At 33.6% G+C, this 137,692-nt stretch overlaps 10 protein-coding genes and 1 long non-coding RNA gene across 13 annotated transcripts; 4 read left to right on the top strand and 7 right to left on the bottom strand.

The window, feature by feature from the left end:
* Positions 1 to 33,452: 33,452 nt before the first annotated feature.
* On the bottom strand, positions 33,453 to 60,483 carry LOC130635638 (glutamate receptor ionotropic, NMDA 3A-like). Its single transcript, XM_057445028.1, has 9 exons — positions 60,084 to 60,483; positions 56,216 to 56,333; positions 50,789 to 53,534; positions 46,596 to 46,628; positions 37,865 to 38,165; positions 36,877 to 37,316; positions 35,317 to 36,238; positions 34,823 to 34,986; positions 33,453 to 34,331 (listed from the first exon to the last, which is right to left on the bottom strand). Exons 5-9 carry the CDS (start codon positions 38,123 to 38,125, stop codon positions 33,911 to 33,913), a joined length of 2,208 nt encoding a protein of 735 aa, XP_057301011.1. The 5' UTR covers positions 38,126 to 38,165; positions 46,596 to 46,628; positions 50,789 to 53,534; positions 56,216 to 56,333; positions 60,084 to 60,483; the 3' UTR covers positions 33,453 to 33,910.
* Positions 38,650 to 40,746, top strand: LOC130635641 (uncharacterized). Of its 2 annotated transcripts, none has more exons than XM_057445033.1 (4): positions 38,650 to 39,183; positions 39,684 to 39,827; positions 39,955 to 40,163; positions 40,242 to 40,746. In XM_057445033.1, exons 1-4 carry the CDS (start codon positions 38,977 to 38,979, stop codon positions 40,552 to 40,554), a joined length of 873 nt encoding a protein of 290 aa, XP_057301016.1. In that variant the 5' UTR covers positions 38,650 to 38,976; the 3' UTR covers positions 40,555 to 40,746. The 2 variants fall into 2 exon arrangements, with proteins under 2 accessions (XP_057301016.1, XP_057301015.1); XM_057445032.1 differs by lacking the exon at positions 38,650 to 39,183 and adding an exon at positions 39,262 to 39,582 and having other exon boundaries at positions 39,680 to 39,827.
* Positions 41,173 to 44,254, bottom strand: LOC130635640 (uncharacterized). Its single transcript, XM_057445031.1, has 5 exons — positions 42,845 to 44,254; positions 42,463 to 42,769; positions 42,234 to 42,386; positions 42,039 to 42,152; positions 41,173 to 41,872 (listed from the first exon to the last, which is right to left on the bottom strand). Exons 1-5 carry the CDS (start codon positions 42,947 to 42,949, stop codon positions 41,520 to 41,522), a joined length of 1,032 nt encoding a protein of 343 aa, XP_057301014.1. The 5' UTR covers positions 42,950 to 44,254; the 3' UTR covers positions 41,173 to 41,519.
* Positions 41,705 to 42,465, top strand: LOC130635642 (uncharacterized). The gene is made up of 2 exons (XR_008982181.1): positions 41,705 to 41,846; positions 42,011 to 42,465. It is a non-coding gene; the product is annotated as an uncharacterized LOC130635642 (long non-coding RNA).
* Positions 56,341 to 62,095, top strand: LOC130635639 (glutamate receptor ionotropic, NMDA 2B-like). The gene is made up of 6 exons (XM_057445029.1): positions 56,341 to 56,672; positions 57,123 to 57,553; positions 57,762 to 58,683; positions 58,784 to 58,947; positions 59,454 to 59,849; positions 60,714 to 62,095. Coding segments are annotated over exons 1-6 (2,142 nt in total). The 5' UTR covers positions 56,341 to 56,444; the 3' UTR covers positions 60,715 to 62,095.
* Positions 62,096 to 62,321: 226 nt separating this feature from the next.
* Positions 62,322 to 78,640, top strand: LOC130635637 (glutamate receptor ionotropic, NMDA 2A-like). The gene is made up of 5 exons (XM_057445027.1): positions 62,322 to 62,989; positions 63,805 to 64,244; positions 65,824 to 66,748; positions 68,402 to 68,565; positions 77,959 to 78,640. The coding sequence occupies exons 1-5, from the start codon at positions 62,723 to 62,725 to the stop codon at positions 78,341 to 78,343; spliced, it is 2,181 nt and encodes a 726-aa protein (XP_057301010.1). The 5' UTR covers positions 62,322 to 62,722; the 3' UTR covers positions 78,344 to 78,640.
* Positions 78,641 to 82,937: 4,297 nt separating this feature from the next.
* LOC130635411 (uncharacterized) lies at positions 82,938 to 86,297 on the bottom strand. The gene is made up of 2 exons (XM_057444742.1): positions 86,038 to 86,297; positions 82,938 to 84,321 (listed from the first exon to the last, which is right to left on the bottom strand). Exons 1-2 carry the CDS (start codon positions 86,040 to 86,042, stop codon positions 83,586 to 83,588), a joined length of 741 nt encoding a protein of 246 aa, XP_057300725.1. The 5' UTR covers positions 86,043 to 86,297; the 3' UTR covers positions 82,938 to 83,585.
* A 9,698-nt stretch (positions 86,298 to 95,995) lies between these two features.
* Positions 95,996 to 98,146, bottom strand: LOC130636820 (uncharacterized). Its single transcript, XM_057446669.1, has 10 exons — positions 98,072 to 98,146; positions 97,895 to 98,008; positions 97,559 to 97,673; positions 97,354 to 97,466; positions 97,096 to 97,261; positions 96,809 to 97,018; positions 96,662 to 96,747; positions 96,444 to 96,547; positions 96,250 to 96,385; positions 95,996 to 96,187 (listed from the first exon to the last, which is right to left on the bottom strand). Exons 1-10 carry the CDS (start codon positions 98,144 to 98,146, stop codon positions 95,996 to 95,998), a joined length of 1,311 nt encoding a protein of 436 aa, XP_057302652.1.
* Positions 98,147 to 100,031: 1,885 nt separating this feature from the next.
* LOC130635636 (polyunsaturated fatty acid 5-lipoxygenase-like) lies at positions 100,032 to 104,040 on the bottom strand. Its single transcript, XM_057445026.1, has 11 exons — positions 103,903 to 104,040; positions 103,078 to 103,185; positions 102,454 to 102,803; positions 102,078 to 102,231; positions 101,885 to 101,991; positions 101,586 to 101,778; positions 101,142 to 101,506; positions 100,954 to 101,057; positions 100,732 to 100,834; positions 100,449 to 100,658; positions 100,032 to 100,354 (listed from the first exon to the last, which is right to left on the bottom strand). Exons 1-11 carry the CDS (start codon positions 103,979 to 103,981, stop codon positions 100,121 to 100,123), a joined length of 2,007 nt encoding a protein of 668 aa, XP_057301009.1. The 5' UTR covers positions 103,982 to 104,040; the 3' UTR covers positions 100,032 to 100,120.
* Positions 104,041 to 117,908: 13,868 nt separating this feature from the next.
* LOC130635635 (polyunsaturated fatty acid 5-lipoxygenase-like) lies at positions 117,909 to 122,221 on the bottom strand. Of its 2 annotated transcripts, none has more exons than XM_057445025.1 (11): positions 122,011 to 122,221; positions 120,763 to 120,870; positions 120,289 to 120,377; positions 120,017 to 120,170; positions 119,818 to 119,924; positions 119,514 to 119,706; positions 119,072 to 119,436; positions 118,853 to 118,956; positions 118,631 to 118,733; positions 118,350 to 118,559; positions 117,909 to 118,249 (listed from the first exon to the last, which is right to left on the bottom strand). In XM_057445025.1, the coding sequence occupies exons 1-11, from the start codon at positions 122,087 to 122,089 to the stop codon at positions 118,016 to 118,018; spliced, it is 1,746 nt and encodes a 581-aa protein (XP_057301008.1). In that variant the 5' UTR covers positions 122,090 to 122,221; the 3' UTR covers positions 117,909 to 118,015. The 2 variants fall into 2 exon arrangements, with proteins under 2 accessions (XP_057301008.1, XP_057301007.1); XM_057445024.1 differs by having other exon boundaries at positions 120,289 to 120,638; positions 122,011 to 122,219.
* A 12,103-nt stretch (positions 122,222 to 134,324) lies between these two features.
* Positions 134,325 to 136,429, bottom strand: LOC130635634 (lysophosphatidic acid receptor 6-like). The gene has a single exon (XM_057445023.1). It carries the CDS (start codon positions 136,020 to 136,022, stop codon positions 134,952 to 134,954), a length of 1,071 nt encoding a protein of 356 aa, XP_057301006.1. The 5' UTR covers positions 136,023 to 136,429; the 3' UTR covers positions 134,325 to 134,951.
* Between the last annotated feature and the right edge of the window lie 1,263 nt (positions 136,430 to 137,692).

Genomic DNA, 137,692 nt, shown 5'->3' with positions numbered 1-137,692 from the left:
CGTCGTTTCAGTGTTCTCGTTAACATTAATGTGCTATGATATATTTTTAAAAACAGAACGCTTGCATTGTATGAGAAATGCTTCTCAAAGTTTTAAACTATCAATTCTCGCTCATCTGCTGTAGCTGAAGGACTGTCTGAGGTAGTACATAAGTCTTTCGTGATCCACATTGAGTACAAAATAATAAATCGTCAGATGACTGCGTACAGTGCCATGCTCTAATCATTTAATTTTACTTATAAATATTTTTATTCCATTTCTTATTGTTTTTTCTTTTCTTGATTGCTGATTTTTTTTTTCGATTTCGATTTTATTTTCTCGATCGGAATTTTTTCATTGTTTATAAAGAAATTTAGTTTTCAATTCAAATTTTCTTTCTGGAATTCGAATTCTATTTTTGAGATTTGAATTTTTTTTTCTTGATCCAAATTCGCTGTTCTCCCTTTAGACTTTCTTTTCGGTGTCCCCTCTCGGCTTCCGTAAATAACAATGAGCAACTATTACTTTTATAATTTACGCACGAGAAAAATTTTATTTACAAAATTGAATTTAAAAACAATGCAGCAACCTGCAGATAGGCAACGGATAGTTTTAAGAGAAATTACTAAGATGTGTCTCCTTCTCTTTTTAAACTTCCTTGGCTAAAGTCAGCACGAATTGTTCTTCAAAACTCAATAGCTGCGAGTGGTTTCGTTAAAAAGCTCTGTAGGCAGGGTCTTTAATATAAACATCAGAGTAAAATCTTATTCCTTTAAATACACTCTTCGTTTCCTTTTTTTCACGAACAATACGACTAAATAAATAACACGCCGTACAATGAAATCGTTCGTGCGTTTGTGAAAATGAAGGGTTTTCATAACTTGCACTATATACTTCTAAGTACTTTGAGGTTTAACTAAAGTGAAGCTGTAATGTGAAAGTTAAAGAACTGCATTGTAGATTCTACTTACTTGTCCTTCTAACTTTATGAAGTATTATTTTTCTCCATTCGGCTGTTCTCAGTACACATACAATAGGATCTGCCAGGCAATTGATGCCTGTCATCAGATAAGCCCACGGTAAAATGTAACTTTCAAGAATCGCTCTGTGACGGGAAAATTTGGAATATATTCCAATAACCGCAATAGGTATGAAACTGACAAAGAATGAGCATGTAAAAATCACTGTTGTGACAACTGCATGTTTATCTCGACTTCGTACGTGCGGATTTCGTTTCACGTACAAATAAACTGTTGTTTGTACCAAAACAATGAAACAGAGCAGGAGAATTACAAATACCCAAGAAAGTATTGAATAAACATCCCAAAACTGAGGTACGTAGTGCTTGCAAATGATGGGAAGAGGAATGCATACAATCCAAGAACTAGCAAGTATTTTCGAAATAGTGTTTTTGTCTCTTCGTGTTGCATGTGTGAGTGGTTTCATAATTGCTAAGTAGATTTCCACTAATATTGCCGCTATAGCACATAACGACATGGTACAAAAAGCGAAGCCAATACTATCCATTACATCTTGCACATGACAGAGTTTATCAAAAGTCTTATTTAGAAACACGCTCATTGTTACAGCCGCAAATAATCCATATAGAAAATCTGAAAACGACAAAAGCGCATATAATGTTTTCATGCTACGGCGCTTTTTCGATTTTGTTATAAATATGAAGAGAAACGTTCCATTTGCGAGTGAAACTAGTACAGCAAATATAAATGCAGTTACATGAAAAGCAAAGAAAATAATTCTCACGTCGTTTCGAGATAATATTTTGTAGTTGTTGCAAATGTAAATATTTTCTGAGGTGTCAGGTTCCATTGCAGTCACGGATATGATTGATGATAAATTTTTAAAATTGCTTTTAACGTAATTCCTCGAACAGAAAAAACAAACAAGAAATTTTAATTAAAAAATTAACACTAAGACACTGGCGAGAGGCTGGATAAGTATTTATAATTAAAGAAAAGATTTATTTGTTTAAGTAAAATTGTAGTATGAAACATGAAATAAACGCGACAAGGGTAATAACATCTCTTTTGTTGAATCTATAATCCTGGAGATAACCTTTTGACAGATGGCCAAGTTTAGTTTACTTTGCCTAAAAAGATTGAGGGCTGCAAAAAATGGAGATGCACGATTTCTAAAACTGCTTTAAAAAATAAAACACATTTTTTTAATTTTATCGTTTCGATAATTTTATCATCATCAGGTTACAATGTTTTTGATATTGATATTATATATTGAAAACATTTAAAGGTCCAAGGGGCTGTTCATATAAGACGGTTAACCAGGCTGCTCGGTAAGACAGGCTGAAGAAAATCATGAACGTTTGTTTATATATTTTACATGGCGTTCTAAAGTAAATTACAGTTGAAAGGATTCTTTAAAAAAAAGTAATCCATGAGTATGCTAACAAATAATGCTCATTTTGTGAAGACAACGATAGATACACAACCATAATTTGATAATAATGTTGTTTATATGAAATTTTTTTACATATTTAATCATAGTCTTGTTTTCTTATGATTATGATGCATTGTTTTCCATGGATATAATATAGAATTATATTCACCAATAGTTAATAAGCCTACATAAATTGACTTAAAGGTAAACCTCATTTTTTATCATTTCCGTCCAGAAAATGCAAATAAAATAATTTTATTATGCACAAAAATGAAAGAAAAAGCTCGGTCAACTAGGCTTGTGTGTGCATATGGAAGAATTAGATGCCACCTTCCTGAGACTCCGGTAGAAACAACCGACATTTTTATTGAATAATATAGATACTATTATTATGTCATGTTACCTGTCATAGACTGGCAATCATCGAAATCTTCTTTGGCTATTTACTACTCGGGAAGATCGAAATTAGGCAAACAGATTACAGTTGTTGAAGAAACTAACTTTTTAAGGACCTAGACGGAATTATTTTATTAGAAAATGGAAAGATTCTAATCAGTCTGAATAGAATCTTTCGTTTTTCTAAAAAACTTCGCTCTCCGTTCCGGTAAACTACAGCATAACCAGAACTGGCCGGTTTATTCTGCTCTGTTGAAGGTTTTAACCTACATAATATTATTGTATTGTTTATTTTTATCTCCCCCATACAGACTTTTACAATTAGCAACCTGAGTATGTGGCTATACCTTGAAGTAACACGCGTCATTTACAATCTTGTCAAATAACTTAGAAAGTAGCCGACAGGTTCTCTCACTATCCAGCAGGGAGGTGAGAAGCAGCCTTATTAGCGTGCTAGTTAGCTACCTAAATTGCCGCATTTGTACTGCTCTGCTTAGCTTCTTATGAAGCTGGGTATTCTTGCTCCAAGGTATAATTGCTTGTTATCCTGGATAATATTCTTCTTCTTTTCATTTTAAATAGTTGATTTTGATACCCATTGAGTAACTAGGGCTAAAGTTTGTCACACAAAATTAACTGGGGCGTTTGTAGTGAGTGTAGGACACTTATTCATTTACTCTAAAACCTCAGTAAACTTGACACAGTAGGACAGTTAAAGGTACTGCGTTACTCTATATAGTTTTCGTTACAGGATATTGTCTTTTTGTTTTCTGTTTAAATTGTTGTTATTTTTTTATTTTCTTTATAATCGGTAATAACTCAAGCTTGACTTTGCATTGCTTCTCTATTATTTGCGTGCATGATGTACGGTGACCATTGCTTAGCTTGAATTTTTGAGGGAATCGAAAATTTATTTAACTTGTGGAGAGTTTGGCCAAATATAATGTGCAAGTTTTCAGTTGCAGGTCGGAGCGTAAGATAAGGACTGTGCAGCTCAATTTGTCAAAAATTACAGTTCGTTTTTGGAGCAAAAAAACACACAAGATTTATCGACTTTGGATGATTAAATATGAACATGAGCTGAACATTCGCCCACTTATCTCGGTAATACTGTCGTAAGAAAAATAACAATATGTTCTAATTTTACAGTATTCCAGTTAACCGATAACTTTTTATGGAAGTATTAACGCAGATTCAAGAAAACATAAAAAAATTTGAGACCGGAATATTTCGAGTTACTTGGTACTCCATAAAACGAGCGCTACTGTTCATGGAAAAGAGACAAATGTGTTGCCTAGCCTAAACAACATTTGCGAAAAATAAAAACATTCCGAAAATAAAAATAAAATGTTATCGACAATAAAAGCTATAGAATGAAATTGAAAATATATATTACTAATTATCAATTATTAATAAAAGGACGATGCAATAACAGATTTTAATTAAAAAACGTTAAAGAAACTGTCTTTTTTAAAAATCCATTTGAAAGATTGTTGGCAAACAATATACTAACACGAATATTTACGTGTTGTAGTTTTGAAGAACTAAAAAGGCCATATTCCCAATTTTTCATATATTTAAGATTCTTAACACTTACTGCCGACATGGGTTAACAGAATTATTTATTGAAAGCAAAATTTTGTTTTCATAAATAAGAAGTTATTGGCGTAATTGAGATGAAAATGACGTCATACTTGTACGAAAGTTCTTATTTTAACGATAAGGTAACAAGATCTGTTTTACAGAAATATTGATCTTCATGGAATCAAAAATATGGCATTAATAGTATAATCACATGATTTGAAAAAGAAGTGACATCATTTGGTTTGATAGAACTTTTCTTTAAATCTGGTCGGTATTTAATACCTAGGATCCATATATCTTTTTAGCAATATCTTTCCTTAACAACATATAACCAGCTGCTAACGAACTTTTATTTAATAAATAATGTTGCAACCAATCTTGCAACATTCGTAGATTCATGTCAGCACTCTTTAAATTCTTATAAAATTACCCTCATCTGTTAAATGCAATGCCCCACAGAATGCAGAAAAATTAAAACTAAATGACTTTTTTCAAAAAACAAATATCTTTGTCCAAGTTTATATGCTCGCAAAAATGGCTTATCGGATACGCCAAAGAGTACATGATGACGGATAAAACTCTCATAGTTCAATTTTATCTAACTGGCCTAAATTCAAACCGTACAAAGTTTTAAGTCTTTTTTCTAATTTTCAAAAATAATTATATTTTAAAGAAAAAGTACGTTTTCTCATTTTAATATGGCACGAGGACGATTTAGTTTCGGATTTTTTTGTATAATTTGATAAGTTCAAACTTTGTTTATATTAGAAACCTGAAGTGTTGACATATCATAACGGTGACCAATTAAATATCCGCAGGCATTTTATTCAACTGCGTTCTGCAAAAATGTTGCACTGTTGAAGATGCGGTTAAGCTTACCGTAAATCAAAAAGTTATGGGGCATTTAGAGCAATGTATATAATGAAGTCTTTTTTTTGAAATTAACAATTCTTATGTAGTTTTAGGCTTTTAAAAAAAATGTCGATAAAACGTTTTGCAGGTACGATTCTTTCCACTCAAAGTATTGTGATCAGAAACTTTGACCATGCTAAACATAAATTCAGACCAACTGCGGCTGTCATTCTGTTCTAAGGCCACTTTTTAATGAAACATCACCCTGACACCTTTTCTTGTTGTAAATTTAGAATGAGATTAGTTATACACGGCAATACATTCACAAATTTTAGTTTTTAAAGGATACGAGAGGCGCCCCCCCCCCCCATATCCTTTAAATGGACAAAATTACTTAGATAAGGTAAGCCTTACTTTGTTTCTGCTAAGATATTTCACAGATAATATTGTATATTATCCACAAAGTCACTACCGAACGTTTGATATTTGTCATTCCACAAAGTGTATTTTTGTTTAGAATTAAAATGCAGGCCGTTAAGATTGACATATTAGACACACTATCTTGTAATTACAATACCACCTTAACACACTCAACAATATGTAGTTACATTACTAGAGAAACAAACATTCCAAACTGGCAATCTCAAGGCCTGCTTGGTGCACAGCTAAGTATTTTCACTATTTATCACATGTATAGTAGTGTGTTAACTATAGTTACTCAAGATAATAATACGAAAAGACATCTTGGTCCCTATAGCTAGGTAGATAGGTAGACAAAACATCAAAAGAAATACATTTAAAATTCGTATAACATCTTTGAACATTCACGATTGTTATTAATACAAAAACTGCTGGGTAAAGTGTGCAGCTTCACGAAAGTAATCACAGTATGCGAGGTTTCCACTATCGCAGATTGCTGGAAACTAAGTTTTTTTTCAGATTCTGTACGGCAATGCTTTGCAGGTGTGACTGCTCATGCGCAGTAAGTTAGCAACTTACAGTCAACTAACTTAAAAGAGCGAGGTAACCAATAACAGATGGAATTCTGCACCAAACTGCTTACTACATTAGACAGAGCGCAAGAGAGCATCGCTAAAAATGAAGTTAATGCCATTATTATTATTGTTATTGTTATTGTTATTGTTATTGTTATTGTTATTGTTATTGTTATTGTTATTGTTATTGTTATTGTTATTGTTATTGTTATTGTTATTGTTATTGTTATTGTTATTGTTATTGTTATTGTTATTGTTATTGTTATTGTTATTGTTATTGTTATTGTTACTGTTATTATTATTATTATTATTATTATTATTATTATTATTATTATTATTATTATTATTATTATTATTATTATTATTATTATTATTATTATTATTATTATTATTATTATTATTATTATTATTATTATTATTATTATTATTATTATGATGGGGTTATTCAGACATGGTGGGATTATTCAGACAAATGGTGGGATAATTCAGACATGGTGGGATAATTCAGACATTATTCGCATAAAATAATTTATTACAGGTTAAAAAAGCTTTCAGTGTTTCTTACGAAACTTGGTAAAGTATCCGATTTTCGAATTTCGATTGGCAAGTCATTATAAATCTTTGATCCCATAAATATAAAACCAGATCTATTTACTTCAAGTCTCACTCTAGGTATTGTCAGTAAGTAATTGTTGTTTTTTGGGTGTTTGTACTGTGCGATCCTATCTCAAAGAAATCTTCAAAATTGCTACACACTGCTTTGTCCAAGCATTTTCTGACAAGCATGACAGCATGTTTCTTTATTTCATTCATAATCGGTACTTGACGTTTCTCTGTCACCTTCGCAATTCTTCTATCAAGCGATTGAAGCTTATTTTGCTGGCCGTTGGTAGGATTCAAGTTTGTAGTACAGCAGTAAAGAAGCGTGGGCAGCAGCATTCCGACGTAGATTTTAGTGATGGCATTGTTCGTTAAGTTGGATTTCAATGAGAGTAGTAAACTAAGCTTGGCAGACATTTTCTTGTAAACACTTATAAAGTGATGGTTCGTTGACAAAGTCTGGTCGAGAACAGTCCCAAGATATCGATATTTGGTGGTTGCGTTAATTAGCTTTCCATTGATTTCCAAGTTCAAGGTTGACCCGTTTTCATTCAAATTTTTGCGAGTGCCGAATATCATCGATTCGGTTTTTCCAGCCTTCAGATTTAATACAAGTTCGTTTTCAATGAAGTACCTGTCCACGTTTTTCAATTCAGCGTTGAAAGCCATCTAAAGTTGCTGGCTTGTTTTTCGTCCAATGTATAAAACGGTATCGTCCGCAAAGTTTAGTACTCTAGAATGTTTCAAACAATTTTCGAAATCATTGAAGTAGATTAAAAAGGGACAGGGTCCAAGAATGGACCCCTGTGGTACACCACAAACGATGGGATTGGGCTTAGACCATTGACCATTTACTTCACAAATCTGGGCGCGGTTAAACAAGTAGTCTGCGAACCAGTTTAGTGACAAACCTTTGACTCCATAACTTCTTAGTTTTGACAGGAGAATGGAGTGGCTTAAAGTATCGAAAGCCTTCGACAGGTCAACGTAAAGCGCACCTGTTAAATTCCCTTTGTCCATCTCCTTCCTGATTTCCTCTGTCAGATAGAGTGTGGCTAATTCGGTAGATCGTTTTTTCCTGTATCCGTATTGGTTGGGTGTTAAAATTTCATTTTCTTCAAGATAGTTCACAAGTTGAACATAAACAGCTCTCTCCATTATTATAGATATGACCGGTAGGATGGAGATCGGTCGATAGTTTGACATTTCGTCCATTTTCCCACCCTTGTGGTGTGGGATGACTTTCGCCAACTTTCATTCAGTTGGTATGGTGGCTGTTTTTAGCGATAAGTTGATGATGAACGATAAGGGACTTGATAACGCTGTGGCTCCGTCTTTCAAAAGTCCTGATGGTATTTGGTCATAACCTGTAGCTTTCTTGCGCTGCAACTTCTTCAACTGACTTTCAACAAATACACTTGAAACGTAAGTGAACGCAAAAACAGAATTCGTATTTTCATTCACTTCACTTGGCTTACCCCATATAAATTCTTTCATTGGCAGTGCAACAGATTTAAGTTTATTTGCACATGTGGAAAAATATGAACAAAAACTACCCGCTTTTGTTAAGTTTTCTGCAGCGGATGTACATGTTCTATTGTTTTCCGACTTCCCTTCTGTTGGAAAAATGCTTTTAATAATTTTCCAAAATTTTCTTGGGTTATTCTTGTTCTCGATAAGGAGGTTTCTGTGAAAACTGTTCTTTGCATTTTTTATCATGTTATTGCATCGGTTCTTTAGGTTTTTATAAAGACGCCAATCAGCACTGTTGCCTGATTTTCGTGCCTTCCTCAAGACAGTATCTCTCCGAGACATAAGTCTCCTAACCTCCGTACCTAACCACGGGCACTTGCCTCCCTTCACTCTCTTTTGTATGAGCGGCGCGTGTTTATCGATTACGGTTAACAAAATAATTTTAAAATAACTCCACGCACTAATTACATCAGTCAATGTGTACAGATGCTTCCAATTTTGTTTTTTTAATTCTTTTAAAAAATCATTGTGGTTGTAGTTGGTATAATTGGTATAATTGGTGGAAGTTTTTGACCAGTGTGTTCTTGAACGCAAGCGACGCAATCGTAATCGCCAATACTCAAGGGTATAACTTTTGTGGAACGAATTAGCAAGTGATTGTTTGTATAAATCAAATCTATAAGGGTGCTTGATTCTCTTGTTGTTCTCGTAGCCGCTGTTACCAACTGTTTAAATCCCTGGACAGCCATTAGCTCTTTAAATTCTGAATGATCATTTTTATTTTTATAGTTAACATTAAAGTCGCCCATAATGATAACTTCTAGCGATAGCTCGTTAACGGCCTCAAACGTGTATTGAAAATATTCTTTCCACTTCTTGTGTAAGTAAAGTGAATTGTCCGGGGGTCCGTAGTTTCCAGTTTACATTCCCCGATATATTAAAGAACACCTTGAAGAAGGTAAGAAATTAATACGAAAACGTGTCAAACTTATACGGTTAGCGGATAGGGAGGACTGGGAAGCTGCTAACGAATATGAAAGCGATGATCTAGCCCCTAATTCTAAGGACGAACGCGCCATAAACAGAGCAATAAGAACAGCAAATGCTAAAAGGGAAGAAGTTAAAAAAGCAAAGTTACGATATAAGCCTGCGGAAAATAGCAGAAGATACTTTAATTATCTCAGTCAAAATACTACGTTTATTCCCAACGTACGAAACCCCACATCTACATGGTCTTATCCGCGATTATGTTGGCTTTGTCAAAAGCAAGGACATATTTCGGCGTATTGTCCTACCAAAAATCTTTGCAACTTACCTAACATCCAAAGTAGCGACAGAAGATAAAAGTTTTTTGAACTATTGCAGACAGTCCGATTTGTATTAAATCTTTAATTTTACGTTTATTTTAATTTTCTCGTTGTAGCCAGTTAAAATTGGGAATTTGAGTTAGGCAGTACAAATAGCATCTCCGTAGTTGGTAACCTAAAAAAGAACGAAACATTTTGGGAGGACGAATTAGGATGTTCTCCATATGTTTGGGCATCATAAAAAACTGTTATCGTTTACCATTTAAAACAAAGCCGTCAAATTTTTTTGCTAGAAACAACGCTTGTTTTGTCGAGGACAGTATTGAGGAGCTTCTTTTGCAAGGTTGTATCGAGGAAGTCGAAACTATGCCATACTGCTGCAACCCGCTCACTGTAGCCGAAGAAAAAAAGTTAAGGCTTGTTTTAGACTTAAGACATGTGAATAATATTATTGAATTTCTGAAGTTTAAATACGAAAACCTTAAAGTTGCGTCACAGCATTTAGAGAAGGATTTTTATTTTTCAACCTTCTATCTCTAGCTAGCGCTTGTTATGTATTCACAAAAGTTTTGAAACCTTTGATTAAAAAAGAGAAAAAGCGGTATCAAAATCACATTGTATTTAGACGACGGTATTTTATGCGCACAATCATATTCTTTAACAAAATTTCAAGCCGGTCTTGTTTAAAACGATCTACGTAATGCAGGATTTATAGTTAATTTAAAAAAGTCGCATTTAGAACCAGCGCAAATTGGAACTTGGCTAGGACTTAATATCGACACAACAAAAATGGAATTTTCTGTACCAAAACAGAAAATTATAAACTTTTACATCTGTTATCTACTGCTGTTAATTCCAAGTCGGTGAGGGCAAAATTAATTTCAAGAATTGCCGGTTCCTTGATCTCTATGTCAATTGCAATAGGCTCGTTGACTAGACTCTTTACTAGACAAATGTACGCATTTATTTAGTCCAGAAAAAATTGGTACTCCTCGATGGATATAAGTGAACCTCGATTTAGAATCAGGGCTAACCCGACAACGACTAAAGTAGTTTACAGTGACGCTAGTAGCGGCGGGTATGGCGGTTACATAGTAGAAAAGCTAGATAAAACAATAGCAAGGGGCGACTTCACTTCTTCAGAAAAACAAAAAAGTTCTACATACCGAGAATTGCTAGCTCTTAAACGTATTCTCGAGGCATTGGAAAGCAAACTTGCGAACGAAAACGTTCAATGGTTTTCGGACAATGTCAACGTCGCTCGATAATCGAAGTTGGCAGCACTAAGGAACATTTGTAACTTTTGGCTAATGATATCTTCGGAATTTGCCTTCGTTCCAATATAAAATTATTCGCCTCGTGGATCCCTCGCGAACAAAACTCTACAGCCGATTTTTTTTCCCAAATTAAGGATACAGATAATTGGAGCATAGACACAGAGTCATTTCTTTTCATACAAAAAGAGTTCAGAAAAATTACAATAGATCGATTTGCCGACGACCTAAACAAAAAGTGTGATAGGTTCAATTCAAAATATTTTTGTTCCGGCTCAGAAAGCGTTAATGCATTTTCTTGCGATTGGTCAGGAGAATTTAATTGGTTTTGTCCACCTATTAGTATGGTTGGTGATACTTTAAAACACGTGAAATTGTGCAGAGCTGATGGCGAATTATTGGTCCCTTTGTGGAAATCGTCTTATTTTTGGCCATTATTAACTTCCGACGGGGAATTCTTTGATTCGTTTGTAAAGTCGTTTATACATTTTACATTAATAACACAGGTTGCACAGGTTGTAAATCTGTTTTTAATGGTTTTGCTAATTTTTATGCAATAGCAATGGTACTTCGATTCCCATACGATGTCGTGAACAAACTTAATTACAGCGACCAATTGACTGTTTTCAGCACAACGCCACAGAGGGCATTATGAGTAAAACTTAAATTGTTTGGATACCTCGCCGCACAGGGCTTAAGTAAAACTTGATGAAATAATTATTTCGATATCTCGCCGCACAGGGCTTGAGTAGAAAAATGTAAGAATTGTTTGTTATCTCGCCGCACAGGGCTTGAGCAGTGAAATGTTGATGATATCTCGCCGCACAGGGCTTGAGAAGTGAAATTTATATGATATATAGCAGAACAAGGCTCGGGGAATAATTTGTTCACGATATCCCACTACCTACGACTTAACGACTTCAGACGAAAAACTTGATTTATTTGATATTTTTTATTTTTTGTCAATAATTTCACGATACCTCAAATTATATAGCTGGAAGACTTGTAATAGGTGCTTTGCGTGCTCAGTAAAGTTTGCGCGCTTATAGTTTGAGAACATTACTGGAAACTTTTTTCTATAACTTCTAAGATGTAATGTAGAATTCAATTTATGTTGATTACGCAAACTTTGTATTAATTAATCAACTAGTTGTTCTTTTTTGACAGATCACCTCAACATTGGCATCTGGGAGAAACTAGATTCTATCAGGGACGAGTCTTTACGACAAAAAGCTGCTAACCTACCAGCTCTTTTCAACGCAGACTTTGCTCCAGGGACAATCAGTAAATATCGTAGGGGATGACATAGGTGGGTGAAATGGACCTGTAACTATCTTGAAGTTTTACACTCTCCGGCTGACCCGTTTTTCGTTTGCATTTTTCTAAACGATTTAGTCGTAGAAAAGAGTTCTGTCAGTACAGTCATTTCGGCTTTTTGTGGAATTCGATGGGGACACCTAAATACAGGTTTTGAATCGCCTACAGACAGCCCAATTGTAAAGTTAGCATTCGAAGGAGCTAAACGGCTACTTTCCAAAAAATAGTACAAATCGCAAAGAACCATTTACTGCGGAAATGATTAAGACATTGGTGTCTAAGTATGAAAAGTCCGAAAATTTGATGCATCTAAGATTCATAATTTTATGTATTTTTGGCTTCGCGGGTTTCTTTCGTATAAATGAGCTCCTGAGCATTAGACTGAAACACTTAAAATTAGAAAAGGATTCTGCCCAAATTTTCATTGAAAAGTCAAAAACAGATCAGTTGAGAGATGGCAACACTGTCTATATTGCAAAAACTGGCAGCACTGCTTGTCCATTATATTGGCTACACAAGTACTTAAAAGTGTCAAAAATTTCAGATCCGGAGTCTTTTTTGATCTGCAGGTTAGCGAAGACCAAACATGGTCATAACGCGATAGGGAATAAAGCAATTTCATACAGTGCTGCTCGAAAACATTTGTCAAACACCTAAGCAAATCATTTCATGATTGTGGCCAATATGAATTGCACTCTTTAAGATCAGGGGGAGCTTCCGCAGCTGCTAACAATGGAGTTACCGAGCGATTGATAGGGAAGCACGGTCGCTGGTCCCCTAGCAGCACTGTCAAAGACAGATACATAAAAGATAGCAAAAAGAAACGTTTGGACATTTCTCTGAATTTAGGTATATAGCAGCCTACAGACTTGAGTTGTTTTACCCCTCAGTGTATTGTATATGTGCTTTGCCGAGCTAACGAGGCGAGAACACCAATATCACCATATTGAGTTGTTATTTATTCTTAATCACCCATTGCTGGGAAGAAGTGAAAAGAAGCGAGGTTTCCACTATCGCAGATTGCTGGAAACTAAGTTTCTTTTCAGATTCTGTACGGCAATGCTTTGCAGGTGTGATTGCTCATGCGCAGTGAGTTAGTATTTCAGGCGATTCTCGCAAGGGTTCTTCCTCGAACGTCAGTTGGCCTTGGCGTCGCAAACTTTTGCTAACAGTGTTTAATGTTCTTCATATCTTTTATTTTTTCATGTACCATCAAACTTCGAGTTTATGACGAAAATCGTGGAAAACAGACTACGAAGATATATATTGTAAGATGCACGGCGTAACAAATGGTCATCTTCACGGTTTTTCTTCTCTAGAAAAAAGGCTATAAAGCTCCCACGTTTGGATCCATGCGCTAGAGAAGTTTTTTCATCCAGTTGCTGATCATCATGCCGTTCATCATAGTTGTGTGTATTGTATATGTGCTTTGCCGAGCCAACGAGGTGAGAATGTATTGTACACAAACATACAATAACAAATTTAAAGTTTCTCTCTTAACAACTGATGTTGCAGTTTAAAAATTTTACGAGAACTATTTTCCCCAAAACAACGGTCACTGTTTTGTTTAGGTTATGCAATCTGTAAACTAGATACAAAGAAAGAAAAAGTAGGTTCGGATGATTTGTTGACAGAAAAAGTTTAAGTCGATACGCTTTATGTGTAAGGACGATTTTTTTATCTTCGTTGTTTATTCGTATCACAAAAGCCGAAAAAATGATCAATTCATTTATCCAGCTAATTCATGTTAACAGAAATTACAAAAAGCTGTAGACAAAATTATAAAGCTAGTTAACTATCTTTCCTGGCTTGTGTCTAACATTCATTTTGAAATTATGCTATATAATTCCAATCATTCTTTGTTCTTTGCGACGTATTGCATAAGTTGTTGTTAACTCATATGAACAACGCAAACACATTTTCAGTTTGTTTTGTTTTTTCAGTTTTATTCAAAGGATACTTTCAGTACTGCATACTGCAGCGGTGAAAGGATACTTTCACCGCTGCAGTAGACAGAATAGAAGAATATATAGTATATACGCACTTAGATCTCAAATGGGCTCTGCTTATCTCCGCAAAAAGATGTTATCAACAGTAAAAGCTATAGCTTCCAAAATGAGAATATGAATTATTAATAAAGAACAATGCAATAACAGATTAAAAAAAAAACAAAACAAAACGTCAAAGAAACTGTCTACTCCAAAAATCGATTCAAAGGACTTTAGGCAAACTAACAGGAATGTCTACGTGTTGTACTGTTAAAAAAGGTCATTTTCCAAAATTTTCCAGAAATTTGAGTTTCTAAACAATTACTGACGAAATGGGCTTAATTTTTAACAGAATTATTTACTGAAAACAAAAAAATTGTTTCATTATAAAACAAATTTTAATGCCGTAATTGAGATAAAAATGACGTCATACTTGTTTGACAGTTCTTATTTTAACGAGAAAGGAACAAGATCCGTTTTCCAAAAATATTGATCTTTATGTAATTAAACTTAGTACAAGAATATGGTATTAATAAATATGAGAATATGAATTATTAATAAAGAACAATGCAATAACAGATTAAAAAAAAACAAAACAAAACGTCAAAGAAACTGTCTACTCCAAAAATCGATTCAAAGGACTTTAGGCAAACTAACAGGAATGTCTACGTTTGTACTGTTAAAAAAGGTCATTTTCCAAAATTTTCCAGAAATTTGAGTTTCTAAACAATTACTGACGAAATGGGCTTAATTTTTAACAGAATTATTTACTGAAAACAAAAAAATTGTTTCATTATAAAACAAATTTTAATGCCGTAATTGAGATAAAAATGACGTCATACTTGTTTGACAGTTCTTATTTTAACGAGAAAGGAACAAGATCCGTTTTCCAAAAATATTGATCTTTATGTAATTAAACTTAGTACAAGAATATGGTATTAATAAATATGAGAATATGAATTATTAATAAAGAACAATGCAATAACAGATTAAAAAAAAACAAAACAAAACGTCAAAGAAACTGTCTACTCCAAAAATCGATTCAAAGGACTTTAGGCAAACAATATACTAACAGGAATGTCTACGTGTTGTACTGTTAAAAAAAAAGGTCATTTTCCAAATTTTTCCATAAATTTGAGTTTCTAAACAATTACTGACGATATGGGCTTAATTTTTAACAGAATTATTCATTGAAAAAATTGTTTCATTATAAAACAAATTTTAAGGCCGTAATTGAGATAAAATTGACGTCATACTTGTATGACAGTTCTTATTTTAACGAGAAAGGAACAAGATCCGTTTTTCCAAAAATATTAATCTTTATGTAATTAAACTTAGTACAAGAATATGGTATTAATAATATGACCTGTCATTCAAAACAGAGATTACGTCGTTTAGCTTGATTGAAATTGCCTGCAAATACAGTCTGTATTTTTTCCCTACGATCCATAAATCTTCTTAGCAACAACTTGGTTAACTAGTTAACATTCATGTAATATTCAATGTATACAACATCTTACAAGATGCATGTCGGCACTTTTTAAAATTTAGAAAATACTACCCAATCCGCAATATTTTCGGATTAAGAAATATTAAAATAATTTTTTTTGACTAAATTTAACAATCCGCTATTATATTTTTTTTCTCGGAAATGGTTAAATTTCGATCAACACTTGTAAATGTGTAGGTTACAAGAGATAACATAAACTCAAGTATACACTTCGACACTTTTGATATTTAAAGATACCTGTAAATCATTCAATATTATTTTAAGTAGGTAAAACATTTTTTCTGTTTCTTAGTTTATTAAATAACACTGCTCTCCATTCGGCTGTTCTCAGTACACATACAATAAGATCTGCCAAGTAATGAATGCCTTCAAAAGTAAGTCCAAGGTAAAACATAACTTTCAAGAATCGCTCTGCAACGGAAAAATTTGGAATATATTCCAATAACCGTAATAGGTATGAAACTGACAAAGAATGAGCATGTGAAAATCACTGTTGTGACAACTGCATGTTTATCTCGACTTCGTACGTGCGGATAATACTTGGAAGGCAAATGTAAACTATCCAAGCTCCAGCAAGTGCTTTCGAAATAGTGTTTTGCTCTCTTCGTGCAGCATGTGTGAATGGTTTTACAATTGCTAGGTAGATTTTCACTAAATAGCCGCTTTAGCACACAATGACATGGTATAAGAAGTGAATCCACCAGTAATCATCACATCTCGGTAATAATAATGTTCATCTAAGCCCCTGCCAGTTAACAAGCTCATTAGGGAAGTGTAAATAATTCAAATAAAAAATTTGAAAATGACAAAAGCGCATATAATATTTTCATGCTACGACGATTTTTCGGTTTTGTTATATATATGAACAAAAACATTCCATTCGCCAATAAAATTCTTGCTGAAAATACCCTTACTGTTACTTGAAAAGTTGAAAAATACGTCCGTCCGTCCGTCTGCACGCAATGCGGTATAAAAAGGACGGACGAACCCGTGGATTTTTCCACGGGCTAACGACTAGTACTTTGTAATAATTGATAATGTAGGTCATTTTCGAGGTGCTAGATTACATTGCAGTAAGTCTTGTAGTGTTTCGAATAATTCTGTCTTCTGACAAAATTATCAAGCTTATATTAAAGGATTTCTTTAAAGCAAGTTTTATTTTGATTATCTGTAGAACAAGCTAACAATGAAAAACACACACAGGCGGCCAAAAAATGTGATTATTGATAAAATTATTTATTTAATTAAAAATATTTGCAAAAACTTTCTTTCTTTAAAGGAGGTATAGTTACACTAATATCAGAATACGTTCAGACTAAGTTGAAATTATTTGATAGAGAAATTCATGTCTTGCCCATGGACAATTCATAACTAATATTCTCCTTACTTCTCTACCAGTAACATAATTTGGATTTTGTTGCGCTTTTTGCCTAGTTATATAGCTTAGCTCTCGCTTAGCTGAACGTTCTAAAAGCTGTTTTTTAACATACCATTGTGGCATTTATATATTTTTTGTCTGCTTTGTACAATATATAATTACAACTATTTACATTCAAAACTCAATTTGCAGAGAATTATAGATTTTAGTATGCCTTTAAGGGGCTTTTTAGTATTCTAGAAATGTGTTCTTTTTATTCTTCGATGATCTGCTTAAAATCAACTATGAGCTAAAATTAAAAGAAAAAATGAATATAAAGTTGGAAATTTTTTGATTTGAAATCCTTGGGGGTTGTTCTATTGTTTCTTTAAGAGTGTTTGGTAGTTTGCAGCCTTCGTTATCAAAGCCAAGCTTTAATTTTTGTAGGCAAAGTTTATACGAGCTTTGTTTAACATTGCTTAGAAAAGGAACCTGTGATTAAGCCCAGTAGTTTCCAAACCTTTGTAAATTAATTATTTCGATTGAGTCTCCAAATTGGAATATTTTATATTTGGCTGCAAGAAAACTATTACGAACACATGCATGCAAGATTTGGTAACTTGAAGATTATTTGGCACAATATGTGTAGTTTTTAAGCTCCGAGTGTAATGTGGGATGTTCGCGTCTGCATATTTATGGTCTGGTTTTCTGCTAAATCATTTCCGTTGGTACAACTGTGCTTAAGGGACTGCTAAATATGTGCGTAAAAACCGAGTCTCAGCTTCTTCAACTTTACTAGATCGAACAAAAAGTAATCTGGCATACAGCTAGATTCCGCTTGTGCGAAATTAGAACTAGGGTTATGTCACTCTGTTTCAACTGAGCGAACGTTTCATTTGTCCTACCGACCACAGCTATTTCAGCGAGCAATATTTCGGAAACTTAGACGGCACATGTCTAAACATTTTTTTGTATTAGGACTGGGGCGAGATCCGTTAAAATGTAAACATAATTTAGGCTAGCTAACCTTTATTTGTATACAGCTTTATACCCATTAAACACACTGAAACCTTAAAACTGAGATTTAATATTAAAAATTTTATTCATTTATCAATAAAATTTTGAAAAAATTATTAACTTTCATTTGTTTATCAGTTACCACAACAAGCTTAGATTTTATGTCCTTTTTAATGAAAACCCTGTTAAATTCTTGTAAACACGAAGTTATATGCTGGCAATAAATTAAACATTAAAAAAGATTAAAAAAGGTAGTTGAGGCTTACGTGAAACACATAAGACATTAATTTGAAGTGTATCAGTACTTTAGAAAGAATTATGATCTGTGACAAAACACTTTTTTTTTTTTTTAAATTCAACATGGCCACTATAGAATATCACCTAGCCTAGATAGCAAAAACGTTCTGCATGTTCAAAGAACTTCAGAAAATTGGGTTTTTCTTGCATAAAAAAAGTTTGGAAACAAAATTTTGTCCCACATTTGACTATTTCTTAGATACCTGTTTTTAGTATTCGACCGACCTTCACAATACCCGAGACAAATCGGGTTATTAGCTACTGATATGTCCCTATTGTGTACAAGGAAAGCTTTTACACCAAATTTATTTTATATGTAAGTAAAATATCAACAATTTTAAAAATTCTCAAGTGAGAATGTTTTAACCTTGGCCGACATGTAAGTGATTTTGTCGCTAGCAGGGTAATGCCGATTTGAAATTAACTTTTTAAAAAAAAAATGCTCAGAAGTAAAATATGTTTTACCATTTTCTGGAAAACCGAGAAAATTCTTCCAAATATACTACACTTAAGCATTTTACTCCTATTGTAACGACAAATTTTATTCCTTTTATTTTAGGCTAGTATACAGGAAATAAGGCACTGTGAGTACTGAATCAACAGGATCGTTAGGGTTTCGTACACCGCACTTGATGTGATACCTTTGAAAAGACAGTATGAAGGCACAAGACAGTTTCACACCGGAATCCAGTATCTGAGAAAAAACAAATGAATCTTAAAAATTTGAATAGGTTTAAAATTATTTTTCCACAAAATTGTAAATTAAATTTTAAGCCGGTAAAATGTTTTCGAATTGCGCAGAATGTTGCAAAAATCAGAACATTATGATGAAGTGGCGGAGGGTTTTCAAAACAACGGGAGAGGGACATAACGCCTACCGTCATATGTGACAGTGTTAAACACACTCTTTTTTCCAGCGTATGTCAAATATGTTTTGTTTTAAAGTATTTTAATTATTTTTGTAACTCCCATAAAAGGGATTTTACTTCCTTTACATGTACACATGCTTAATCTACCTCTATGTGTTCAAAAACGGAGTAAAATGCACAATATACAAGTTTCTTATCAGTCTTATGTATTAAGGCGTATGTAGAATGTCAAAAGGCTCTCAAGCAAATGCAAAAAAGACTTCTAGCCGTTTTTTGGCAGACTGTAATAATATTGTCATAAGAAATTCGAAAATATCGCTTAAAAACAATTTCGTTGAAGTTGGGTGCGCTTTCCGTAAATTTAGAGGTGCTAATACTCACAATCGTCTTCTTTAAACCTTTGAAAACACTACATTTGAGCTCCGGGCCAAAACAAAATTAATTCCTGCGGCAGTGCAGTATTTTTCTCGCTGTTACGGTTCAAATATGATTTTTCTTCATTCATTCAGATTTTCCCATTACACACAAACCGGCACTATAAACTTCTACTTTTGAAGTCTTGGTAAAACGAAGTTGCAATGTGAAAGTTGAAGAACTACAATGAAGATTCTGCAGTATTATATCTCTCTCTGACTTGACGAAATATTACTTTTCTCCATCCGGCTGTTCTCAGTACGCATACAATTGGATCTGCCAGGCTATTAATGTTGTTCATAAAATGAGCCCACGGTATAACGTAACTTTTAAGAACTGCTCCGTGACGGGAGAATATGGAATATACTCCAATAACCGCAATAGGTATGAAACTGACAAAGAATGAGCATGTAAAAATCACTGTCGTGAAAACTGCATGTTTATCTCGACTTCGTACGTGCGGATTTCGTTTCACGTACAAATAAACTGTTGTTTGTACCAAAACAATGAAACAGAGCAAGAGAATTATAAATGCCCAAGAAAGTATTGAATAAATATCCCAAAACTTAGGTCCATGATACCTGCAAACGATTGGAAGGCAAATGCAAGCTATCCAAGCTCCAACAAGTACTTTCGAAATAGTGTTTTTCTCTTTTCGTGCCGCATGTGTAAGTGGTTTCATAATTGCTAAGTAGATTTCCACTAATATTGCCGCTATAGCACACAATGACATTGTCCAAAAAGCGTATCTACCAGCACCCATCACATCTCGCAGGTAACAGTGTTTATTTATACTCTTGTATTTTGACGCGCTCAATACTGCAAGTGTAAATAATCCAAACAAGAAATCTGAAAACGACAAGAGTGCATACAATAATTTCATGCTACGTCGCTTTTTCGGTTTTGTTATATATATGAACAAAAGCATTCCATTCGCGAGTAAAATACCGGCTGAAAATATTATTGTTAATACTTGAAAAGCAAAAATATCGGTTCTGACGTCGTTCCGAGTATCAAAGCAAATTTGAGTTATTTTCGAGGTGTTAGATTCCATTGCAGTGAACATTGTAATGTTTTAAGTCAATATGCTTGATGATCAGATTTTCGATCTTGTCTTAACATAGTTCTTCGAACTGAAAAGAATAAGAAAATTTATTTAAAAAAATAACAATAAGAAACAGGCGAGTGGCTGGAATAGTATTTAAAATTGAGAAAAAAAGATTTGTTTGTTTAAGAACCATTGTTACAATAAAACACAATGATAAATAATTAAACGTAACAAGGGCGATTACATCCTTTTTGGTAAATCTATAATCGTAAAGATAATATTTCTGTAGATGGCCAAGTTTGCTTTTTTTCTTGAATCCAACAGGGCGACATAGGGCTACATAAGCATTGTTATTGTAGATGTGTAGGTGATCTACGTAGCACAACTTTAAAACTTCTCTAAAAAGTAAAACATTTTAACCTGTGTCGACAATTCTAATTGTCATCATCAGGTGCATGGTTTTAAAGTTTTGATAAGTATATAGTAAAAATAGTCCAAAAGTTCTACTAAGACATTTTTCACCAATGAAGCCTAATTTGCTTTTTGCCTTGACTCTTTGTTTTTTTTGCGTTCATGAGATACAGTAAAAATCGCTTAGCTTAAACTTTGAAAGAAAAAAAAATTGTTTGAGTTGTCGAGAATTTGTCTAATCGGGAGTGTATGACAACTGGAATGTTAAGCATTTTAAGATAAATGTTCAAGTCTTTAATTACGCACCTGAAGCAGGTGAATATTGAGACGTAGTGTAAGGACTGTACTGTGTCCTGATCAGTTTGTAGGAATTAACAGGTCGTTTTTAGAGCTAGAAAGACACTTATCGACTTCAGATATGTAAATAGAAGCTGGAGAACTATTCGTCAAGCACTCCCGGTAAACCTGTCGTAAGAGAAATAACATATGTACGAATTTTACAGTATTACAGTTAACCGATAGCTTTCTTAGGGAAATAATAACGCAGATTCAAGGAAAACAGAAAAATGATTGAAAACAGAGTATTTCGAATAGTATTAGTATTCCATCAAAGCGGACACTACTGTTTCTGGAAAAGAGACAAATGTGGGGCCTGAAAACAAGACTTGTGAAGAATAAAAACAAGCTGAAAATAAAAAGATGTTATCAAAAACAAAAGCTATAGCTTCCCAAATGAAAACTAATAAATTATTAAAGCAAAGACAATGCAATAAATAATTAATTTTAATTAAGAAAATTAGAAAGAACCATAGAATATCGTACAGTGACATAGTCCAAATAGCGAATCCACCATTATTCATCGCATCATTAATTATTAAAGATAATAAAGCATTTTGGATAACAAATTTTCTTTCGATTTTAGTTTCTTATTTAAAGGAAGAGAATTTGTAGAAAAAATAACAATAAAAACACACAGAAGGGGGTGTTGATTATTGATAAAGTTATTTATTTAATTCAAAATATTTGCAAAAACTTTCTTTTTTAGTTACACTGATATCAGAATACGTTCAAACACAGTGGAAGATATTAAAATAAAAAAAATTCTTGCATTGCATGGACAATTCATAATTAATAACCAGCCGTCTCGGCAGGAAGTTCTACGGCGTATTACTGATTTATACCAAATCCTCCATGGGGGAGTACTTTCTTTAGTTTTTAAATTGTTTAGAAAAAGTGATCACGTTATTAATAATTAATTCTTAACTGCCACACCAAAGACGAAAAAAAATTATGAAAGTAAAAAAATGAGTTCCGCTTTTTTGAAAATTAAATGGGACGTAAAAATTTATAACAACAACTATTATTAATTTATTTGGTTTTTTAAAAAGAATTTTAGCCTGTTGATAGCTAGTTTCATAAAACTTCAGATCACAAAAAAAAAAAATAACGGACGACCGTTCTAGCTTGGTGAAAATGTCGAAACCAACAAAAATGTCGAACATAAAATAATAATTCAAAATGATTTATTTGTGAAAATAAATGATAATAAAATAAGTTCAGTTTTAATTTACGTACCACTACACTAGACCCTTCTGTGCATCACTAGTCTCGATAGTAAAAACGGTGACCAAAAAAGCCCATTTTAAAGTTCTACTGGCTAAAGCCGTAGAACAATTATCTCTTTACTTCTGTAACAGCAACATGATTTGGATTTTGTTGTGCTTTTTGTCTAGTTAACTAGCTTAGCTAAACGTTCTAAAAGATATTTCTTAATAAATCATTGTGACATTTATATTTTTGTCTGCTCTGTAGAAAATACAATATTTTGGATTAGATGTATCCCAGCCTGAAAATGTTAGTGTGACAACACGGACAAGAAAAAAGTTGCAATTCTTTATGGTAGAAGGCAATACTGACCACAATTGTGGACCTTCTGTTAGAGACTCTTTCAAAACCATTGTTTACTGTCTTAGGCTGGTCACAATGAAACGATCAAGGCCTACGAAGAGAATATGGTATGGATCAGATAGCAAATATATCACGCAACAGTTTTTAATAAGAAAATTCTTCATCACATTGTAATATAAGCCTCATTGCTCTTTCATGAATATTGGATATTCTATCATGAGCCTTACGAAGACAGAACATCAAAATGAGAGGACAATAGTTGAACTGGGATTTGACAAATGCATTTACCAAGCTTTGTAGTTTACACTGTACTTTGATATGACGCTCTATAGAACACTGGAACTCAAATTGATAGAGGGGAAAGGTACTTCTGAAATCCTAGTACGATAAAATGACACTTGTCTGTGTTCAGACATTTTCTAGAGACCACGCTGTTACAACTTCCATTTCATCAACCAATATACGCTATACACAGACAAGGTTCTTGTCAGAGCAGTGCACAGAGTTATCGTCAGCAAAATTGCACATATCTAAGTCAATAAATTCGAAAATATCATTAATAAAGATATTGAATAGCAGAGAACCGAGAATTGGTTCTTATGTTATGCCAACTAAAATATTTAAAACGTTTCAAAGAAATTACCCAACTTCAACTTTTTGTCTGCTGTCAGATAGGTAGCTAAAAAAAGCATTAGGGCTGATTTCCTGAGACTATAACCATAAAATTTAGCTAATAAAAGGTCGTGATTTATTGAACCTTTGCTTAAATTCATCACAATCACCTTAACAATTTTACCCTTCTCCGGACAACTTCGCCAATTTTGAGCCGTTAGGGTAAAGATGTTAGCCATTTCAATGCTTTCCTGAACGATGTCATTGTTATTAACTATGACGATCCGATCAGTAATTGAACAGTCGTTTCATAAAAGACTTTATTTTCTCCAAAATCTTTTATCGTTAGTGACATCATTTACTTTGATGTTGTTGAAATATCCAATTTTTGCTTTGCGGATCATGGAGACATATTTATTTCGCTGCTTCTTATACAAATTAAAACTATTTTTTGATTGGTTTTGATTATATCTGTTGTAAAGTTTAGATCAGTACATAATCTTCTTACAGATGATTTTGTTGATGAATAGATTGTGGTTTGCTCGAAGATGTTTCTTTTTAGTGGCAAGTGTCTGAGACATCTGAAACCTCTTTTTAGAGATCTTTAAAACTTGTAACATCTTTTAGATGATTGATCAAATCTTTATAATATAGATCATGACTAACATTTTTGAAGTTTCTGTATGAAAGAATCCTACTTTTGAAATTAGATGTAAGCACAGTTAGAATCATGCCATAAAAATCGGATATGCCTGTTTCAATTGTACTTGGATGCTGAAAATGATGTTTTCGGTTAGTTAACATTAAATCGATGCAAGCTGGGTTTTCTACTAATTTGTAACATATAGGTGCAGTATTTGTATTCTTCAAATCGTAGTTGGTCATAAATGAATTTAATTGATTGTTGGATGGTGTCATAAAAAATCGCCAATTGTTAGAACATTTTCGATTGATAATAATGGTTCACTAGTCTACTTATATGATATACAAAATAGGTTTCTTCTTGCGATGGAAGGCGAAAAACATAGATCAGTAACCATTTATATTTGTTAATATTGAGTTCAAGAACAAATACCTCAATGATACTGTGTGTAATGGTGTCATTCATGAGTTTAACAAGAATAACTTCATTCACATATACAATAAGGCTACCTCCAAAGGAAGTTCTATCACGGCAAACTGGTCTTCTGTATCCTGGAATTCAAAACTGAGCCATAGCGAAGGATTAATCGAGTTTAGTTTTGGAGATACAGAGAATGTCAACGTTTCCAGAATACAACGTTTCAATTGGTCTAGCTTATACCGCAATGAGTTAATATTCGAGTGAGCAAAAACGATTTTCTGGGGATTTTTTAGGCGTATATGCTTCATTGCTGAAATAAGGACATTCATTGAGTCACTGCTAGAAGTGATTACCTTTTTTAAATGTTCACAATTATTTCGGGAATTACGCGATAAACTGTCTTGATGTGAAAATTATGATGTGCTTGCCGCTCGTCATGCACAAATGTTTTTTTGCACAAACAAATCAATAACTTTATTTTTGTTTATCAAATCGCCCTTCAAAAATTCTATTTAATCTTCACGTACTTTTACATAAGATGCCTGTGTTGACGTGACACCATCTTCATGAATTAATGGAGTACACCCACGTTAAATATTGCGCATTTCCATTTTAATAAAGTTTTTTAGCGCGCCTCTAAGTTCTTCGTAGAGTTGAAGTTTTACTTTTCTAAATTTTACTTCTTTATATTTCTCGAGTATACAATTTTCTGCATCACTAACACTCTCCTCTAAAATCAATTCAATATCTTTGTTATATCCTTTTATCGGGATACGTGAGACATTTTCTTCAACATCGTTTACAACGTGTGTCATGTTCGCCATCTTCCGACCTGACACAAAAGCGTATTCTTTCAAGGGACTTTTCAGTTCGAACAATCTGTATTTTCCTTTGTCAAAAGAAGAGAAAATTTTATTTGTAATCCTGTGGAGTGTTCTATTGTTTCTTGAAGAGTGTTTTAAAGTTTGCAGCATTTGTTATCAAAGCTAGACTTTATTTTTATCGGCAAATTTCTATGAGAATCGTTTAATTTTGCTTAGAAAATTAAACTGTGATTAAGTCTGGTAGTTTCCAAACCTTTATAAAATAAATATTTCGTTTGAGTCTCCAAATTAGGATTTTTTATACTTTGCTGAAAAAAAGAATGTCTCGAATGCACGCAAAAAATTCTTTGGGAGAATATGTGTAATTTGTTATTTCAGATGTTCAGGTCAGACAAAAACGTTTGAAATATGATGCTCTCATTATGAAAATTTCCACGCCACGGCATTTGCCTCCTTTATATCTTTTTTATAAAGCTGGTGAAAAAATCTATTTAGGCAGAAGGACAATGAAAAAATAGGTTATTTTACATGTTTTGCTGACGTCAGCAGTGCATACACCAAAATGGCGAAATTTAATTTATCTGTTGCCTGTAATGCGTAGAAATTTGAAACGCTGATCAAAATAATGTATAGGACCATATGTTTTCGACGAACGCAGTAGGAGATATAAGGTTTTTAAATTTTTGCTGACGTTAGCAAGGACCTACCAAAATATGAATTTTTTTTTTACTTTAGAAATTTGTATAGCCCTTGCCGTTATCGTAGAAATCTTGTCATTGACAAATGGTTACCCAGATATCGGGGTTTAATGCTTTTTCGATGACGTCATCAACACATCCATGCCGAAAGGGATTCTGGGACCCAAGTTTGAAAAACTTATCCAAATTATTTTATGCTATGATATTTATTAATTAAATAATTCTTTTACAATATAACATTAAAGGACGTAGACGTTATACATAGAAAGATAACAAAATATTGAAAGTTGACATTACTGAACGACACAACATAAACTGAAATATCAATTCAACAGTTCAATTTTCTCGGATAATTGCCAACTCATTTGTAATCAGCACGTCATCGTCGCACATACTACGGATAGAATAACTTCTGGAACCATGCAGACAAAACATTGCCGAACGCATTGTTTCATCTGTTTTTTCCGCGATCATGTTGGCTAGTCTGGATACAAAAACACTTGTTTCTCGACTCATACCCTCGTTGATGCTAAATATCAATGGTGTAAACGTCCCTTGCTCAACATCTATGATGCGTCTGTTATAAGATCTATATCTTCTTTTTTTCTTCAGAAGCAAATAATGATGACATTGTTTGGCGTCGAAAACTTGGAACTCTTTACATCTAAAAATGCTTGTTGTCCTCTCTGCAACAAACTTCTTACACTTCTATCTTGCTTTAGCGTCTGTAACTGCAGAATGGAAAAATCAGTTGCTTTAGTGGTCAGGGGAATCACAGGAGCTTCACAGTAACTCATTGTGACGAATATTTATAAAACGCCTACATGATATAACAATGCATGCTCATTAGACTTTTGGTTGCTACATGCACAAATAGGTGGCAATCCTTTAATACTCCATACGTAACGTAGAAAAATACTGTCGTGCTATTCAGGAAAAACTTTTGGTCTTTAATGGTAAAGTTATCATTACTGGAAGCACCAGTCGACCTTGCAATGGGATAATCGAGTCGTCTGTCTTCTTTAAGCTTGTGTAAATAGAATACATTCCTTTCCCTGGACACCTTTGGCTTAACTTGCTCGTTTGTCGAAGCAGCTGTTGTCATCAACAAATTTTGATGCTTTATTGTTTCCATAAGTTCGTTCGGACAAGTTTCGAAAATTCATATTCCATTTTGATTTATCAAACCAAGGCCTCCAAATTTCACCGGAAGGGAAAACAATGCTCTCTCGTCATTGTTACTTGCCCTTCCATCAGATAAGGCTGGAGTCCATTTTGTGCGAATAGCATCTTCCACTGGTTGCAACAACTTCGAAATACAAGGTAATGATCGAATGGAATAGTTAAATTTATGCCTGTATCCAGATACAAAAGCAGAATAAGCAGTTAGAAATTGAACTTTTGCAATTGCTGATAAACCCAATAGTTCTTTCACCCATGTAATGACAAAGTCTTCTACGAAACGTTTCTTGTTTGTAAGGAAACCAGTTGAGACGCCAAGATGTTTTTTTCATTCCGCTGTTATGTTAATTTTAAAGTTTTTGAATACTCCTCTAGTCAGCTCCTGCTTGTCAGCTTTCACTATCAGCCATGACTTGGACGCTTCTGGATAGTAGCAAATTAACTGGCCTTTCTCGATAATTATTGCCACCACTTTCTGCGACTTGCTAGCTCGCCACCTGCACTGATATCATCAGCATAAGGTAAATGTTTTACCTCGTGTATCATCAACAGTTCTAGCAAGGGGGAAATACCAAGTGCGTAGGTTGCCATCGCTGTAGGATCTCCCCTGAGTGGTTTCCTTACAAGATAATATCTTTAGTCCATCAGCATTGGTAACATAAATAGCTAGTTTCGGACAAATTATTTTTAATTGGTGCATTAAAACTCTTCTGTTCAAACTGGTAATGTGTCTAGTAAAAGCACACCATCAGTTCCTTCATCAGCCGTCCAGCACGTAGTTGAAGGTTTTCAGCTGCATCAATAACTTTGCGTTTGACAAGACACGTTATGGATTTGCCAATGATTCGTCTTAATATCCCACCAATACTAAAGGGGCCGCACACCAGGTGATTTGTCCAAAGGCATGAGGTGACAAGCGGTATAGCATTCTAGAGAATTGTTTCTCTCACTAATTGCTTGTACAGTAGACGTCCGTAGACGTGTCAAGTCCCTTAAGTTTGGTTTAATAAAGTCTTGTCTATTTTGAGCTGTTTAATTCGAACTCCGCTAATTCGAACATTTCGCTAATTGGAACAATTTTTTAGCCCCAAGGCTGCATTATGCTCGTTAATTCGAAATTTTATGTATCGATAAATAAAATCTTATGGGAAAGTAAAAAAAAAACGTTTTTATTTCCGGCATAGATAATTTATTCGTGCGTCATAATATATGCCATGATTTACTATAAAGATGGCGGATTTTGTTACAAAGACACTAAATGACAAGAAGATTCCTGGCTATCTGAAATGTTCAAAAAGGTTGACTAAAAAAACGGTGACCAAACATTTTGTTGACATTTCGAATAAAAGTAAAGGTTCTTTTTAAAGCTTTGTAAAAAACATAACTGGAAATTTAGCTGGATTAGAAAAGACATATCGCTAGCTAGTTATCTTGCTAAAAAACAGGCAGACATAATGAGGCATCACTAAATAAAAATAAATCTAATTTTTTTATTCATTTTTTTTACTTAAAAAAAGTGCTCTTTTAGAAGTGTGGTTTTAGTCAGACCAGCTAAATGCATCTTCCAATTTTGAACAACTGACAAGCACTACTAATATTATTATTTTTATCAGTTAAATTATTCATATGAGGTAAGTTATTGCTAATATTTTTATTTAATAAACTTTCATCATTATTAATATGAAAGTCAGGTTTCTTTTCAGATATTTATTTATTCATAAGGCTAAACTCAAGTTTCGTTTGAACTTTAAAAGAAGAATTAAGAAGGGTAATTTTCTGCTTTTTGCAGGCCGAAAAAGGATAATGCGACTTTCGTTTAAGAACGTAGCAACTTGCAACAAGGAGAACGTAATGATTTGGTTTGTCTACACTAGATTTGACAATACCTTCATAACAAAACAAAATTCTTAACTGATTTCTATCAGGTAAAAAGGATGGGTGCAGAAATATACGCTGCGTAAAGAGAGTTCAAATCCGTAACAAGTCGAATTGTGAGTGAAAAACGTATTAATTTTCTTTTTATTACTGTTGACAAGGCAGGTATTGACAGAAAAGGAGACCATGTCTTGGGGGCACAGTTGTTGATTGCTTCTGCTTATACTGCCTCCTTTGGAGAAAGACTCCCATTTTGTTTGTGACAGGGAAAATCTAAATAAACTTTTTCAGATAATAAAATATTTTCCTTTTAGAAGCAAATTGAAAACAAGGATGCTTGGAATAAAAGAAAAGATGCAAGAAAAGTTTTATGGATGTCAAGATGCTCAAAACAATAACAAGAGAACTAAGACCTACCAATACCAACGATGCTGAGCTGTATAGAAATCTCCAGATGGACGGATGTTATATGTTTATAGAATTATATTTTACCATGACCTTCCACACAACAACCTTTGTTAACTAAGAGCCATTCAAAGAGTTGTTTATTTTCATCAACGGCCTTACTTATCTAGATGTCATTCGTGCTTCTAATAACAACTATTAATTAGGAAAGACACCTCCACAATGACAAAAAATGTGTTCAGTAAGCTCATATTACAAAAACAATTAGCCAGTTAGCTATAGCTAGCTAGTTAAATTTGTTGGTATTCATTTTTAATAGTCTGTTGTGGAAAAGCTCTACTTCAACTAGCCTTTTGTGACTACTATACTGAAAACCTTTCAATACAGTTAAGGTGTGTTGGAGAGTAAAAAACAAGCTTCTCAGAATTAAAGCATTAAAAACTTTGGGACTCCCCATCTAAGCCTCTTGCAAATAACAGGCAGGGTATATCCTTCGATATTTGTAAGGCTAGCCATGTAAAATATGCACATCTATTTATCTCCCACCTTAAAGCAATAATTCCTTCGGCTGGAATGTATATATCTGTACCTGAATTCCGATGCAAACTTTTACCAAACAAAGGATAAATATCTCTAGAAAACTAAAAATGTCCGAGAATGAACACTTTCTAAAAGTTCTTTTTGCATTTCACAAAGAGATTCAACATTAGCACACTTCAAATCAGTAGGAAATTGCACCAACACGTTTGCAGTAGCCACGATAGCACAGACAGAATCCAAGCCAAAAGGTGAGTCTTTGACTGATCTTGACGGATGGGTGTGAAAACTATAGCCTAACAGGTTATGAGTAACCACGCCTTGCGGACCCTATATTCCTACGCATGCTACAGGCTACATATTGTTGGACAACGCACAGAGTGTAAAAATTACGTCACGATTTTGACGTCACATGCCCCTATGGGAAGACGGGAGGGTTGCAGGTCATAGCTATTTGCTTTTTGACTGACTGAGTTACTGATTAGTTAAAATGAGTTAGTCAGATTCTGTAAGCTTGTATTTGCAACCCTCTCAATTTATATGGTAGCTATGTCACAACCATGACGTCACAATTGCGATAGGCGAATTTGAGAGGGTTGTGAACCATGACTTTTCGCCTTAAGAAATTAGAAATCTGCACTGATTTATTAACGCGCTCCGTCTGCAACACCAGTATCGCCTTATTCCCCGAAACGTCGACATCATTCTCTTGGTTCAAATTTTTTGTCAAATTTACACCCAGTCACGCGGCGTATCTGACTAACCCTGGATGTAGACTTGCAAAATTAAAGGCAGCCTGCTAAATTGAGGTAGGTTGTCTTGTATCAGTATATCCCAAAAAAATCAGTGTATCTAATCACACGTTATCACATTTTTTTGATAAATAATGACTCTTAATGTTCCGGTTGATTACTTCAAGTATAGCTATGTCCAACAAAATATATGAACCTTTAGTCAAATTGTCCGTAAAAAATCTTGTTTAGTAAGGTTAAAAATCTACAGTAACACTTTGCTTGATCTGAACATCCGGGATCCCTGGTTAGCGGTTTGAGCGTGAGGGAGGAAAGGGGTAGGGAGGGGCATCTAAATTCTAAAACGTTCAATGTTAGATTTTTTACTGACGCCCCTTTATCTTAACATTCCTCCGTGGCAAAAGAAAATTTTTACAAAGGTTCATGTAAAACATAAACACACATACATATCTCAACGTACTAACTGTATAACTGTGTATACGACTGTTGTTTTGATTTCTTAATTGAAAAAATAACTTGGTACATAACAAACGTCAGATAGACACCCACCATCCCTAACGTCCATTCAAAAGTACCGTATATATTTTATTCGTACGATAAACGTCTTGCCCTGTTTCTCATATAAACATCACATCTGCGACATAGGACAACAACAGAAAGTTAAAAGAAAAATAACTTGATTAAAATCTACTGTATAATGAAATACAATTTTTAAAATAAAAGCTAAAATTTATTTCCCTTTTTTTTCAATTTTTTTTTGTTTATTGCATTCAATCTGGAATAAATAATATCAATTTGCTAATTTCGTTTGAACAGAGTGAATAACGTAGATAACAGTATACAATAGCCGCGTAACTGTAGAGTCCTCGTCTTTTTCTGCGTATCTTCCGGCCATTGCTGACGTCATCAAAATTAAAATTTTGAACTTGTTACATTGGCCTTGTGCATAAGTGGATTAATCCACAAGCTTATCGACTTGAAAATTTTATTCAAAAGGTAAAAATGAAAACAGAAACTTTGTTCATTAGTGCACGTTTCGTATATCTCTCACATCATGATCACTAGAATAAATGATACTCGTATTTTGTCAGTCTCTGCGCATAATGGTAGCACAGTAGCGAGACACACGCAATGCAGTATATAAAGGACAGGCGAACATGTCTATTGATCCACAGTCATATCGACTAGCTATATATATTAAATTTCATTTTTATCTTTTTAACTAAATTAATGCATTGACGTTAGTCTGATGTTACGTAACGTTAATAATGTTAACAAATTAGACAAATAATATTCGGTGACCTCAAAGAAAAAAGTTTATATCTACTATGCTCATTACAGACAAACTTATCATAATAGATTTGTAAAATTTTCATAGCAAGAAAAAAAAATGTTTTGTTGTTTGAAAGTTTTAAGTTGAAACTCTTGAAGTTATATGTTAAAGTTACAGGGGAATACCACTCGTATATTCTTCAATCTAAAAAACTTGAAAATAAAAATATCATTTTAATTTTCCAACGCAATTACTCTATAAAGTTCTTCGTTTTTTGTGTTTCAATGCCCATGCCATGGAGGTATAAAAGAGGAGGAGATACATCTTCTTTAGAGCTACTTTAAGTAATTTGGCGAGTATTCAATTTGGCGAATACAAAAAAATGTTTATTTTGGTGGGGATATACTTTGGCGAATGACACAAAGAAATGAGTTTTTATGTTTATGTTTATTGAATTGTTTTATAAAAAATGAGAATAAACGTATATATAAACACAAGATTTGTTATAGAGTTAAAAATTCTATTCTTCATCATCGTCAATAAAGAAAAGTTCTCTTTTGGGGGAATAAAACATTTTTTTTAAAAATTTCACAGGGATTTAATTTGGCGAACGGCAAATTATGTTAAATTTGGCGAGTATTTAATTTGGCGAATAGTCAGTTATCAAAATTTTGGCGGGTATTTAATTTGCCTAATTTAATCCTCGCTAAAATTTCTCTACTTAAGGTATGTGTGATGCAAAAACAGGTGCCGCATTCAAAGAAAACGAACTCATCTTTAAATTTGCCCGCGGGAAGTTACTTTGATTGTTTAAAAACGAATTGTGATTGGCCAACTTGGTCAAACTGTCAATCAATTTAATTCATGCAAAGAGTCGCAAAGTGTTATGTGCAGTAGCAGTAGCTAACAGAAGTACGATCAAGGTCCTTATAAAAGAGTTAACCAAATAAATAAAAAATAAGTTTGTCTGTTGATATTTAGTCACACGGTCTTAAAATGTTAACAAAATCTTCTTCATAATCTTAAGTGCATCATTCTATAAAAACGTTTCTCTGTTCACTCTATGCTCACATTAAACATTGCACATTTATTATCGTATTATTCTACGCTAGGAATAAAAGCAAAAAAAAAACATTAATTTTTAGAAAGCATCTAAAATTAACGTGTGTTAATTAGACACGTTAATTTCAGATGCTTTCTGAAAAATCATGCTTTTTCTCTTTCGATAAGAGATCTTAAATAAACAAACTTTAACGTAGAAATGAAACAAAAGAATCATTCAGCAAATCAAAACATTCATAATGGCTTTTGCCCGCTTTTTTACAGAAATTTTGTTTAAAACTATGTCAGAAATAAAGGCCTATAAACTGTGCAAACATCAATGGATGGACTTGAAATTTTCAGACACGTTTTCTTTAACATTAGTTGTGCCATGGTTATAACGGCGCATGTATATCTTATGATTTTAGCTAGTTTTCGCAACACATGTTTTTCTACTTTCTCTCAAGAATACTGAAGTTTCTTCGTGCTTCTTATGTTTCCATATCCTCTAAAGATGATTGGCTTATAAAATTCAAGAGCCACTTAGACGTCAGCCCTCAGAATATATTATCTAATGGCTTTTAAAAAACGTAAAAAAATCTGTGAATTTCTTGTGAACTTTGCATCGCGCATAGTGTCAAAGGACACCGCTTTTAACAGAAATTTGAATAGAATTTAAATGGACGATTCGGGAGTTGTACCATGCCCATACCATATGTTCAGCAATAAAAATCGCAATTGCAAGAAAACACGCAGCAATTAGTACTACAAATAGTCCACCAAATGAGTTTATTTCTGCTTGATCAATTGTATGTTCTTGTGATTTACTAAGACAACTGTTTGGCAACCAACGTTCTTCCAGTTTTTTAATTAATCCACGAGTTTTGTATTCTCGAATCAAATTATCAAATTTTGATTTCAATGGCGAGCCTTTAGGCATAGCTATAGAATACCCAGCATCCGGAATTGGGTCACCAGCTATCTGAATGCCGCAGTTTTGATCGATGCTGGCGTAGTATTGCAAAATGGTTGTGTCTTGTATTATAGCGTTTAATTTTCTAGAAGAAAACGTAACTTGTTAGGACCGATAAGATTTAAGTTAAGCTTTACTGATACTGTTATTAAATTAATCCATTTGACTGCGAAATATCTCACTATCACACAACTGAGAGATATTAAGATAAATCCCATGTAAAAGAAAATTGAATTTTTAATCTGACACAGCTCAACTTCGTCAATGTCGCCACACCACAGATGTTGCATTAAATGTGGAAACTTGTAGCCTCGTTATAATCCTACAGTTAAATATGCTGCCACTAAACGGTTTTTGCAGGTGAATCTTGTCTCCGTCTTCGTTGATAGGCTAATCCAAATACACTTGGCAGAGAGCTCGAGCGGGAAGTTAAAGAGACAACCGTTCTTGATAAAGGGAAAGAACCATCGATTAATTAAAGAATAAGAAATAATTTTATCATAACAAACCATATAAAAATTCATTTCGAATAATGTTAATAATTGAACTACAAAAAAGAAATAAAGCAATACACACCCTGACTTTAAGTCTTTAAATGCATTTTCTGTGTCAACAAAATTATGTTTTTTCATAAAACCATACATGGTCGTCCAGTCTGCACTACTACTGTCGCGAAACATTTGACTGATACCAGAATTTGCTAGCGTTGCGTAAATAAAATCGTTTGTCGGGCTTGTTATCTAAATAAAATATGTAAAATAATAAATATGTAAAAATATGTAAAATATGTAAAATATGTAAAATATGTAATGTAGTCACGCTTTGTTAAAGGTAAAGATCTGTAGCAACAATAGAAAAAACCCTTATACAAAGTCACTTAAATAATGGTTGGGTTCATTTAAGCTGCCGTCAATTGTAATTTAATTGCATGCATTTTATTTGTGTTTGCTCATGCTTCATATCATCACTGGTTGTAATCTTTGCATCTTTTCCCTTCTGGTATAATCACCAATGCTAAGAAGCTGAGTACGTTAGAATGTTGGATACATATAAAAGATAAAAGGCTGTACCTTGTCGTCTTTGAAGCCAGCGATTGGCAAGTTGTGGGAATACTTGACTTTATTTGCAGTCAACATCGCTGTGTACGATGACATCAAGATCATCATAAACAATGCACCACACAGCGCAATAATTCTAGTGCTGATAAACATCGGATTTTTTCCTCCCATATCGCGCTGAAATACCAATCCAATTTGATACAAAATGCTCTCCCTCCATGGATAAATGTTTTTTTTAGCTACAAAATATTCTATACGCCATAAAAAGAAACTCACAATCATGGCAATAGCAAACGTGCTTATCCATAAATTTAGAGAGATTGGAAAAAACAAAGTGAAATTAAAAAACGAATGCCCGTTGCTCTCCATAACAGTTGCAATACTTATCCCACTTGTTAAATAAGGCTCAGAGAATTCGATAACTTTAGAACGCCATTCATACATTGTGATAGGTTCTAAAATAGCATCTGCTTTTCCATGAAGCACATCTTCTATTAACCCATTGTAAGTTCCATTTAATTCCAATCCATAAACAGAATCTTCCACCAAGTACACATTAGATTCAATATTTAAATCTTTTTCAATTTCATTCAATAAGTCCATACAAAATCCAATGCAACAGTACGGTACTTTAACCTTAAATGTTTCATTAAGCATTTTATGTACCCAACATAACTTCCCAATATCGCATATCTTTCCAGATAAAGTTGGTTTTACCCTGGACAATGTTGTAAATGGTGGTTCAATTATTGTAACAATGTTAACAATCGTCTTATACTTTCGATAAGAAAGATCTATTTCGCTAAGATAAATTGTAGTTATATCACAGCACTCACTTGAAAGTGACAACCAACTGCTTTTTTTGGACAGGTAATACATGTCTGGAAATGTTTCCAAATGCGTTTTGTGAATTGTTAGTCCGTAAGTTTTGGTCCTAGAGAAAAGCGATTATTCAATACAGGGAATATTTGATACATGCCAACTGCAGCTTAATCATTTAATTTGAAATGCATTCATTGTATGATAACGCAAAGTTAGTTAAAAAAGATTTTATATGTAAAGATACCAAATGTCAAAACATTTGACGCGATAAAAAAAAATTGTAATAAATTTGCAAGTACGCCCTGAATGCTATTTCTTGATCTGAAATTTTTTGCTTTAAAAATGTAAAGAAAAGGAATCAACAAGCGCGCTAAATTAATAACTTAAAGAAGTAGATTTAATATGATTTTTATTATTCTATCCCCTCTTGTATTGGAAATAAGAAGATAAAATTGTCTTGCGAAAATCTATCAATTCTTTCTTTGTGACTAAATAGCGGTTTTATTGTAACAAAGAAAAAAACAAAAAAATTGCGTTAAAGAAGATACACTATCCTCTTGCATGTGTGTCAAAAAATTTCATGAATTTTTTTTACTGCAAATAGAGAATGCTCTTGAAAGCCGTCAAAAATTATATAATATGCAATAATATCCAAACTGCAATATAACGTTCAACAATTATGTTTTAAATTATTTGGGGTTTAAAGTTTCTTTTAGTACAGAGGTTTAAAATAGAGGATGAGCTACTCACTTCAACATCTGCTTAATTTCTTTATAACTGCATTCCACAAACGTTGGATTAGGTCCCTGCCATGAATTTACATCAACAAACAACATATTTTCAGGAAGATTAATGTATGAAAATATTTCTCTTTTATCAGTTACCCAAATATATTTGTTGTCGTGAAAATCAGCATTAGCCGCCATTGTTATAATATCTGTACTACATTTTAAAGAACAGAGAAAGACAAATAATTTATATCCTTCCACCTTCCAGTGTAAGATATCTGCAAACACAGTATTGTTTGCGTATTTGTACGAAAACAAATTTATTTGACTATTTTGTTTTTCTAAAAATTCACTAACATGTCTTTCTGTACTGCTATCTGTGATGATTAGAACTGGATGGTTAAAATATTCATAAAACCAACTGGTTAAACAAAGGTACGTACTTCTTTGTGCGTAAGTTATCTAAAAGAAAGAAGAAAATATTTGACTAACTCACCACTGTTTGCGAGAATAAAATATCATTTGAAAAAGATTTTTAACATCTTTTCAAACCCACTACACGACAACGATCTAGTGAGGGTTTTATAGTATGTATTTTTGTATCTTTAACCATTTTTGCCAAAATTGTTTAGTGAAAAAAGATAATATGAATGGATCATTTTTCTATAGTTCTACACTTAACGTGTAACACTTGGATTGCTGGCTATAGCAGATGTACAAATGTTTTGTATGACATGTATATGTTTAAAGAATCTCATTTTTATTAAAAAGTTGACATAGACTAACTATGGTTAGTGCGCCAGCATAAAAGTCACGTTATTTGTTTCAATGACAGGGCTGAGTGTTAAACCAAAAAGAGTTTTCTTGTTTTGGCTTAAAATTGACCGATATATGCCTGAAAGTTTTGGTTCAACGATAAATTTAGTCTTGATGTTATTTATTCAAAAAAAATATTTAACATATGGATAGATTTCTAAGCATTTCAAAAGATAAGTCTAACAAATTGTTACCTTACTTCCAACATCGAAATTGGACGACTTTAAGTAATGTCTGATCATATTACGAATAAGTCTTTCAGAATAATTCTTATTTATTCCGGTTATATTGTGCAAGTATTTTAAACAATCTCTGGCTTCATACAATGACTTGTTGTTCATATCACATGGTTCTATTGCTTGACTAGTTGCAGCTTCTCCTGCTGAAATGCTTGATTGGTAAACGAAGAATCGATAAGTTTGCAAAAATATGAACAACCAGTGACGTTGGTTCATGGTTTGTTGTGTATTAATATCTTTTTAGAAAAATCTACAACTAAATTAAATAGATATAGTATTGGCATAAGGAAAAAATACATTCAAATATGCACTTTCGAGTTTGTGTTGACAAATGCAATAGTTGCTTATAGTTTTAGAAGCGCATATAAGCTCAAACTTGACATTACATGATCAAAATAGTCAATAAATTATTGACCTCTGTTCATTCGAATTCAAATTTTTTAATATAAAGACACTTTCGATTGCGTAAAATACTATTTTAAACTTTCGATGGCGGAATTTTGTAATCGATAAATTGTCATTTATTGACTAATAATTTTACATTATGGGAGGTGAATGCGTGTACCCTTAGGGCCATTTGATTTTCAATTAAATTGAAAATCAAAAATTAAAATTTGTGAATAATTTTGATTTTCAATTCGATTTGAAAATCAAAATTCAAAATTCAGTTTAAAATTTCAAAATTCAAAATTCAAATTACGTGCAAAAGATCAAAAAAACAGAATTCAAATTATAATTTCGCAATTTCAATTTTTGCTGGGTCAAACAATTTTTTTCATCTTCACAAAAAGAAGCTGGCCACCTGTAACCTTTGTCATATTGTGAAATATCATGGACACAAACACCCGGCTATGATGCAGGACCTTTGGAAAGAGGTCACAGAACAATTTATACTTGACCCCCTGTTAGGTTTGCGCAACTGTCCCGGACTTTCAACATCTTTCCTCGGGTGGCCAATCAAACTGAATCTTAAGGGCGAACAATTGATTTCTGTTCTGATTGATGCAATCGTTTACTCAAGGTTTTTACGCGCGCTTAGCCCTCAGATGTCTTAACGCGCCAAAATAATGGATAACATTGACCGAGATTACATTGTAAATGTGGCTAAACAACATAAAAACTTCAAGGAAATTAGCGAGTTTTTGAAAGCGACAAATCCTGGTGTTCGTGGATTTTCTGAACGTTCGGTTAAACGTTACTGTTCGAAACATGACATCCGCCTACGTATAAACCAACAAAAAATAGAGAACATCGTGGCTTCAGCTGTTAAAGAGGTAAGCAAATTCACCTGTGCTTAGCGTATGAGTGCATGATGTGGAACTGTACAAGTTATTGCTTATTTAGGTTGGTCCTACATACGGTCGCAAAATGATGACTGGTTACATTAAGCAAAAACATGGTTTCAATGTCAGTCAAAAAAGAATTGGAAAGGCCCTGTCAACTGTTTCGCCAGTATATCACGCAAGACGTCAAACAGATACCGCAAGGTCTGTTAATCCTATCCCTTACAGGGCTGACTATTTTGGTCACAAACTTCATATAGACCAAAACGAAAAATTAGTAATGTACGGTACAACGCATGTCGTAGCATTGGACGGTCACAGTCGCTTTGTTGTTGCTGCTGCTACAATGCCAGTCAAAAGCAACCCCGTGATATATTCGCATATATACAGGTTAGAACATGCGCAATCAATTTCGCTTGATTCTAATTTAGATATAGCTACGCACGTAAAAATGCGCAGCAAATTCCAATTATTTGTTTTTATTTAGAAAGGTATTGACCACATATTGCATGTTTGACCAAGTTCGGGTGGACCACGGGAGAGAATTTTTTCTCATGCTGGGGATGCAGGAGTATCTGGCAAATATTCGTGGTGACCAATTAAGTTTACCTTATCAACAAACAGAATCGAAAAGGGTAAATTACTTTATTATTTCCGATATATTTTAAAAACATTTCGTTCTTTCATCACAAAAAAATACGAAAAATACGACTATCATCTTCTGCACAGGTTAACTTTTCATAAGTTTCATATATTTTCTAGAATCTACCAATTGAAAGATTTTGGGTTGAAGTTAATGGTCGAGTTAATTATCCAATCAAATCAATACTAGTCGACATGGACAATTCATTGATTATAGACATGGATAACAATATTCATAAGTTCTGCGTTTCTTTTGTCACCTGCAAAGTTGCAAACTTTGGGCTGCAAACATTGGTAAGAGCCTGGAACTGTCACCCAATACCTGGTAGGTAGATTATACAAGTCCTGGCATCCTGTTAACAACAACTATTCAGCTTCTTTGCACCTTTAAATTTTGTTTCAGGTAGAGGAGTTCCATTGAATATTAAAGAGATGACAACTCGATATCCTCCAGTGCAGCAGAGTAATGTCCCAGACACCGCAACAGCTATGCAAATATACAACCAAACATATCAAGGACGGATTTCTGAGCCTAACCAATTCGGTGACGATCCTTTAAAAGACCATCCACAGTTTTTAGCTAATCGAAACAGAGAGTTTAATGAAATCTGTAATATTGAACAAATTTATAACGATGTTGTGAACGAAAATGATAGATCGTTTCGACATGCCGTACATTGTTTTATTGATATCACTGAAAGATACAACGCTCTTTTGTAAAATTGTCTTGTTGCTTTCGCGCTCACTTCTGCATTGTTATCAGGAAAAAATTTGAGTGGGAGAAAAAGTTTTAGTCTTCCTAGTAGGGATTAACTTTCCAAAAAAATATTCAAACGAAACATAAGAATTTTTTTGTAAAAAGCATTTGAATTAATTTTTATCTCCTTTGACGTTTGTTACCCTGTTGTTGGTTGGGCGCACAGAAAGATCTTGCTTATGTACACCCCCGGATTCTGTTGCGCGAACTCGCAAGATCAAGAGTGTTTTTAATCTTCGCTAAAGGTCAAGAGTGTTTTTAATCTTCGCTGAAAAACACTTGCGAAAGACCTGGTTTCTATTAACTTGAAATCAAAATGCTCCTTAACGATGTTTTGGACGTAAATATGAAAACGATTGCAAAAAAACCGTCGTCAGCCTGGAGTGTTTTTTAACATTGGTTAGCCTGAAATTTTCTTTATTTCGTTCTCATGCGTAAAGCATCTTTTTTATGGCAAATATATTCGCTTCCAGACTTTAAAGTTCATGCAAAATGCAAAAGACTGAAAAAAAGGATCTTTTTTCAGAGAATGTGTAATGTACCTAAGTATTGCCGCCACTTTAAAACATAAGTAAAACATATTGTGAAGAATAAAATATATTTTGAAACATAAAAAATACAAGTTTTTACAAAATTAAAAATATTTACACTGTGACAGATAAAAACCGGGTCATAAAAAACAGTGGTAAGAAGATTTTTGCCTTCCTCTCTCCGTTTTAAGTATATAGTACATAAAATAAAATAAAAGCTAAAATAAATAAGAAATAATTTTTTGACAGTGATCGATCATCGTCAAATCAATAATGTAGAAAAAGGTAATTTTTGAGGCTCTATGAAGAAGGGTGCGCAAAGTCAGTAACGCTATCAATGTTAGTTTTGAAAAAGTATTCAGAAAGATTTTCAAAAGAACGATGGTGTTTTATAAAATTTAATTCGGAAAGACAGAACGTATTTCTGCAAGCACTCCATCAAAATTATTAGTTTCAAAAATTGCGTCGAGTTCGTTGGACCTGCAATGTGGGCAATTTTGATTTTCTAAAAACCAGCGATCTACACATTCGCCACAACCAATTATTCTTCTGCAGCAGGAACCCATTTTCACCGGACTCCGGCTCAACCCACGACATATCAAGCACTCGAAGCTTTGTTTTGCCTTCTCACAGATCTTTACAGATGATAATGCTCGTTGTGCTGCCTCTCGTGTATCTTGGTCCACACAAGTTAAAATCACGCCAGATTGGACGAGGCTGGTGAGGTCAGCAAGTTTTTCCTTTATTTCTTCTAAAATAAATTAAAATTAAATATTTTGGAAGGGATGGATGTATTTTTAACGTGGAGAAAAAGTTACCTCTTTGAAAAATGATTAAAACATTTTATTTATTTAACTGTTTAGTAAGATTTTTATTTTTTTACATTTAGAAAAGTTGGCGACATTAAAATTACTCACCAAAATTAATGGACTGTGTGCTTGTTCTTCGTGGCGTAAAATAATCAAATGTTTCGAGATCATTGGCTTTTACTGCATAAACCTTCCGAGCCGCGGCTTTCCAGAAGCTTATTCCTGTAAGAAGAAAGTGTTCTCTTTAAAACTGTGAAGAGGAAAAACAATTTTCAGTCCATATTCAAATATATATATACACACCTCTTGTGGCTGCGGAGTCCTCGTATCGTAAACCACCTCCTTGCACTAACACCAACGTTCGATCTTCGAATCGTGTTTTTGCCATCTCCGTGATTGCGTCGACGTTTGCTTCTGCTTCCGTTATTGTTATAAACGAAATTCGTTTCTGATTAACTGTAAAAAAGAAGAGTATTTATAATTTATGAATGTGTAAAATTAGAACGTTTAGTATAGAACAATATCAACTTACCGATTTTTTTGTTCTCTATATCCGCCAGAACAACTTTTATAACATAGTTCTCCGCAGCCGCACCTACACGTTTACGCGACATCGTGGACGAAGATGTATGCAACATTGTTGGCCTTCGAAACGCGCCGATGTCATTGACCGTTGATGTCGGTAGGTTTCTAACCTGAGTCATGCCTTGATGTGGTTCTCCCTCCACTTGGTAATACGTGCCAGAAGGCGACTCCCGAAGGCAATCAAACGTCCCATCCGGATTCGGAAATTCTGAGGAACCGAACTCCTCTGTTATGTACACCGATGTAACGTCAAGCTATAATAAACAAGAATGAAATTATCATAGTTCTTTGAAACTCTGCTAGTCTACAATGGTGTGAATAACGCATACCTTGTAAATCATTGCCAGTCTTTGGACTGATACTTGGCTTCTCCGCAGTGTTCTTTCTGTGCGATCCCCGTCACGGTTATTGTAAAAAATAAATGAAGAATCCATATTTTATATCGCTTTCTATCGTGTGCAAATTAATCCTGCAACTGACTTATCCCCCCTCACTGGAGGGATTATATAGGCATGTACCAGGACACACCAAAAAGGGGGTTAATGCAAGGGCTAGGCCCTTTTGAACCCACACGAAAAACAGTTTATACGACCCCCTAATTATGCCGCAGTTCAGGGGGTCGGCTAAAAAATGCGGGAAACCTAAATCTTATTGCATCATAAATATTGTTACAAAATAGTGGTATGCAAGAATTGAACCACCTGTCAATTGTACCACCTGTCATTTTAAGTTTTGAAATTTTGAATTTTGAATTTTGAATTTTGAATTTTGAATTTTGAATTTTGAATTTTGAATTTTGATTTTTGATTTTTGATTTTTGAATTTTCAAATTTTAAACTGAATTTTGAATTTTGATTTTCAAATCGAATTGAAAATCAAAATTATTCACAAATTTTGATTTTTGATTTTCAATTTAATTGAAAATCAAATGGCCCTAAGGGTACACGCATTCTCAAGAAAGATCAAAAAACAATAATTGAAAACTCAAATTCAAATTTTTCTTTTCAATTTTAAGTTTCATTACGCACGCGACACATCGGTTAAACGTCAAACCAGTCTCATCCCCAGGCGTCCTGGGTTCTTGCCTAGGGACATGGTCAAAATAAAGGGCGAGATTCATATCAAACCTGTCCTTCTAAATCAGACTTTATTACATCCGAATGTTAATCGGAAATTTAAAATATTATACCAATAATAGATCGTCATATATTGTGTTCAATAAGAGACTGTCGATGAATGTCAACAAATGTTCTAAACCAAAAAGAAGATTTAAAAAGAATAAATATTAATATTGCTTCTGATTGGTGTAGTTACATTTTTTAAATTTCTCCTATAAAATTAAGGGACTCTGAAAATATTTGATCTTAAACACTTCTTAGAATAGCATAAACTTTTATTTCCAGATCTTTTTTAACAAAAGAAATCTAAGAGAATAGACGCATATCAAGCAAAAGTCAATTGAAACGATATTGGTAATAAAAAGAATATATCTGCCTGGCAGTCTCAGGACTTCCTGAAAACTTTGGACACCAATTTCAGCTCCTTATGAAACGCTCCTAATAAAAAAACTCTATGCAGGAGTGCAGTGGGTTGGTTAAAAAGAACCTGTTGGTTCATTGCATCATATTTGATCGCGAAGAAAAAAAGATTTTTAATTTTTGATTTTCAATATTCAAATATTCAAATATTTTAAAATATTTGAATTTTAGTTTATAAATTTTGAATTTCAAAATATAAAAGTTTAAAAAACATGAATTAGTACCAAAATTTTGATTTCTGATTTTCAATTAAATTGAAAATCATATGGCCCTAAGGGTACACGCATTGAGGTGATATAACGGTAAATACAACTGGGCATTTATTAGATTCCTAATTGATAACAGCGAGATTGCTAAGTCTTTTTTTAATGTTCTATTGGTAATAAAAACACACGTAATTTAAAGAAATTCATAAATTATTTATAAAAAAAATGCATGCAAATGTTAAGTTTTTAAAACTTAATTGAAGAGAAAAATGCACCAACATTTTTAAAAGTCATTTTAAAACGACTCGGCCAAATTGGGCGGAAGAAGCCTTATAAGATAAATAAAACACTCATTTTTTCTCTTCATTTCAAACGATACATCAAGTTTTACTTTGGAGTGTTTTTTTTTCTTAAACTAACATTCGCACATGTCTCCAAAACAAAATGGCAAAGTTAATAACAAGGTACTCAAATTGTTTTTAACTTTGCCCGTATTTATGACATGTCATTCAATGTAACGTTCATTTTTAAAAAGGAAAACAAGTGTTTAAAAGCTTATACAAAAGAAAGAAAAAACACAAACCAAATGTTATATACATCGGCTAAAAGAACATATCAACTTCCTCTGTTAAGCCACGGGGACCTGATACAATTTTTTCAGACGATGGTAAGAAATTTAATTTTGTTACTACCGCCGAAAATTCTATTTGTTATCTGTGTTACCTGTGCAAATGCAACATTTCTATCCACTGACTTTTGATCATTGAACAAAAAACACTCAGCAAAATTACTGCATTGTGATTGGTCGCGCGTAAAAGTTTTGCATCAGAAGTGGCGAGGTGAAGAATATTCATACGCGTAACTTTTATTTTGTTGCTAGTAACGTCTTTTCGTTACATACAATATTTTTTTGTTGCCGGTAACAAGATACAAAATTAAATCGATTTAACTTTGTATCTTGTTACTGGCAACAAAAGAAAATGTTGCGAGTAACAAAAAATGTGAGCAAAAAAAGCTTCTCTGGCGATCCAATTTAACATTTTTAGGCGATAGTAACTAACATAAGGTTGTTACAATCGCCTGAAAATATTGTCTCGTGTTCCCGTGGCTTTACAGACACACACACACACACAGTTGGTGTACTAATATATAAGACGAGATGTGTGACCTCTGCACGAAGACGTATTGGGTAAAAAAAATTAAATAGGTACGAACAAACTAGTGTATTTTAAACGATATAAATAAATAAAGTGCATTAACATAAACCAACAATCACCAAATAAAATCGGCTCCCGTGATTTTTGTACAAAGAAACGATAAAAATTAACTTTGTGGTTTTTGCAAAAATTTGTATTACAAAGTTCTTGAGGTTTTTGAAAAGGCAAAGGTAGGGTGTTGTCGTATAAGACTAGTTGCATGTCCTGTTGAAAAATACAAAAATATGCAGTAACCTATAATAAACTCAATGTTTGAATAATAAGGAAACTAATAAATTATTTTAAACCTTCGAAAACAGAAAAATATATTTCTTCTTAAAAGCGAACGAACTTAAAAAATTAATTAATGATCGATAGTAACAGGCACTCCGAACTTGTCAATGGTAAACAAATTTCGGTGACGCTCGGTCATCCGTTTTCCCAATTTTGCAATAAATTTAAAGTTCTTAAGCATTACTGACAATATGGCCTTAATTATTGGTTGACTAATACACTGGATAAACAAATATTGACTGCAAATAAAAAAATGAATGGTAATTGCGTCATTAGGATAAAAGGTTACGTCATATTTGTATAAAATTTGTTATTTTAACGATGGACCGTGTCATTAAACATGTATATGTCATTTATAGATGTTCCAGGTAACAAAAACAATATAACGACGTCACTGGCTTTAAAAAAGGACTAGTGGTCTGTATTTTAGGACTCATATATCTCCGTGGCAACACCTTAGTAACCGCTTGAGAACGAACATACATGTAATAAATAATATTATAATCAATACTACATGACACAATACTCTTACATGCATGTCTGCAATTTTTAAGATATAAATATATTTCTTCAATCGAAATCCTCAATAAAAGTCAGAAACTATCATCACGCAATAACACGCAGAACGAAGCTATGCCTAGTCACTTGATGCCCCCCTCCTTCCTCTCCTCCTTCCACAATGCTAATAGGGTTAAATCATTCCTAAACTATTCTACAAGAAAATTAATCAATCCGAAATAATATTCATGAAGTGAGAAACAAAACAAACAATAATGACTGCCGATATTAATTTATTTTACAAAAAATTGCAAGCAAATAAAAATATCTTCATCCACATAAACTTACCATTTCATACTTGAGTCATCTCAGTTCAACAAGCTATAGAAAAATGAATATTTAATTTTACACCATATAGAGATAGAGAGATGTTGCTTCTGCCACACGCGCGCACACACACACACGCGCACGCTACAGTCAAACACAAAAAGTCGTGATCATCCAACACAAGTACTTACCATGCTGTGTTTATCCGTACACAGGTCCCTATCACACTGCAAATGGGTAAAAAAAATAAATTTCCAGCACACATTGAGGTAATTTCTCCCGCACACTGCTGACATCAGCAAAAATCAACGCATGTGCAGTAACGCTCAGCAATGCGAAAAAAGTCCCAGCAACATGACCACCGCTGACCATCAACGCAGCAATGTGATCCTATTGACCACCTTTGCAAGGTTGAATTGTGTACATAGGGGGAAGATGACTTGGTTAAGGTACGCAACAGAGGAGATCAAGGCTGTTGAAAAGTATCCCTACCAGTTAGAGTTTGTGCCGGATCAATTGAAGACGCCAGACATGTTCAACAAAGCTGTTGAGGAGGATCCCTTGATGCTCGAGGTTGTACCATACCGGTTCAAGACGCATTACATGTGCATTAAATATTTCAGTAAGAACCACGAAAGGTTCTGGTTTATTCCGAAACAATTCAAAACCCAGGAAATGTGCAAGAAGGCTGTTGAATGGCATGCCTTTCTTGTAAGGCTTGTACCAGTCGAGTTAAAAACGCAGGACATGCGCGACAACATGTGCTCCATATGTAGGTGAAATTCCTAAGATTATCTTACAACCCTGTTGTAAGATGAAAAAAACTATAATAACTGTGCAACACCCAATCAATATTGGAAGTATTTGGAACTGCAGTAGCCATGATCTTTATAACCGGCATTGGTCTCTCTCTACCACTAATGGCGTTGGCCTTAGTATAAGAATCGTCAAAGGAGATGGAGAATAAATAAGCCATTAAAGATTTGGAGGATCGTATTTATGCATTGGAATAGATACCCTATAAGATAAATGGAACAGTGTAGTGACTGTGAACGGGTACTCCAAGCGTATGATAGGTTCGTGATAAAAGCTAAAATGCTGTGTTGGTACTGCTACCAGGAGTATATCACATATAACGGGGGTAGTTGTGTATGTGCAAAGAGCCTCGGACCTTGATTAAAATTCAATAAAACAAGATGCTAAAACTTGAGAATGAAGAAGTCAACCCCAGAAATTTCTACAGTTTTGCTGCTACCTTTACTAACAACAATAACATCAATGCGGACTATCTGACAGTGTCGGATGCTATCCCTGCCAATGGAGGTAAGGATCAACGGTACATTATAGGCTATACACGAGACCTTGTGGTAGCCCGTCAGCCTAGAAACACCAAAAATCTGGTCCCCGCATGGAGTTAACCGGTACAATGCCAGTGCTGTACCAGCGATGAGTTTTGATTTTGAAGTATCGTCAAATCTGGTCGAAGATCGAAGAGTTGATATGTGAGAAATTGACGACGGAACATGTGAAAAAAGATCGCTACATCAGCACCAAGCTCAAATACTACAAGGACGCGATCACAACTAAATTCCATGGTCAAGCAGTACCCTACGATGAACCCCGCCAAGTCAATGCCATCCTGGGGCTATCATCCGTGAATATGCAGGGAGAAAACTACTACCCTTAGGTACATGTTGTGGAACGTCGGTACAAGGTTCGCGTTCGTTGATGGCGTCAACAAGCCGTTTTAACCGTTGACGTATCTGCTCCTTCAATAGCATATGACGTTGTTTTTCCTGCATAATGAGACTAGACTCGTAGTCGTTGATAACCCCATTTTCTACAGCCTTTGAGATGAGATCGACGATGGAGTTTAATTTCGACTCAGCTCTTAACCCTAAGCCTTTTTGAAGCGTTCCGCAAACCAGCTTGCCCATTCCTCACCGCTATTGTAATACCCCCAATCGCTATAAGGAATGGAGCGCCGAAACCCGTGGCTAATGCCCCAATTCCAACACTCGACGTGATAATAATAACGCTCAGCAGACCATGGTCATAGTAGCGTACCCACGTCCCATGCATTTTAAACTTTTTTGAACGCCCGTCCGGCTTTTTGATTTCGCTTCTCAGATTCTTTTCAATCTCTCCGATCTTGTCAAGTCTATATTTCTGGTTTTCATGGATAGTATCGTCCTCCACAGGCGCACTTGGTAAATTTATTCTAAGAGCAAACACATCGTAATTCCTGTAAACGATACATTTTTGTCATGATGAAATTCATCTGTCAGCATAAACTAGAGACGATCCGTAGAACCCTTCAGAGGAAGGTAAATTAGAGTGTCAAAACTCCAGGTCAGCATGCCCCCCAAGCATCCAAATCTTTGTTTGGGATCACAGCGAGAATTTTAGACTTTTTACCATTCCATAGCCAGTCGTCTTCATCCAACTGGGGGCAAACAAGGCATAGCCGAATGTAAACGTCAGTCTTGTAGACTGCATCGTAGTCACCCTTCGAGTAGTACTTTTTACTAGGATCGTAGGGAAGACCCAAGAGCTCTTGCAGTTGTCGATGAATCACAACTGTTTACCCGTGACTGACACAGAGCCTGCAGAGTCCATTTTTCGGGACATTGATTTTGTCCCCTGCCTGACTATTGACGATAGTCGCCAGTTCCTCGATTTTGTACAGACCGTTTATGATCTTAATTCGATAACCCTCTGATCAGGCCCTACCTTACGTATGGTAAACTCGTTGTCGCTGTAAATGTTCAGCCATGTAGGTCGAATAATGATGGATTTTAAGGCTATCCTCGTGTCCTGTCCCAGGTTTTCCTCAAAAATCGTAGGCTTGTCAGTATCAGTAATGTAGAGTTGCTTCATCCCTTTCTTAGAAGAAAAGGATGAACATGTACTCGTATAATCCCAAGGCAAAGTACAAGTCAAACAGAGGAGAATGGCCCCTTGGTATTACAAACCTGGAACACCTATATGTCTCCACAGAATCACATATTTCCGCGGTATTCCCCGAGCTTACAAAGTATGCCATTAAAATTCCAACCAATTTGCTGAATGACCTTGTTAGGGTTGGTTGAACAGGGCAAGCCTTGGATTAGTGGAATATCCCGGTTAATTTTCGCTACCCACTGCGCAACTACGGCATTAGGCATCTCCGCTAAGCACATGACAGGCTCCGTACCCCTTGTCAACGCAATCTTCAAATTTCACGCGTACTACCACATGAGACGCATTCTGGCAAGAATGAAGGTACCCATGTTGTATAAGAATGGCTTTCATCAGTACAAATATTCCTGTTCAACATTCGGATATGCACGAGTATACCGCGAGTATGGTACAGATCCTAATAGCCTGTACAAATTCAAGGTTGTCATGTCGTCACTCACCAACGATTTATGGTGGCTCCAGGTTGATGGGGACTATGCAAAGTTTATCATGCCGACAAGCCAGGGTCTGACGTCGGAAGGTCTGGCCAAGCTAAGCGAGAGTATCTGCGTCTACGTGGTCTTGTTGCTTGGATCGCAGGCAGGGACCAAAGCATCCTCACTGGTGCGGACAACTACACAGCCAGACAAATTCTGTTGCAAAAATTTCAAACTATGGTACGGAGGGAAGAGAATGTCGGCCAGGACATCACTTCATTTCAGAATGTTCTCCAATATGCCGCAACTCTAGCCAATTTTGCCGTCATGCCCAGCGTTTACATAGGTTCTCTTGACTCATTCTTTCATAGGTTTGGCAACTGGGTCCACTAAACAGTTGTACCATTTTCGCATATTGGTTTTTACGATCGAGCGATTTTTTGACATCTCTTGTTTTTCAAATACATCCATGGCTTCCGGTGTTGGATGTATTGTCACGGGCCTGACTGGTTTTCGTTGTCCGGCTCTTCTAGGTGGCCTCTGTGGTATATCCTCCAGCAAAGAAACCAATTCAGCCTTGCGTAGCCTGTACTAACAGTCAGCCCACGGCTTTTTGCGATGTTACGTAATTCTTTTACAGTGTGTGTGTCCATTTTTTTATTGTATGAATTTCGATTGTCAGTGAATTACATGCATGAACAAAACTAAAGCAGATGATCACGTGAGCGTTACTGCGCATGCGTTGATTTTTGCTTATGTCAGCAGTCTGCGGGGGGAACTACCTCAATGTGTGCTAGAAATTTTTTTTACTCATTTGCGGTATGATAGAGACTTTACCTTCATCTGTATAGATAAACACAGCATGGTAAGTACTTGTGTTAGATGATCAGGATTTTTGTGTTTGACTGTGGCGTGCGTGCGTGTGTGTGTGCGCGTGTGCCAGAAGGAACATCTCTCTATCTCTCATATGGTGATCGCTTTAGGCAGATGATAAAGCTACAAAATAAAATAATTATCAGTATGAACTTGAAAATTTACAATACACATTTTTTTTAAATTGGCAAAATAATTCTTCAAAGAGTTTCAATTGGCTGATAAAGAATTCGAAATTCGTATTCATATTGGATTGACTGCGAATATGAACGTGATTATTTCGTTTTCCGTTGCTATTTTTTTGGAAATTAGGATATCTTAAAAGTTTCCTACAAATCATTGATACTTAACAAACATAGTATTGATTTCAAACTAAGAATTTCACAGTTGCATTTACATTTTTTCTTTCAATAACAGCGCTTAAATAATAATTTTTTTTCAACGAAAAGAATGGTAATAATAGTCATAAATATTTTAATTCCTAAAGTAATAGAAGTTAGCCGACTTTCGTTATAATATTCTATTGAAAAGACTGAGAATCACAATGTGTCAGCTTGTACAGCATAAAATTTTCTCAGGGGCATTTGAATGAAACTAGTCAGTAGCCCAAATCAAAGGGAATTATTAGACATATATTGCACAGCCTGAAAATCGCATCTTTAACGCAAAATAGCCTGGTATAACTGACAGACCACAGCGTCTTTTTATACAGAGTAGCTGTTTGCCATTGTAAAATCCATAGAAATTTGTCCGTAGCAGCAAAGTCAATAAAACTATACGCTTTTTTATTTGTAGCATAAATATTTTCTGTATAGTTAAAAATGACCCCGTTTTGACCGACAGACAGACAAAGGTTATTATGTCGGTGTTATTTTCAAAGGCACGCTTACGAAATTCTAAGTTTGCAAGTTGCGCTCTCACACGAAAGAAAAAAGTAAAGCGTTTGCGAAAATTATAACATTATATCAACCAATATATGTTTAACAGAATAAATGGTTTGCACGCTGAAGTTTGAATCATATCAACTAAGTCACTTTATTGACAAGTGACAACGTTTGTTAGGAATGTAATTAAGCTGAAATTTTGGAATTATTTTGGGGCTTTGGGGCTTGTGATGAAAGTTTTAAAAAAAGTTTGTACTTTCAGAGGAGTATTGTATTTATCATATTGAGGTAACTTTTATCAAAATTTTGTTGATATACATGTATATGTATTTTATAATGTTGTATTGATTATATAATAATTCATTAAAGGTGTATTGGTGACGAGGTGGTTACTAAGGTGTTGCTAAGACGATATGTAGTTCCTAGGAATAAAATACAGACCTGATTTAAACGAAATATTAATCCAAGTTATTACCCCAATCACGTTGTTATATTTTTCCTTAGTGGGAAATCTTTAAATGCAATATTCTAAGTACATACTAATTTTAATAAAACTTTCGTACAAAGATGACAAAATATTAGATTCAAATGATGCCATCAAAATTAATTCTTTAGATATGAAAGGGTGAATGCTTAAAAAAATAAAACATGGCAACAGGAAACATACTTTTATACGCCCAAATGGGTCCTATAGAAGAAGGTTTATAATACCGCCATTAATCTAATTTTTGTGCTTTTTACAATCACATGGGTCCTAAGAGTGAACGGTTACAATACCTTTAATCATAAAATTTTGTAGCTCTATACAACCAAAAGAATCGTAGAATTGTTAGATGTTTTTTGCGCTTGCACGCGTGAAATTCTTACCTTGTCGCCAACAACGTTTAGAGTATAAGGCTGTCATAATTTTCATAGCTTTTTAAGCTACCATTTATGTAAACAAAATATATGTTATGTTGTGCATGTCACGTGTTAGTACTGCCTCACTTATTGCAGCTTCTTCTGTTATATATGCTTGATTCGTAAACACCCACTGGCTAGAGAGAGCTCAATACATTATATATCTTATGTGGATGTCTGATTTTTTATCAACCAAGACATCTCTAAAAAGAGTCGATAAAAATAGTCTGCTATAATATATTAACCTAGGAAAACATACTTTCAAATTTCCAATCTCAAAAACATACAGACCAACGTAGTAATTTGAACATTCCAGTATTGCAGAGGACCATCAATTAACTTTAGATTTATTGCAGCGAATGGCGTTTATAGACATAATTCAATTTAATATGAATGTTTATAATGTAAAGAACTTTCTAGCTATAGAAATCCACAATTACTCGATATATTATTTTTAACATTGGGTAGCGAGAGAATTTTTCTATGTAAAATATTATTTAATAATGTATTAATATTTATCTGTTTCCACCACACAGTACAGCCGGTTACGATGTTCGTTCCGTTCTGTATTTTACATCGATATTATTGCGGAAGGAGAAAATTTCGAACCTAAGAGCAAACTAAACACTATATGTACAAAACTATTTTCAAAATAAATTTTTGAAAGGTTAAGCAATTAAATTGACAAGTGATATCAACGGAACTTCGTCAGCTAAACTATTAAAAAACAACATAAGAATTTAAATAACTCTTCTACGATATTTTAAAACTGTGGAGTTTAACTACATTAACTATTTTTATAGTTAACAAGCCCAGCTAAAAACCTAGTAAAAAGATGTATTTTTTTCGTCGAGTTATAGGTAACATTACTTACATCAGTTGATTAGTGTAACCGAGCTGGCAGGACAATACACAGTGGAATCTCTCTAAAGTGGATGTCAAATTTATAGAGAGTTTGCAAAAAAAAAAAAATAGTTTTTAGGTAGAATTTTGACAGAAAAAGGTTTCTTAAGCTTTACTTCACGAGGATTGTTAGAGGGATTGTTTGAGCAAAAAATGTTATTCATAAAAGAAACAGACTACAAAAGATTTGCGAAGTATTTTTTGATTGACTTCTGTTTTAGATTCCTTAGTTAAAGATTTAAAAATTTCTTTATATAATTCGTGACAACAAGAAAAAGAACGAAAAACAAAAACGTTTTGATGAGAAAATGTATAAAATTGGAAAATGTAAAAATATTGAATTTTTTTTCTTAAATCTATTTTTATAATGGGCGCTTTGTAAGGAGCGTTTATAGTGACAAATTTTGTTTGGTACAAAAATTGTCCGTCTTATTGTATGACCGATTTTGCGTAAAATCTTTTTGTTTTAAGTACCACTGCTTCCGCTTTCGCGATATTCCACTGTATTATTAAGAGTTCAAATTAAATCGAAATCTTATTAAACAGCCAGCATTTTCCTCCTTCGACCGCTTTGTTAATGCAACTGCCGTAACATCGCAAATTTATCAGATGGACGTACCCACGCGATTGCTGGTTTATTGGACCTGCGTATAACAGAACTCTCTGAAAAATTGTTAACAAGCGTCGTAAAAATATTGTCAAGACATGTCATTTAAACACTTCATTGCAAACATTTCATATTTCATGAAATATTTACAGTCATTTTTGGTTAAGACAAGATTATTCCAATTAATTGAATCAATATAAGGCGCATAATTATTTTCATTAAATACGAAGATCGGGGATTAACTTTTGTCGAATCGGCTTTGTTTTGGCAGGCCATATCGACGATACGCTGGTTAGCTAAAAGCTGTGCTGTCTGCGTCTGCCTGTGGTAAAGTTTTAAATATCTATATCGTGTTTTTGAAGTTATTTCTCCCCACCTCTCTGGTCTTTTATTGACTTTTGCTTAGTGTCTTTGACTTGGTCAGCAAGTTAGCTTCTAATAGTGGTAAGCAGTCATAAGTGGCAACAGCAACATAGATAAAAACAGATGACAGGAGTGTAAATAGATATAGTCAGTGTATTTAACAGCAGCATAGGATTAAGACACATGCTGTCCAGTTGCCACAGAAAACCTTTGCATTCTAATTTTTATAGTCTAGGTACGTCAAGTAGTCTATAAGAAGAATTTTGTGGTGCAACTGTCCCATTAGACCCCTTATTACACTAAAAAATAAAAAGAAAATATGTGTAACGTTTCTAAACTGATATGTTCACATCAAGCCAAACAGCAGAAAAAAAATTTAGATTTTTAACTGGACTTCTCCGATGAAGACATGCTCTGCGCGACAATTTTTATGATATCAATAATAAAAAAAGACCGAAGTTTAAATAACAACCAGATGGTCCGAAGAAATATTTCTTCAGAGAGAATCGAAGAGTACGTACAACGTTTTGCTAAAGGAAACTAAACTTCTTCACAAATGGTTTCGTCTTCTATAATTGCTGTTATAGGCTTAACCATTTTTTATTTTTTTAATCATAGCAACCTTTGGGTAATAAATCAAGAAAGATCAAGCGGTGTGATCTTCACAATTCGCATGTTATTGGCATAAAAAAATTCTTATGCAGCTCGTACGAATAACATGCGATGAACATAACATGCAAATAAAAGAACTGTTCACACCAAGAAATATAATTCTTATTGCATGCGAATAACATGCGAATTACCATAAGAATTATGTTATTTGAATTAGTGTAAACCTGGCTTTAGTATATTCTTGTGTTTGAGTATAAGAAGCTGCGAATTCTTCGTACAACGATAGCGAGACTTTATTCACCATTTTACGCCGTTTGACGTCACAAGTCTATAAAACATGTGCGAACCAGGGCGGATTTTGTTCAATAATGGCGTTGACCGTTGACGTAATTATTACTGTTTTGAACAAAAATTTGGACAAGAAAAAAAATTAAAAAACTAAAAAAACTTAATCCATATTGTTTCTATTATATTAAAGAATGTTTTTATTACGTAGAAGCATATATTGGTTTTCTTCGTTAGTTCTCCTTTAAAAAGCGAATTAAGCAGTTCAAAATCATCTACTATACTATTTTTCGGATACGTCGGGGGACATTTGATACTGAAAAAAAACACAGTATAAGTAAGGTTAAACAGGCACGTATTCATGTCACTGATCTTTTTGCGACTCTATAATGATATCATCAATCCGTCTTTCATGTGGATGGATTTCGTGTTAAAATGCATAAAATACTTTTGACCGAAACGGCAAATGCGATACATTAATAACGATCTCTTTTGCATTTCCCATGTCCTAACGAGCAGTCTTATCTTAAGGAAAGAAACTTTTGGAGGAAGAAATATGTATTTGCATTTGCAATTGAGTTCTCAAAACCAGACAAAATAAATCAATCGGAAAATAAATTTCGCATTTTTTTAAAATATTGAACCGATAATGGTTAAAAATCTACTTGATAGTCCAAGAATAAGTTTTAATCACAAAAATTCGTTCTGCTAAAATTTCTCTTCATGCCTGTCAACTGCATAAGTGAATTCCGCAAGAAATTCTTCTTGCAAAAATTCTTCTCTAAAGTTTTTTAATTATTAAATGCTGTTTGTTTTCATAATCAGTAAAACTCCTACCTGTCATTAAATATTGATATGTTTTTTTGCAGGATTTAAAAAATTGTGAATCAATTGAATGTCGTTTTCTCCTTTCGAATTGTTTTCGTTTGCGTCTAAGGTGATAACCCATATACACCTAATGTAATAATATATTATAGATAGAAGTTATATTGACACAGAATACTGACTGAGAAAGTTTACGAAGATGGTTAAACTTTATTTTAGTAAATAGTTTTAAAGACTTAGAATGATATTTCATTTAACAGTGGTTATTTTATCAATTCTTGCAAGATATCAACTTCTGGTATTGTCAATAAATCTGTGTAAAAATAGCAATAACTCGTTGCATGAGGTTATACAACTTTTTCAAGAAGTCCAAATTTCTAGTGGTTCATTTTCACTGACGTTAAAAAAGTATAGTGATCACGAATCAAAAATATTGGATGTGTATGCCAATTACATTGGTGAGGAGTTGGTAAGTAGGGAACACTTAATTCTTATAGTTCTTGATTCCACCCATATATAAAGGTTGGGGAATGGGGGTGGGGGAATAAGGGGACGTCTTACTTCGGACTTCGGGCTGTCATTTCTGATCGCCTCAAAGTAAAGAAAAAAAAATTAGGACAACTGCTTCTTTGGCAACTTCATAATTCGCAATTCTCTAATTTTTACAGACGTCAGCAATTAATCGAAAATAAACATGAAAATTAGGCTGTCGTCTTTGTGTAGTTCAAAAGTGACAGGTTGAGGGAATCATTGTCCTTTCTTTTCTGACTCGGTTACTCAGACTTTAAACTGAATAGTATGGACAAAAATTGTTGCATGAGAAACCTTCGCTTTCCTGCCATTTATTCAATGAAAAATAAGTATCTAGTATCTGATTGGCCCTCTGAATAAATAGTCATAATTTTTTTTCTTTATTTAGTTCAACACCACCACAAATTTCCAAAATAATTTTTGCATCCTTCCGATTTTGGAGGAGTATTATAACTTTAAAACTCTCCTTATACTGGATCGGGGAAGAAATCAACATATTCAAGAATATTTTCAATACGAAACTTTTCTCTACAGCAATGGTATTAATAGGAAAAGACTTGCTAAAGACGTTTCCACTTGGAAGGCTCACGGGTTCAAGATGTTTGTCCTTTTATGCTCGCTGCAGTGTAACTTGGACATCATGAGAATGGCATTGACCATAGAGATCTTGGATGAAGGTTTTGTATGGTTAACAAATAAGAAAGAGTTGGGATTCTTCGAAGAAGATCATACTGCGCACATCTTTTATGTTGATTTAAAGCTTAACAACAGCTCCTTAGCGCTTGACTGTGCTTTTGTTTCTGATATCAATAAACTCAGGTAAATATTCGTTCAGAAATATTTTAAATTAGTCTTCCCTCCGACAGTAATGCTATGTCAAAAAGGTAACATACAAATCCGAAACTGTATAATGTTACGCATGATATATTTCTGGAAAGATTCAACCATTGTTCTAGCTTTTACTGTCTGAAACAAGCAATTCAGCAAAAAATACAAAAAAAATTGATCTTTATTTCCTTTGCTTTAGAATTAAAGGAGACAAAATAATGTTATATCATGCAGAAAATATGCGACAACTATCGGAATTGTTTTTACTAAATCAGATGCTATGGTCACCCTTAATTCGCGAAGAAAAACTATCAACAACAATAGACCTGTCAATAGCCAACACGCAAAGCAAAGGAAGAAAAATGATAAGAACTGTCACAATTATTGAGCCTCCTTTTATTATGTTTGCACGTCATCCTCCTAGCAAGTACACCAATAACTGCGAATTGGGAAGAATCTGCTGGGAAAGTCAATACCAAAATGAATCTAGATTGCCTGTACCACGCTGTTGCATTGGTTTGTGTATAGACTTGCTTGTTTTTATGGAATCAGAACTTGAAATATCTACACACTTATATATTGTTGAAGATGGTGCCTACGGAACAGAAGTTAACGGAACATATAACGGTCTAGTTGGAGATCTTATAACAGGGAAAGCAGAATTAATACTGGCACCACTTACGATGTATGCGACGCGAGCTAAACGAATAATGTTTTCTGAACCATTTAGATCAAATGGTGTAGCAATTGCAACTGTGGCACAAAAAATTGAATATTCTTTTTTTAGTTTGAAAGTGTTTTCGCCGCTTACAATCCAATTGTGGACAGCTACATTCCTTGTGGCTTTTCTTGCTAGTATAATTTTATCTTGTATGGAGTATTGTATTCATCAAAAGGAGCAACCATTCTATCCATGGTCAGAAAGTATATTATACCAGATAGGACTTGTGTTTCAGCGCGATATGGGTGCACAAAACCCAACACAAATAAGTACAAGAATTATTGCCATCTCTGTTGCTATATTTATGATGATACTGATGTCTTCATACACGGCGATACTGACAGCAAACAAAGTAATAAACCCCCATTTTTTTCCTATCAAGGGTCTGAAAGATGAAAAGGTAAGCTACGCACCATTTATAACACTGCAAAGTTTGTGCAAGCTCTTAGGTCAATATACCGTTACGATTTCCGAGTTTAACAATTTTATTAATCCTTTAGATCACGAATCCTACGCTTGACTTTAAATTTGGGACTCTGGACAACTCTGGCATAACACAGATGTTTCGTGATAGCGATAAGAAAGAATGGAGGGCGATGTACGATTATATGAAAAAGTTCAATTTTATTGATACTGACCAAGCAATGAATGATCTGAGATCAGGGTAGGTGGGTTTTGAAAATAATAGATGTGAAAAAAATAACAATGGCAATAATAAACGAATGAAAATTTTGTTCTAAAAATACCCCGCATATTAAACAGCAAGAATTAATTACCTTGGCGTCAAAAGGGAAATAAGTTCTAGACATGAAGGCAATTCCTAACGGATATTAAAAATTATTAAACTCACAAATGCCTGCATGAAATTTTTCCACAAAGAATTTAAGGTCATTGAAGGTATAGTAATTATCAAGTGTCATGATGTAATAAAAAATGCAATCTAATCGAATCTAAAATATGTTAGTAAAGCAGATATCATAGTTGGTTCTTCTTAGACAAACTTTTTGTTTTAAAACTGGAGCAAAAAAAAAAAAAAAAGTCATGGCCCAATCAAATATGAACTCATGCTTATACAAACTGCATTATGCGAAAAATAAAAAACATGTGCAGAACTAAAGACTCTTCTCTGGTTTTTCTTCTTTCTGTGAAATCTATGTATTTTCCATTTAGAAAGTTAGACGCCATAATCCATGATGCTACTATATTGAAATATTATGGCAGTAAAGATGTCCAATGCAATATTCATATGGTGGGAGAAATTATACCAGATGGTGGTTATGCATTTGCCACCGCCAAAGAATCAGAACTTCTAAATGGAATAACAAGAAGTATTCGGAAATATAAATCAAGCGGAGAGCTAGAGAATTTAGATAAACGCTGGTTTCGTAATAATTGTAAGGCCGGCAAAAATCATGATCACATTGAACAAGCTGATATATATTCATTTGGTGGATTATTTGTTGTGATGGTTGCAGGAACTGTGTTTTCCTTTGCTTTGTTTTTAATGGAACACATGTGGGTGAAAGCTAGGAGGGCTAGCTACAAACTACAGTCGTTTAAAATCTGGTAAGAAAAATTTAAGTGGAATTACCAGAACACGAGAAAGGCAACAGTCAGAATTACAAATGTTTATTCATTTCTGGTTGGGATTTTTATTGTTTTCTATATAACACAAATTTACTTTTGCATTTTCAGTGTCGCTTACCAAAACTAATTAAAAACAGAACTGATAATACTAAAACAATGTTTTCTGGTAAAAAATGCGTTTAAAAGATAAGAAAATTATGTTTATATACTCACGTTGTCTACTGAACGCCAAACCACCACTTCTAATGTCCTGACCTTCAATAGGTAAGTAGTAACATTAATTGTGAAGAAACAACAGCAACAGAAGTAACAAAAACAAGCAACCAACTATCCAAACTGTATCACTTTTTCATTTTGTCCATGAATATCTGGAACATGGTTTTCTTCTTCTTTTACTTTCAATTCTCTTTCACGTAACTGAAATTCTTTTTCTTAAATGTTGCTTCTTTTTTCTGGAAAAACGGATGAAATCGTTGCTATTTTTTGGAATTTTACTTTCGGTATCAGCTTTTGCTAAATTACCGAGTAAAAAAGCAAATGCAAAAGAATGCGCAAATTCACACAAATGTTGTTAAAGTGTTATATAAAAACATAAATTTCTGCGCCCACTTTAAAATTCCCTGAAATTTTACATCTGTCGTATTATTTGTTTATCGTTTTTTCTCTTTTATATTATTGGTTCAATGTTTTTTTTTTAAATTTTTCTTTACATTGTTTTTTGGCATTTTATTGGTTTAATTTAATAAAAGCAAATATATAGACAAAATCGTGTATCATTGATGTGTTCACACCTGTAGGTATTCCTATTTATTATTTGCTATAGCAATTGTCTATTCATTTTAGAAAACTCAGAACTTTCACAACTAATGTGTAATGTCAACTGCTACACGTAATATAGCATAGAACACGCACTTGCTAACGTACATTTACGTTGTTTGCCACTAAAGATTTTGCTATTATATTTATTTTGCGTAACGTGGGAAGATGTGGGAAGTATAACGCATATTGTTATCGACATACTTAGTCCTGGATTATGTATGTTTTGGTTACGCATTGAAGTTTTGAAAGATGAATCCCTAGGAAACATATTCTAGCAATCCTTATTTATTTACTTGGTTGGCTTGACTTTCACATATTTTAATGTCTTGTACGAAACTGTCCATTGTTCTGCTATTCTCTGCAGAAATTCCGATAATATTCTTTTATATATTTTTATTTATTTAAATTTACCGTAAGGACTGGACTCGAATAAGTTGCAGTTGCGAAAATTCAAAAGGAAAATGTCTAAGTAGAACATCGAATGAGAAAGATACAACATGGGTCTGTCCAGAAGATTTGCAGGAGATGAAGATTCTGAGAGAACCACGAAAAAATTTATAAGCGTCTTCCTCGAATTAGCGCCCCCCTGACTCCAGAAAACTTTAATAAGCGCCCGGGCGCCTAACCGAATCATTACAGCATTGTTATTTCTGAGAATACTTGTAAATAAATTATACAGAGTTTTGTCTTTTAGCACAAACGTTATCTTTGTTATGTATTTTTTTGTATGTTTGCATTTTTGTATGTCTGCGTATAACTGGTGGTAATTATAATCTTTGAGTATAGAGAGGGAAATACGAGTCTTTTAAAGCACGTAAATTAATTTGTGTATTTTTTTACAAATTTTAGAAGAATTAGACGCTCGTTCACTCTCCCAAATCTTCTTTGCTAAAAAATGATTAAAAAAAACTTTCGCTGCATGCTTTCGCCCAGGGCTTAATAACTTCGCACGATATTTTTTACTGATAAATTGCTTGCTGTTGTTAGTACGTAGCGACAGATCTCCTAAACGTGCGAAATAAGTTGAAAATCAATACATCTAGCATGGTAGATGCATCAGTAGCCCTCACAACTCCCATTTCCATTCTTTAGTTTCATTGTTATATGTGTTTTGCGTTAAAATTTCCAGCTGTGTGCGATGCTTCGAGTTGCATTGATCGTTTTAAAGGACAAAATCCTTTTCTAATTTACGAGAACTCAAGCGCCATAGCCAGCTGGCTTTTTTTTAAAATATTTTTAATAAATTTTAATGATTCTAGTTTGTATATTGTTATTTTTATGGTGTTAATCTAAATTTGGTGAAAATAATGTATAATGCACAGAGAAAACTGCTCTTCATAAAACTGTATGGCCAGGTAATGATCTTTGAATGGAGTTGCAAATGAGATACCACTTAACTTTTGTATTTTCTGCCTGCAGAAGCTTTACTGGCATTGATATTGCTTGATTTTTGCGCTAAATCTCCAAAGTTTTAAACATTTTTAAAAAAAATTAAAATAAAATTTAAAGACGAACCTATTAAAATATTTTTTGTTATTCAGTCTCTCAATCCACCCTCCTTATTGTGACACTTTTTAGAAATAAAATATTAAATGTACGAAAATAATTTTTTCTCTTGTTACACACTTTAGTGTAAAAAATGTTTGGAAAGAAGTGTTTGCAGATATAAACAATTTTGAGAAATATTTACGCTTATTGAATGGAAAATAATTTGTTTACAAGTTGAGGTTTAATTTTTTCTGTTCAGTGGAAGTAAACAAGTGAATGTCAAGTAACTTATTTCAAACCAGTTCAATGAACTGAAGTTTATTTAAGCAGTTATTCACTGAAGAATCTTCACAAGAAAAGATCGTGTGTTTTTTTTAGCACAGAGCTTCAAAGAAAACAGAACGACGTAAAACAAATGTTCAATTATCAACTTCAAAAAACAATGTGATTTCCCATACTGCGTGTGTTGCAACATTTCCAATATCACGGAAGAAGTGCAAAAATACATTTAATATCAAATATTCTCCGGTACTAACAATAAAATTATGACTTATTGTAATTTACTATGTTCGTTATTGCATATATACTTGTTGGCTGTTTTTCAATTCCATATTACGTTGGGAAGCAATTTCAAATCAGATATGAAAACAAGTAGCGAGACCAAAGACCAATCTTTGTACGAAGCTCTGGGGTATTTGAGAAAAAAAGATCTATTTAATGTGTCGAATATATCTCTGTTGGCAAACAGAAACATTGAAAAGACCTTTGCGGTCATGCTCGGATACTACACAAACTTTGAAGACGATCCAAAGGTAATCTTTATAATTTACATTTCAAGTACATAATAGATAATTTTATTGAACATGTATTTTATAACGAGGAAAAGTGACTTCAGTTTTTTATTGTATATTTATTGCTGATGCGCGTGCCCTAGGCATTAGAGTTTTGGGTTTGCTGATAAACGAAACGCTATGTATTATTTTATGACGAACAATTTAATTTTCGTGCTGTCTTCTGTAGTGAAAACAAAATACATGTTTCATTGTAAATAATTAATTTCTACCGGTTTTCGCGTAATTGTTAGTCAGAATAGAAAGTAATATAATAATTAACTTTTAATAAGAAAACCTAATGAAACAATCAGATACATTTTTTTGTAAACACATTTATCGAGTCATGTGATACTGAAGTGCATATTTGCTTTTTAAAATGATTTACATAAAAGTCTCACTGTGTCTATAGTAACAAAAGAGATTTTCTTTTTAATCATTTTGAACATGGGTGTATTCTATCATCTTTACCTTGCCTGCTTGGTATACCATACAGTATACGATCAAGGGTATTATATCTATCTGGACGTTATACCAACGTTGTGTTAGCGTCATAGCTACGTCAGCTGAAACGTTGGTACGACATTGGTGTCACGCTAGAATGGAAAGATGCTATGACAAATTCTACGTTGTCATTCAATACTTTTAATGCATGCAGGTTATCCTGAGTGCTACACCATTATCCACATTTTTTAAGTAACGATAGTAATGAATTATTAACGTTTTAGGAAATAAACAAGAAATTTATCGTTTATTTTCGCAGGGATAAATGACTGAATCAAACACTTTTTATTTAGACAACTCATGCAAGAAGAAGCGCATACCTTTGTTTGATCAGTTGGTTTTATGAATATTTTAAAGTTCCAGTTCTAATCATCACAGATAGTAATACAGAAGATCATGTCAATGAATTCATTCAAAAACAAAGCAGTCAAATAACTTTGTTTTCATATCAGTACACAGACAATACTATGTTTCGAGATGTCTTACACTGGAAGGTGGAAGGATATAAATTATTTGTCTTTCTCTGTTCTTTAAAATGTTACGCAGATATTATAACAATGGTGGCTAATGCTGATCTTCATGACAACAAATATATTTGGGTAACTGATAAAAGTGAAGTATTTTCATACATTAATCCTCCTGAAAATATGTTGCTTGTTGATGTAAATTCCTGGCACAGACCAAGTCCAACATTATTTGAATGCAGTTATCGTGAAATCAAGGACATGTTAAGGTAAAATTGATTAAATAAGATTGTTGACAGTAAAAGGTGTATTAAGATATTAAGTATTAAAAGTTGAACTTTGTACATCTAAACCATATAAACGTTTCAGCCGACACATTTGAATAAACCTGGCGAAAGTGGGACAACTTTCATGTTTTTTGCTTTTGTTTAATTTTATTTTGATTCTAAAGCTCTGTTTAGCTGTATTTTAGGTCGTTTTAGACAAAACTATTCTACCTGATTTCCCCAAATGTCAAAAAATAGCAAAAAAAGAACCTAATAACATGAAACAATCTAAGCTACCCTTTCACACCCCTAAAAAATAATCATTTTTTTTTAAATAAAACGCAATGATGTTGGTTATTAGATAATTATTAGGTAAGATATCCTTCGAAAAAAACTTTTCCACAAAAAAGCCCACTTAATTAACCCTCCGTTTGAATAAGCGGTCAGGTATAACCTTGGACGTTATAACAAACAACATGCCGTAAAGTTAGCTTTAAGAGTAGGTATGTTTAATGCTTTCTGACATACATGGATAGGACATCATCTTACTTGCCAAACACACGAATATAAAAAACCTGTCTGTTGTAGGTAAAAAAATTTTAAAATGTAGCTACTTAGCTATTTTTTTAATACGGGGTGAGGGGGGGCATGCAATGCAGAATGATGCATTGCACGCGCATGTTAAAATTGATGCAACACATCAGAAAATTCCCTGGGGACAAAATAAATTGTTGCTGTAACCCCGCAACAAAATAGATTCCTGTCTATTTTCTTGCAGGGACAATTCTTGTTGCAGAACAGGAACCTTTTATCGTGCTTCTAGATTCATCTTTTCGGTCGACAAAGCCGTTAGGTGATTCTATTTTTCCTCGTTTTGGTTGTAAAATATTTTGTCGGTTTTTGTGGTGGCTACACGCGCAACGTTTTCAGGCGCATTGAATGAAAGAAGTTTTGTTGCGTGCGCATAGAAAATATCCCTTGCGACGCCGTAGCTTTAGGTATTGGCCATAACTCTTAACTGCCCCTCAAATTTCTATGAAATCCTTTTTTATATTTTATAAAAATAGAATATCTCTCGTTAGCATTATACTTGAACTTTATATTCACAACACCACTTTTTTTTATTAAGGATAATCATTCTGTGAAGTTTAGACACATGATTAATCCGATTTCCCGATTTGTTCTAATTTTACCCAAAAATGGAGCAAAATAAGAATTTTGAAAATTTTCTGGCGTATTTCTATCCGAATTATGCAAAAACTGAACAGAATATGTTAAATAAGCTCTATTTAGCTGCCAGAAACTGCAACCAGAATGTTAAGATCTTCTCTAGAACTGAAGAAGCTGAATTTTAAGTCTATAGTGGTATTTTGGAAATATTTCAATCTTTTGATATGGTCAGCAAAAAAGAGATTAGATAAGCTAAAATTTATGCTGTTATTTTGTTTCCTTAACACTGTACTATGGGCGTGCCAAATTTGATTCAATTAAGACAAGTCTACTAAAAGTTATGGAAGGTCATAATATGTTTGAAAAACCCGGCATGAATAAGAAAGTTATACTGAATTAATTCTAACTTTAGTGTCGAATTGTATAGAATGACAGTACACAAATCAAGGCACTTGCAAGAATTCTCAAATGTCTATTATCTAGACCATAAAAAGAGTTGGTTATCCCTTTCCAGTGAGGGTTACCACACAACATCAATATATCTCGGTGAAATAAACTTTCCTCATCGAAAAAGAAAAACCGTCGTTAACATTGTGACAATAATTGAACCACCATTCACAACATTATTCAGGATAAAACCAAAGTCATTTGGAGATGCATGCCGCATAGGTAAGTTATGTTGGGTATATGAAATGTTAAATGCTACATTAAAGGTTAAAGTACAGTACTGTTGTATGGGATTTTGCATGGATTTATTGCATAAACTTGAAAAAGATTTGAATGTAGAATCTCATGTGTATTTGGTGGAAGATTCTGTTTATGGAGTAGAAATAAATGGAACTTACAATGGGTTAATAGGAGACGTGATTGACGGAAAAGCAGATGCCATTTTAGCGCCTATTACCATCTATCAATGGCGTTCCAAAATTGTCGATTTTTCTGAGCCCTATTTGACCAGTGGAATCAGTATTGGTACTGTTATACGACACACAGAAAAGACAATTTTTAACTTCGATATTTTTTCACCTCTCTCTTTAAATTTATGGATAAGCACATTTGCAATCTCGATGACGGTGAGCATACTCTTGTGGCATATGGAACATTTTTTAACAAAAGAGAATATTTATCCGTGGAAAGAGAGTATCTTGTATCAAATTGGATTGGTATTTCAGCGCGATATGGGAGGACAAAATCCAATAATAATCAGCACGAGAGTAATCGCATTATGTGTGGCAATATTTATGATGATTCTGATGTCATCATACACAGCAATGTTGACTGCCAAAATGGTGACATATTCTGACAATTTACCGATCACTGGATTTAAGGACAACAAGGTTATATATATATTCTATATTTTATATAAACCATTGAACGCAATTGACAAATTTAGTTACACCCTTCTGTTATAATATTATTGAATTTTTTAGTGGAATGCTAATTTTTCCACAGATTCTCTCATGTGTAAAAAACTACGCGTGGAAGTATCCAATAAAATTTTCTTTTTGTCTAATCATTAAAAAATAGCAAATAAAAAGGTTAAGACGAAATTGATACAACAATAATTGTCCGTGACATTGCCTGTGACTTAATTTAAAATAAAACAATTACATTTCCTGTGGTTTTAAAAACCCGTCATAGCTAATTTAAATTAGAATACAACAGCTAAAGTTCATAGCTAATGGGATGTTTTGTAGGCGCTTTTAAGGAAAATTGTGAAAAAATATAATCAATTTTAGCAGTTACTGACAGACACAGTTTTCACATTATCATAAAAGACTAGTTATTAAAACCTGTGGAAGTATCCACTTAAAACACTTTTTTTTAATTTATGGTGCTTATCACAAGATGATTTATCGCTAATTTAACTTCAAATACTGCAAAAAAACGTTTTAAGGGGCTACGAAACAATTCAATAAGTTTAATTCCCCCCCCCAAGAATGGCGAGTAATAAACAGACCACTAAAATGTTGACAATAAATTGTACACACTTTAAATCCACATAGACGTCTAGACAACCAGTTAATGAATAATTAATTTTTATGATGAATTATTTTTATATTTTATTTTATATAAAAAAGAAAAATTATCCTTCAGTATTCCTTTTGGCGTTAAATCAGATAATGTCTGTAAAATGTATTAAGTATCAGTATATCGGAATTTGTATTGACGAGGGAACAGAGACAACACGAGGAGCTGTATTTGTTAAAAAATGTTATTGCTTTAAGAAGGTAATTAATGCCTCTAAAAATATTTCAAAATCATTGTTATTGCTTCGACTGGCTTCGTGAGCAATAAAGGTATGTTTCTACGCAAAATTTTGAAGAATATAGCTGAGTAGCTAGTTTAAAATGTTTGAAGTTTATTTTATTAAAAAACCCGAGTTAAAAGCAAGGTAATTGCTTTTGTCGAATAAATCATTGATATCCAATGAATGTAGTTAACTTTTATGTCATATTCAGTTATATTTAGATACCCAATGTTATGTTTAAGATGACTTAAGATGTTTTCTTGTCCTCAGTGATCATAAACGTTTACACTGCCGTTAGCTGAATTTTTGTGTAAGTCAACAACCTTTTCGTAGCCCCTGTAAACGAAATAGAAAACAAAAATAATTTAGGTAATTTTAGTTTAGTTAATAATAGTTTAATTACCCGTGACATTGCCGAATATTATTTTATAACAAAGTATTGTAAAACTCGTTAAACCATATTAGAATACCTATTGTATTCTAATTTGCCGTGACAAAATTCTTAGCTAATGAAATTGATTCACTTTATCACGGGATTTGTTCCAGTTAATTAAATGCGTAAACAAAAGTTTTATAAAACAAAGAACATCATTTTCAAATGTTTCATAGGCGCTTTTAAAAAAGATTGTAGAAAATAAAATCTACTTTGGAGGTCATAGACGGACAGACACAGTTTCCATATAAAACATTATAAAAATCAATTGTATACATAATTATATTTTTATCATACATGTTTTAGGTTGTTAACCCTAGCAATGATTTTATCTTCGCAACTATTGCACAATCTGGTATATCAAAAATGTTCCGGGATGGAGATAACAAAGGCTGGAAAAAAATGCACAAGTTTATGCAGAACTATAATTTCATCAACACTACAAAAGCATTTATAGATCTAAAATCAGGGTAACTTGCCTATTATGTCCTTTTACTTTTATTTTTAAGCTTGGTTTCCATTTGGCGTAAAATTGCATTAATGTTTTCGCGCTCAGAGTTATGAAAATGAATATTTAGCGCGAGGTCGTTCTATTATAACAACATTAACGGTGATTTTATTGATTTAGTTGGTGTAATATGTTTTAAAAAAAGAGGAGGTAATTTTTATTGTGGACTTTCATAAAGTGTATTGAAAGAAGGCGAAATCAAAATAGAAGCGGTGAAGATTGTATGTCAGTAATTTTTGTGTAAAACGAGAACAACTAATTAAGCTAATTAATCACAAGTGTGGTAAGTAGTCATTGACGTTGTCATTAGGCATTACCAAATGAAGTCTAATTAGCGCATCAGCTTAGCACGAATTAAGGCCAGATAGGAAAGCAGCTTAAATGATGATAGGTAATGTCTTGTACACACAAGAAACGAGATAATTACTGTCAGGTGCGTAATACAAGGTGGGGTCTTAATAGCTGGGGAGTCAGATTCTTAAACGGGTGGGTCTGAATGTTTACTGAGAGAAGAGATACATGTGTGATACAATATGTGACACAAAGTAGGTACAAATGCAGTGCGCAACAATCAATAAACGTAGTGCTAGCTTGCGTCAATGATAGTAAGTAAATACCTGCAAAACCACAGAATTTATGGACGTTCAAAACAAAAAAGAGTTTTCAAAAAAGAATTTTGACCATCAGGAGCTTATTCATTGGACGAAATTAATAAGCAGGAGGAGAGGGGAGGGGTCTTATAAGGTGTGGGTGGGTGGTGAAAAAATCTGAAAATTAATAAGTGTCTCGCCTTGTATTAGGCACCCAAGGGTAATTTCATAAAGGAGATATCTACTTTCATAAAGGATATTTCTACTACAGTAATAAGCATCAAAAATATAAATACTGCAAATTCTATAACGCTTATATCATTGCAATAACTTAAAGTTAAAGCTTATTTACTTCTTCTATCAATTTTGTGTTCTGGGACCGAGGTTGCTTTCTTTTTTAAAAAAACTGTCGATTTATAATGATAATTTGAATTTAAAATGTAAAACACAAAACTGTTGTCGTAGAGCGGCTTTTTTAAGAAGAAAAACGTACGATGATATAACGTCAAAAAGAGAACTAATTGGAAATGTATCAGACAAAGCAACCTATAAATAGAATAGACCTACAATCATTGTCACAATATGTTGGGACATGACAACGAATTTCGAAGTTCGCCACCACAAGTAATTGCGTAGGCTCATTCTATATTAGATTCACACATGTTGAACTTGTCAAAGTTCACGTAATTTGGTAAATATGAAATTCATAAAATGTGCCAATTGCCAATTGTCGACGTGAATTATTTCAGTGTGCAGACGTGCTAAAGAATTTGACTAGCAACCTTTCAATGCTCTCTGCCAGGCCTACTTGTGTGCAAAAGTAGCAACCTTGCAGCCTCCCAGCTGCAGAGTATTGACTATTTGACTTTTTTGTCCATATTTGGACAATGGGTAAAAAACTGCCTTAGTCTCAAAATTTTTGTCCATGATTGCAGCTATAAATATTTAATTTGTTTTCTTTGGGATGAAGCGAAGTTTAGCAATCAAAGTAAAAAAAACTGATTGGACTTTTATCCAGAGAACGTTAGCTAGAAGCCTACTGAAAAGCGGAAGAAAGCAGGTGTGTTGTTTTGATTATCTGGTAGAAAAATGAATTTAGGTGAATAACTATTTTTATGAAGTTAATTATGTTTTGTCTTGAGTCTGAACTTATTTCTTTTTGTAAGAATATACTCAGGGTCAGTAAAGAATATCTTAAGAAAATGTTCAACCTCGATTGTTTGTTCTAAATATAAAAAGAATTTGCCAATAGCTATAGCAACTTATAGCAAGCTTTATTTTATTAAGGCATTTTATATATTCAGGACATAGACATGCTAACAATATAATTAAGAATACCGAGGATAGCGTTTGTCAAGAAAGTTAAGAACTTTTTTTGTAAGAGTATATATACTTTAAACAATGGGTCAGAAGTTCAGAATATTCTAAGAATATGTCTAACCTTGATTTTTTGTTCTAAATATAAAAAAAAAATTGCCAATAGCTATAGCAATATATGGCAAGCTTTATTTTATTGAGGCATTATATATTTTTAGGCTACGAGGATGGTATTTTTTTTATAAGAATATACTCTAAACGATGGGTCAGAATATCCTAAGAATATGTATAAGCATGATTGTTTGTTCTAATATAAACATTTGTATGATGCACAAATTTAATTAGAAGTTTTCTTTTTAATTGCGTATCTCCCAAACTCAACTTTTTCTGTTCAACGTAATGAGACGTTACATGCAGTAAAAATTGCCATTACCAGACCCAGATTTGGAAAAGTTACCCAAATTGGTCTTAGGTGGTCTCTGGTTACCCACGCGGTGAAATATCATTGACGTCACCACCTCGTTTCCAAGATATTTGGCCTCAAAGTTGTAAGTGCATTGTAATGGCTTCATTTATTTAGTATAGGATATTGACGTTAAAGTAGTGTTATTGACGTCGCGCCGTAACGTCAGAAAGTTCAATATATTAGACATGCATTTTTCGGTTACTTCAAATAAAATTTCGGTAAGATCAAAGGAAAATGAACATATCCACTTTGCCTGCTACAGACACACGGAACTGGCGTATTATTATATAGACTAGTCGATACGTCCCGTGGAAAATCCACTTAGGCAAAATGCCAATGAAAAAATAGGATGTTAAAATTAGATGTTTTGCTGACGTCAGCAGTGCATATACAAAAACAAATGTTCTTGAAATCTTACACCAAATGTCAAATGTCAAAATCTTACACAAAATAAAAAAAGAACAGCATGCAAGGTGCAAAATCCAGTTGATAAAAAGTTACAACAACGACACTCACAGCATCAACACTGACAACACCCACAAAACCGACAGTAGGAACACTGACAGTTACAACACCGACAGTCACAGCACAGATAATAACAATGTTAGAAATAACGCATCTCAAATATATGTGCATCTTATAAGTGATTATGTTGAAAACCTTCAAATTTTATTGTGAAATGTTAAAAAGGAGACCTGCAAAAGTTAGCAGAAATCAAGTTCTTTACACATTTTAAATATTGGCTTTCCCTTAAAAGCTTATAAAAAAGTATGAAAAAGCCATAGTTTGAAAAACATCAAATTTAAATCTAGAAAAATCAGTCACTTCAGTTGCATACCATCCTCTCCCGCAAAAATTTACACAAAATGTAAAAATCATCCAGTTAAGAACACAAAAATTTTGTTTTTTTAGTATAATGATCCATACTGCCCTTTACCAACAATTTTAAACCTAAATGTCAAGAAATCAATAAGCAAAGAATAAACTTAAAAGTTATTTAACATATCTTCCGGTTTTTACATGGATCGGATGAAAAATTGCCAAAAATTGCCCGAAAATCCGGTTTTTTCCAATTTTCGGATAAAATCCGACAAAATCAGGAAATCGGATTATTAATGTGTCGAAATTATTCAAAATGATTCTTCTTGATGAAACAAAGTTGTGTTGCAAGTTTCAAGTTCTAAGGATAATCCTAACAGAAGTTATTATATTTTCCCCATTATATTATTATTTCATAGAGATTTTTAGGGGTAGTTTCGAGTAATGGCCAATATCAAAGCTTCTGAAAGGTATGGGACCTAAAAATTTAGCATGCAGGTGTCAAATAGATAAATATTGAAACTCAGTAAGTATCATAGCCATATAACAAAGCAATAAGGAGTTATTAAAAAAAACCGTCAGAGGGGGCGGAATCCGCCCCCCCCCCGGACCGAATAGGGTTAAATTCTGAAAAAGAGATTATTCCACTTGTCATATTGCACGTGGTCCTTTTGTAAAGTTTACAGGAAAAAAGAAATGTAAAATACATCTCCAAAAATTCATGTCTTTAAAGATTTTGTAGGTAGCTAGCTAGCTTCTTACATCATAATTCGTGCTCATAAAAGAAAAGAAGTTTGGAAACTAAGATAGCTAGCTATAGATAATTAAAAAAAGGAATAACAGAGCTGGCCATGATGGGATGAGGAGAGCAGGCCTTGGAGGCCAACATTAGCTAGCTAACACAGTAGCTAAGACTCCCAGTTAAAAATACTTTAACTGGGAGCACTTAGCTAAAACTAAAGCTGGCTATTTATGCTTAGTAAAACACATATAAAGAGAAGCAATACTAATGTAAAAATAATCACATTACAGTGAGCAGTAAGTTCAACCATAGAGATATTTTAACAAATTAGCTGACCAACCAAAGTTTTCCGTTTGTTAGTCAGCTAACAGCTTTATGTAGCATTTTGAATTTTAGGACAAACACATTAGTTACGCGCCAGGGGATACATTAATTATGCATCAAAAACATAAACAAATATGGTGGCGTGGCTAGGTTTTTTTTTAAAAAAGCGGTAAAATATAAAACTTCGAGAATTTGAGGCTTTTCTTGGAAAATGCGAGTCTGCTGTTCTTACTATTATTGATTTTAAATCCCCTTCAAACTCTAGCCTTTATTTTCTACTTCTAACTTTACCTCTTTACTTCTAGCTCTAGCTACCACTTCTTACTTTACTTCTTGGACTATTCTTTCTCTGAATTACTTTTTGCACTTTTTTTAAGACGAAGGGACAGTCTTTTGTTGTTGTTTTATTCGGTGTCGAAGGACACTATTTTTGTAAAGACAGCCGTTAAATTTATTTCAGCAAATCAAGTTGCTCTATTTTGATCATGTGATGTAAACAAAGTAAACCCGCTAGCAAAATGGACATAATTCTTTCGGCGACTTCAAAGAGAATTTCGGCAACATCAAAGGAAAATGAAGATATCAACTTTGCCTGTCACAGACAGACGAACACACTTAGCGTATTATTGTATAGGCTAGTCGATAAAGATCCACTTAGGCAGAATAAAAATGCAAAAAAGCCAAACGTCATTTGAATTTTGATGATGTAAGCAACCCAGCCACAACAAAAAATTATAGTCCTGTTTTCTTTGTGCCTCTATTGACGTCATTAACCCGCCCATTCCAAAAAGGATCAAAGGAAAATGACAATATCAACTTTGCCTGTCACAGAGACACGGAACTGGCGTATTATTTATATAGACTAGCTGTTTTTCGTGGAAAAATCCACTGATTTCTCATTTAATTCATGTAGCAGATATATGTCCCTCAAAAAACAAACAATACAACAGTGTGAATCTTACAATCTGCATTATTATATAGATGACCAAAAAAATTGAACATGTCAAAAAACTGCAGTATAATGTGACATTTCAAATCTAAATCTACTAAAATTACTTGCCCTGACCCTCTGACAATGCAAAAACTATTAGGAAAGAAGTTCACCAAAGCATTTCAAACTACATTTCACCCATAGAATTTAAATCACTCATAATGTCACATACCAAAAAAAGGTGAAAGTTGACACAAAATGTGAAAAATAAATCTCTTCTCGCCTCTGCCAGAAATCTTTATTTAGGTGTAAAAATGGATTGCAAGGTTAAAATTTGAAATCTCACATAGTATTCTGTCACGAATGTTTACATAAAGTATATATAAAAAATAACAGCTAGTAAAGTGTGAAACAAATTGACAATTTTTTTTGGCTAATCAATCAAATAGAAATGCAAAAAAAAGTTTGAGTTATAATGTGATCGTTACAAACTGACTTAACGATTTTGCCTTAATGTCTGGTATACTATCATCCCTTTTCGCTGGTGTACTTCTGAAATGGCAAAGCAAGTATATAGTTTTAGCAGATTTAACTTTTACATAACCGTTGTTAGACACCTTCGATTTTGTTAGACCTTTTGCATTTTTATTTTTATTTTTTTTGTTGTTGTTGGCCCTTTTTTATATTTTTAAACGTTTTGTTTCAACGGGTATAAATATAATGCAGACTAGCCGGGAAACCCGGCGTCGAAACGCCGGGTTAAGCCACAAGTAAAGGTGTGATCCGGCATTGAACACTCTGTGGAGCGTTTAATAAGAGCCGTAAACTGTCCCACACGATCAGGTGGAGCGCTTTAGTACAGGTATACAGTATGTCGTTAATCTTTTGAAGCGCATACACCATTATAGTGTGCGACTGTAACATATTTTTCAAAAAATAACTTTCCCGCAACGATAACTGATATAAAAACAGAGTTTACAAAGTGTTGTTACTCCATCATAGCAAAAACAATCGTCAATTTTATTTCATTTTGCAGAATAACTTTTTGCGCAAGTTAAAAAATTAATCGTGACACTGGGCCGAGCGCTTAGTACAGTTAAACCGTGTTGTACAGCGTATAGTAATAATACCCTTTTGAAAAAACTTTCTCGCAGACACAGGGCTGAGCGGTTAGTCCAGGCGTGATTCCCAAGAAAGTTTAAAAATTAATTGTCACAGTGGTGGGCTGACCTTAGTATATACAGGTAAACGGTGTTGCACATGCCCATAGGCGTAACAGCCTTTTACAAAAAACAGTCTGTTTTTTACACTGGGCTAACCGCTTAGTACAGTTAAACACAGTTGAACAGGCGCATAAGGCGTATTACCCTTTTCCAAAAATGTTCATTGCAACTTCGGTTCAAATAAAAACACAGGGAACAGCCTGTCGTTACTCGTCCAGCCAAAACAATCGCTCAGCCATTTCATTTGCAGAAAAAGTTTGCAGAAAAATTATAAAATATGTAGCTATACCTAGCTAGCTAACTGCATTTAGCATAAAAATTATGTATTGCTTAAGAATATTGTTGTAGCCAAACTGCATTTTTATACTTCACTTTTTAAATAGCCACAGCCTCAACATAAAAATAAATGTTGGCTAGGATAAAAAGCTCTTATACCAAACAGAATAGCAATAAGTGAGGCTCTAGCTAGCTAGTAGCTATAGCTAGCTAATCTTCGTTCCTAGCCAAACATCCTAAAACTGGTGCGTTTAAGATCTGTACGTGGCTAAAAAACGTGACAATATATTTATCCTAACATTGAAAACAAACAGAAAACAAATATTACAAATATATAAGGCTTTTAGAAGATAAAAAAGTCAAACAGGCCTACAAACCTCACACACTGACCACAAACACGACCATTATCAAAATGGCCTCCGTTCCGCGAAGATCTCGGATTCTTTCTGGTCGCGAAAATCTTTTTTTTTTTTTAAAGAATCAGGCGTTGTGAATGGTGTTCCACGCGCGAGCGGTCAAAACAAAGTCGGTAAAAATATATCGCATTTGATATTCGTGCGCATTTTGAAAATTTCGTGTTTCCGTTACAGGACGCCGCTTTCGCGGACACACAGACAGAATACGGCTATTATTAAAGAGACTAGCCGGGAAACCCGGCGTCGAAACGCCGGGTTAAGCCACAAGTAAAGGTGTGATCTGACATTAAACACTCTGTGGAGCGCTTAATAAGAGCCGTAAACTGTCCCACACGATCAGGTGGAGCGCTTTAGTACAGGTATACAGTATGTCGTTAATCATTTGAAGCGCATACACCATTATAGTGTGCGACTGTAACATATTTTTCAAAAAATAACTTTCCCGCAACGATAACTGATATAAAAACAGAGTTTACAAAGTGTTGTTACTCCATTATAGCAAAAACAATCGTCAATTTTATTTCATTTTGCGGAATAACTTTTTGCGCAAGTTAAAAAATTAATCGTGACACTGAGCTGAACGCTTAGTACAGTTAAACCGTGTTGCACAGGCGTAAATCAAGTTAAGCGCATACACCATTATAGTGTGCGACTGTAAAATATTTTTTTTAAATTACTTTCCCGCAACAATAGCTGATATGAAAACAGAGTTTACAAACCGTTGTTACCCTGTCCTAGCAAAAACAATCGGTCAATATAATTTTATTTTGTGGAATAAGTCTTTTTAAAAGTTAAAAAATTAATCGTGACACTGGGCTGAGCGCTTAGTACAGTTAAACCGTGTTGCACAGCGTATAGGAATAATACACTTTTGAAAAAAACTTTCTCGCAGACACAGGGCTGAGCGGTTAGTCCAGGCGTGATTCCCAAGAAAGTTTAAAAATTAATTGTCACAGTGGTGGGCTGACCTTAGTATATACAGGTAAACGATGTTGCACATGCCCATAGGCGTAACAGCCTTTTACAAAAAACAGTCTGTTTTTAACACTGGGCTAACCGCTTAGTACAGTTAAACACAGTTGAACAGGCGCATAAGGCGTATTACCCTTTTCCAAAAATGTTCATTGCAACTTCGGTTTAAATAAAAACACAGGGAACAGCCTGTCGTTACTCGTCCAGCCAAAACAATCGCTCAGCCATTTCATTTGCAGAAAAAGTTTGCAGAAAAATTATAAAATATGTAGCTATACCTAGCTAGCTAACTGCATTTAGCATAAAAATTATGTATTGCTTAAGAATATTGTTGTAGCCAAACTGCATTTTTATACTTTCACTTTTTAAATAGCCACAGCCTCAACATAAAAATAAATGTTGGCTAGGATAAAAAGCTCTTATACCAAACAGAATAGCAATAAGTGAGGCTCTAGCTAGCTAGTAGCTATAGCTATCTAATCTTCGTTCCTAGCCAAACATCCTAAAACTGGTGCGTTTAAGATCTGTACGTGGCTAAAAAACGTGACAATATATTTATCCTAACATTGAAAACAAACAGAAAACAAATATTACAAATATATAAGGCTTTTAGAAGATAAAAAAGTCAAACAGGCCTACAAACCTCACACACTGACCACAAACACGACCATTATCAAAATGGCCTTCGTTCCGCGAAGATCTTGGATTCTTTCTGGTCGCGAAAATCTTGTTTTTTTTTTAAAGAATCAGGCGTTGTGAATGGTATTCTACGCGCGAGCGGTCAAAACAAAGTGGATAAAAATATATCGCATTTGATATTCGTGCGCATTTTGAAAATTTCGTGTTTCCGTTACAGGACGCCGCTTTCGCGGACACACAGACAGACGGAATACGGCTATTATTAAAGAGATTGTGAGCAACCTCAATCCCAGGGTCTTTTCTCTCTTTTATTATCATTATTTTTTATTGCCGCACATAGTTATTTTTTTGGACGTTTTATTTCAGCGGTTATAGATATAGAATAATGCAAATTGTGACTTTTCAAATTACTGTGTTTTATGTCTTTATTTGGCACCCCTCATATGGACTCGATTCAGCGGATTCTTTCACGGAACTTTAACTAGTAATCAAATTAATTCAATATAAAATTATGTATGCATGTCTTTCCAGTGTTATTCAAAACACCGTGTTCAGAATTTTATTTCCTTCTAAAAAGTTATATGTTGTAGATTTTTAAATTTTCTGTTGGTAATGCCAATAAACTTTTTCTTTTATCTAGAAAACTGAATGCTATAATACATGACACAACAGTTATAAAGTACTTCTCCAGCATTGATCAAGACTGCAGCATTCAGAGTGCTGGTGATCCAATCCCAGATGCTGGTTATGCTATAGCCTTGCCTAAAGGCTCGCCATGGAAAACAAAAATTGATAATGTGATTAGAGAATACAAAACTCGTGAAGTAATTAAAAAACTGGAAGAACGTTGGTTGCCAAACAGTTGTCTTAGTAAATCACAAGAACATACAATTGATCAGGCAGAAATAAACTCATTTGGTGGACTATTTGTAGTACTAATTGCTGCGTGTTTTCTTGCAATTGCGATTTTCGTTGTTGAACATGTACTGTGCAGATTAAAACATAAAATATGGTATACTTTTTGACAGTTTCTACGTTAGAACCAAAAAAGTATACAGGTACTATGAAGCATTGGTTTCGGTACGCTTTGAAGACTAATGTATAAATATGTATACAAACAGCATTGTCTTAATAACATTAAAAAAATATAATGCAGCTTCCAGCATCACAAGGGAGCACTTGAACACATTCATACAATTTTGTTGTTATTGTAAAAAGTCCTTACTTTACTATTAACTTCTCTAATAACATTTTATTGTCTGCTACATATCAGGAATACAAAAAACTGTTAATATCTTTTTAAATTTTTCGATGCTGATTTTTTTTTAAATAATTGCAATCTATGTTTGCCTGGTGATTTGAGATAATGTGCTGGAATAATAATTTGTAATATTTGAAAATACTGCTTATTCAGTAGACCCTATTAAACCCAAAAACTAAAGACCTAATTTTCCAGAAAAATTTCTGCTGAAAAAAAAATACAAGTAATTATATTCCTCCAAAAACCCACCCTTTTTTCTCATCTATCGTTTCCAGAAATAAATGCATCGAAGAATTTAGATATAATAAAAATGCACGTGACTATTGTGTACTGTTGTCTATTTTATTTCCGCTGTTTAAATGAAAATAAGAAACTGATAATTAATTCTCGGTTGAAAAACAAAACAAACCTTTTCTTCAAAGAGAGAGTAATAAATTAATGGTTCCTTTATTTAATTATGTTGCATCATTTTTTCAAGGTTCTGCAATAGACATGTTTCAGTATGGAGCGGATGTCATATTTAAAGATTTGTTTTTATATTATTCTTTTATTAAGATTTTGTAGTGATTCTGATTGGTCAGAAATATTTTTCTTTCCAATTTTGAATATGAGCTGATGTAAATCTACTCATTCCTGACATGCAGAAAACAATGTAAGAGAAAAAATAGATATTCTCAATGCACAAGCTCAGAACATTTTCTGCTTGAAGTGTTTTGAGGAGAATGCGCCGTGGAATTAGAAAAAAGTACGTTTATATTAAGTTACTTCAACCTTTAAAGTAAAATAATTTTGAAATTACAAACATTTACACGGTGGTTATTGCAATTAAGGATTTATTATAAATGTAATTAAAAAAACGAAAAAATAAGACGACAAAAAAGTCACTTATTAAAACTAATTTAAAAAAAAATTAAGAGAGGTGAATTGACTTCTGCGGCACGTTATTACTATAAGGTTCCGAATACCCCCCCCCCCCCCCCCCACGCGTATTATTTGGGAAATATTTGGACCGTCGATGTTATTAGACAATGGTTTATTAATGTAAGAAAAGCACTAAAGGGTCGTTTTCCTATCAAAATTTTTCGATCAAAATGGCAGTAAGTTTATGATAAATGGTTAAAACAACAAACTAAACATTTACTCCAGAAAGATGAGTTCAAATTTGGTAAGCATTTGGTTCAAGAATGAAAGAAGGAACAATAGTCCTATAGGACTAACAAAAAGTATACGATTAAAAAAGAAGAGCAAGTAATTCGGATTGCAGATTACTTAAAAAACATTTAGAATGAAAGAAAGTACTTCATAGAAAAATATGGCACTGATCCACCCATCATTAACGAAGACTAAACGTAAAAAGACACTTTCTGTGTCTTTTTACTTGCACTTTCATTTCTTTAAGAGAAAACTACATGCTTTGGAGAAAAACAGTAACTTGCTTCACATAACTATGCAGTGACTTGATAGTGAAATTAAAGCCAGAATTTGTTTTTAAAGGTAAAAGCACTCGAATTAATTGAGTATAAACCGAGGAAACAATAACTGCCATTGACAATTTATTTTTCTTAAACGTTTCGAATGTTCATCCACCCATTCTCAAAAATTATTTACGAATATGCATACTGCATATACTCCTAGTGGAACCAATTTATTATGTTGAGTCCTGATGGATTTCATATACCCTATAGACAAGATCAAAACGAATGGGGTGGTGGATTGATATTATACATCACCCTTTCTATAATTTGTAAAGCCCTTCACCCTGCTGTTTTTCTATTTATTGACATCGAAGTACTGTGAGTGATTTGACAATTCTTCAGACCTTTCCAAGTAATGGAGCAGATTGTTCTATAATGCGCACTTTATGGAAAGTACACCTGGAGAATCTTCGACGTCAGTTACTTGGCCTGTACATCGCACAAAAATTTTTGCTACCTACCTACCTCAAAGTACTGGCAAGAAATTGCGTTTGCCTATATCGAAAAATAGCAAAAAAAAATATGTCCGGATTGCAGATGTACATCTATTTTTACCTCTATTTTCCACAGCTCTTAGTTTCTGTGATTTAGTCTTGAAGTTTTTTCATCTTTCAACTTTAAGGGATTTGGAGTGGCGAAAGAAAACATTTCTAAACAGGTTGGTTTTGTCTAAACGTGTAGCATTATGTTGATTTGTGATCCTACAGGTAAAATCTAGAAGGAGAGTTTATTTTTTAAGATTAGGCCGATTATTATATCAAAAACGTCATTATGATAATTAATTATTAGATGACTCTGCAGAATTATTTTTCTGCTTTTAGTGGAAAAATTAGAAACTCAAGTAACACCATGTAAATTTCATTTTTCACAATCAAACATGTTTGTACCACTTTTTCACAAGCCTTCAAGCAAGAACGCTACAACATAGATAACACAAGGAAGCTAGAATGTCTTGTAACAGTGGTAAAAGCGGTAATAATTTTTAAACTAAAGCATTCTACTTTCTCTTACCAAGGTATTGAGGCAATGGTACTTTGCGACCTTTTTTAAAAAATGAACAAAAAAGTTCAATTCGTTTTGACCAATAAAGGGTATTTGGGAAAACTTCTTATTTTGTCTAGGTGCGCACGCGCGAACAAAAAGTTTGTGAGCCATTTGCGCTACAGCGTACAGTGTAGTTAAAAAAGAAACGATAGGTGTTTAAAATGCGCTAGACTTATTTTCTAGCATGTCTGTTTTTCGGAATACTCTTCGTGAGAGAAATGCCCTAAATGCTTTTAGGTACGAAGTTGGCCACTTTGGTTAAATATATTTTGCAGGGAGTTTGTATATCCCAATAATATTTGAAAGCATTTTTGTTACTAAGAATGAGTTTGCATGACGTCATTGGACAACAATGTCAAGATTACCTACTTAGTGTTAAGCCTTTAGAGTACATGTTCAAAAAACATTTTATGCCCATTTCTCCTTTGGACCTAGTGCACAGGAATATTAAAACCCGACTTTATAGATTTTGGAACCATAAGAAATTGTTCAGACAGTTGAAAATGGCTATGGTATTTAAAACTGTTTAAAGGGGAATTCCAGAAAAAAACACTTTTTTCTTTTTTGTTTTATACGTACTTAGATAAGCATAAAAAACCCAAAAAAAAATTACTTCATTTGTTTTACTTATTTAAAATTGTACAAGCCTTCGCATATTCAATTTTTTTCTCATAAAAAAACAGACAGGCGCAATTTCATTTAGGACTGGACCCGATTATAAATAATGATAGTTTAAGCGAGGGCAGATAACGTCCATGTTATGTCCTATAGCTTACATTTAAATCGCTTTTTGTATGTAATTTACGTTTAAATTGTAAAAAAATGGTTAGGTGGTCTGCGTTTCGATGTATTATTCATCAGATAAGTGTAAAGAAGTCGGTTTTCACAGAATCCCATCTGTAAAGAAGAAAGAACTCAGATAACAATAGCTAGCTAAACAAAATACGTCGTGCAGGTGATCCACCAAGCAATCAAAGTTTTTATGTTTGTTTGTCGCACTTCACAGATATTCCTTTTAAAAGAGATCTCCAGGAAATAAACTTCCATATTAAAATGATGCCACTTCGTAAAAATGCCATTTTAGCTAGCAAACTTGATCAAAGTTTCTCATTTCATTATTTGTACTTATATCCACCGAACACAACCAAATAACGCTTTGAACATTTCTATATTAAATAAAAAAGGCATTATGCCAATTTCCAATACAAACACCGACAAAAAGTTTCCTAGTTACACATATATCTTTCGTAGCGCTCAAGTTTCTATTCTTTGTTTTTCAAAGAAGCTTTTTTGATGGAGGGATCTTTCAGGGGGTAAATGTGACCATTTTCTTCAATCTTTGTTACTGTTTAAGGCTGCTAATGCAGTTTCTAAAACAGCTTTGTCAAAACAACAAACAACTTATAAATCAGTAGCTTCTGCAACGCCTTTATGACCTACCATAATTATAAGAATGATTTTACTTTTACAATATTAATACCCCCGCTTTACTAAGTTATCATAACACGAACATTATTCGATCTTTCGATCACGCATTTCTATATATCCATCACGGAGAAAATTTCAATGTTACGTAAAATTTGTTTCCATTTGTGCGCAAAAATGCGCGTGCGGAGGAAAGATATTGCTGAACTGTGAAATAAAAATAAGTTGGCTTCTAAGGTAAGAAAGATTTTTTACTGAAGCAAATGATAAAGTTTTTACGAAAAGAGTGTAAAAAAAAAAGATTTTAAATATATTTTTTATACCTTTAAAAAGAAAATGCTTTGCTGATAACGTTACTTTGAGTCAGTAAAAGACACCTCGTCACTTTGCATCATTATTAATTTCTCCCTTGTGAGACACAAGAGGTTCGGAGTTGTATGGCTGTAGCTTTGTAAAGTCTTTTTCATGAAGAAAATTATCCGATTCTAAGTTTTCTGAGTTATAATCTTCATCATTATTGCAACACTTATCAACGAGCAATGTAAAGTAAGTAAAAAAAACTTTTAGAAGGCGGTTACCTTACCGACTTTCTGCACGATGTGACGTGTGCTCATTTAACCTAGTCCTCTCGACTTTACGCGACCTTGCAAATTTATTTGAAATTGAAGATATTTACAGACCCGATTAGGTATAAATAGAAATTTTTAACGATTGTAAAAGGTTTACTTTGACATATTTATGCATTGTCTTATCAAAATAACATTTTTTTCAAATATTTTTTTTTCACTGGAGTGCCCCTTTAATTGCATCACTATGGTTTAGACAGGATGGAGAAGTGTCATGGCAACGAAAATATTATTTATCTAATTAAATTAAAACTTGTTTAAATCGTTGCATGATTCATTTTTGGTACTGAAAAATTAAAGAAAACCAACTGACAAACAAATTCGGTCTATCAGGATTAAAATTAAGAAAATATTATAACTGATAAATATATTTATTTAATGTTCACAATTAAAGAATACAATCTTACGGAACCTATATTAAATATACTTTGGTTAATCAATTGAATTTGCTATCTGATAGAAATTCAGATAGGTCGTTTATATACTGACATGTTCGTCGTAATATTTTAAGTTTGGAGTTATATTTTGTCTTCGCAGTGGTAGAATTCCTCTGCTTTGGCAGCTTCTCGTCCAGAAGCCGAAACAGTTCATTCATCTCGGCAACCCGTTTTTTTTGCCGTGCATTGATTCTCAGTCTATAACTCTCTAAGTAACAATCATTTCTGTACGAAATATCAATTCTATTTTTCTTATTTAATTTATTGTAAAACAGTTTTTCTGCTGTACTTAATTCTTCGATGTCTTGTAAGCCACAAGTGCTATCAGAACATTCGGATGTGCTGCTGCTAGGCTCAAATATGTATGAGTCATCTGACGAAGAAGGCTTTTCATCGGCAAACTCATAATATATATCTTTTGATTCGTCTATACACGTTAGTTTGCGATTATGCCAAAACATATCATCAATTTTATTTTTCTTGTTTAATTTGTTGTAAGACTGTTTTTCTGCTGTATTTAATTTTTGAATGTCTTGTAAGCTGCCCGTGATATTAGAGCATTCGGATGAGCTGCTGTTATGCTCAGATATGTATGATTCAAATGATGAAGAAGGATTTCCATCGGCAAACTTATAATATATATCTTTTGAATCGTCTTTAAGCGTTAGTTTACGATTGTGCCAAAACACATCTTTAACAATGTACTGTTCTTGTTGCATGGTGCGCGACATTGTACTATAAAGTAAACATGTTTAATTATGACTTAAGAACTAGCTTCTATACGCATATACTTTGCTTTTCATAGCTGTTTTAATATGTCAACTGCGAACAACCCATTCACAAAGCTACCAAATAAAAGAAATGCTAGCTATTCGATTACCGAATCTCATGAATTGATTGATCATATAAAGAAGTGTCATACTAGAAGAAAAAACAATATCTGAAACAAGCAAACACGAACTGTTTATGTCTTAACACAGAACACAACACACATCATTTGTATTCACACTATGCTTATAATGGTCACAACTTAATAATCCAGTATTATAAGTCTGTCAAAGCATGAACTAGTGTCATTTGTTAAGTAATTAGACAGACACCCATCTATATTTTATGAACAGAACAGTTAAAGTGGTTTGCAATTATTTTTTAATTACGTTGCAAAGTCAATAAATTCTAGTATAGTTCTTGCATAATCTCACCAATTATTTTTTACAAAGACAGACAAAAGTCTTAGGTACACCTTAGTAAGGAATTTTAACAACTTTTATATTGAGGATTTTTTTAAATAAGTCAGCATATGACCACATCAGCATTGTCCCTAAATCTGAGTTGAGCTACCGACTGTTACTTGTTGCGACAGCTCTTTTTGCTTATTGTAACAACATTATCACTACTTGTGTCAAACCAGGAAAATATGAGACATCGTTAATGCAACAATCAAGTTCGACAAATGTCTCATTTGCTCTACAAATATCTCATTTTTCACATGTTGGTTTTTCTATTGATCCATCAAGAGATAGTTATCACACCAAAAATTATTTTTCCGGTAATAGCTAGCAAGCTTTTATCATTTAAGGATGCAAAATTGACGAAAGATGCCAATCCAGTATAATCTGATTACAACAAAATATATTTTTCTCTGTATTATTATTATTCCTAAAATTCGTACGGGATATAGCCACGTCAGTGTTGAAAACACTGCTATCAACTTGGATCCTGTGTTCTGAATGTGTAGATTAGGTATACAACTGCATTGCCTACCTAATTTTCCTTACATGACGTGGGTTGAGCCGTAGCTGTGACAAAGACAATTGCTATAAATGCCTGCACTGTGGACCAAACAACGGACCTTATGATTACGAAGCTAACTCCATAACCATAAGGCCACACGCCACAAATACAATGCGCCCACACCTAATTAACGATAATTAATGTTCGGAAAGGAGCTAGTCTGCTTGCCTACACAACTTCTATTAAACCATTTTAAGATGTCTTATTTAAGTCTTGAAAGTTTCATTAATTTCGAAGGAATGTTTTTTGTCCACTATCCGCAACTCACACTCAGAGAGTGTAAATGGCTTGAAATTCGGATTGATGTTGCAATTTTTCTATAGGCCCTCACTCGTGACATAATCGACCTGAAATTAATGGGTGTTTTAAGCAGACAAGATATGTAAAAAAAAGCTCGGGCCTATGACCTTTAGCACATCTATTTCTTCGGTTCTACGGTCTGTTTTCTTCAAAACAAGAGGTATCCATAGCGGGGATTACAGTATATGTCTGTAATAATCCTTCTACTAAAAACAATATTAATTCTTGCTAATACTTGTTCCTGTGTTTGCGTTCATAATATTGATAACAGGCTTATCTAACATATCGATGTTCACCGAAGAAATATGTGAAAAAGAGTGTATTACGACGAAATACAAAATTTCACTGCATACTTACTGCATGTTCAAGTATACTCCTTTTTACTGCGTCAAAGCTCATGTCTAAACCATAACTTGAAGTCAATTGATAGCTATAGTAACCTGCAATTAATTCATCATATGATGAAATTAATTTTCTAATCCAAGTATTAGTAAATTAATTGCCAAGAAATTGTTACCTAAACAACACAAACTTTGCATACATATGACCAACAACGCGCATACATAAAATCATTTGCATATGCAGAGTCCAAACAGCTACTGTAAAACCTTTCTAAAGCGAAGAGCATCTAAACTTCAATAAAGTGTCAATAAGGTATCCACTGTTTAGTGGCTATCCCTTTCCATTACTTTGACAACTTACTTTAAGCTTTTGGGCATTCCATGTGTACAGTGAAATCTTTTGCAAAGTGTATCAAGAGGCTGGTTTTGGGAGAAGAAAAAGCTTAAAAATAGTATATTGTAAATATCTTATTTCTATTCAAACAATCCTAATTTTTTTTCTACTAGATAGCTAAAAATAAAATAAATTGAAAAAAAATTAAATGAAAATATAAAACCTTGTAAAGTGTGCAGGAACTTCGGGCTTGCTCTATTCGATCCCCTGTTTGGCGTGTCCGTTATTGGGAGGTCAATCTGAATGTGTAATGTAACTTAGACCTGGAAGTGCCGTCAGCTAAGGATAAGTATTCGCCACATATGTTTTTATTATAAGTCGGACCTGTTTTAGGTCACACACATAAAAAAACGGTTTTATTATTACGTTTGACCGTCAGGTTATGTACGTTTATGTCTGTTTTTAAAAGTGTTTGCCATGACGAGTTCTTTGCTGTAATATAGCACGAACGAACCTGAGTTAGAAGCCAATCTTTTCATAATGGGACAAGAAAAGTAAACTTCATGAAATTATTGTAATTTATCACTTCTAAGTCAAAAAAGCTCTGTTTCACTTCTTTTTTTCACTAACAGCTTCCGTTGAAACATTTTACACAACTAGCCCATTTTACGTATTCACTAGAGAACTATTAACATAATCTGTAGACATTAACATGCACTATTTTGATTCCTTGTGTATTTCTTTATTTTTAAGATCAAACACTGCATACTAATAAGCAAATGGTTTTGATAACTATTTATTTATTGTGAGCTTGGAGGAAAGAATACGGAAGGAGAAACAACTCTTTTAAATCTATTGAAACACTGCGTGAGGTTCTAGCAGGTGTCTGTATAGAAACTTAATTTGAAATTTTGGCGGTTGTGTGACTAAATTATTCGTAAATAACAATTCGCAACTATGATTGGTTATAAAAACAATTAGATAATTTGATGATGAATTTGATAATATTATCAAAACAAGAAGCCATATTGAAATCGGTAAAATTTCTTTTGTTCTTATGTTAACATAATTAGCGAAGAAGCACATGCTCGACACTTTTGTAAACAAAGAGAAAAAGTTTATATCTCGTTTTAAAACGACGTTCTGTTATAAGAAGTTATTTCTTTAGTTAGAATAATCATTAATCCAGCACACATTTTGTCGGCACTCGTCCGGCGCATATCTATCTATATTGTTTTTCATGATCAAAGTGGTATACTCAAGCCTGCAAAAATAGGTTAATATCATGGTTAAACGCTTATTTCCAAACGTATTGTTGAAGTTTTTAACAGCAATGTTTACCGTCTTATATTAGGCACACTTTCCATACAAATATCACGTGCCTGCGGCGTGTTACAGTCAGATTTCAATAGAAAAAAGTTAGCCCCTATTAAAGGAGAATATGGAATTTGATCAATTTTTTGCGAAAAAGACTCGGTCGAGCACCTCACGCACTGATTCTTTTGAAATTAAAAACAATAGAAAATTCAATACATTTAAAGCGTACAGAAATGAAGTTGTTTCTCCTTCCGTATTCTTTCCTCCAAGTTGTGAGTTTGTTTTTTTACAATAAAGAGTTGTAGGTTTCCAATTCTTACAATTAAAAGTTGCTGGTTCAAATTCCTACTTTAACAACTAACTAATACACTGCTTTTGACCTCAGACCGGATTTTGTAGAATGCAATTAGTGCTTTATATATCTTCTGCGGGAAAGCAGGACATTTATAGTTACATAAACATATAAACCATATGGATACGTACGAAAGCCGTTAACCTTGCCGCTACTTAATTATTGCTTGCAAATGGACAATGACAGTAATTTTAATCAAAGATACATTTCTTAAATGGATGTTTTTTTTCCGTTTGATGTTTGATATTACGTTCATTTAGTTCATAATGTTCTGTTATTTGATTTGATTTGATTTGATGAATTAATTGATGTGTAAACATGAACAAAAGAAATACTGGCAGTAAAGCTTCAGTGCGAGAGAGACGCAAGTACGTTTATGTTATTATCTGGCTCCATTTTAATCTATATAATAATACGCTTAATGTGTCTGTGTGTGACAGGCAAAGTGGATGTGTTCATTTTCCTTTGATGTAGCCGATGAAGTCTTTGAAAAGGTTATATCGATTGTGCTCGCAGGTTTACTTTGTTTACATCACGTGATCAATATGGAGCAAGTTGAATTGCTGAAATAAATTTAACGGCTTTCTTTACAAAAATGGTGTCCTCGACACCGAAGAAAACAACAGAAAAAGAGCGGTCCCTTCGTCTTGAAAAAAGTGAAAAGAGCATATTAAAAAAGCATATTTAGAAAGAAAAAAGTTCAAATGAAGAAGTAGAAATGTTAAGTTGGAAGTGAGAAGTGGAGCTAGAATTGAAGAAAGTTAGAAGTAGAAAATAAAGTCTAGAGTTTGAAGTCGATTTGAAATATCAGATAGCAAGAACTTTGATATTTTTAGACGTTCAGTTTTTATGTCGCTAAAGCAAACAGGCTCCTTTTTTCCAGCAAAAGCCACCCGCCCAAAAGCCTCAAGTTCTTAAAGTAGCCATATTTATTGACATTTTGTTGCATAGTTAATGTGTGCCCTGGCGCGTAACTAATGTATTTGTTCTAAAATTCCAAATGCTACATAAAGCTGCTAGCTGACAAACAAACGGAAAAAAACTTTAATTTGTTGAACTCACTGTAATGTTATTATTTTTACTTTACTATTGTTTCTCTTTATATGTGTTTTGCTAAGCAAAAATAGCTAGCTTTCGTTTTAGCTAAGTGTTCCCAGTTTAAGTATATTTAACTGGGTGTCTTAGCTACTGCTAGCCTCCAAGTCCAGCTCCCCATCCCATGGCTAGCTCTAGCCTATGACTTCTGTTGTTATTCCTATTTTTTAATTATCTGTAGCTAACTAATATAGTTTCCAAATTTCTCTTCTTTTATGAGCACGAATTATGATGTATCAAGCTAGCTAGCTACCTACAAAATCTTTTAAAGACTTGAACTTTTTCAGGATAGTAGGATGTACTATTATGCCCATAGAGTATATAGATGAATTCCGTTGTTTACATTTTCAGTGGTAGGCTATTTTGGCTTTGTCATTTGCGTGGTAGGGAAAAAGATTGGGGTGCTAGGTGAAGCAAAGTAATCATCAGTTCAATTTTTCAAATGAAGATATTCCTAATGAATTTAAATAAATCAGAAGGTATCAACCTTTACTCGATAATAGTTTATAAACCCAACGATGTCCCTGTTAGAAGAAGTCCACAGTAAAAGACCCTTCTTCACCAAATCCTAGCATTATTTTTTCTGCCACGCAAAAGCCAGAGCCAAGGAGCTTACCGTAAACAAATGACGTCTCGCTGGAATTCATCTATAATTTTTTCACATGACCCGTGTACTTTGCAAGGTGGAACACATGCAATATGACAAGTGGAACGAATTTTATAGAATTTAAAGTGTATGTGTTAAGTTATTTATTTTGCTTTGTTACTGATTTTGTAATCTAATGGGCGATGACTGTATGCACTGAAATGACTGATTTTTCTAAATTTTGATGTGTTTCATAACCTTTTCGTGAAAGATTGATGGGTAATGGCAATATACAACAGCTGAATGAAATTATTTTTGTTGATTTAGATGTTTTTCTTAAAAACCAATCTGTTTTACATTGTGTGTAAACTTTTGTTTACGAACCATATACAATTTTTTGACATTTAGGTTCAGAATTGTTGGTAATGGGTAGTACGGATCATCATAGTACAAAAGAAAAATTTCTGTGTTCTTAGCTGGTTGATTTTTACATTCTGTGTACATTTTTGTGGGAGAGAATGGTATGCAACTGAAATGACTGATTTTTCTAGATTTACATTTAATGTTTTCTAAACTATGGCTTTTTTATATTTTTGTATAAGCTTTTAAGGGAAAAACAATATTTAAAATGTGTAAGGGACTTATTTTTGTTGATTTGTGCTAACTCATGCAGGCCAACTTTTCGATATTTTAGAATAAAATACCGAGGGTTTTTAACATAATCACTTATAAGATGTACACAATTGAGATGCGTTACTTCTGACATTGTTATTATCCGTGTTGTGACTGTTGGTGTTCTTACTGTCGGTGTTGTGAGTATTGGTGTTGTGAGTGTCGATGTTGTGAGTGTCGTTGTAATTTTTTATCAACTAGATTTTGCACCTTGCAAGCTGTTATTTTTTTATTTTGTATAAGATTTGACATTTGACATTTTGTGTAAGATTTTAAAAACATTTTTTTGTATATGCATTGCTTACGTCAGCAGAACACCGAAAGAAACTTATTTTTTAATGGCCTTTTGCCTAAGTGGATTTTTCCACGGGTTTTATCGACTAGTCTTTATAATAACACGCCAGTTCTGTCTGTCTGTGACTTTTGCAAAGTGGATTATATTCGTCAGTACTTTCTTTGATAAAGTCTGTAAAACATCGCCCATAAAACTGTTGCAGGTATAGAAATTTCTAAAAAAAAATTTGGTACTGTTGACGGGCAATTGCTGACGTCAGCAAGATTTTTAAGCCCTTGTATCTCATTAACAACTCATCAAAAGCACATGATCATATACATTTTCTTGATCAGCAAGTTAAGCTCTACACAATAAATACAATGGATAAATTGAATTTCGTTAATGTGTTCTTGCATATACACTACTGACATCAGCGAAAAGTCTAAAAGAACCAATTGTTACATTGTCCTCATGCCCAAGTGGATTTTTCCACCGGCTTTATCGACTAGTAAATAATAAAATATTTGGCTTTGTTAGTGTACCTTACCGCTCAAAGAAAATTTAAAAGTACTTTGTTATACATTTAAGGGTGTTAAAGTAAATTTTTGCTTTTTTTGCAGTGCAAAGATGAAGCAGAATTGTACAGCTAAGATTTGTTTAGGTTTAAGAGATAGAAGAGTTAGTTTGTTCCCAATGTTCACTGTAGTAAAAAACACAATATTGGTTACTTAATACTTAACTTCCAACAATAACTAGTATAAAAGTTAAAGTAAAGAAGAAAGTATAGTGGCTCTGGCTACCTCTCTTAAAGACAACACAAGGTAAAATATATACAGTACTCTTGTTCGGAATATCATATGTTCTTACTGTCGGCTAAGGGAAGACACAGACGGTTCACAATTAAAATTTCACAGAGTTTGATGAAACAAAATCTACAAGTATCTAAATTAAGTAAGGGGAACCTAGCTAAAATAACCAAAATTTCCACAATATGACATTAGTTGATACAGACTAATTACAGGGTATATACGTACAGGTAGAGGTTTTGATTCATGTCCAAGAGCGTTTGTGTGTAATCCCACATAACGGTTGTTGCCTATTGAACAGAAATTTCGGTAGCTTTGATTGGAAACCTTTGACAATCCAAAACTGCCTTTGCAGTCCCTCTTGGAAAAATAAACAGGGAATATCCATTGAAATTAGTGAGGCTAACCTCACAAGTATAAAACCCTACTTATTGTGGTTAAGTCAATTTGGAATCAAATTGGAAGCGCTGCTTTTTATTTCGGGAATAATAAGGCAAGTTCGGAAAGGTGAAGTATTTATCGGACAAGAAGCACAAACTTTATTTACAAACATTTGGCAAAGCTTGCCCTTATATATATGTTATTTTCGGTAAGTTGACAAGCTCATAACTCATAACAAGCTCATAACAATTAAACTACCCTATGTTTGTTTTAGGTAGGTGGAAAATACCTAGTGTTACAGTTATTTAGGCACCATAAACAGGGTTTATATCGATCGATGAGTAAACACTAAACAATTTGGAAATTTTTTATCGTTATCTTTCCAACCAAGATTAATGCAACATTATCCATGTCTATTCTACAACTTTTTAGAGGACGTGTTGTTATTTCTCTTCCTTATTAACCTTATTAACCTCGCTAATTGCAAGTATTTTGTCATTGTGCGTTTACCTTTTAAGCATCAGTAAAAAATTAAGAAAGAATTATATAAAGGCAATCAAATAGACCTGTTATATATAAATAATATATAAACAGACCTGTTAAAATGACGAACCGCTAACGCCAGGTCGAGTAGCTTTGGTGTTATCATGGATCAACTTGACTACAAGACCAAAAAGCGGTAAACTAAACAAGATCTTTGTGTATAATGAAGCACTTTTTATACACGCACACAACATCCTTTCTCTGCACGGTATTCTGAAATTTCCACTAGATAGCAGAAACATGCAACTGCTTATATTTATATTAAAGTTTAGTTTCAGAGGGTATAAATATAGAATAATACAGATTGTGAACAACACTCATTCCCAGGGCCTTTTGTCGTTCTTGTATAAAGAGAGTCAAGAACCCCGGGGGTCAAGGCTAGATTGTGAGTTCTAAAAACTCAGATTACTGTATTGTATGTTTGTGTTTATTTTCCCTTGCATGTATTATATATATATATATATATATATATATATATATATATATATATATATATATATATATATATATATATATATATATATATATATATATATATATATATATATATATATATATATATATATATATATATATATATATATATATATATATATATATATATATATATATATATAAACTTACTTTTTAAGTGAGGGCGATGAGATCTTTCAAAGAAAATTATGGATTTTGACCGAGTAACAAAGAAATGGGTACAACTTATTAAGCAAAATCATTTTTTCAAATCTTGTGCGTTTGCTAAGCAAGTTTCAAACTCAATGCGGCCTATTTTCATTATAACCTATAGGGCGTGGCATTATAGACCACCATTGAATTCATCACGACTTTCACTTTTTTAGGGATATTAAATATTGTCCCTAAATGCTTCAACACATAGCTTTTCCAACATATGGTGCATACAATAATCTGTTATAGATTTGATAACATTAGTAACAATATTTCTGAAAAATATTGTTACCGCTGTTTTTGTTTTTGATTGAAATAAAAACACGGACACAATTGGTGCATTGTACTAATTATACACTGCTAGTTATATTAAATTTTCTGTACAGGACCAAATTCCTCAGGATCTTTAGTGGAAAATTGGGAACTTTTGTTAAAGATTTTGTGCGTGTTTCAGCATGATCTGGTTCAACAAACAAATAAAATATAGGTACACACAGTTTAGTTTGTAGGTACACAAAGTGTGGTTAAAAGAGGGATACAGTCTAGTTAGTAGGTACACAAAGTCTACTTAGAAAGTATAAGATGTCTAGTTTGTAGATACACAAAGTCTGGTTAAAAAATACACACAGTCTGGTTAGTAGGAAGACAAAGTCTAGACTGTATGTACAAAGGTACATACAGTCTCGATGGTAGGCACACAAAGTCTAGATGGTAGTTACACACAACCTAGTTGGTAGGTACGCACAGTCTAGTTCCTAGGTACACGCAGACAAGTTAGTAGCTTCGAGCAATAGCACATTTTTAGTGTTATTAGCGTCATAGTGCCTAAATATTTGGCAGCACGGTATCTAGTAAATGCTTATGAAAATTGAGTAAACAAGGTAAACACCATAGTTAAGAAGAGTTATCAACAAAAAAACGACAATGTTTGCAATCCGTCTACCTCTCTCCTAGCATACTTAGAGAAAAAAGGATTAATATAATTATTGGCTGTCCTCTAATGAATGCACCAATGTCGTCACTTTCTGAAAATATCGTGTTGCGTAAAGTTATGGCTCACAATACTTGGAAGATGGATGTGACAACTTTAGTCTGCAAGTTGTTTTCATTTTTTAACAAAGTCATATCTATCAGTATGACAGCAAGTTGCTTATACGTTACTTGCAAGCAAAAAAATTTGAAAGAAGGAACAACAAATAAATTCAAACACATCTGCCTTTTGTTTCTGATGTGAGAAAGTCACCAAAAAACTGAATTGATCTACGAGTGGAACAAAATCAACTAAAATTTTCCACTAAAAGGGGTCACAGTAGTGCCCAACCACGCTGCTTAAAAAAACGGTAATAATATAATGGTCTGGCTAAGAAACAGTCCTAATTTTAAACTGTTTTAAACCGTCATGTCATTTATTTAAAATTCTAGTACATTTTCTTACATCTCTTCACAGTAGTTACAGTTGCTAGTAGTCAACAAAGTGTTTGGTTCATCTTAATTTGGTGACTGCAACATTAGTTTACATCACAGATTATGTATATCCTGATCAGCGTATAGAATGTTTCAAAAGGTTTTGTAACCCCCATTTCTAGCGCCAAACCAAAATACCAGCACTACAACAAAGTCACACTTCGTATCACTTTGTTATAGTGCTGGTATTATAATGTGCATGGCAGATCTGTGAAATGAAATATATTTACGGAACTTTATTATTAAGGCATCTTTGATAATTCTTGTGTAAATATTTACAGAAAATCTTACTAACTTCAAAAGCACATAGAGTACACATAACAGTTAAGCAGCGCTACTTTGGAATTGGATTAGCATACTTTTTAGCGCTCAAAACACCGAACACTACAAATTTTATTTCATAGTTCGACTAAGGTTGGCTAACCCTCTGTGAGAACAAGAATGTCCTGAGAATGATAAGAAATAGGCTGCTACATTTTTGTCAATATCGCCTACATCAAGAAGCAAACAAAGGAAATACTTGTAAATAATACAGCGGAATATGTACCTCGACCGGGTAAGAAGAAATAGGAGATGAAAGGTGTTACTTCACACACTGACTTGCCGTGAGTGTGAATCGAACCATCGTTCTCGAAACTATGAATTAAAAAAACTTGTTAGTAGGCAGAGTCGGTAGTGCTGTTTCTGCTCGTTCAAAGAACACGAACACTATTAAGAATGCATTGACCGGGAGGGTTTGCACATAATGAATTGGTGTATTTCTTTTTTTCTGATGTCAAACGAATGATTAAAATAATGGAAATATTTTGAGTACAGACGGCACAAAGGACCGTAACCAATTTATATATCTGTGTGTACTGAACAGTAAGAAGAAAAAACAGAATCACATTTTCATAGTTTCGGGATTACTCAATCGGGTTTGAACCAACATCTTTTGCATTGAAAGCGAACGTTTTACCACAAGGCCACCAGTCTCGGTAAATTGTTTACGTAATATGATTTCGTAACGGGACAAAGCAAAACAGAACAATTTACTATTTCTTTTTTAACTATAGAAAATCAGAACTCGAGTTAATTGCAGAAAATTTTAATTACAAATTACAGAAAATGAAAACTACAACAAAACATAGCATTTTTAGATGTAAACACTATATTGGTTAATCATTTGAGCTCCAGATATTGCAATCCTAAATATCCAGCTGCTTTTCGTCGTGCGTTTCGACGTTGCAAACTACGTTGGATACACGAATTAAATCGATTGTACGTTCTCTTAACTAGATAACGCAGCTTCTTATCGTTCACCCTATCGTAGTAATCCATAATTCGATTCGCACGGAAATGACTTAGGGTGTCTCCAAAATGCGTTATACCCTAAAATAATTTATTTAGGTCATTTTTGCGGACTTTTGAATTATCACAAAATTATCACATACTAAAAGTAAGCGTTGTACGTTATATTCACTTACCACTGTTACTCTGCTATCTCACAAGAAATGTGCATACTTCCCAGATGCATATGGAACTGTGTCTTTGTGCAGTTTCACTGGCAGCATTGGTAAAAACGTAGGAGAAAGCACATAATTAACTGTAGCATGTATGATATTATACCACAAAAATCTAATGATAAACAGTGACAGTTTGTGCCGAGAACGAAATGATGAAGGAAATCCGGTGAACTAAACAATCAACAATGTTATATAAATATTACAGTGAAAATGGTAAAAGAAAACAACTGAACCTTTCTTTTGCCACCATCTTGTCCAATACCATCAACAGATAGTTCATTAACAAAATTCTCCAGCTCTCTGTCCATTTTGACATCACGATCACGACGGTAATACTTGCAAAGTAATTGAGATTCGATTCTATATGTTCTTGGAAATTCGTGAATTAAAGGGCCATATTACTAAAGTTACGTGAATATGCACTTACATTTTTACCAATCGATAAGCAAATGATTTTAATTCACGTCGAATGAATTTGCCATCATCACGAAATGGGCTATATCTTAATAATTTATCGCTAAGACCACGTTTCTATAAAGAAACTGTTATACCATTGCATTTTCTATCAAGAATCTTTGAAAAGATATCAATTTTTGCTCATTCTTTTATAATTTCGCGGGTAAATACTTATGGGAACGATCTAACCGTCATGAGTGTTTCAAAGTCAAACATTCCATATCTTCTTTCCATATATGGTTGCGTCGAAAAGCTAGCTACACCAATATGCAACACTGAAAAGCACGGATGACCATATTATTGAGGAAAAGAGAGAGTTGGATAAGCGGTGGAGACGTGAGGGGTTGTTTCTTCGCAATGAAACTTCATAAAAAGGACGTAGGATGTTGAAATCTCGGCGGAAGGCAAGACAGAAGATTGTGTACAGAGGATGTACGTGGCCAAGATGATTTTTAAATTGGCAGAACTCTTGATAAGCCTGCAAAGCCATTCCTCTTGCACTCAACCATTGTGCCTTCGGTGGACTTGGCGTGAATACATCAGAAGCTAAAACACAAAATCAGATTTATATTAAGAACTTAAAATTTGGTTGGAAGCAAATGAAAAAAGAAATGACAAATTACATGGTAAGTAATCCCACTGGATAGCAACTACTTTCAAAGTGACTGGTGAGGTGATATTAATCAGTGTACGCGTATTATCCGGGTTTTTATCAAGAATATCTTTGAAAGCTGGCATGCCGTTGTGTTTCTCATTATACAAAACATATAGGCCTTCTTGACGGGCTGCCTATGAACTACCAAGGAAAGAAATGGTATGAGCACTAAAAAACGGCAGGAACCTTTGACACAACTTCAATGATGGAGCACTGTTCTTCAAACAAGCACTTGGTACAAAGTTATCCTTCGTTCATATGCTTGTGATAAAGCTGCATTAAAATCTAATACTGGATTTAACTGTTTTACTAGCTTTGAATGTTTTAGTCCAACTTTACCTAAAACCAAAGTACATTATGAAAATATTAAACTTGCGGGATTCATTTTATACGCTTGATTCTTTCTAAGTGAATTAACAATGAGGACTTACCGCGTTTGGTCACCTTACGAAGTGTCCATGGACATTGCATTGTTAAAACGTATTGACTGAAAGTGTGTGATGGATCAGACTGTGGACTGTTAAAATGTTGTGGAACTCGCAAACGCTAGGATGAATACAACAATGTGAATTTGATGTAGAAAAAGACTAGGTTCGCGTAAGAGATAATAAAATCATTAACAGTGCATGATACTTGTTTCGTCACCGTTGACGTATTAGAACTAATAGAAAAAATTTTGTTATCACAAACAAACGCAACGCATCCAACAAAAAAGTGATGGGGGCAATTTTTGATAGTTATGAAAATAATTTATATGCGTGACATACTTTAACAGCAGCTTCGGAAGATTTTTGCACGATTTCGTATTCTTTAATGGTGAAGAAAGGTGCTTGGGCAAACGCTTTGTTCATCTTCTCTAAAACAACGCTCATAGTTTTCGCCTACATTAAATAAAGCACGAAATATCTTAGTTCAAATTTATCGAGAGCGTAGTAAATAGCGACTGAACCGATTGTCTTGTTCAAAATGGGGATAAGTTTGAACGGGAATATGCTTGTTGATTGTTGCGTTTCATCCATGATTTTATACCAGATTCTTGCTTTCTTGGTGTCATACCCACGTTGCATCAGACATTTTTCACCAACCAAATACGCGAGTTTCCCGAGTTTTCTTGCTGTGTTCACATTTGTCTGGCAACCGTTAGAAACCACGTGATAGAAAATAAGCAATATGATTCGCTCAACTACGCACTTTCGAACGAGACGGCATTCGAACAGAAAGTTTCCTTCGCGTAAAAACAAACAAGCATTGAAATTTCTTGACAAAATTCTCCCCAATAGGCGAACTAAAGAAGCGGAAAAACAATGTCTTATTTTCGACGATATTTTGTGTATAAGATTTTAAGAGCTTTTTTGTTGAACTAGGAGAAAATATATTTTTTTATACTTTCAGATTATTTTTGTTGGCAAATGGCAGTCACAGCTCATCTTAATTTTGTGAATGCAACATCAGATTACATCAGAGATTATATATTTCCCGATTAGCGTGTAGAATATTTCAATAGCTTCTGTAACCACCATTCTGGCGACAAACCGTTTGTTTGTTTTAACTTAAAGTGACAATTCGTATCACTTTGTTATAGTGCTGGTATTTTAATGTGCATGACAGATCTGTGAAATGAAATATATTTATTCAAAAATCTATTTACGGAACTTTATTATTAAGGCATCTTTCATTTTTTTGTGCAAATGTTTGCAGAAAATCTTTCTAACTTAGAGAGTACACATTGATGGGCTTATTATTCAAAGCGTATTTGGTATGCATGATGACAGTTAAGCAGTGCTACTCTATAAAGGGGTTAGGAAATTTTTTAGCGCTCAAAATTCCGAACACTACAAATTCTATTTTCATAAGAAAGGAGAGTTCTTCTTGTTCAACTAAGTGTCGCTACCTCTCTATAAGAGCAAGAATGTCGTGAGAATAACAACATAAAAATTTTAAGGATAGGTTAAGAGAAGGGAGTAGCTCTTGCATTGATGAAATGCGCCAGCTGTGCCACTGCTACCAAGTGTGTAATAGAGATTTTATCAATATATTCTCGTTCACGAAGCAAGGAAGTGCAAGAAAATACTTGCAACAAAATAGCACTGGTGTGAAATTGAAGAAAATTGGTTTAATAACAGCAAGTTAGTCAATCAAGTTATTTCTTGTAAATATTGCAGCGGGATATGTACCTCAACTGGGTAAAAGAAAATACAGAATTGAACATTTGTAACTTTACATACTACCTGGTAACGAGTGCGATTCAAACCATAGTTTTGGCGACTATAATTTGACTTCAACTTGCTACTAGACAGTGGAGTAGTACTGTTTATGCTCCTTCAAAGAAAAACGTACCGGTTGGGAATGCATAGACGAAATCCGGGGTGGGAGGCACACTTATAGTACGTCACTAAAAGGAACAAAACGGCAGCAATAAATTTTTGCTAGCGCCAGCATATTTTTTACAACGTCATCAAAAGCTAAATTTGTCCAAAATGCCACTATCTGCTTAAAATTCATTTACTTTAGTTCTAGAGCGAATTTTTACATTGCGCCTAAAATTTCTGAGAACTGAATAAAACTTTAAACATATTTTCCAGTTTTTACACATATCGCATAGTGGAGAAAACTTCCCGAAAATCCGTCATTTTCCGATTTTCGGGTAAAATCCGAAGAAGAAATCTGATTAAACACGTGTCCAAATCAGAGATTCCTTCTCATGAAACAAAGTGGTGTTGTAAGTTTCAAGTTCTAACGGTAATCCTACAGGACTTATATTTTTCCCATGCTGAGAAGAAAGAATGGATTCACGCTTTCATAGTTTTGGCATTTCGCATCGGAAGCGCTTTACCAAGGCTACCAGTGTCGTTAAATCTTTTACGAATATGATTTCTTAATGGAACAAGACAAAACAAAATCAAATTTAATTCATAGAAAATCAAGTATTGCAAAAAATTTGAATTACAAAGGACTGTAAATTTAAACTACGACGGAACATAGCATTAGCATTTTTAGATGTGAACACTATTGGTTAACCATTTAGGCTCCAGATATTGCAATCCCAGATATCCAGCTGCTTTTCGTCGTGCGTTTCGACGTTGCAAACTACGTTGGATACACACATTAAATCGATTGTACGTTCTCTTAACTAGGTAACGCAGCTTCTTATCGCTTACCCTATCGTAGTAATCCATAATTCGATTCGCACGGAAATGACTTAGGATGCTTACAAACTGCGTTATACCCTAAAAATAAGTGTAATTAGGTCATTTATGCGGATGTTTGAATTACAAAAAAATCACATACTAAAAGTAGGCGTGAAACGTTATATTTACTTACCACTGTTACTTTGCTATCTGGCAAGAAATGTGCGTACTTCCCAGCTGCATTGGGAGATGTGTCATTGTACAGTTTCACTGGCACCATTGGTAAATATGTAGGAGAAAGCGCATAATTAACCGTAGCATGTATAATATTATACCACAAAAATCTTGTGATAAATAGTGACACTTGGTGGCGAGAACGAAATGATGAAGGAAAACCGGTGAACTAAAATATTAATTATGGTAAATAGATATTAAAATTATTAAATGTTAAAAGAATGACTAAAAACTAGCCGAACCTTTCCTTTGCCACCATCTTGACCAGTACCATCAGCAGATACCTCATTAGCAAAACTCTGCAGCTCTCTGTCCATTTTAACGTCACGATCACGACGGTAATACCTGCGAATTGCAAAGTAATTGAGAAACAATTTTATAGGCTCTCGCACATTGTGTATCAAAACGTGAAGGAACGTCAACTACAGGGCTATGTTACAAAAGTGACGAAAAAACGCCCTTACATTTTTACCAATCGATAAGCAAATGCTTTTAATTCACGCCAAATCACTTCACCATCATCACGAAATGGGTTATATCTCAATAATCTATCATTAAGACCACGTTTCTATAAAGAAACAGTTATACCATTTTCTACCATTGCAAATTCTTTAATGTTTTTGCAGGTAAATATTTAAAGGAGCAAACTTACTTTCATGAGTGTTTCAAAGTCAAACATTCCATATCTTCTTTCCATATATGCTTGCGTGGACAAGTTAGCCACACCAATATGTGAAACTGCAAAGTATTGATGGCCATATGATTGAGGAAAAGAGAGAGCTGGATAAGCAGTGGAAATGTGAGGAATTGTCCCTTCGCAATGAAACTTGAGAACGTTATAGAGAGGATGTATTGTGCTAAAATGTCGTCTAAATGCAAGACAAAAGATAGTGTAAACAAAATGTACGTGGCCAAGATGATTTTTGAATTGGCAGACATCTTGGTGCGCCTGCAAAGCCATTCCTCTTGCACTCAACCAATGTGCCTTCGGTGAACTTGGCGTAAATACATCAGAAGCTAAAATACGAGATCAGATATATACTAAGCACCTGAAGAACTGGTTAGAAATAAAACAAAAGAAGAATTGATAAATTACAAGGTAAGTAATCCCACTGAATAGCAACTACTTTCAATTGACGTCTTCTATTTCTGATGAATAAAGTGATTGGCGAGGTGACATTAATCAGTGTACGCGTATCGTTTGGGTTTTTATCAAGAATATCTTCGAAAGTTGGCATGCCATTGTGTTCCTCATTATACAAAACATATAGACGTTGTTGACGTGCTGCCTATAAAGTAGAACTCTTGGTTTAAAAAATAAATGCTATGAAAACACGACAAGAACATTTGACACGACTTCAATGATGGATCACAGTTCTTCAAAGAAGAACTTACTTGGTACAAAGTTATCCTTCGTCCATATGCTTGCGATAAGGCTGCTGTGAAATCAAATACTGGATTCAACTGTTTTACTAGCTTTGAATATTTTAGTCCAACTTTACCTAAGTCCAAAATAAAATCAAGCTTGCAGTTTTCATTCTGACTACGCTTGATTCTCCTTTTTATAGGAATTAACAATAGTGCTTACCGCGTTTAGTTACTTTACGAAGTGTCCATGGACATTGCATTGTTAAAACGTATTGACTGAAAGTGTCATCATCTTCCCATTTCTTGTTTAAAATAAAACTTGTGTGTGATGGGTCAGACTGAGGACTGTTGAAATATTGTGGAACTCGCAAACTCTATTGAATGCAACAATGTAAGTTTGATGTAGAAACACCGAGTTTACATAGTAGAAATTTAAGCCATCGCTCTTACATGTTACTGTTTTCGTTACCGTTAAAACATGTTAGAACAAGTGAGAATTAGACTATTACCACAAACAGACGCAACGCATCCAAAAAGAAATTGATAAAGTGGCGGACGATCATGTGTTATGAAAATATTACATAAACATGACTTACTTTAATAGCGGCTTCGAAAGATTGATGTACGATTTCGTATTCTTTAATGGTAAAAAAAGGTGCCAGGGCAAACGCTTTGTTCATCTTCTCCAAAACAACGCCCATAGTTTTTGCCCATGTTAAATAAAGCATGAAATATCTTGATTCGAATTTATCGATGGCGTAGTAAAAAGAGATTGAATTCTTTGTCTGGTTCAAAAAGGGAATAAACTTGAACGGGAAATTGATTTTTGATTGTTGAGTTTCATCTGTGATTTTGTACCAGAATCTTGCCTTCATGGTGTCGTACTTACGTTGCATCAGACATTTTCTAGATTTTGTATGTTGTGGCAGGGAAATTTTGCACGGCCCTGAGAGTAAAACAGTATTGGACGATTACATGTTACAGTATTCCTAACCGCAAAGTAGTGGAACTAGTGCATAGGTGGTAAATATACTACATACGTGGTAAATATAACACATGCGGGTCAAATATAATACATACAGAGAAAATATAATACATGCAGGGTAAATATAATACATGTGAGATAAATAAAATACATGTGGGGTAAATAAAATACATGCGCGGTAAATAAAATACACGCGCGGTAAATAAAATACACGCGGGGTCAATAAAGTACATACGTGGTGAATAACATTTATTGCGATCCATTACTATTTCTATGAACTCTCGTTCGTCATGGTGGAAATCATCATTTCCAGAAAGCTCATGAAGGTCTGTAAAATCCAACCCTGTAACAAATATAATATTCTGAATGCATTATTGGTCTGTGAATTTAAAAATTACGAAAACACAATAATTTCATATGAAAGAGCTTGATAAGTTAGATTAAAGATTAAGGAAGCAATGTATCTTGACTGGCAAAAAACATCGCTAAACAAACAGGAAAATGTTTATACTGAATCGTATGACTAATTAGCTAATTTTTAACATATTTAAATTAGATTTTCACGCATTTTTTATTATTATAAAGCATTGTAATTGTGTAATTTTGGATAAATTTATATATTGAATATTCACATAGGAATTGTAAATTATATAAAACACATTTACCCTAACCACAATTTTACTGTATCATGATAGAATTTGTAATATGTCGAAACTAGATGATAAAATTCAATATGAAATTAAGTCTTTTTACTTGTGTTAAGAAAGTTCCGTTTTTACAATCAAAGTAATCACATTAGCTAGAGAATTTATAAAATGACCTTTTGACCTTTAAAAATATATCAAATTTATACATGTGCCTTCCATTTTCCATAATAGAAGTAATCACATTAGCTACAGAATGTAAAACATGACTTTTCGACCTTTTGGAAATTAGAAAAGTGGTGTCTCAGATGAAAATTATTTTAAACGTCTAACAGTTAGTACTGACATGGCAACAAAAAAGACTGCCTAGAAAACTTTTTCTTATATATTTACGTCTTTTAAAAACTGTTACCTACCTTCAATACTGTTGCATGAATAAAGATTTACAAGGAAGGCTAATCCTGCAAAAAACCATAACATCCTTGCCTGCTCCATTTTTCTTAAAATCTCGTAGCTTTTCTGGGTTTTAAAAGAATAAACTTGTATCACGCCTTTTATAGCATTTGCAAAAAAGTTCCGCTAGTTTAAAATTAGATCATAAAAACCTATATTGTAGTTGGATACTAGTGCTCCCACAGGATTTGCAGTACTAATCATAATTGGTACGAACAATAGAAAAAGAAATGGCTGTAGTAACAAGTCTTGTTTAAATTACCGAACATAAATAACTATTTGTAAGCAAGTTAATTTACACTAAGTGGACCGAGACTGACAACAATACTATCTCCGAAGTTGTTGTATATGTTGAGCAGTCTTGCCGTCTTTTTTTCTACAATGAAAACATAATGGTCACACAGAGCGATAAAAATTGATCTTTGGGGGTAAAGTTTTTAAAAGCGATCAAAAGTTTTCCAGGGTTGAGTGAAACTTATACCTGATCAAAGAAAACATTTGAAAAATATAAGCAAGTGCAACAACAACAACAAAAAAAAATAAAAATGTAATAACAATGCAAAATGACCAACAAAATCAAAGGTTTCTAACAACCGTTATGTAAAAATCTAAAACTGCGAAAACTATATACTTGCTTTGCCATGCCAGAAGTACACCAGAAAAAACCCGAACATATTTCGTTAAGTCAAACAAAAACGTTTATTACAGAATTTCCATAATGTATAGTTTGTAATGCACCATACCAAATCAGATATTCAGTCTATTACATACACAGCAACCTTTCCAAATTTTACTCAGAATGTAAGAAATCAATAGTTAACAACACATAAAGAGAAACATAAAAACAAAATTTTAAAAGAACAGTTTTGCCTTACAGACCTAAACTCATAGTTAAAAAATCAATTATTTTGACTTTATGTATCAAGAAAATAGCCAAACGAGCCGTGCATGATAAAAATGCAGCGTTTTCAATTTTAAGAATCGAATATATTTCGAACGATCGTAGCGTAACACATAATATGGATTTAAGTTTGTTTTCATTTAGGTTTATTATAACGACATCACACTAAATCATCCACTTCGTAGCGTTAAAAACAGTAACAGTTGAAAAATTTCTTAACTTTCAAATTCTATCCTCATTACTCTTAATATATTCTTAGTATGGCTATGGCCTGAAAATATATAATACCTTAATAAAATAAAGCTCGCTATAAGTTGCTATAGCTATTGGAAAATTCTTTTTTGGAACAAACAAGTGAGGTAGGACATATTCTTAGGATATTTTTAACTTCTGACCCATTGTTGAGAGTATATTCTTAAAAGGAAAATGCTTAAAATATATATGTTCAGGCTCCAGAAACTACAAGGAACTTAATACTTAAGGGAAAGTTTAGCACTAAAAGTTAAAACGGCTAAAAAATCGTTATACTCTAAACAACGCACCTGCTTTTCTTTGACTTTCTCAGTAGGTCGCTAGCTAGCGTTTTCTGGATAAAATTCCAATCAGTTTTTTACTTCGATTACAAAACTTCGCTTCAGAACGAATTAAAAATGTATACAATTGTCTGTTACATTTCCAATCAGTTCTTTTTTGACGTTATATCATCTTACGTTTTTCCTTTTTATAAAATATTTATAACAACAACATTAACTTTTTATACTGGCTCGACAACAACAGTTTTGTTTTTTACATTTTAGATTCGAATTATTCATATTTAAATACAATAAGTAAGCAACTTCGGTCTCAAAACACAAAATTGGATAATATAGAAGAACAAATAAGCTTTTTAAGGATTAATTGAAAAAGAGACAACCTTCTTCGCTTCGGTTTTCTTTTTTCAATTGATAAACAATTTGTTTCCGTGCAATACGGCGCGCACATCGTAAACCAGGTGTAAAATTAAATTATTCTAACCATAACGACCCCGTACGGCCTTTAAAATGAATATTAAATAAACCCCCGTTTTGCGATTTTTTTAAGTTTTAGCGTAACGCCATGCTTAAAAGAGACAATGCTTGAAAAATAAGAAAGTGACCTGTGATTCTTTGTCCTTGGCCTCACCGTGCGTACACACGAGGCGTATTAATATATAGATTTTTAATGATGTTGTGGTTTTATAACAATAATAAAATTGCTTGGAAATAATTTATCTAAAAGGAAAAGGCTACCTTCATGCATTATAAACTCAATCGTGTTCAATGGCATGAAAAAAAGATATAATCACATTTCTTTTGCGTCGAACAGAAATTAAAAAGAAATTAAATTAAACAAATAGACTTATTTTCATAACCAATTGTTCCGCGGAATATACAGGCCAAAATACCGAATAACATAAAATCGAGATTAGTTATAAGCAAATTCTTAATTTAAAGCGAAATGCAGATGTGATTTGTTCACTTGCAATATTTGCAAAGTTAACTTAATAATTGGTAATAATATGGGATATGTATCTTCCAGACACTGAGCCGTTATAGTGGTTTGTTTATTATTCTTGGTGTTAAACGAGCTAGATGGGTGGTGTTAAATAAGCTAGGTATTAGCTAGCTTTGAATATGGTGATATGAGTAGCTATTTGGCTGATTGACTTATTCCAAACAAACGTGAAAATTCAAGCTATTTACCAAAATTGGTAATGTTGATGGTATAAATCCTGTGTATGAATTAATTGAGTGTACCCTATTATCTGTAAAAATAACATTAGCCAGGCTTACTGGCAGTGCTTTTAAAACAATAATTAACCTTGTGGGTGTTTCACCCTGTATTTCTTTTTTCAAGTGAGGGTAGTTTTGGAAGTATTTAAAACTCGCATTTAACACATTTTTGACTACAGAATTAGGATACTAATTTGACTTGGTGGGGCACGATTACCTTTCCTTGGAATGTCCTTGCTTATTATAATGTAACTTTTTCAGTGATTTTGCTTAGTCAAAACAATTTATTCCTTAAGAGGATTACTTCACATAGCAATTTAAAAATTGTTTCTTAAGGAAACACAAAATGGTTACTCGAACTGCTCGACATACTGCGTAGTAAAAAAGTAATTTTTGCAAAACTTTGTGAACAAAATGTCTGCCATGTTAAACTTTAACTTTAATCAGTGAAAGCAATATTAAATTTTTTGTCAGCTTAAAAACAGAATTTTTGGTTTTATATTTTCACAAATTCACGCTATGGAAGAATTCAATCGAGATTATTTTCTGTAAATGAAGAATTTAAACAATTCTGAAACATTAGTTTTTAAGATTATATATATGTATATATAACAGTAATTACATGGAAGACAAGTCTATTGATATTAAAGAAAATTTACATCTGCGATCCCCGGAGCTGAAAGATGCAGGAAGAATCACTACACTACACGCTGCAACACGTTAGTGATGCACGCACATAGTTTATACCGATACTGTGTCTTTATAGGCGATTCATTATCTTGGCACATCTTTTTGTTCATTATCAATAGAGAAAATAGGTCTGCATTTAAAAAAAGACTTTTTATATATTGGAGATTTACGATAAGCTATATGCTCTCAATTTATATGACTTAAAAACTGTAAGTATTAAGTGTGACCGTTACATAATTACAAGAGTCATTAGTATGAAAATATTAATTTTAAATATCCCTGTACGCAATAATGTTAAGAATACTTTGATGGTTACTCGTGCAGCTAAACTATAGCTACAACCCTGAAAAAAGTAGGGAGAGCTCAAAATAAAATTGACAATATTTTTTATAAGATTGTAAATTAGCTGGCTGCTTGCTGTTTTGTCTGGTGGTTAGAGTGACTGTCTACCAGCAAGCTAATTTTATTATTTAAACTGATCAGAGCAATATGAAGTGTTACTATGTGTTAGTTAACTGTACATTAAGTTTTGCTATAAATTCACTAGAAAACGGTAAAATAAAAATGTATTCACATCATTCTAGAAACGTTGGTGGGTTTTGGGCTTCGTTAGCTAACATATTCCACAGGAATACGTTCTTTAAATCAGCAATATTTAAATTTTTATCAGACTACCACTATCAATACCCTCTACATAACAGTGTAAACATTGATTTTGTCAGTTAAAAGCTGTAAAAGTCAACATTTTCAAAAATAAACGTGATTTTAAGCCTGTAACTTCTCTTTACAATCTATTTCATGGGGATCTTCCGAAGGCAATTCTCTATGCTTTCAATGTTGACTTTTCCAATTCTCATCGGACTTGTGGATCTACTCTTGGTCTGATAAATCCCCCCCACCGTGTCCACCAAATTATTTGGCTCAAATTCTATTCGACCACAGTCCATTCATTCATGGAATTTTGTTTAAAATGCTCTCCCTTTCACTCAATTAGTCTCTCTCAACTCACCCAAGCTAAAATCTATGTTGAGCCAGTTACTCTTCTCATTGTACAGCTAAGTATTAGTATAATCAGTACAAGTGACCATATTATGGATATAATGTATAAAATTTATATTTTTGTTTGGTTTGTTTATTTGTTGAAGGTGACCAACATCTTGTCATAGCTTCGGGCTTTTGCTATTAAACCAAATCTTAATAAACAATGTAAAACTATACTGTTGAATGGATAATTTTATTCTATTCTTCTGTTAACCTAAAGTTACCCAAGTCTTAACGTTAGCGCTAATCATTACGTGATGAATGATAGCTAGCTAAAGTAGGAAAAAATGCGACTGTTTACTTTAAATGTTGTAAAGGTTTAATTTGTCTGATGTGTTTTCCCTGGGAGGAAGGTAATCTCAGTGATTTTTACCAGATGAGGTAATTTAAATTCATTCTTTTTGTAAAAAAAAAATGGGCTGTCGCTTGCTACATAGCTGACTGATGTCAATATTTCGCGGAAGAGATAGATAAAACAGTTTATATTGTATTTGTTAACTGATAGCTTTAATGGATTAAAAGAATGTGACAGGGTTGAGAAAAAAAAGTTTTGTTAAAGAAAACGTTAAATTTGAAATTCATTGATTCAATTTTTCAAAATAAAGCATTCGAATAACCATGTACAGTACTTTTTAAACCTATTTTGAAATAAAGTTTTTCTTCGTAAAAGAAGAGTCTACTACACAAATTCGATAACGTTATGCTTACTGCTCATCTGGCGATGAATGTTTAGAAAAACACGTAGTGGATATAAAGTTAACTAATGTCTTGCCGTTTTTCTGAAGGATTGATTCGATGTATTGGATTCATTGTATTTTTAGGTCTGTATATAAATGGGTAGCTAGCTATGATTTACTGATTCTCCGATAATGTTGTTTATTTACAAGTAAAGCTACTACTTTCGTTGCTATAAAGTTCAAAGTTATGCCGTGCTATATAAAGCCCGTCTTAAGACTTTTTAGCTAACTAGCGCTGCGAATTTCCCGTATTAAGCGGTTATAAAAGGGCTAATTGTTGTCATTACTTTGGCGTTTGCATTGCGAATTTATTTTGTGTTAATTGGTGAATTTAAATGTTAAGGATTTGCTCTTTTCGATTTGTTTGCGATTAAGATTTTGTAAGAAAAAAATTAATTTTGATATACTCGAAGAAAGCTTACTTAACTAGGCGAGAAACTTTGCGACTTTTGGGCGAAAGCAATATTTTGGAAGTTGCCATAACAACCGTGCTCAAAAAGTGGTTCCCGGGAAAAATTTCCTTTACTGAGCATTGTTATCTGCACTGTCTAGTTAGTAATGTTATAAAGGTTTTCAATAAAAGAAACAATCAGAAGGCCAAATTTACGTGCAAACCAATCAATCCAACTCAATTGTTTTGAAAATAATGATTACTTTATTAAGAGATTGTACACATCAACAGTTATTAACCTTAACGATCAACTTCTTTTATGCCATACTATATACCCACCAAATTTCATCAACAAAAAGCCATTTATACATCCTTGACCCCACACAGATAAATTCTATCCAGTTGGAATTCAACAACAAATCATATACGGATTCATAAAAGTTGGCAAAGAATAGAATATATGTAAGGTTAGCAGCTTTTTTTATCATTAAAAGGCGACAATTGTTTTTGTGTTCAATTAACTTGTTGTTGTCACCACATTTCAAACGCTTAGACTCAATTGAACGATCTTAAGATACTTTCGTTAATAATTTCTTCTTGTGTGTTATACATTGAATCGCAGGCACAAATTTCTCGAAATTTATGAAATAGATTATTGCGTTTCGCGGTTTTTAGAACAAATTTTTAGAAAAAAAATTCGAGAATCGAAAATAGGTTATTTTTGCGAACGAGCAAAACTAATTTTGGTTTAAAATTTTATAATTTTTCTTGATTTCTTTAAAGTGAAAAAAATAAACGAATTTTCCTCAAAATTTCACTCAAAATTAGTTTCGTATCGGTTACTTAATTCTCACCAATTTACCGGTGAATTTTGCTATATAGCAATTTAAATTCTTCTACCGTGACATCACAAATAGCTAGTAGATGGCTATTATTATCCACTTGCATGTCATCTCCCAACATTGGGTCGATGTCACGGACAGGATTGATCTTTGATGTCTTTTCTTTTCGCAGTAGTTATGTGATTGTAGAATTCGACCAACCAACCGGCATGAATGGGTTTGAGTCTGGTCAGCTGGAACTGGCGATGTTTCCCCGCTATTATGAATTTTCATATTTCTTATTTATGTTTTTTTTTTACATATTCAACATTTTTATTATATATTCAACATTTAACGTATAATTTCACAGTAATCTCCTGTGATTTATCTGTATTGATAATTACATCTTACGTTAAATTGTTCAATATACTGCATTATCCCAGATACGATACTCTTGTTGATTTTTATGTCGGGTGTTGAAAATAATGATTGTCGTGTATGCAACAGAATGGTAAATAAAACTACTGCATTTTTTTTGCACGTCATGCTCTAGATGGTCCCACGGTAAGTGTAACGGTGTTAACTCGAAAATTTTTAATTTGGAACCATTAATTGTAAGTATTATAACACTTTTCAATTTTCTTCTATTCCTCAGAAATCTAAATCTTTTCCCCTCTTTCATATTAATTTATCTTCTCTTAATAAACATTTTGACGAATTTTGCGCCCTTTTAGCACAATTGGATTATCAGTTTAGTGTTATTGGCATTAGCGAAACAAGGCTCTCTGACTGTCTAAACTCTAACATTGATCTTCCAAATTATACCTCTTTTCATACACCTTCTAAATCCGCTGCTGGTGGAACTGGACTATATATCTGTAATAAGTACGCATTTAAGCCCCGCCATGACATGGAGAACATCATGTACTGTAGCACTTTACTTGAATCGACTCTTTTAGAAATTATTTTTAAGTCTAAAACTAATATTATCGTAGGTTGTATTTACAAGCATCCCTCTGTGGATATAAATGATTTTAATGACAATTACTTAGCTCATTTGCTCTTTAAATCTTCCAAGGGAAACAAAATTATTACTTTACTCCGTGACTTTAATATCAATCTTTTAAAATCCAACGCAGTTCGTTCGCATGCCAATTTTTTATACTTATTAGGGTCTTTTTTGCCACACATCTCACTTCCTACTAGAATAACAGACCAAAGTATATCTGGAAATTTAATGGTTGGTCTGATCACCTTCCCCAATTTCTTTTGCTCAATGATTTTACTTATTCATTTAAAAAACATGAAACCATCTCGTAGTGTTGATTGAAATAAGATTATTTTCTAATTCGCTGCGCTCAACCGAAAATAACCTTATTTATTTTCTTATTTTTGCGACAGGGAAGACTCAACTTCAACTAGTAGTAGTAGTTATGTACGAAAAAGTTAGGGTTAGTAGGTGTTTCAAAGGCCTAGATTCCTTGTAAGATATAGTAAATGCTCTGCGTCGTCCTCCACATAACCATCTTTGGCTGTCTCCGAACGCCATCTACCATGTCGTTTAAAAAGACGGTCTGGGACGTCTGCATTTGCCGCTGCTGTTGCTCCTCCAGCACGTAGGCTGTGGAGTCCGAATCTTGTCCTATCAAATCCGATTGATGCCAGTGCATCGAGTGCATTTTCTCTTGCTGTTGTGTAGCTGATTGGGCGATTCATCTTTTTAAAACTTCCGAATTTGTTGTTTGATGTAACTGTGACCGCTCTAAACAGATAGGAATCAGGCTCAGCAGGTACATACTTCATATACTCACTTAAATTATATACTGGGCAGATCCCATTTCCGCAAGCGCTGATGTAAACCCAGTGTCCTTCTCTGTAGATATCTGTTTTGCTTTTCGCTATGAACAGTTTCATAAAGCTATTTTTGTAATTGACGTTACATCTTTTCAGATTACTAATTTACGAAAACCTAATAAAAGCCACAGAATCCCAAGAGAAAGATATTAAAAGTTCTAAGTTTGTAAAGGTTAACAGCTTCGCTTTTAACAAGTTGTTTATGTAATGCGTGCAAATGTTCAACCGTAATTATGTCTTTCTTACGAGTTTGATGTTGTAGTAGGCGTTTAGCGGCTGCGAGCATATTTTTTTGGTAAAGTGTGGTCGCATGGGTTATTGTAGCCTGTCAAATTGTGAAAATACTGGATAGCGTAGAATGCGATTTCGATTTTAGGATAAGAATTGTTCATTTGGGTTAGATTAAGTATGTACAACGCAACTGTTAGCGGTAGAGCTGGTAATTTTGATACAGAATATTTTTGACACCATGTATTCCATGAATTAAAAGAATAATAGTACGTTTTTATCGTGTTATTCGCCCTGGAATTTAAGATATATTCTGGTAGATCTTATGCTAAATGCCTCAAAGTTTTTGTTTTCCAAATGTTGCGTAAAATGACTTGCAAAGAGTTCTAAAATGTAAAAAACATTGCCTATTGATTTTAAGAGTTTTCGTTTGTCCAGTGACTGTATGTCTTAGTCCAGTGACGACACCGTCGCTGTCCCTGTGGATTCGGTTTATGTAAATTGCAGTTTGAAAGCTATTATTTTGCTTTTAAAATGCTTTGAACCTATGGCGGATTTTTTTTGCACTCTCCTTGAGTAACGCATAAATTGGGATTGTCAAAGATCCTGAAGTTTTTAATAAATTTTTGGAAGTCCCCTGTTGAATCAGTTAAAAATGGCCAAAACGCTGCCGAAGGCCAGTATGGGGCCACCAGTGTGCCCGAAGCTTTACAGGTCTGCATGTGTTTTAAAACCTTTGATATAGTTTGAATCGGGGGCACGAGTAAATTATTTTCGTTTTCCCACGAGGTATTAAAGGCGTTTACGCATTCAGTTTCCGGACAATAATATTTTGAGTTGAACCTGCCCACCTTTTTGTTTTCGTCATTAGCAAACCTATCTACGGTGAATGGACCCCAGAGCCTGTTTAGGTATTCGAAAAAGCTTTTTGTGATTTCCCAATTGTCCGTGTCCGTATAACGACTTAATTTATCATCGTATTGAATTTGGTTTCTTGGGACCCATTCGACATTTAAATCTGTTTTTTGTTTCTTACAAATATCAAAAATATTTTCTGCCAATATCTGTAAGTTTTCCTTTGAGCTGCCTCTTTTTATTATACAATGGCTCGCGTAATTATCTGTCTTCCAAAGTACTGCTTTGTTGCATAAAACTGATTTTAATGATTGTAGCGATCACATCGCTCGCATCAGAACAAACGATTAACCAGGGAGTATTTCCCCGTGTCATTGGTCTCTGTGTGTTTTAGCAGATTGTTCTTCCAAAAGAACAGTTCTTTCACAGCTTCTGAAGCGTGTGACATGTTCATTCGGGAGTCCCATGATATTCGCGATTCAATAAGATAATAAACTCGTCTAATTTTCAGTTGGGCCAAATTGCCTATAACAAATTTCATGGATATCATTTTTCCGCAAAATTTTGCTAATTTTCGTGCTGACGTGTACGGTAGGGAATCAAGAATGAATTGTAAACTCGAAAGAGTAGAAATTAATCGCTGGAAAGGTATAGAAAAAGTTTTTTCTTCAGATCTAGATTAATGCCGAGCCATGTCATGTTTTGAGTGAGACTCCACAGAGATTTGTCGTTGTTTGCGACAAACCCAGATTTCTTAAGCGAGTCTCAGACGAAGTTTGACGCCCTCAGAGTCGATTCATAGGTATTGTTTGTGCCAGCGCCGTCATCAATAAAACATGCAAATTTTATAGCATGTTCTCGCCAGTGTTTTACGAGGACTCGCATTGTTTTTGTGAAAACAAAGGGGGCAGAAGAGAGACCAAACGGTAGGACTGTAAAAACAAAATACCTTTTTTCGCCATTTGTTACCCGAGAAAATCCTAAATATTTTTGATGCTCTGGAGCAATTTCTATGTGATGATAGCCTTGTTTTATGTCAAATTTAAACATGAAACCATTTGCCTCAACAAGTTCTCCGAAAATCTTCCAATCATCGAATGTGGTTTTTTGTTTGTACACGTGTTTGTTTACATGTCTCAGGTCAAGAATAAGTCTCTTCTTATTTTTGGACGAACTAACGCTCAGTGGATTAACCACGTGTGGCTCAGTAGCCATCTCGTTTATTCTTCCGGTTTTAAGTAACTCGTGTAATTCCTTATTTACAAAATCTTCATTGTCAAGAGCCGAACAGTTGTTTTTGAAAGAAGCCTTTTTAGGGGTGGTGAAAAAGGGAATTTTGTATCCGTATTTTATAAGTTCTAAAATAGTTATATTAGTGCCTATGTTCTCCCAGTAAGGTAGACGCCGCCTGAGATTGTCCTTCACGGTATGTGGAGGATTAGCTTGGCGCGAATAAGACCTATTGCATTCAGAAAAATTATATACAGTAGAAACAGTATCACACTTAACTTTTGCCTTTTCTTTAGGGTTGTTTGAGGTCAGGGCAGTCCTTTCGCCAATGTCCTTGTTTTCCGCATCCGAAACACAGAGATCGCTGTTGTGGCTGTTGGTAACTTCGCTGGCATTGATTCGCGAATCTTGGTTGCTGTTGAGATAGCCCGAAGATAGGCCTCCCCGGAGGTGCATATTGTGAGCCGAAGGGGATAAAATTTTGATGCTGCGAAGGGTGTGTGAATGAGGAAGACTGGTATGGGGGCCGACGTAGAACATGCTCGAAGGTTGACTTTCTCTTGGTCGCCTTTTTCTTTTTCAGAGCCTGGTTTTCCGCAGCCTTCATCTTTTTGTCATCCTCTGAATCGCTGGCAAGATCGTCGGATAAGTATTCGTCGACAGCAGCCCATCCAGCCGGAGATTTATCTGCGAAACGGATACATTTGTTTCGCTTGTGGAGATCATCTATGACATTATCAATCTTTTTGGAAGATCTTGTAATCGAACCATCTTTTACTAGTTGTTTTATTATTTCTAGACTTTGAATTAAATCGCTATTGAATTGATGTTGTATTTTATTACCTCTGAATTTTAATTCGGTTTTACTGATCTTGTGCTGCTCCAGAAGACGTTTTTCCAAGTTTTTCGATCCAGTGGTAAGCCTTTGTTCTAGATTTTCGTTCTGTTCTTGGAATTTACGGTCAAAGTAGTTTGTTAGATGTTGTAGTATGTCGGGTTCAGCGTTATTTGTGTCCATTAACGCTTCTTGTTGCTCAGTCATTTTGAGTGAATTGTGGACAAACAGTTTTAACGTGTACGGTTCAAGAACTACTTGACATGTGAGCGCTTCCATGCCTTGTACGCCCTTTAAACACTTAAAAAACCACGTGACTGGCCTTGGCCATACATACGAAATTAAATTCAATTCTAGCGCTGGAAAAATGTGATGCTAGTAGCTCTTTGAATGGATTTTATCAAAAACTTGACTTCCTGATTGACAACCATGTCCCAATGGTAAAACTAACGAAAAAGCAAATTAAACTGAAATCTAAACCTTGGGTAACAAGAGAATCGTTGTCTTCTATTAATGTGAGAAATAAGCTTCTTAATAATTTAAAGCGTGAAACATCCAACATGAGGGCAACTATTCTAGCTCGTTACAAATTTTATAGAAATCGAATTGTTTCGCCTTTAAAGCAGAGCAACAAAACTCATTATTGTAATTATTTTATAAATAATTCTAACAGCGCCAAAAATGTCTGGGAAGGTATTAAAGAATTGAGTTCTATAAATTCTTCCAACAAACACAAAATTTCATTGGAAAATGGTAACTCGGTTTCCACCGATCCAAAAATCATTTGTGAAACTTCTAATAACATTTTCACTAATATCGCAGAAAATCCTATCCCAAATTTCTTTATTTATATTTCCAACTACAGCTACTGAGGTTTACTCAACTATTACGACACTTGGTAGAAATAAGGCCACCGGACCCAACAGCATGCCTGTTTCTATTCTACAGTTCGTTAAAAAGAAGTTTCCACCCAATCTCCTAAACGTATAGATTTGTCACTTAAAACGGGTGTTTATCCGACCAGACTGAAAGAGACTGAAAGACTTTCCACTTAAAGTTGAAAATTATCGTCCAATTTCTTTTTTGTCCAATTTTAATAAGATATACTAAAAATTCATGTACAAACGTTTAACCAACTTTCTTGATATCAACAAATTATTTTACCCATTAAATTTGGTTTTCGCAAAAAACATTCCACCAAGAATGACTTAATCTGTCTTGAAGCTATTTATGAAGCTCTCGACTCCGGCAAATTTGCCTGTTCAGTTTTCATCGGGTTGCCTAGAGCGTTACACAGTAGACCAATCAAATTTATTATTGAACATCATGGCACTTGTGGTGCTGGCCTATCGTGGTTTAAGTTGTTCTTAACCGAACGTAAGCAGTTTGTCACAATATCTAATGTCCCCTCTGAACTTTGCTTGATATTACATGGGGTACCCCAAGGCTCGGTCCTTGGGCCACTCCTTTTTTTATTACTTATTAATGACTTGAATAACGCTATAATATATTCAACAGTTAACCTTGCTGATGATACTAAACAACATGTCCCTAAAATCATTGTGCAAAAAAATTGCCATTAATTTGAAATTTTTATCTAATTGGCTAAATGCAAATAAAATTTCACTAAATTCTACTAAAACAGAGTATATTGTTTTTAGGCAAAAACGTAAGTACACTGATTTTAAAGTGAAGATTAAAATGTATGGTAAAATACGTCGTCCCAGTATTGTTGTGAAGTACTTAGGTGTATTTATTGACAAAAGCCTCAATTGGGGAAAAATACAGATTTTGTTTGCAATAAATTAAAACAAGCTAATGGTGCACTATACAAACTCAGGCATTATTACTCCATCAATAATGGTGTCTTTATACTTCGCCCTATTTCACTCACATATGTCTTACGCTGGCCAAGTCTAGGGTCAAAATTCATCTTAAAAACCCAGCGAGTTTTAAATCTACAAAAAAGAGCTATGCGCATAATAACCTTTCTGACTTTAATTTTTTTTGACTCCTCTGTTTCTGGATCTTAAAATTCTTTCTTTTTTTCGATTTTGTTAAGATGTGCAATATTATTTTTCTTCAAAAGTTAATCAATTATAAACTACCTTTACTCTTCTAAATAATTTTATAATTACATGTAATGCTTGCAATCTTCCAAATAATCGTGCTAATCCGGGCTCGATGAGTTTACTTAAGAAAACCAAAATTTGAAGTTATAATGCTTTTCAAAGTTGTAACTTAGTTTGGTGGTCGTTCCTACCTATTAGGTAGGTATTATCCTATCGGAATGGTCTCAAGTCTAAAAAAAAAAAACTTGAATATCTTGGATGCTATATCTTTGTTAAGTTGAGATTTAACTTGTACTGAATACCACTGCGTTTAAGGAATCATTTAGCGTAACCAATGCCTGTCAAGAGGCTGGTAATACTTTGTCATGTTGGAAGAGACGTTTGCTTTTTTGAAAGCATGAAACATAGCTGTAGTCGTTTCACCAGTAAATACATCCATTCATGATTAATTAGAAAGTTGTTATAGTTTCCTCAATGACTTATCACAAGGCTATCAGTCACGTTAATTCTCCTATGGTTTGATTTCATGTGATTTGTTGATGACACAAAGCAAAACAAAACGATTTATTTATTTTTCATTCATAGAAAATCAAAACTCGAGTTTATTACAAAGGATTTGATTCATAATTTACTGAAATTTAAACTACGACGGAACATAGCATTAGCATTTTTAGATATGAACACTATTGGTTAACCATTTGGGCTCCAGGTATTGCATCCCCAAATATCCAGCTGCTTTTCGTCGTGCGTTTCGACGTTGCAAGCTACGTTGGATACACGAATTAAATCGATTGTACGTTCTCTTAACTAGATAACGCAGCTTCTTATCGTTCACCCTATCGTAGTAATCCATAATTCGATTCGCACGGAAATGACTTAGGGTGTCTCCAAAATGCGTTGCACCCTGAAATAAAAGCAATTAGGTCATTTATGCGGACTTAATTCAATGGAATTTCTATATTATCACATCCTAAATGTGAGCGCAAAACGTTGTATTCACTTACCACTGTTACTCTGCTATCTGGCAAGAAATGTGCGTACTTTCCAGCTGCATTTGGAGCTGTGTCATTGTACAGTTTCACTGGCATCATTGGTAAATACGTAGGGGAAATCGCATAATTAACCGTAACATGTATGATATTATACCACAGAAATCTTGTGATAAAGAGCGACAGTTGATGGCGGGAACAAAATGATGAGGGAAATCCGGTGAACTAAAATATTAATAATGTTAAAAAAATATTAAAGTTAAATGTCAAAAGAATGCGAAAAATACTAGGCGAACCTTTCCTTTGCCACCGTCTTGTCCAGTACCATCAGCAGATACTTCATTAGCAAAACTCTGCAGCTCTCTGTCCATTTTGACGTCAAGATCACGACGATAATACCTGCGAATTCCAAAGTAACTAGGAATCAAATCTATATGTTCCCGTACATTGTGTATCAGAACGTAAAGGAACGTCAAGAACAGGGCTATGTTACTAAAGTTACGTAAATATGCACTTACATTTTTACTAATCGATAAGCAAATGATTTTAATTCACGCCAAATCACTTTGCCATCGTCACGAAATGGGTTATATCTCAATAATCTATCATTAAGACCACGTTTCTATAAAGAAGAGTTTTACCATTGCATTTCTTACCAAGGATTTTAGACAGAAATATCAATTTGTTGCTCATTTTTTAATATTTTTGCGGGTAAATATTTATAGGAACAATCTTACCTTCATGAGTGTTTCAAAGTCAAACATTCCATATCTTCTTTCCTGATATGCTTGTGTCGACAAGTTAGCCACACCAATATGCGACACTGCAAAGTACTGATGTCCATATGATTGGGGAAAGGACAGGGCTGGATAAGCAGTGGATATGTGAGGGGTTGTCCCTTCGCAATGAAATTTGAGAACATCATATAAAGGATGTAGCGTGCTGAAGTGTCGTCGGAAGGCAAGGCAGAAGATTGTGTAAACAAAATGTACATGGCCAAGATGATGTTTAAATTGGCAGACATCTTGGTGGGCCTGCAAAGCCATTCCTCTTGCACTCAACCATTGTGCTTTCGGTGAACTTGGCGTGAATACATCAGAAGCTAAAATACGAGATCAGATTTATATTCAGCACCTAAAATTTGGTTGGAAACAAATGTAAGAAGAATTGACAAATTACATGGTAAGTAATCCCACTGAATAGCAACTACTTTCAATTGACGTCTTCTATTTCTGATGAATAAAGTGATTGGTGAGGTGACATTAATCAGTGTACGCGTATCGTTTGGGTTTTTATCAAGAATATCTTCGAAAGTTGGCATGCCATTGTGTTCCTCATTATACAAAACATATAGACGTTGTTGACGTGCTGCCTATAAAGTAGAACTCTTGGTTTAAAAAATAAATGCTATGAGAGCTTAAAAAAACAAAAACATTTGACACGACTTCAATAATGGATCACTGTTCTTCAAGGAAGAACTTACTTGGTACAAAGTTATCCTTCGTCCATATGCTTGCGATAAGGCTGCAGTGAAATCAAATACTGGATTCAACTGTTTTACTAGCTTTGAAAATTGTAGTCCAACTTTACCTAAAACCAAAGTACATTATGAAAGTATTAACTTTGCGGCATTCGATCTGTGCGCTTCATTCCCTCGTAGTGAATCAACAATGAGTACTTACCGCGTTTAGTCACCTTACGAAGTGTCCATGGACATTGCATTGTTAAAACGTATTGACTGAAAGTGTCATCATCTTCCCATTTCTTGTTTGAAATAAAACTTGTGTGTGATGGATCAGACTGAGGACTGTTAAAATGTTGTGGAACTCGCAAACTCTAAAATGAATGCCACAGTGAAACTATTGTTAGTACATGACACTCATTTTGTTGCCTTTTAAAAGTATTGTCGGGCAATTCATGATCGTTATGAAAAGAATTTATATGCATGACTTACTTTAATAGCGGCTTCGAAAGATTGATGCACGATTTCATACTCTTTAATGGTGAAAAAAGGTGCTAGGGCAAAAGCTTTGTTCATCTTCTCTAAAACAACACCCATAGTTTTCACCCATGTTAAATAAAGTATGAAATATTTTGATTCGAATTTATCGATGGCGTAGTAAAAAGCGATTGAATTGTTTGTCTGGTTCAAAAAGGGGATAAACTTGAACGGAAAATTGATTGTTGATTGTTGTGTTTCGTCTGTAATTTTGTACCAGAATCTTGCTTTTATGGTGTCGAACGCACGTTTCATCAGACATTTTTTAGACGTTGTGTGTTGCGGGAGAGAAATTTTGCACGGACCTGAGAGTAAAGCAATATTCTATGATTCCATCTACAAATGTGTTATGCACCCTTGATTGCGAGGTAGTACAATTGATAGATACGTGGTAAATAAAATACATTTGGGTTAAAAAAAAATACATACGCGGTAAGTAACATTTATTGTGATCCATTACTATTTCTGTAAACTCTCGTTCGTCATGGTGGAAATCATCATTACCAGAAAGTTCATGAAGTTCAGCAAAATCCAACCCTGTAACAAATATATATTTTGTTACCTTGACTTGCCATTATTAGCCTGTTAATTCAAAGATTTTGAAAAACACATTAATTTTATATGAAAGAGCTTGATAAGTGAATTTGTATTTTTTAAAGAAATTTCAGTGATTATGCATGACTGTGTTTAGTTTTGTCTAGCTCTGTGTTTAGTTTTGACAAAGCATAATGTGTTCGAAATGTTTTTTTGGCCGTTCAGTTTCGCGTTTTGAACATTTACTTCAATAATTAGTTACTATAATTATGCTCAATAATGTCGCATAATTAGTGCAACTTTTAAAGAACCAATGAAGCTTTTGAAAAAAAAATAAAAAAGATTCCTAGACAAATTTGGGAGCTTTTTTACATGAACACTGTTGAAGATGTTACTTTTAAACTAATTTCTATGACAAACCAAAATGCACTAAATGTTTAGTTAAGCTTCCAATAACAACCACCCGTCTTAGACCACCAAATCTGGGTCATCCAATGCATTTATTGGTAATTTGTTACTACATCTGCTTAACGTGACTGGCAACCGCTAATTTTTATCCTCAACACAAGATAATTTCAATGTGAGCAAACCATATTTATTCACTTATAGGGAAAAATCACTAAGTTGGATTCTATACAGGTGTGACAGTATACATATTCTTGGCATACTCATTTACTTAGTAAACCTTTTTTAGGCTTTGTGTTAAGCTATATCCCAAAATTGCCACGAGACAAAAATATTGCCTTGTTTTTTCAGTTGTGAGATTTAGAACGTTAAAAAAAGCTTAGCTGTGAATTTCCACACAAAGATCTCATTATCAATTTTTAATTAGATTCCTAATTATTTAATTAAAATTCCTAATGTTCTGGAAGAAACTTCCGCTCTACTACTTCACGTACTTGCGGTATGATCAAATCAATTTTAAAAAATATATCAAATTTATACATGTGCCTTCCATTTCCCATAATAGAAGTAATTACATTAGCTACAGAATGTAAAACATGACTTTTCGACCTTTTGGAAATTAGAAAAGTGGTGTCTCAGATGAAAATTATTTTAAACGTCTAACAGTTAGTACAACAAAAAAGACTGCCTAGAAAACTTTTTCTTATATATTTACGTCTTTTAAAAACTGTTACCTACCTTCAATACTGTTGCATGAATAAAGATTAGCAAGGAAGGCTAACCCTGCAAACAGCCATAACATCCTTGCCTGCTCCATTTTCTCTTATAGTCTGGTAGCTTTTTTTGGTTTTATGAGAAAGAACTTGTATCACGCCTTTTATAACGCTAGAAAAAAAGTTCCGCTAGTTTAAAATTAGATGATAGGAACGTATAATGCAATTGATACCAGTGCTCTCAAGGGTTTGCAGTATTAATCATAATTGGTACGGACAATAGAAATAAAAATGGCTGTATCAACAAGTTTCGTGTAAATTACCGAACGTAAAAGACGGACAATAGAAATAGAAATGGCTGTATTAACAAGTTTCGTGTAAATTACCGTAAGCAAGTCAATTTACACCAAGTGAACCGAAGCTAACAAAAATTTTATCACTGGAATTGTTGTACATGTTGACCAGTCTTTGCTAACTTAAGAACGTGTCATTTACTTCTTCTTTTCTTCCATAAAAACATAATAGTCACACAGAGCGATAAATTATATGTTGGACTTTGGGGTACAGAAAGTTTTTAAGTGATTGAAAGATGTAGCTAAAACTGGTAGCACTGATAGAAAAAAGAGTGAATTTTAGCATTGTGGGCAAGATGTTGATGAACTTGTTTAGATGAAATCTAAGGGGATCCAAATAAAATGGTAGCTTGCGTTAGAAAGATACTCCGACGAGAGTGACAACTTGCATATTAGGAAGGGATGGTATAGTGGTAGAGCTTTTCACTTACATTCATAAGGTTGTGGGTTTAAGTCTCCGTTCTGTCATACTTTACATGTAGTGTTGTTGGCTTATTTTTACCCGTTTATTGATCGCGAACCGGCTCGAATTTGAAAAGCAAGTTAAATCTATTCCAGACGAGCTGGCAATAATGTAGTAAAAAGCCAGCAGTTAGGATTGAAAATTCAAGGACATTGAACTTTCCTTTATTTAATTACACCGCAATGAATAAAAAATTATCAAAATGCGTCATTTAGACTGGCAAATCACTATCTACACAGGGAGGAAGTTTTATTCGTGTCGAGTAAACTAAAAAGGAATCATTCCGTAATTAGCAGTAATTATAGAATTTGTCTCAAAGCACGCGATTGACTAATTTTTTCCTACATATTTGCACATGGCACAAATTCATACTATCGCAATTTTTTTGTCACATTAAATAGTTGATTTTTATTGTTGTTGACAATATTTAAATTCTTTGGAAAAATTTTATCTAAAAAGAAAAAGTACGTTATAAACTCAATCATGTTTATTGGCATGAAAATGAAGATATAATCACATTTCTTTTGCGTCGAACAGAAATTAAAAATAAATTAAACAAATGGACTTATTTTCATATCCATTTTCGTTCAGGGGAATATACATACCAAAATATCGAATAACATGAAAACGAGATTAGTTCTAGCAACTTCGTAGTTTAGATATTAGTGCAGATATGGTTTTTTTACTTGCAATATTTGCGAAATTATCTTTTATACAGGTTGTTTTTAATATTTGGTGGTAATATGGGATGTTTGCATGTATCTGCCAGACACTGAGCTATTCTTATGGTTTGTTTATTGTTTTTGGTCTTAAATAAGCCAGGTATTAGCCAGCTTTGAATATGTAAGTAGCTAAGCTGGCTGATTAACTTGTTCCAAAAACGTGAAATTTCCAACCATTCACTAAAATTGACGATGCTGCTGGTATATATCCTGTGTGTCAAGTTATTGAGTTTACCTATCTTTCAAACAATATCTATGAAAATAACATTATCCAGGCTCACTGACACTGCTTTTAATATTATAGTTAACCTTGTGGGAATCTTACCCTGTATTTTTTAAATAAGGGTAGTTGTGGAAGTATTCAAAACTCGCATTATACAAATTTGTGATTGAGCTTGGTGGGGCAAGTTGGTTGACAAACTTTCCTTGAATGTCATTGCTTATTTTTTCACATTATAATCCTCTCCTGAATATTATCCTTTTTTAAAAGTATTTAAAATTATATATAAGGTTGACAAATAGGATTATATCCTAATTTTTAAATTTTGTATTAACATAGTTACCATCTTGGTATTTTTTCAGGCAAATGGAATTTTCCATTCATTTTGCTACGTCCAAAACAAATTTTTTCCTTGAAAGGACAACTTTATATAGCAATTTGAAAATTGTTTTTTAAAAACATACAAAATGGTTACTCGAACCGCTCGACATCCTGCCTAGAAAAAAAATAATTTCTGTAAAATTTTGTCAACAAAATGCCGTGGTGGACTTCAACTTTATTCAGTGAAAACAATATGAAATTTTTTATCAGGATGAAAACAAAATGTTTGGTTTTATATTTTTCATAATTCACAATATGGAAAAATTCAATCGAGATTATTTTCTGTAAATGAACAATTTAAACAATTCTTCAAGATTAGTTTTTGGGATTATATATATATATATATATATATATATATATATATATATATATATATATATATATATATATATATATATATATATATATATATATATATATATATATATATATATATATATATATATATATATATAAGCCTGAATACCTGGTTTACAAGAACATTGAAATTGAAGAAAGTTTACATCTGCGATCCCCAGAACTGGGAGTTGCAGGCAAACCCACAAAAGTACATGCTGCAATATGTTGGTGATGTTAGCAGATAGTTTATACAGGGGTTGTATATGTATAAGCGATTCATTATTATGGCACATTCGTTTGCTCATTATCAACATGGATAATAGGGCGGCATTTTAAAAAAGGCTTTACTCTTTCTATATATGGAGATTTATGGTAAGCTATATGCTCTATCAACTCATATTACTACAAACTAAGTAATAAGGTTAACCATCACAATGCTTGATACAAATGTATGATTATTGACAATCGATAAGAGAGAGAGAGAGTAGTGACAGAGTAAATGTGGCAGTTACATAATCACAACAGTCATTAGTTTGAAGACATTAATTTTATGTATCAGTGTACGCAACAAATGTTAAGAATGCTTTGTTGGTTATTCAAGCAGCTAAGCTGTAGCTACAACCCTGGAAGAATTCTTAATAGAACAGAAAATGCGATAAGAAAATCCAGCCTTTTTATTTTTCTTGACTGTCCCCTTCAATTTTCCCCAAAGTCAATGCTACTTATCCCTAGTACTTTAGGTTTCTGGAGTACATGTGTTAATATCAGCCTAGCATATTTAATATTCAACATTGATTTTAGGGGAAGGATAAAGTCACAATGAAATCTACAATGTGTTTTTATAAGATTGTATCTTAGCTGGCTGCTTGCTATTTTGTCTGCTAGTTATGTTGGCTGGCTACAAGCAAGCTAATTTTATTATTTGATTTGATCAGAGTAATGTAAAGTGCCACTGAGTGTTAGTAAACTGTACATTAAGTTTTAGTTTTAAATTTACTAGGAAACAGTAAAGTGAAAATGTATTATTAAAATCATTTTAAAAACGTGGCATAATTTTAGGTTTAACTAGCTAACATATACCCAAGAAATAACTCGTAAAATCTACGATATTTTTTGTCACACTACCACTACTAATACCCTTTTCATAACTTTCTTAACTTCGATTTTCTGAAACTGCTAGTTAAAAGCTGTAAAAGTAAGTATTTTGTTGATACATTCTTTAAACTTGCATGTGAACAAGTACAATCCCTAAGTTTGATCATAACTAATCTCGTTTTCATGTTATTCTGCATTTTCGCATGCATGTGTCGCGGAACAAAATGGATATGGAAATTATATTAATGTTAATTCTTAATATTGTAAATTCTTAACATGCGCTTTTCTAAAATAGCATTCACGTGACCCAGTTGAAGATTCAATCACTAAAGTAGTAAAAATTGCCCTATGTTACGGCCTTTATTCGTGTATTTGTTGAAACTAGTCGGTGGTGGATATGGAAATTATATTAATGTTAATTCTTAATATTGTAAATTTTTAACATGCGCTTTTCTAAAATAGCATTCACGTGACCCAGTTAAAGATTCAATCACTAACAGTAGTAAAAATTGCCCTATGTTACGGCCTTTATTCGTGTATTTGTTGAAACTAGTCGGTGGCCCCTAAAAAAAAATTCACGGGTTCGCTTGTTCTTTTTATACCGCATTTCGTGCGTCTTACTACTTGCGGTACCATTTTGCGTGACAAACAAACAGACGTATGCAGGTAATTTAAAATAGATACAGTAAAAAGAAGAGAGACCCATCCTTATAATTTACTATTTTAAATCCTTTTGTTTAAGCAAGAAATGCAAAGTGGACACGTCAGAAGGTTCCAGATTTTTTTGCACGTTTCTCGGAAAACGACTAATCACCGATTGCTTACACAAAAGATCGCGGGAATTTTACTTAGCTATAAAAGATTAAAGAAACAATTACGTTTTTGACTGAATTCTTTCAAAGTTTTTTTGTCAAAACATTCTCAGGGGTTTACCCTCTTTCTTGACATAATTTATCAGCATAATTTCAAAGAGGAATAGTTGCAGAAGGAACTCTAAGAACAAGATGCCATATTTGTTGGCGTCGTATGTTTTTTAAAATAAACGTGATTTTTTTCAGAAAATATTAAACGGGGTATGAATCCTTCATGTATGTACAAGTTAAGCCTAATGGTTACGAAAAGTAAGCTTATTCTTTAACGTTAATGCTAATCATTAAGTCATGAACGTTGGCTAGTCAAAGTTTAAGAACAAAATGCAACTGTTAATTTTCGATTTTAAAAAAGTACTCCTTATAATGTGCTTGATGTGTTATTCCGTTGGAAGAATGTTATCCCAATGAATTTTTACGAAGAAAGTAGCTGTCTTTTAAGAAAACTGCTGGTACAATGGTAATATAAATTCCATGTCTTTGACTGTCTACATAGCCAGCCAGTTAGTTATCTTGTCTACTTTTTAATGTTTTTTCCTACAATTATATTAAAACCTACCTTACTGTCTATTCTCTTTTTGCTCAGTGTTAATTACTCTATCTTGTTGGTTTTAAGATGGTAGCCTGACTGGCGTCCGTTCTTTATCCCAAATTGTTATTGTACATCAAACGTTTGCAGCACGCTTTCTCCAAATTTCGGCTGATATATCCTAGTTGTGATAAATTTAAAATATATAATAAATCACTAGGCTTTGCATTTGTGACAAGCAATAAAGAGTTTCAAACGAAGTATAATAGAGGACCGACTTGTTCACGTAATTTAGCGGACTCGATAGGATTCCGCCCCATCTGCCTTTTTGTTTTTAATAACTCTTTTTGCTATACTGCATGCTTATGATACTTAGAGAGTTTTTATATTTATCTATTAGGCACCTGGGAACCCAGTATTTAGATCCTGTACTTGTCAAAGCTTTCCATATTGGCTTTTTTCCGAAACTGCCCTTAAAGTCTCTATCAAATCCTTATAATCGGGAAAGTATAATAACCTTTGTTAGGATTATCCTTAGGACTTAAAACTGACAAGACAACTTTATTTCGTCGATAGGAATCTTTCTGAGAATTTTCGCCACCTGATTAATCCGGTTACGCGAATTTTTCGGATTTTGCGTGAAAATCGAAAAAAAACCCGGATTTTTCGGGCAGTTTTCGGTCTTTATTCATGCGAACTATGTAAAACCCGAAAAATACGTTAAATAAATTTTCTTTGGTTGTCCGAAACTTTGAACATAATTTAGAAATTCGCTTTAGAACGTAAGTAATCGATTTTGAAGCAGATAGTGGTATGTTAGACAAATTTCAACCTTCCGAAGACGTCACCAAAAATACTGACATAAGCAAAATTTATTGCTGCCTATTTGTTCTTTTATGACTTACTACGTCATAAAAGAACAAATAAGTTTACAAAGTTTGATTCAATTTGCACAAGACTTTCAAAAGGTATGGAGGAAGGGCTGAATCCGCCCCAACCTCAATACCCCGGACCGAATAGAGTTAAATGGAACAGCGCATCAACAAAAAATATAAGTGCATTTAAATCACATCTTTATTATAACTGCTAAAGTACGGATCCAGCAACCTTGGGGTAGCCAAGACAGCAAGAATAAATTTTACTATTAACCAGAAATCAGAATAGTTAAGGTGGAAAAAATTACGCTGGGTTTCAAACGCAGTTCCACTGAGCGCGCTTTTTATTAGTTTAGTCTGTCGTTCTTTGCTCAAATGTTTATTGTTGGGAATCATTTATTTTCAGCAAATGCCGGCTTTATCATTGATACAAAATCAACTGTTTTGTCCATCTAAACTGATAAATATAACCTGAGGTCAAAAGAAATGGCTTGCAATAGACAAAATAGCTTATATTATTTTTATTAAGGTAGCAGTAACCTTGTAAAAATCAGAATTTTTTTTTACGTAATTAGTTACGAAAGGTTATTTTCAGACTATGTATCCATATTTTATCTGTTATAACACACTTGTCACGATTTTATGGCTAAAATACAATTATCTTTCACCAAAAATATTCAGCCTCAACATTTCCTCTTTAAAATAAAATTGATGAATAATTAATTAGTTCTGCCGAACATAGTTTAAGTCTACGTGCTTGCGAAATTGTATAGAAAGAAATGACGTAATTATTAAAGAGAAAAGTTAATAACAACAAAAAAGGCGCATTATGTAGAAATTTAAGACGATCTTCATTATGCTACACTGCACGAGCTTTAACTTTCGATAGCATTTTCGTTTTACTTTAAAATTTTCATACATGCTCGGTGAATCATGCAGCCATGATAAGGCGTGCGGAAATCTTTTTATTTGGAATATTTTTCTTTTACCAGCGTTTGATGCAGCAGGGGATGCCAACAAAGAATCTTTTGAAAAAAACAAAAGGCTATTGTTAAAAAAATAAGAATGCACAAAAAAAATCCGCACACCGTTTTAACAGGGTTAACCCGAGGTTTATTTAAAACCAGAAGCTGATGAAAAATAAAGTTCCAATAAAGTTGGAGCTCGTAAAAGACGATTTTTTTCTAGTTTTTGATACATTTTAAAAAAGAAATTTCTGCTGACTCAGCAATTTTAGTATTAAGTTAAAAGCATTTTATTATGTATTAAGGCCTATATTCCTAAGAAATAGTAAACAAAAATGGTATAACCAAAACACTGAGTAAATAATTCAAGCTATTTGGACAGCTAAAAAAGGGTTACTGGCACCTTAACTGATATTATTATTATTTTTCCGAATATGTTTACAGGATATAGCCACTTTAGTGTTGGAAACAGTGTTATCAACGTGGATCCTGTGTGCTGAATGCATACATTAGGTATTCACTAGCAATGCTTACCCAATTCACATGTCTCGGGTTGACCTGTGGTAAAGACCTTTGCTAAACATGCCCCAGCTGTGGACGGAACCACAGACCCTGTGATTACGAAGCGAACGCCATAACCACAAGGCCAAGCGCCACAAGCTATTTTGTAGCTATTTTGTTTGGGTCTGTACAAAAAAAATTACTGTCTAAAGATTTCATTTTGACAATGTTGTGAAAACCAGGTTTGTTAAAAATTTGATTTGAATTTCATTGATTCAATTTTTCGAAAAAATAAGGCATACGAAGAAACCATATGCAGAATGGTTTAAAAAATGGAATGGTTTAAAAAAGCATTTTTTCTTTGTCGGAAGAAGAGTCTATCACACAAATTCCACGACGTTTTGCTTGTTCCTTATTGTCCTGATAAATGTTTAATGAAAAAATGCAGTGGATTTATAATTGTCAACAATTCTTGCTGTTTTTGTGACGTGTGATTTAAGATAGTGGATTTATTTTAACTTGATTTTTGAGTCTGCATCTATATATGTATTTGAGTCTGTATAACTATTTCTTAACTATTCTACGGCAATGTTATTTTGTTTACAAACATAATTATCATTTTAGTTGAGGTTAAAAGTTATACCGTGCTGTATAAAACCCGTTGTGAAGGCTATTTAGCCAATCAACGCTGCGGATTTCCCGTATAAACCGGTTAAGAAGAGCTATCAGTTAATAATGGTTGATATTAGTTTAACATTTGCTCTGAGAAATTATTTTGTGTTAATTGGTGAATTTAAATGTTAGAGGTTTGCTCTTTTACATTTGTTTGCGTTTAAGCTTTCGTACTAAAAAAAAAAAGAATTTTACATACTCGAAGAAAGTATAGTTAAATAGGCAAGAAACTTGGCGATTTTTATTTTTTAAGTAACATTTTGGAAGTTGCCATAGCAACAGTGCTTAAAAAATAGTCCCAGAAGAAAAATCTAATTTACTGAACATTGTTTTAACTCACTTGCACTGTCCAAATGGGATATTATAAGGTTACTAATGGAAGGATGATTCAGCAGACCCAGTTCATGTGCAAACCAGTCCAGACGATCCAAGATAGTCAGTGGTAACAGCAATTGTTTTCAAATAAATGATGACTTCATTAAAAAATTGTGCATGTCAGCAGTTTTTAACCCCACCGATCAATTTCTTTTATGCCATACTATATACCCAGCCAAATTTCATCAACAAGAAGCCATTTAAAAGTTACCTGACGTCACTTTAGATCCACCCCACACACGAGAATTCTGTAAAGTTGAAATTCAACAACAAATAAAATCTGGATTTATAAAAGTTGACAAAAAATAAAATATCTTTTAGGTTAGCAGTTTTTCTTTATCATAGCAAGACGACAATTGTTTTTGTGTTCAATTAACTTGTTGTTGTCACCACATTCAAATCGTTAAAGTAAAGGAGAATGTTTGTAGTTATGACACCATGTGGTTAGATGGAAGATTTGTACAAGAAAAATCTTATAACATGAGTTTAGAATGTGACTTAATATAAGAGGATAAAAACCTAAAGGTTAGTGTATTAAAGATAAGAAAAACTTAAGGTTAAAATGAAAACATGAAAAATATAAAATTATAGTTGTTATCCTGCAGAGGAATCCGGTTTTTCTTCGTTCATTTAAAATTTCGCATCGACATTTAGTGCATCATTAACATATTTGTAGTTCAGTAAACTAAACTCATCATTTTAGCCTTTTTGATATTTTAGATGAGAGAAGGAAGAAGAGAGAGTTTAGAACAACCCACAGTTGACATTCAAATTGTTTTCGAATTCAAAAGTATCAGTCACTTTAATTCCATGTCCTTATTTCTAAACATTTGCAAAATTATTCCTGTGGTCCATTTAATTAACGGCGGAATAAAAAAATAAAAAAATGCGGTTCTTTGCTGGCTAAAGTGTGCGTAATATAATTATTTCTTTAGGAATCGTAGCCACGAACTACATCACTTTATGCTCTCATTCCGAGGGAATATAAACCAATCAGTGACAGGCTGTAAACTTCTAACTGCGAGTTGACTCTCTTACAAAACAGGGCAATAGCAAAAGCAGGAAAATGAGACAGGTATCTTTTCTAACATATTTGGTGCGTTCTGCGCTTCTAACGAACATAAACCAATAACTTTAGGAATCTTTTAGCGCTTTATAAATCTTTACTTTACGCGAGAACTGAAATAGCACTGCATTTTAACTGTTTTATGAAAAGGCGGCGCAATAATGGAGAAAAAAAAAGGGAATGAAATAAAGAGAATATTTTATTTTTGTTTAAAAACTAAGATACATATATTTTCTATCAATAACAATTCTTAAGAGCAAAATGGACTTAAATTAGCATATTTAAAAAAAAACAATTCAAACGAACATCTACAATCATGGTAATCTAATAAACAAAACTCATCAATTTTCCCTTGTCGAAGACAAACATCGGAATCCGAGAGAGAAAGAAAGCAACGGGTATCCTGTTTAACATAATCATTATAAAGGCCATGATACCCATCGCCCAAAGTCGGTCATTTAACAGGCCACGTGAGGAAAATTGCAGTACAACTCATAAACCTAGTACGCAGCTAATCTTCCATTGCACACATGGAGATATTACAAAGGTGGTTCAAATGCCACCGTAGTATCGAAATTATGTTTTAAAAATACAAGAAATAGTCGCAACAAAATGGCCTGGGAAAATCTTGGATTGTTTTTTAAGCAAAAATCTTAAATTCTTTTTTAAAGAATCAGGCGTCGTGATTGGTGTACTACGCGCAAGCGGTCAAAACAAAGTCGGTAAATATATATCGCATTTGGTATTGGGGCGTATTTTAAATATTTCATGTTTCCATAGCAGGACGCGCCTTTTGCAGACACACAAACAAAACACGGATATTATTAAAGACATTATGTTTCGTTAATACCATAAAATTAGGCAAGATTGTCAAGATAACACATCTAGGCCTAGGAGGACTAAAAGAAAGATTAAAATGCCGATATTAAAATAACCTAAAGATCTTAATTTCGCTCTAAACATATAGAAATTAAAAACCCTTAAATTCAATTATTTACAATGTAACGAAGTTTTGACAGAGCTTTGCTTTTACCCAATCGCCATATTTACACTTTCAACCCGCCACAAAATATACGGAAACAAGTCACCAACTTCCTAGGTTAATCCCGCATATAGCTCTATAGCTTATTCCTTTACTAGATACATGCAATTTAAACTTGTTCAAGTTCACTTGTCAACATTTACAACGGCCTTTGTTGTTTGTATCGTAGGTCAGTTGGTTAGATTTCAATTCACAAAATGTGCGAACTGTTGCGGACATCACCGTCTCAAATTTATGGGTCTCTGTCGACCCGAACGTGTAAGAAAGTGCAACTAACGCGACAAAAACGTTTGTTACCTAACCTACGTAATTATAAAATAGCTCTTTCGCAGTGCATATTACAAGAAATTTCTTCATTCGTTGCCCCTAAAGTGTAGATTTTGATGATGAAGATCTATAGGATCAGGTGCTTTTGAAGAACAGTTAAGGCGATCAAAGGGTTTAAAATGTTGATGATTTTTTTTGCACAACTGCTTTATTAGATTTATTAGTCAGCTATATGTTAAACTTTTAGCTTCCATTACCTCTCAGAGCCCTGGATATTGGCCATTACTCGAAACTACCGCTAAAAATCTCTCTGAATTCCTTTGAATTGGGAAACTATAATAAATTTCGTTAGAATCATATTTAGAAGTTGAATCTTTAGCACTAATTTATTTCATTAAGGGAAATCATTCTGTATATTTTGGACACGTGCTTAATCCGATTTCCTTTTTTTACGGATTTTACCCTAAAATTGGGAAATTTTTGGGCGTGTTTGCATGCGAACTATGTAAAAAAAAACAACGGAAAATATATTAAATTGACCCTGCTTTGGCAAATAGGTCATATTTTGGTTGCATGTTGTCTCTAGTTATTCACGCAGGGGAGGTCGTCAGTTATTTTCATTCGTTTCCGAGTTATCTGACCTTATACATATAAGTCCATTGGAAAGGCTTCGCTAGTTTTACAAATGATATTATTATTTATTTATTAGTTAATATTTACAGAGGATGGCCTAACCAGTTACAAGATGGTACTGGTATCTAATAGGGTCCTGTATAAGAGACTAGTCCATAAGCCCGCGGAAAATTCTACTTAGGCGGTAAGTGGAATTTTCCACGGGCTTATGGACTAGTCTCTTATAGTAACAGTCTAAGTCTGTGTGTAATGCTTACAAGGAAGCTGAATTTGAACTTAAGAACCTTTTATCTTTTTATTATTTTTATTATTTAAGCAGTCAATGTTCAAAGAACATTTCGACACGGTGAAGATCGATAGGGTATGTGATGTGAGGGAAACGTGTTAATTATGTATGTAAAATCCTTGATAAATAAGTTTAAAGTCTCTGCCCGTGTCCTGCCAATAAATATTTGAATGACAATGACTTTCAAATGAAACATACAGTCTATTTTACCCAAAATATTGAAGCAACTATAGTCATTTGAGCTTTGATTTGACGTGAAAGTGGGACATTATAAATTTGGATTTGCATGATTGGAAAGAATATCCAAATCTGTCCAACGATGATGCTGTATAAACGAAGATTCGAAACGGACACTCGAAATATTTGCAAATCTAAATTAATCATGCGTTTATAGAAATAGGTAGTTCCTTTGTCCGTAAAATAGAATTTTTGATTGCAAAGATAAAACGCTATTATTTGTTAGGAGATGAAAATATTACTATTGACGTAGTAACTTAAACGCAATTGCTTGCACAGTATAAGTATTTTCTAAAAGACGCCCTTTCTTTGAAGTTTTGAGATGACGTAAATAATGTAAAAGTTTATTTATATTACGTACTCCGAGTTCAAGTAGCAAAACCATTTATTACAGTAAGTACCATTCATTTTGATGATATTAGTTTTAAAACAAATACATATGGAAAAGAAGTTAACAACAATTTTTTTGTGCGAAATTGATTTTTCATTTATCATTTTAACATGATTGTACAGAAACGCTATAAAAAAAGCAACTTTTTCGACAGGAAGTTCTTCAGCGGATTCCTCATTTATTCCCATTGGAAAACTGAAGCAAATACTCCTCTGTAGAGGACACAGGGAATATTTGCTTTAGCTCTACAATTGTGCAGAAAAAGTGCTCGCAGTATTACTAATTAATTATTTTCAACTGGCACACCAAAATAAAATAATAAGAAAGTAGAAAAATGTTATCGGTACTTAAAAACTAATAATTTACGTACCACTGGTACCTTCCATGCTTTACTAGTTTCAGTAGTGAAAACAGCGACAAAAAAGGAGACCATTTTAAGGTTCTACCGCCTGAAAGCAGTACAACAATGAGATTAACAAATTATTATGCAGAGAATGATAAGATTTATGAGTTTCTAATTAAGGTTAAAAAAAATCAGCTTTTTTGTATTTGTGAATGAAAAATGCCAATTTATCCGAATATGTATTCCAGCGCTAAAAGAGTTGCAAGTAAAGGTCGGAACAATTAACTATTCTTCTCCTGTTATACTGTTATGCTATAAGTGAAGCCAAAAACTGTTGCAGAGCTAAACATTAGTATTTAAAGTGTTCAACAAGCCTTCAGAGGCTTTTATCGATTGATGCATTGTCGTACTTTGTGATTCTCTTTGAGATTTGCGCTTGATCCATTGTCCTCTCCAAAAATATACTACAGGGTTAAAAATGGCGTTAGTGATAAACAAGCAACGAACAGCAACAACAGTAGCTGAATGTGAATGCTGATAAAACATGGATATTGATATAGGAACAGTGAATATTAAAAATCCAATAGCCATTAAAACAGCTGTAATGAGAGCTATTTTTTCTTTTTTACTACAACCACGCGATTTTAGTTTATTTGTGATTTTCCAAGCACGTGACAAGTAAATAAACGTTAACGAATAAACTACAAAGCATGTAAACCCACAAACAAGAACAATAACAGCCCATGTTTTTTCTACAATAATTTCCCTTTCATGTTTCATGTGGGAAGGGCCGACATGTTCAACTATTGCCATAATTCCTTGCAGGGATAATGTAAGAATCCATATTACAAAAATGTATTTCTTCCTTTTCTTTGTTTTTACATAAATTGAGTATTTAAATGGTGCAATTACAGCACAGAACCGTTCCAGTGTAATTGCCAAAACATAGAAAACTGATGCATAGATTGAAAACTGTACGATCTGATCAGTAACTAATTCAAAACTCTCCAGGGTTGATTTAGTTGCGGTTGTTGCAGCCAATGGTATTGCTAACGCTAGTGTTAATACAAAGGCAAAGATTGCATCGGCGCATGAGAAGCTTAGCAGAACGTATTCTGAAGATTGTTTTTTGTGTTTAAACATTTTGAAGTATATTATAACAGACGAGTTTAGTAAAAATGCTGCAATAGACAGTGTCAACATGAGTATTTGAGCGATCAACGAAAAGTCACCATCTTCTTCAGTACGCCCGTCATGGCACGTAGAATAAAACCCTGCACATAACGAAATCGTTTCATTGCTACTGTTTGATTGCAATTTTCCATTCATTGTATAACAACAGAATTCGATAAGTTCTTCTAAAATGGCTTCAGGTATCTTTTCCAACGTTGTATCATTTATTTTTTCTTTCATATTATGTTTGTGTTTAGTTAAGCGAGTTCTCAATTGTAATATAACACAAATCAATAACAACTTCTCACTGTCAGCTGTCAATTCACATGTAAGTGTCAGGAATAAACAAAGGTTTAATAAACTCTTACGGTGGTTGCAAGCAACATCTTATTATTTAATCTTAAACGTTTTAATGCACATCAATCTGTCTTCTTAACAAAAGACCTTTAATTAGCGGTTTCGTATCTCTTGACATCCAATATAACATTTTATGTACATGTGAAAACACAATATCATAGATTGCTGAAGGTTTTACTTTATATCATGACAAGCATTAACAACGTTGTATTATTAATTTAAATAAAAAAGCATACGATTTAAAAAAACCCTTACACAATGGGGGAAAATCAAGATTGACATAAATGTCGATGAACTAATTTTATACATATAGGTGAGTATTTATCATAGCACATCCGTATTTCATTCTCAACAGAGAATGCTTCACCCCGATCAGGCCTCTGATCATGACGGGCGAGTATAATGCGTGTAAGTCATATTGAAGAAGAACTACTTTGTTCATCACTAACATACAGCCAAGCAGTGAGCGGGACTAACTAATTTTATGTTTCACATTCGTGGCTTTTTCTTACAATAATTTCTTTTTCAATAAGAATACTCAATTAAAGGACCCAAACTATTTCCGAAATAAACCGTAATTTTGGTCAATTTTTTTGTCTTAAAGTTGTATCTTTAATAAAACAAACTGATTTTTAATTGTCTTCTTAAATTGCATGTTTTATACTCAATGAGATTCATTTATAAAGCATAGATAGCCTGATCGGAGCTAACGTAAAATTGAGTGAGGGTTGAATAACTGTGTTTTTCTCTGAACTTAAAAATGATGCCATGACTTTAATATACTATGAGAAAAACCAAATCATATTAATCATGTGTTTGTCATGAAACTAATCTCATCACGGCGCTAATTACTTTCGTTAATTTATCATGATTAGAAAAAAAAGATGAGATATGCATAAAATAAAAAAATAGTTATGGGTCACACTTTTATTACGTTTTCTAAAGTATAAATAGAAGTTACTTCATGAAATGAACCGTAACTGTACTAAATGAGTGGTAAATCAAAATCCTAGATTCCTAAATTGGTATGAAATGTTTCTTCTGAAACAGGTAGCTAGATAGGTCAGCTTTAGGAACTTAGTTCTGTTTTAGTACAATGTGGTCTCTAGTTACCCATGCAGTAGATGACGCTAGTTATTCAGTGCTGTTACTTTTGGAAACAGTTGCTCACAAAAAACCAATGTTCCTTATCCTGTATAAACCATGTGCTCCAGCACACCAAGACCTGGCCATTGACATCCAACGTTAGCATTGTGATTGACAACGAATGTGAATCTAATGAATGAAAACTTAAAAGATGTAGTGCAAACTAAACGGTTGAATGAATAAAAAATCACGTTATTACATCAAATTCATTTTATTCGGCAGCTTCAGCACACCATGATCACAAACAAAGTTGTTATTTAATAATGGCATATGAATTTAGATAAAGTATATTTCATAAAAAATCACGAATCCTAGAACAGCTCTAAAGGCAGTAAAGTAATGATTCTCATAAAAAGAGGGTTATCTTTGTCAATAAGTAGACTCTCCTTTAAGGTTAACTTACTTTA

Source organism: Hydractinia symbiolongicarpus, chromosome 3 (assembly GCF_029227915.1).
Source record: "Hydractinia symbiolongicarpus strain clone_291-10 chromosome 3, HSymV2.1, whole genome shotgun sequence".
NCBI lineage: Eukaryota > Metazoa > Cnidaria > Hydrozoa > Anthoathecata > Hydractiniidae > Hydractinia > Hydractinia symbiolongicarpus.
The sequence above is the reverse complement of the archived record's forward strand: the minus strand, read 5'-3'. Positions and strand labels throughout refer to the sequence as shown.

Excerpts from the sequence above, each read along its gene's own strand:
- LOC130635638 (XM_057445028.1), bottom strand. The coding sequence starts at position 38,125 with ATGAACCAACGTCACTGGTTGTTCATATTTTTGCAAACTTATCGATTC. Across the intron at positions 36,239-36,876 it reads GAAATTAAGCAGATGTTGAA|GACCAAAACTTACGGACTAA; the intron begins GTGAGTAGCTCA and ends GCTTTTCTCTAG. Across the intron at positions 34,332-34,822 it reads TTTAAAGACTTAAAGTCAGG|AAAATTAAACGCTATAATAC; the intron begins GTGTGTATTGCT and ends GTTTTCTTCTAG.
- LOC130635641 (XM_057445032.1), top strand. The coding sequence starts at position 39,278 with ATGATGACTGGTTACATTAAGCAAAAACATGGTTTCAATGTCAGTCAA. Across the intron at positions 39,583-39,679 it reads ATATATTCGCATATATACAG|AAAGGTATTGACCACATATT; the intron begins GTTAGAACATGC and ends GTTTTTATTTAG. Across the intron at positions 39,828-39,954 it reads AACAAACAGAATCGAAAAGG|AATCTACCAATTGAAAGATT; the intron begins GTAAATTACTTT and ends TATATTTTCTAG.
- LOC130635640 (XM_057445031.1), bottom strand. The coding sequence starts at position 42,949 with ATGGATTCTTCATTTATTTTTTACAATAACCGTGACGGGGATCGCACA. Across the intron at positions 42,770-42,844 it reads GACTGGCAATGATTTACAAG|CTTGACGTTACATCGGTGTA; the intron begins GTATGCGTTATT and ends TGTTTATTATAG. Across the intron at positions 42,387-42,462 it reads TATAGAGAACAAAAAAATCG|TTAATCAGAAACGAATTTCG; the intron begins GTAAGTTGATAT and ends TCTTTTTTACAG.
- LOC130635639 (XM_057445029.1), top strand. The coding sequence starts at position 56,445 with ATGATATTTCATTTAACAGTGGTTATTTTATCAATTCTTGCAAGATAT. Across the intron at positions 57,554-57,761 it reads TCTGATATCAATAAACTCAG|AATTAAAGGAGACAAAATAA; the intron begins GTAAATATTCGT and ends CCTTTGCTTTAG. Across the intron at positions 58,948-59,453 it reads ATGAATGATCTGAGATCAGG|AAAGTTAGACGCCATAATCC; the intron begins GTAGGTGGGTTT and ends TTTTCCATTTAG.
- LOC130635637 (XM_057445027.1), top strand. The coding sequence starts at position 62,723 with ATGACTTATTGTAATTTACTATGTTCGTTATTGCATATATACTTGTTG. Across the intron at positions 62,990-63,804 it reads ACTTTGAAGACGATCCAAAG|ACAACTCATGCAAGAAGAAG; the intron begins GTAATCTTTATA and ends CTTTTTATTTAG. Across the intron at positions 66,749-68,401 it reads CTGGATTTAAGGACAACAAG|GTTGTTAACCCTAGCAATGA; the intron begins GTTATATATATA and ends TACATGTTTTAG.
- LOC130636820 (XM_057446669.1), bottom strand. The coding sequence starts at position 98,146 with ATGGATGAAACGCAACAATCAACAAGCATATTCCCGTTCAAACTTATC. Across the intron at positions 97,674-97,894 it reads CTTCCGAAGCTGCTGTTAAA|CGTTTGCGAGTTCCACAACA; the intron begins GTATGTCACGCA and ends TATTCATCCTAG. Across the intron at positions 96,748-96,808 it reads GCGAAGAAACAACCCCTCAC|TGTTGCATATTGGTGTAGCT; the intron begins GTCTCCACCGCT and ends CGTGCTTTTCAG.
- LOC130635636 (XM_057445026.1), bottom strand. The coding sequence starts at position 103,981 with ATGGAGCAGGCAAGGATGTTATGGTTTTTTGCAGGATTAGCCTTCCTT. Across the intron at positions 102,804-103,077 it reads CAATAAATGTTATTCACCAC|GGCCGTGCAAAATTTCCCTG; the intron begins GTATGTACTTTA and ends TTTTACTCTCAG. Across the intron at positions 100,835-100,953 it reads GCTTATCGATTGGTAAAAAT|GTATTACCGTCGTGATCGTG; the intron begins GTAAGGGCGTTT and ends TGCAATTCGCAG.
- LOC130635635 (XM_057445024.1), bottom strand. The coding sequence starts at position 122,089 with ATGGAGCAGGCAAGGATGTTATGGCTGTTTGCAGGGTTAGCCTTCCTT. Across the intron at positions 120,639-120,762 it reads CAATAAATGTTACTTACCGC|GTCCGTGCAAAATTTCTCTC; the intron begins GTATGTATTTTT and ends CTTTACTCTCAG. Across the intron at positions 120,171-120,288 it reads CTTTCGAAGCCGCTATTAAA|AGTTTGCGAGTTCCACAACA; the intron begins GTAAGTCATGCA and ends CATTCATTTTAG.
- LOC130635634 (XM_057445023.1), bottom strand. The coding sequence starts at position 136,022 with ATGAAAGAAAAAATAAATGATACAACGTTGGAAAAGATACCTGAAGCC.